The 136,208-nt window shown below is 54.8% G+C and overlaps 8 protein-coding genes across 27 annotated transcripts; 7 read left to right on the forward strand and 1 right to left on the reverse strand.

The window, feature by feature from the left end:
* The first annotated feature begins 411 nt into the window (after positions 1-411).
* Positions 412-9,027, forward strand: FLAD1 (flavin adenine dinucleotide synthetase 1). Of its 4 annotated transcripts, none has more exons than XM_012476257.2 (8): positions 412-465; positions 946-1,171; positions 4,054-4,798; positions 5,505-5,652; positions 6,478-6,576; positions 6,658-6,847; positions 8,646-8,719; positions 8,818-9,027. In XM_012476257.2, the coding sequence occupies exons 2-8, from the start codon at positions 1,091-1,093 to the stop codon at positions 8,951-8,953; spliced, it is 1,473 nt and encodes a 490-aa protein (XP_012331680.1). In that variant the 5' UTR covers positions 412-465; positions 946-1,090; the 3' UTR covers positions 8,954-9,027. The 4 variants fall into 4 exon arrangements, with proteins under 4 accessions (XP_012331680.1, XP_012331678.1, XP_012331679.1 ...); XM_012476255.2 differs by having other exon boundaries at positions 416-732; XM_012476256.2 differs by having other exon boundaries at positions 416-732; positions 4,054-4,768.
* Positions 9,028-9,456: 429 nt separating this feature from the next.
* LENEP (lens epithelial protein) lies at positions 9,457-10,244 on the forward strand. The gene has a single exon (XM_021673081.2). The coding sequence runs from the start codon at positions 9,523-9,525 to the stop codon at positions 9,706-9,708; it is 186 nt and encodes a 61-aa protein (XP_021528756.2). The 5' UTR covers positions 9,457-9,522; the 3' UTR covers positions 9,709-10,244.
* A 7,988-nt stretch (positions 10,245-18,232) lies between these two features.
* Positions 18,233-34,035, forward strand: ZBTB7B (zinc finger and BTB domain containing 7B). 8 transcript variants are annotated; one of them, XM_021673082.2, is made up of 6 exons: positions 18,233-18,288; positions 18,462-18,562; positions 25,850-25,989; positions 26,505-26,604; positions 30,165-31,324; positions 31,714-34,035. In XM_021673082.2, exons 4-6 carry the CDS (start codon positions 26,509-26,511, stop codon positions 32,177-32,179), a joined length of 1,722 nt encoding a protein of 573 aa, XP_021528757.2. In that variant the 5' UTR covers positions 18,233-18,288; positions 18,462-18,562; positions 25,850-25,989; positions 26,505-26,508; the 3' UTR covers positions 32,180-34,035. The 8 variants fall into 8 exon arrangements, with proteins under 8 accessions (XP_021528757.2, XP_021528760.2, XP_064226402.1 ...); XM_064370332.1 differs by lacking the exon at positions 26,505-26,604 and having other exon boundaries at positions 18,238-18,305; XM_021673088.2 differs by lacking the exon at positions 26,505-26,604 and having other exon boundaries at positions 18,239-18,288; positions 31,714-32,875.
* A 5-nt stretch (positions 34,036-34,040) lies between these two features.
* DCST2 (DC-STAMP domain containing 2) lies at positions 34,041-49,708 on the reverse strand. The gene is made up of 15 exons (XM_012476249.2): positions 49,357-49,708; positions 49,024-49,194; positions 48,600-48,701; positions 47,423-47,620; positions 47,008-47,073; positions 46,282-46,495; positions 45,957-46,114; positions 45,175-45,339; positions 42,301-42,468; positions 42,056-42,156; positions 40,253-40,383; positions 39,786-39,913; positions 39,007-39,100; positions 38,761-38,901; positions 34,041-34,272 (listed from the first exon to the last, which is right to left on the reverse strand). Exons 1-15 carry the CDS (start codon positions 49,622-49,624, stop codon positions 34,056-34,058), a joined length of 2,322 nt encoding a protein of 773 aa, XP_012331672.2. The 5' UTR covers positions 49,625-49,708; the 3' UTR covers positions 34,041-34,055.
* A 23-nt stretch (positions 49,709-49,731) lies between these two features.
* DCST1 (DC-STAMP domain containing 1) lies at positions 49,732-68,174 on the forward strand. 2 transcript variants are annotated; one of them, XM_012476301.2, is made up of 17 exons: positions 49,750-49,780; positions 49,901-50,028; positions 50,355-50,480; positions 50,572-50,646; positions 55,991-56,119; positions 56,769-56,908; positions 57,680-57,896; positions 57,995-58,138; positions 59,027-59,148; positions 59,637-59,794; positions 62,235-62,334; positions 62,454-62,549; positions 62,691-62,817; positions 63,523-63,639; positions 64,085-64,227; positions 64,385-64,498; positions 67,861-68,174. In XM_012476301.2, exons 2-17 carry the CDS (start codon positions 49,968-49,970, stop codon positions 68,110-68,112), a joined length of 2,121 nt encoding a protein of 706 aa, XP_012331724.2. In that variant the 5' UTR covers positions 49,750-49,780; positions 49,901-49,967; the 3' UTR covers positions 68,113-68,174. The 2 variants fall into 2 exon arrangements, with proteins under 2 accessions (XP_012331725.2, XP_012331724.2); XM_012476302.2 differs by lacking the exon at positions 50,572-50,646 and having other exon boundaries at positions 49,732-49,780.
* A 466-nt stretch (positions 68,175-68,640) lies between these two features.
* Positions 68,641-80,588, forward strand: ADAM15 (ADAM metallopeptidase domain 15). Of its 8 annotated transcripts, none has more exons than XM_012476290.3 (23): positions 68,641-68,719; positions 69,881-69,987; positions 70,632-70,708; positions 71,121-71,199; positions 71,361-71,437; positions 71,529-71,721; positions 73,322-73,387; positions 73,468-73,536; positions 73,613-73,782; positions 73,919-74,003; positions 74,493-74,641; positions 74,721-74,895; positions 75,183-75,275; positions 75,398-75,702; positions 75,793-75,988; positions 76,262-76,339; positions 77,402-77,474; positions 78,008-78,146; positions 78,558-78,627; positions 79,222-79,296; positions 79,712-79,783; positions 80,056-80,180; positions 80,275-80,588. In XM_012476290.3, exons 1-23 carry the CDS (start codon positions 68,641-68,643, stop codon positions 80,315-80,317), a joined length of 2,595 nt encoding a protein of 864 aa, XP_012331713.2. In that variant the 3' UTR covers positions 80,318-80,588. The 8 variants fall into 8 exon arrangements, 7 of the variants coding, with proteins under 7 accessions (XP_012331713.2, XP_012331714.2, XP_012331715.2 ...); XM_012476291.3 differs by having other exon boundaries at positions 79,225-79,296; XM_012476292.3 differs by lacking the exon at positions 79,712-79,783.
* Positions 80,589-81,107: 519 nt separating this feature from the next.
* On the forward strand, positions 81,108-87,230 carry EFNA4 (ephrin A4). The gene is made up of 4 exons (XM_012476289.2): positions 81,108-81,745; positions 84,482-84,768; positions 85,110-85,178; positions 86,537-87,230. Exons 1-4 carry the CDS (start codon positions 81,633-81,635, stop codon positions 86,671-86,673), a joined length of 606 nt encoding a protein of 201 aa, XP_012331712.1. The 5' UTR covers positions 81,108-81,632; the 3' UTR covers positions 86,674-87,230.
* A 9,312-nt stretch (positions 87,231-96,542) lies between these two features.
* On the forward strand, positions 96,543-105,067 carry EFNA3 (ephrin A3). Of its 2 annotated transcripts, XM_012476287.2 has the most exons (5): positions 96,543-96,775; positions 102,613-102,926; positions 103,399-103,464; positions 103,650-103,727; positions 103,941-105,067. In XM_012476287.2, the coding sequence occupies exons 1-5, from the start codon at positions 96,648-96,650 to the stop codon at positions 104,069-104,071; spliced, it is 717 nt and encodes a 238-aa protein (XP_012331710.1). In that variant the 5' UTR covers positions 96,543-96,647; the 3' UTR covers positions 104,072-105,067. The 2 variants fall into 2 exon arrangements, with proteins under 2 accessions (XP_012331710.1, XP_012331711.1); XM_012476288.2 differs by lacking the exon at positions 103,650-103,727 and having other exon boundaries at positions 96,648-96,775; positions 103,941-105,063.
* The last annotated feature ends 31,141 nt before the right edge of the window (positions 105,068-136,208 follow it).

Genomic DNA, 136,208 nt, shown 5'->3' on the forward strand with positions numbered 1-136,208 from the left:
CTGCTACAAAATATCCTTGCTCACTCCAATAAAAGCCCTTAGACTTAAACCCTGGCTAACGGACCCATTAAACAAAACAAAAACAGCATATGCATAATAATTTGAATCCAGCACCAGAAACACCCCGAGAGCCTTACAGCACCTCCAACCAATGCTCCTTTGGCGCCCTAAACTCCCGAGGTCCCGCCCCCGACCTTGGGCTAAGCTCCGGCCCCCGCATTTCCGGGCAAGGAGTGACCACGTGGTTGTCTCCTGTAACAATCCAGCCCTGCTCCCACTCACTGGCTGAAACCCGAGAACGACAGTAGAATACACCAATGGGACCCTGAAAAAGTCTAAGCGACAGCCTTTTGACCACTCAGTGTCAGCTAGGTGTGAGTAAGGCGGGACTTTAAGTACGGAAGCTGCACCGGGACAAGAGGAAAGGAACAGGGGAAAGACCCGGTGAAGGGGCAGAACGGGCAGGTGAGAGCCTGGAAGAGCTCAGTAATCTGAAGCTTGGTGGGAAGAAGGGATTCTGGGCTAGAAAGGGTGCAGAAGCCTGAAGTAAAAAGAGACAGGATTTTGGTCCGGGGTGGAGAGGGGGAATGCATTGAAAAGGGCCAAGGACCAGGATAAGGTAGACATTTAAAAGGGCAGATGCCCCGAAGAAATATTTAAAAGGGTACAGATGCCCAAGACAGAGCAGACACTTGAGGAGACCAGCTCATCAAACGGAAAACATTTAAAGTGGTAGGTTCCCAGGAGAGAAGGAGTTTTTAAGACTAGAGCTAAGCTTAGAAGACATTTAAAAAGGCATGGGTTGGGATTTGGGAACACGTTTTTTAAAGACGCAGGAATAAAGGAGTCGCTTGTCAAGGATCTGGTTAGAGAAGACTCAGGGTCTTCCTCTAAGGAGGAACGTGCACGCCCGCTCTCTCCCATTGTCCCTTCTGGCTCCTCCAGGTTCCCTCGACCCAGGACCCCCCTGTTCCCAGGCTATGGCCCCCAGTGTCCTGTAGACCTGGCGGGCCCCCCGTGCTTGCGACCCCTAATTGGGGGTCTGGGTGGCTACTGGAGGGCCTTGCAGAGAGGCAGAGAAGGCAGGACCATGACATCTAGGGCCTCTGAACTTTCCCCGGGGCGCAGCGTGACGGCTGGCATCATCATTGTTGGAGATGAGATCCTTAAGGTGTGTCTGGGACAGAAGTCGGGGGAGGGCACGGCATTCTCTTCTTAAGGGCCTGCTGCACATCCCTCCATGAAGGGAGGTGAAACAGGGCGGGGGAGGGGGGGCCTTACTCCATTAGGATCCTGGAGTGAATCCAATAGGAAGAAAATTAGCCCTCGTTTTTTCAATTACTTTACTGAAGAACTTGTAGCAAAGTCCCTACAATTTTTCGATCTGAGAGAGCTGAATGAAAAAAAGGAAAAAAAAATTGTCATTGCAATTTACCAAGCAGTATGGTAGAGGGCGGAGGGGCTACACAACAATGACGGGAAGCCCCTCGAGTAGAGGAGGTACCGGTGTATGTACTGCATTCTTAAGAGTTTTACCCCGCCTTTTTGGAAATGACTCAAGGTATTCAGCATAGTGGATAAGTGAGCCAGAAGGGAGGAATCCCTTCTGAATTATCAGGAAAGGCTTACTAGAGAACATAGCGGATGACAGAGTTTGTTTGTTTTTGAGACAGGATTTACTGTCGCCTAGGCTGGAGTGCCGTGGCACAGTCACAGCTCACTGCAGTCTCCATCTTCCGGGCTCAAGCAATCCTCCTGCCTCAACCTCTGGAGTAGCTGTGACTACAGGTGTGAGCCACCACACCCGGCTAAAATTTGTTTTTTTTTTGGCAGAAAAAGGGTCTCACTATGTTGTTGCCCAGGCTAGTCCCAAACTCCTGGGCTCAAGCAGTGCTCCTACCTCGTCCTCCCAAAGCGCTGGGATTACAGGCATGAACCACCGAGCTTGGCCAAATGTCAAGTTTTAATAGTAATTTTTAAAAATATTCCTTGTAAATTGGTCTTTTTGGTTTTTTTTTTTTGAGATGGAGTCTCACTCCGTTCCCCAGGCTGGAGTGCAGTGGTGGGATCTCAGCTGACACCTCTCGCATTCAAGCAGTTCTCATGCTGGGATTACAGGTGTGAGCCACTGCACTCAGCCTTAATAGACCTCCATTTTTTTTTTTAGACAGAGTCTTGCTCTGTTGCCCAGGCTGGAGTGCAGTGGCGTGATCAATCTTGGCTTACTGCAACCTCCACCTCCCAGGTTCAAGCAGTTCTTCTTCCTCAACCTCCTGAGTAGCTGGGACTACAGGCATGCGCCACCACACCTGGCTAATTTTTTTGTATCTTTAGTAGAGACGGGGTTTTGCCATGTTGGCCAGGCTGGTCTCAAACTTCTGACCTCAAGTGATCCACCCACTTCAGCCTCCTAAAATGTTGGGATTACAGGCATGAGCCACTGCACCTGGCTCTGACCCCTACATTTTAAGTGGCTACTAGGGACTGGCAGTGTGCTTTACATCACATATATGTGATTTTACTAATCCTCACAACAACCCACAATGTTGGCACCTTTTTTTCTTTTTTAAATTTTTATTTTATTGTTTGTTTTATAAATGAGGTTTTCACTAGGTTAACCAGGCCGGCCTCAAGCAATTTTCCCACCTCAGCTTCCCAAAGTGATGGGATTACAGGCATGAGCCACTTTGCCCAGCCCTTTTTTTTTTTTGAGACAAAGTCTCACTCTTGTCACCCAGGCTAGAGCTAATTTTTTGGTTTTTTTATAGACACGGGTTATGCCAGTTGCCCAGGCTGGTTTCGAACTCCTAGGCTCAAGCATTCCTCCCACCTCACCCTCCCAAAATGCTGGAATTACAGGCATGAGCTACCACACCTAGTTGGCAAAAAATCCCAATTAATGATGAAACTGAGGGTCAGAGAGGTTGAGAAACCTGCCCAGGGTTAACTAGGAAGTTGCAGAGACGGGATTCCAGCCTGATGCCTGATTCTCCCTTACTCCAAAATACAGGCCTTTTTTTTCCTTTGGTGGCAGGGTCTCTGTCACCCAGGCTGGAGTGCAGTGGCATGATCTCAGCTCACTACGATCTCTGCCTCCTGGGCTCAAGCATTCCACCCATTTCAGCCTCCCAAGTAGCTGGGACTACAGGTGTGCACCACCACGCCCAGCTAATTTTTGTGTTTGTAGAGACGGGGGTTTCACCATGTTGTGTAGGTTGGTCTCGAACTTCTGAGCTCAAGCGAGGCATCCCCCTCAGCCTCCCAAAGGGCTGGAATTACAGGCATGAGCCACCATACCGGGCCATCAGAACACAGACCCTTAACGACTAAATCCTTTGTAGAGAATTAGAAGGAGATGGGGCTCAAAAGGAGATAGGATATACACCACAGACAGCCCCAAATACTCTGCAAAGGAATTTGAACTCTCTTCTGTTTATGGTTGGAAACAACAAATAGCTTTTGAGCCCAAGAGTGATGCAATCACAGTGACCCATTAAAAAGGTTACACAGGAGGCAGAGCAGAGCTCTGTGGCTGGAGGCTGGGAGCCTGGCCAGGAAGCTGTCGCCATTGTCTAGGTGAAAGATACTGAGGACCTGCTTGGTGGCAATGGGGACAGAAAGAAGAAAGCAGGCTGGGCACAGAGACTCACACCTGTAATCCCAGCACTTTGGGAGGCTGAGGCGGGAGGATCACTTGAGACTAGAAATTCAAGACCAGCCTGGGCAACATAGTGAGCCCCCGTATCTACAAAAAAAAAAAATCAAAAATTAGCTGAGTGTGGTGACAGACACCTGTAGCCCCGGCTACTTGGAAGGCTGAGATGGCCCTTGAGCCCAGGAGGTTGAGGCTGCAGTGAGCTGTGATTGAGCCACTATACTCCAGCCTGGGTAACAGAGACCCAGCCTTAAAAACAAAGCAATGGATTTTCCCACTCTCTTGTCCAGTCCAAAGAGCAGAGCACTGCATCATCAGGCAGATGCAGCTATCATCTCCAACCCCCTCCCCTTCATCCCTACAGTACTGACGGCCTCATCCTCCCATTCAACCCCCAGGGACACACTCAGGACACCAACACCTACTTTCTGTGCCGGACACTGCGCTCCCTAGGGGTCCAGGTTTGCCGAGTCTCAGTTGTACCCGATGAGGTAGCCACCATTGCAGCTGAGGTCACCTCTTTCTCCAGCCGCTTCACCCACGTCCTCACAGCAGGGGGCATCGGCCCCACTCATGATGATGTGACCTTTGAGGCAGTGGCACAGGCCTTTGGGGATGAGCTGAAGCCACACCCTGAGCTGGAAGCAGCCACCAAAGCCCTGGGAGGAGAAGGCTGGGAGAAGCTGTCACTGGTGCCCTCCTCTGCCCGCCTGCATTACGGCACAGATCCTCACACTGGTCACCCCTTCAGATTCCCACTGGTCTCCGTCCGAAATGTCTACCTCTTCCCAGGCATTCCAGAGCTGCTGCGGCGGGTGCTGGAGGGGCTGAAGGGACTGTTCCAAAACCCAGCTGTTCAGTTCCACTCGAAGGAGCTGTATGTGGCTGCTGATGAAGCCTCCATCGCCCCCATTCTTGCCGAGGCCCAGGCCCACTTTGGACGTAGGCTTGGCCTGGGTTCCTACCCTGACTGGGGCAGCAACTACTATCAGGTGAAACTGACTCTAGACTCAGAGGAAGCAGGACCCCTGGAGGAATGCCTGGCTTACCTGACTGCTCGTTTGCCCCAGGGATCGCTGGTCCCCTACGTGTCCAATGCTGTGGAGCAGGCTGGTGAGGCTGTATACAAACTCGCTGAATCAGGTAGGGACCTCGTGGACAAGGGGCAGTATGCACAATGCCATTGGTGCCACCCCAGCTCTCAGTAATGCAGGGGCTGCTGCGTGCTTCCTGCAAATCCCAGAGAGGGCAGAAGACAGCTACTGTTGATTGATTAATTCTTCCAGTAAATGTTGACTGAGTACCTACTTTCATCAGCACTGGGCTAGGTGTTGGGGATATGGCTCCATAGGCTAATGTATGCCCTGCTCTTATGGACCAGTGTTTTAACAAGAAAGATGGATACTAAACAGGTGATTCAGCATGGGGTGATGAAGGGAATGATCTCCCACAGCAGGAAGATGAGCCTTTATCTGGGGTCAGAGAAGGCCAAATGACAAACAGAGGGATAAGGAGGATTTGGTCAGACCAGTAGGTGGGCCAGAGCAAATAGTATGAATGAGGGCCTGAAAGGAAGCAGCATGGGGTGTAGGGGAATGGAAGGAAGCCCATACCCCACTCCTCGCTCCTATGGAAGAATGACGCTGAGGCTACCATGAGGTGTAGCTGGGTGGCAGATGGCAGGTCAGGGGTAGACTCTGCAGGGCCTAGTGGACAGCATGGAGTTAGGACTTTATTCTAGGAATCCTGGGAAGATACCAAAGGGTTTTAAGCAAGGGCAGCATGCCTCCACTCCCCTTTGATGGCCGTATGTGTCCATCTGATGCCCTCTTCCCTGCCTGCTTGGCAGGGTCTTCTCTGGGGAAAAAGGTGGCAGGTGCCCTGCAGACCATTGAGACCGCCCTGGCTCAGTACAGCCTCACCCAGCTCTGTGTGGGCTTCAACGGGGGCAAAGACTGTACCGCCCTTCTGCACCTCTTCCATGCAGCCGTGCAGAGGTGAGCCTGCTCCCTGGGAGATGAGACCCCTGACCTGTCTCTTTCTCCAGTTCCACATCCCAGAAAGCAAGGCTAAAGGGGGTAGATGGGTGGGGTTCAGGAGGGAGATAGCCATGGTGACCTCTCAGTTACATTCTCCCACCATACTGAGCATATGATGTGTGCCTGGCCTTGTGTATGGATGTGCAGGCCACCATCCCTGACCACAGGGAGGTCACAGTCCTGCTGGGGAGATGAGAGATTTACATACCTGAAACAAGGATGCATGCTTAGATTTAAGAGGTGAGAGGTCAAGCGCCAGGCACGGTGGCTCATGCCTATAATCTGCCGGGCGCGGTGGCGCGTGCCTGTAGTCCCAGCTACTCAGGAGGCTGAGGTGGGAGGATCACTTGAGCCCAGGATTTCTGGGCTGTAGTGCGCTATGTCGATTGGGTATCTGCACTAAGTTCGCCATCAATATGGTGACCTCCCGGGAGCGGGGGACCACCAGGTTGCCTAAGGAGGGGTGAATCGGCCCAGGTCAGAAACGGAGCAGGTCAAAACTCCCGTGCTGATCAGTAGTGGGATGGCGCCTGTGAATAGCCACTGCACTCCAGCCTGGGCAACATAGTGAGACCCCATCTCTAAAAAAAAAAAAAAAAAAAAAAAGAGGTGAGAGGTCAGAGTGGGCTTCCCAGAGAAAGTGGATCTAATAGATGGAAAGGACAAGGAAAAGGGAGAAGTGGGGTGAGTCTGTTCTTGGGGCCAAAGAGAACAGTGAACTGTTTAGGGAGAGCCATTTCCCTGTCCATGCTGGCAAGCCTGTGGATTCTTCCCCCTCTGCAGGAAATTACCTGATGTTCCAGACCCCCTCCAGATCCTGTATATCCGCAGCATCTCCACTTTCCCTGAGCTGGAACAGTTTCTACAGGACACCATCAAGAGGTACTAGGGGCCTGGAGGTTTGGGCTCCAAGAGAGGCTTAACAGAGCCCACTGCCAACCCCTGCTTCTGTTTCTCCCTAAGGTATAATCTGCAGGTGTTGGAGGCTGAAGGCAGCATGAAGCAGGCCCTGGGCGAACTGCAGGCACGGTATCCCCAGCTAGAGGCTGTCCTGATGGGCACCCGCCGGACTGACCCCTACTCCTGTAGCCTCTGCCCTTTCAGCCCCACCGACCCAGGCTGGCCTTCGTTCATGCGCATCAACCCGCTGCTGGTAATGGGGAAGAGGGTGTATCGCCTTCAGTTTATCGCCGCATCAGTCACTGCACGCTGGCTTCCCTGCAGTAGTGGGGAGGCTAGAGCCTGGAACTTGGATGAAGGGGCCCCATCATCCAAGGGAGGCGATGCTGTCTGTTCATTCATCCTTTTGACCAATATTTATTGAGCCCAAATTCAATAGCAGGCATTGTGCTTTCTATGTGGACAGAAGAGTGACTTAGACCTGTGCTGTCCAATGTAGCCACTAATAATTTATTTATACTTAAATTTTAATTAGTTAAAATGAAATACATATGACTAAAAACCACTGAATTATATACTTTAAAAGGATGAATTTGATGGCATGTGGATACCTCAATTTTTTAAATTAAGTACAATTAAAAATTCAGTTCTGGCTGGGCCTGGTGGCTCACGCCTATAATCCCAGCACTGTGGGAGGCCAAGGTGGGCTAATCACTTGACCCAAGGAGGTCAACACCAGCCTGGCCAACATGGCAAAACCCCGTCTCTGCTAAAAATACAAAATACTTGCCAGGCATGGTGGCACCTGCCTGTAGTCCCAGCTACTCGGAAGGCTGAGGCAGGAGAATTGCTTGAACCCAGGAGACAGAGGTTGCAGTGAGCCGAGATCGCACTACTGCACTCCAGCTTCGGCAACAGAGCGACACTTTGTCTCAAAATAATAATAATGATACAGGCCAGGCGTGGTGGCTCACTCCTGTAATCCCTGCACTTTGGGAGGCCGAGGCGGGCAGATCACCTGAGGTCAGGACATTGAGACCAGCCTGACCAACGTGGTGAAACCCCACGTCTACCAAAAATACTAAAATTAACCAGGTGTGGTGGCAGGCACCTGTAATCCCAGCTACTCGGGAGGCTGAGGCAGGAGAAGCACTTGAACCTCAGGGGCAGAGGTTGCAGTGAGCCTAGATGGCACCATTCTACTGCAGCCTGGGCAACAGAGAGACTCCGTCTCAAAAAAAAAAAAAGTTATTTAGTTGTACTAGCCATATTTCAAGTGACCACCATATCAGACTATTAGCAGAAATATAGAACATTTCCATCATCACAGAAAGTTCTGGCCAGGCACAGTGGCTCACACCTGTAATCCCAGCACTTTGGGAGGCTGAGGTGGGCTAACCACTTGAGCCTAGGAGTTTAAGACCAGCGTAGGCAACATGGCAAAATCCTGTCTCTTAAAAAAAAAAAAAAAGCCAGGAGTGGTGGCACACGCCTGTAGTCCTAGCTACTCAGGCTGAGGCAGGAAGATCACTGGAGCCAGGGAAGTCAAGGCTGCAGTGAGCCATGATTATGCCAGTGCACTCCAGCCTGGGCAACAGAAAAGACCCTGTCTCAAAAAAAATGAAATAAAGTAGATAGACATGGTCTCTCCGTGTCCTGGAGCGCCACCTTTGTAGTAGAGGGTGATTCAGGAATGGAAAGCAGAGAGTGGAGAAGATGAAGTCCTTCTCTTTCTCTTTGCATATACAGAGCAAGCTATACCAGGGAATCAGATAGCAAGCCCTCCCTCAGAAGCCGAGGGAGCATACCAGGCGTGGTGGCTCACGCCTGTAATCCTAACACTTTGGGATCCCGAGGTGGGTGGATCACCTGAGGTCAGGAGTTCAAAACCAGTCTGGCCATCATGGTGAAACTCTATCTTTAAAAAAAAAAAAAAAAAAAAAAGCAGCCCAGGGAGCAGAAGAGCCTTGGATGGGCCCCTTCCCAGGACAGCAAGGGTAGAAGTGGGAGAGGGGAGCATTTGTGACTATTCTATTACTCTGACCTCCCAGGACTGGACCTACAGAGACATCTGGGACTTTCTTCGTCAGCTGTTCGTCCCATACTGTATCCTGTATGACCGAGGGTAAGGGTATTAGGGGACGAGAATGGGTATGGGGGTTTGTTAGGGTGCTGGGATCGCCCACCCTACCACATGCTTGCCCTCCACCCTCCCTGCTCCAGATACACATCGCTGGGGAGTCGGGAGAACACTGTGCGGAACCCGGCCCTGAAGTGCCAGAGCCCAGGAGGACGCCTCACCTACCGTCCAGCCTACCTGCTGGAGAACGAAGAAGAGGAGCGGAACTCCCGCACATGACCTCCCACCCTAGGAGGGAGGGAAGGAGGCTCTTCTAGGGTATAACCTGGCAATAAACCGTGCCTCTCACTGTGTCTCTTGCTCTAGCTTGTGTCTTCCTGTTCCAGAGGATGGGAGAAGCAGAAGTGGGTCAAAGGCTGCCAGCTCTGACTGGCTGTGCTCACTCTAAGGGGCCCAGGGGCAGGGCAGAACAGGTTGGAAAGAGCTTTCACTGATGGTTCTCAATGTCAGCCTCAGCAGGAGCCCACCAGAGGGCAGAAGCAGGAGTTGTGCCAACCACTGGGAAAGGGGCAACCAGGCAGGGCACCACTGGGGCTGGAAGAGGGGAAGTTGCCTTGGCCTAGCTGTGGAGAATGAAAGATGGAGTGGCCAGGCCCTCCCACTAACCCCACCCTCCCATCCCTGTCTAGAGAGGCTGACTCAGCCTGTTCCCAGGCCTAGAACCTTCCCTTCCCTAGACCCTGGATCCTTTGTCTCTGTGGTCATGAGGCTGAGTGGGGGGGTGGGGACAGTGTTGATAAAAGGCACCAAAGGCAGCTCCCACACCCTTCATCAGAACTGCTGCCCACATGCAGCCCCGGACACAGCCCCTTGCCCAAACCCTACCCTTCTCCCTCCGAGGGGCCCCTCAAGACACTGGGCTGCGGGTGCCTGTCATTAAGATGGGCACAGGGTGGGAGGGCTTCCAGCGGATCCTGAAGGAAGTCGCCTACATCCTCCTCTGCTGCTGGTGTGTCAAGGAACTGCTGGATTAATGGTGGCAGGGAACTGCCTCCTCTCCCCACCAGCACCCTGGCTGGCATCGCTCAGGTGGGCTGGGTAAACAGGAGGCACAGCTGCAGCTTCTGTGACAGAGCTTGCCTCAGCTTCCCATTCTCTTCTTTAGCCCCCAGCCCAACTGCCATCGAGACTTCTGGGGCCAGCTGTGCTTGACCAAGGATGGGTCGTAAACAATGAGTAAAGAGTGACGTGTGGATCCTGCTTTGAGCTGTGTCATCTGGCAGACCTGCCTCATCTCGGAGCCTCCCTTCCCAACCCCTGCCTTTGGTCGACCTCTGGTGGGCAGGAGCTTGGAATGCTCTGGCTAGACCCCCATTGAGATTGCCACGGGACCTGGCACTCCAAGCTTGGCACAGTGAGCCCACCAGCTCAGATGGTTGATGTTACCATACCCTCATAGTACCAAGAATGGACTGCCCCGCTAAGATATCTGTTTGAGAATCACTGAATTATAAATATAATCCATAGGCCTTGAGGCCCAAGATTCTAAATACCTAAAGGGGAATCAGAAAAAGTCAGCACTAGAAGGGTCTGGGAGCCAGGGTGCAGACCAGGGACAGAAGGAGCTTGTCTTGAATAGAACCGAGATTGAAAGCCAGGTTTTCTGACTCTGGTTCCTGGGTGGGGAGGGTGGAAGACAGTCCAGGTTCCTTTCAATCTGTGGGTAGGGAGGGGACCCAGCTTGAGTAGGGTCTTCATCTGTGAAGCCAAGGGAGTATGGAAACCCAAAGGACCCAGCCCTTTCCCAAATAGAAGACCTGGTCCAGGCAGCTTCCTGCCTCTGAGGATCTTGGGGAAAGCACTGAGCTGAGAATAGTCCCCAGCTCATCAAGGAAGCAGAACCCCATGAGCTACGAGAGCTCCCAGCTCACATACAAAGAGAAAGGTACTTGTGTGGCCACACAGGTCCCTTAGGCTTATAACGGCACAGGCCTATCAGGACATAAACAGCTAGATTGAGCAGAATTGGCTCTTCACTTCCCCTTGGCGGCTAGAGCTGGTGTTTTCCCTGAGTGGTAGATATCTCCCAGTGGTAGGTATATGTCAGCCGTGTGTCTCGTCTTGCTCACAGGGTGCTTAGGCTTACTGATGTGCCCACCCACAGTCCCCAAAACCGCAGGGCCAGCCATGGGACTTATTCAGCATTTCCACGGGATCCCCATCCAGCATTCCCTGGTCCCTCTTGGGGGCGCAGTTATCATCCCCACCCCTCTGTCACCTGGGGCACTGGCCTGGAGATGGTAGATAGGGCCCTTTTCCTCCCTTCCTGGGACCAGCTCTTACTCAGCCTTCTTCGTAGTTAACTCTTTTTTTTTTCTAGGTTCTTTTTGTAAAGGTGATACATGCCTAGAGTAAAGAACTCTAGGCTGGGCGTGGTGGCTCATGCCTGTAACCCCAACACTTTGGGAGGCAGAGGCGGGAGGATCATGGGAGGTCAGGTGTTCTGGACCAGGCAGGCCAACATGGTGAAACCCTGTCTCTACTAAAAATACAAAAATTAGCTGGGTGTAGTGGTGAGTGCCTGTAATCCCAGCTACTTGGGAGGCTGAGGCAGGAGAATCACTTGAACCTGGGAGGCAGAGGTTGCAGTAAGCCAAGATCACACCACCAGTCTGGGCAACAAGAGTGAAACTTCATCTCAAAAGAAAGAACTCTAATAGTTAAAAGTAAGTCTCAACATCTATCCCCCAATCCCTTAGTGCTCCCCCTGGAGGCAACCATGGTTACCAGTTTCTTGGAGAACGTTCCAGTCTATGCATAGACTGCATCTTTCATTCAACAAATATTGAGTGTATTCTATACGCCAGTGTGGGTCTCTGGATACAGCAGTGACTAAAACAGTGAACAAAGCTTACATTTTAGGGGATAGACAGTATGTATATGTTATTAGATAGGTACCACAGAAAAAAGAAAAAGTCAAAATTGAGCTGGAGGTGGGAGTGGTAGCAGGTCATAGAGGGCCTAAGAATTTGAGCTTTTATGCTGAGTGAAATGAGGAACTACTGCAGGATGTTGAGCATGAAATGAGTTTTTTTATTTAAAAAGCTCAAACTGGCTGCTTTGTTGAGAACAGACTTCAGGGGAGCAAAGGTAGAGTACGAGGGACCTATTAGGAGGTAATGGAACAACATAGGCCAGACATGTTGATGGTGTTGGACCAGGTTTATAGCAGTAGCAGTAGTGAGGGGTGGCTGGACTCTGGATATATTGCTCTTCCTAGTTAGTTAACACACTCTCGACACAGTTCTGCACCTTGCTTCTTTTCCTTTGATAAAACTTGGACAGCATTCAGGATCCCACATCAGTACACTGAGAGCCTGTCCATTCCTTTTTACAGCAGCCTAGTCTCTATAGTACTCCAACTGGAGCTTATTTCTTATCCCTGGCAGCTCAATATGTCTGTCTCTCTCTCTCTCTCTCTTTTTTTTTTTTTTTTTTTTTTTTGAGATAGACTCTCACTCTGTCAGCCAGGCTGGAGTACAGTGGTGCAATCTCAGCTCACTGCAACCTCCATCTCCAGGGTTTAAGCAATTTTCCTGCCTTAGCCTCCCGGGTAGCTGGGATTACAGGAGTGCACCACCATGCCCTGCTAATTTTTGTATTTTCAGTAAAGATGAGTTTTCACCAGTTTGGCTAGTCTCAAACTTCTGATCTCAAGTGATCCTCCCACCTCGGCCTCCCAAAGTGCTGGGATTACAGGCGTGAGCCACCGCACAAGGCCTCAGTGCATCTCTTTAGATATCCACAAGATGCAGGTCAGTGCTCTTGCATGGTCCATTCAGAGGCTCTTACCTGGTCCCAGTGATGGGGGTAGTCAGAATTTACCTTCACATCTGAATCTGGGGCTCCTTCTTCCCCCTCACAGCCTGCACCCTGCTTGGCCAGCTCCAGCCCTTCCTTCCCTGACTCAGGCCCTGGCCTACTGCCTTCTTTTCCTTTCTTAGGCTTCACTCCCACCAGGCTGGGCAGTGCCTGGAGGTGGATCCTGGAGTCTGAGGTCTGGGCCCAAGAGACTTTGCCAGGGGAGGGGAAGTCTGGCAGAGACCACTGGGGAAGTGGTGGGTAGAGGAAGGCGGAGTCCAGGGCTGCGGCCTGTGGTGAGATGGGTGGTGGAGAGCAGGAGGGGGAGTGAGGGGTAGAGACTGCCAGTGGCCCAAGGAGAGTGTCAGAGTGGGAAAGAGGGCTTTGACAGCTGAAAGACTGAGGAGAGGGATGAAGAGAATAACAGAAACCTCAGATACCATTCAGGGAGCACTTTTCACAATACAGAGTTCTTTGAGCCTCACGAAAGTCCACTTCAGCAATTACCCCTTGTTAACATGAAGGAAATTGGCCCAAAGAGGTGAAATGATTTGCCCAAGGACATACACAGCACACTGTAGTAGTCATTTAGTGAACCCAGATTTTCAGATCTCAAATTCGCAGCTTCTCCTAATGAGCCTGCCTTCCTCTTCCGAGCTGGTGTTTGCATGGAGAAGGTGGCCTAAGTGGCTTGGAGGCAGAGCCGAGCAAGCAAAAGCATGGAGGGCACCACCGCCCCACTCTGCACCTGTTCATGCCACTTCCCGCCTCAGCCCTATGCTCCCTGCTCTCAGTCCATTTGGAGGTTTCAGCTGTAGCCCTTTCACCTAATCCACACAGGCTGGGAGATCTTTCCTGCCACATGGCTCCCCACTCTATGGCTGTTCCCCCACAAGTATCTCTCCCCAACTAGCACAACTCAGGTTTTTTTTTTTTTTTTTTTTTTTTTTTTTTTTTTTTTGAGACGGAGTTTCGCTCTTGATACCCAGGCTGGAGCGCAATGGCGCGATCTCAGCTCACCGCAATCTCCGCCTCCTGGGTTCAGGCAATTCTCCTGCCTCAGCCTCCTGAGTAGCTGGGATTACAGGCACGCGCCACCGTGCCCAGCTAATTTTTTGTATTAGTAGAGACGGGGTTTCACCATGTTGACCAGGATGGTCTCGATCTCTTGACCTCGTGATCCACCCGCCTCGGCCTCCCAAAGTGCTGGGATTACAGGCTTGAGCCACCGCGCCCGGCCCGACAACTCAGGTTTTGAGCGTCCAAACTACTCCCTCAGGAACTCACGTGGAGTGAGGTGGGAGGTAGGTGAAGGAGACAGGGTGCCAAGATATTAGGTTGGTGCAAAAGTAATTGGGGTTTTTGCCATTAAAACCTCACCTACCTCTCAATGCCCCAGTGCCCTCTGATGGCCACAGGAGGTGGGGGAATGGATGGATTAGGAATGGAGAGAGGAGGGACCAGCTGAATGTGACCCCGAAGTATGACAGCAAGAGGAGAAGCCTGATATCCAGGATTCCCGGAGGATTACAGCACCCTTGTTGGCATTCGAGAAACAGCCGGAGGAGAGGGGTCACAGCCAAGGGGCCAAGGGGTCTGAGGAGCAGCGGGCAATAGCAATGGATATCATAGCAATGATCTGGGGTGCGGAGTGTCCCACGTTTTCCCAACAACACCTAGAGGCTGGCATAAAGGGGGGTGTGGCAATCATTTCACTGACAGCGCCAGAGCGCAGACCCCCAAGGTCATAGGCTCTTTTTTTTTTTTTTTTTTTTTTTTTGAGACTGCTGGAGTGCAGTGGCGCGATCTTGGCTCACGGCAACCTCCACCTCCCGGGTTCAAGTGATTCTCCTGCCTCAGCCTCCTAAGTAACTGGGACTACAGGCGCGTGCCACGACGCCTGGCTAATTTCTTGTATTTTTTTTAGTAGAGACGGGGTTTCACCATGTTAGCCAGGATGGTCTCGATCTCCTGACCTCATGATTCACCCGCCTGGGTTCAAAAAATTCTCCTGCCTCAGACTCCAGAGTAGCTGGGAGTGTGCCACCACGCCCGGCTAATTTTTGTATTTTTAGTAGAGACGGGGTTTCACCGTGTTGGTCAGGCTGGTCTCAAACTCCTGACCTCAGGTGATCCACCCAACTCTGCCTCTCAAAGTGCTGGGATTACAGGTGTGAGCCACCGCACCCCGCCTGGGCATAGGCTCTTATTTACATCCTATTTACGTCACTTGCATGTGAGTTATTTCCCCCCCACCCACTTTCTCAGTTACTCTCAGATTCTAGAGTGTTCGCCAGCCTTGGATCGTACACGTTCCTCCAGCCATTCTCTGGCCTCAGTTCCTTTCCATCATTCGCCCTCAGCCCTTCACCTATCCCAGCTTCAAAGCAGCGACGCCACCTCCTAGCTGGCTGGGTTCGAGGAGCCAGGGAACCTGCGCCTCCTGGTGGCTGGTCGGAAGGAGGCTGAGGGCAGAGGGGTTGTCTCGCCTTCTCTGGGACGTGGAGTTTTGGAAAATGTTCCCCTGAGCTTCCTGAAGCTAAATTTACCTCTCCCGGCCTTGAGGGGCACAGAGATCCCGGCGGCGATTAGCGCTGCGCGGCAGCCGGCTCCAACCCAAAGGCCCGGAATAGGCGCGGAGTTATAAATAGTGCCACCCGCAGGTGTTGGGGGGAGCCGGCGGGAGGGGGGTACCCCTGGCGGCCACGGCCCCTTCAGGTGGGTTGGGCGGTCGCGGTGGGAGCACTGGGGGGCGGGAGGCGTGGGGGTCTGCGGTCTGAGCGCCCCCAGTGGTTTCCTGGGCGGCGGGTTTTTCGAGGGAAGCGGAGGCAGCGGGGGATGGGGGGAGCAGCGGGGAAGAGGTGGGCGCCTGGCGCAGGCTGACGCTCCGCTTCCAGCTCAGTCCCCCACATTCCGAAACAGGACCCCAGACCCACTCACACAGGACCCCGCCCAGGCAGAGCCTCGGCTCTCTCGCCGCCTGAAGGCCTCTTTCCCCCAGGCTCCGCAAGCATCTAATTTCTATGCATCTACCCTTCGGCGCACGTGGCCCAGCCTGTCCGGTCACCTGGCCGCCACTCCGAGTCGCTGTCCCCAGTCCCAGGTATTCAATCCTCCCACTCGGGACTTTCATCCCTCTCTTAGGGTAAACACTTCCCTCTCTGGGTGTTTGTCCCACTCCTGCTACTCTCCCCTAATATTAAGGTCCAGCTGGTCACCTAAAAAGTTAAGTTGTAACCTGAGGATCTGGGACGATCCCCTATCCCCAGGCAGCCCCTGTAGGCCCCTCACTTGCCCTCCAGCTCCCAGTTCCAGTCTGAGCCTGGTGGCGGGGCGGGGGCGGGGGCCCTCGGCCCCTGGGGCCCAGTCAGCGTTTCTCGGCCGCCGCCGTTTCAATCCTTTGGCGCGGTTAGGAGTTGGGGTAGGAGGGAATTTCAAGTAGGGGTCACCCCTCCGATTTCTGAGTGAGGAGGTAAGCTATTTGCAACAGGAGAAAAAGAGAGACATGGGGGGCGGACCGTCACTGAGGAACTAACTGCAGGTTCCAGGACTACTGGGAATGAGGTGGGGAGTGGCAATCCAGCCGCAGAACGCGACTCTCAGATATAGGGGAAGTCGGGCGAGGCGAACCGGAGGCACTGGACGCCTTTGGAGTTTCTGTGCCCAATGGCTGGTGCCAGAGATCCCGCCCTTCTATTGCCTCTGGAAGCCCTGGCTCTGCCCTCCCTGGGCCACGTTCCCGCCCCCCGCCCCCTTTCCTTGGCTATCCCCCTTCTTCCCCAAAGCAGCCCCCTTTCGATTTCACTTGTGGCATTATCGCCTGGCCCCTACCACAACCCTTCGCCGGGCCTGCACGACCCGGACGGCTGGAGTAGGAAGGGAAAACCCCAGCCTGGACTCCACCAGCTCCGAGCCCCTCCGGACCAGAAACTGTCCGGCGGGGCTGAGAAGAAAACCCGGAGCAGTGATCCGCCTCGGGACCCAAGGGGGTCAGGGACGATAGGAAAACCCGGAGCGGATTGCTAGAGCCAGAGCGCCCCATGGCTGCCGCTACCTCCTCCTTCCTATAGCCCCCCTAATTCTCCAGTGAGATAATGTCTGGGGTGGGGGGCTGTTTGGTTTGGCCTGAGCCCTCAGGGGCGCCTCACACTTTCCGCCCCTGGCTGGGGCGCAGGGCAGCGGCCCCGAGGCTGAGTCACGGCACGGCGGGGAGAGGGAGAGAGGGAGAAAGAGGGAGGGAGGGACCTGGACTCCGCCCCTCCTGCGCGGGGATCCCGGGTCAGCCCGGGTGAGGGCCAGGGCCCCCCTGGCGCCGCCCATTGTGGTCCAACAGGTTGAGCTGGTGTCCCGCGGAGCCACCTGCTGAAAAGGGAGGGAGGCCCCCTACGGAGGGGGGTGGGAGGGGAAAGCGAGTCCGACCCGGTTCGGCCTGGCTTGTTGCGCGGGAGCCAAACCTGGCCCTAGGTAGCCAGATTGGATTCTGTCTGACACTAGTGGGAGGGGCCCTTTGGGGTACGCATCTCCGCAGGCTCAGTAGGAAACATCCCTCACCCGCTACCTTTTTTAGTTGGGGGGGGCTCCTAAGTATCCCGGTCCTCCCCAAAACCTACACATACCATACATCCCAAAACATCCAGGCACCCCTCGCCACCTAGGTCTCTGAGGAAATCCAAGTCAAGATATCCCTCCTCCGTGGAGACTCAGTTTCTCCACTTAGGGAACCCGCGGGATGGAGGCGGGGAGTAAAAGCGTGAACGCGCCCCCCTCCCCCTTCGCAGACTGGGCCCCTCCCCTCCGACAATGCCAAGGCCGCAGCGGGCACTGGCGACAGCACAGAAGCTGCTTGCCCGGGGCGCCCTTCCCTCCCTGCGGGGCACCGTCACGCGTGGGGAGGGACGCAGGGCGCCCGCAGGCTCACCTCCCCGGCTCCCTCCGAGAGGGGGTGGGGCGTAGGGGCCGGAGCTGAAGGCCTGGTGGCTCCCCCTCCCCCTCCCTTCTGGGGCCCTGACCTGATTATAGCCCCTCACGGGACCCCCTCCCTCAAGACCCTAAGTCCCCAATTCACCCTCACCCAGCCTATCCCTAACCTCTCATACCCTTCCTTTCTGAGGTCCTGACCCTACAGAAGCCCCTCTTTAAGGAGAGGGAGCCCCTGTAGGGGGTGCTCGGTTGCCTGGCCGCTGCGGACACTGCCCCCTCCCCCCTCCTCTCCAGGTTCCAGGCCAGCCCCTCGGCTCCGCCCCCTCCCTGGACGAACGCACTGAGAGACCCACTGGAGATGAGCGGGTATTCAGGCCAATGGGCGGACAGGGCGGTGGCGTGCAGGGGGCGGGCAGAGCAGAAGCAGAGGGCTGGATGGGGGTCGGGGGCGGAGTTTCAGTTAAGGTGGACTGAAAGAGATAGGGGTAGGAGCAAGTGGGGGGAGAGAGGGACCGCGGCAGGTGAAGGGAGACAGAGAGAAGGAAAGAAGGAGGGAAAGGAGGAGGGTGGAAAAGACTAGGAGAGCTAAGTAAGAGTTTGGAGGAAGGGGGCGAAAAAGGAGGGAGGGACCAATCTGCGCCCTGCAGAGACTGGCTGGACGAAGGGGTTGAAGTTTATGTCCTTATTGGGCGGAGGGAGGGGGGCCTGGGGGGGCGGGTGAAAAACCAGGAAGTGACAGAGGGTGTTGCTAAGTGTTGGGGGGGGAGTTTGGGGGGTGGCAGGGGCGGGGGGGAGGGAGGGGAGGGATGGGGGGAAAGCAAGCAGGAGGACAGGTGAGACAGCAGGACAGGTGAGGCGGGCCCTGGGGGGGGGGCGGGTGGGAGCCAGGTGAATGTACGGCTCTTGGCGGCCGAGGGGGGGCGGGCAGCAGGAGGAGGCAGAGGGCGGCGGAGGAGGAGCCCCCCAGCAGCGAGCGGCGAGCAACTGACCGCGGCCTTCTGACCAGGACCGGAGCAGGGCCCCAAGCCCCCGGGCCTGGTGGGGGACGCGCTTCTTCCCACACCCTGAGACTCAGCAGCTCCAGCCAGCGGACCCGACGGCTGAGAGGTGAGTGTACCCCACTTTTGTCTCCTGGCTCGGGGTTCACTAGACTTGAGACTACTGCAGTGTCCTTCGTCCGTCCTGTAAGTAGGACCCCCACACGCTTGCAGATCAGATTCCCACCACTCCCCTTCCCTGTGCTTTCCCAACAACCAGGTCTCTGGAATTGGTTTTAACTGGGAGGAAAGACAGAGAAGGAACTGCGGATGCCCCCCAAACCTGGGGAAAGGGTCCCCAGAAACTTTCTCTGCACTTCTCCTGGGATCAGACAGACAGGCGGCTCCGGGATGGAGAGGGGTTGAGGCGGCGCTGAGCGTTCCCCCAGTCTCCTTCGTGACTTTCGGGGGAGACCCCAGACCGGACCGAGTTGAGGGAATGGAAACGCTGACGGACTCTAACTAGGACAACGCGCAACCCCCCCCCCCCACCCCGCGCCCCCTGGCGCGGTGGGTTGGCCCCAGGCCAGTTGCATGGGGGCTGGGGGTGCTCAGGAGGAGCCGCGGCTTGGGGGAAAGTTACCGGCTGGACTATTCGGTTTCTGGCGCTTCCAGAGCCGCGCTCTCTCCAGCCGTAGTGGGGCTCAGCAACAACCTCCGAACGACATAGAACGACCCCTCTCTCCCCTGCCTCTCAATTCCACTCCCTTCCTCCAGGCTCCACTCCCGCCGCTACCTTTTCCAAGCCAGCTCCTGTCCCCAGAACCCGAGAGCGAGGGTGGGTGACTAGGAAGAATTCTCCTACCTACCACCCGTCCCCCCACTGGCGCCGGCGCACCTGCCCCAGCCCAAAGTGGGGGTCGCTACTGTGTTGTTGTAGAACCTATAGAGTGCGCCTGGCAGAAGGCTGCCATTCAAAGGGGTGGGGGGCGCTGCTTTCAATTTCTAGCTTTCTCTCCCTCCTCCCACCCCATCCCAAGTAAGAGAGCGACGTGTCCCGGCCAGAGCGAGGTGGGGGCGGGAGTGGGGGGGCGGCGTGGGCAGCGGGTTGTGCCCGGACACGTGCCTGCCCAGGCGCCCCGGCCCTGCTGGTGTTTAGAGAGAGGGCGGGTCCCCTGCCCCCCGCCCCGCACAACCCCCACGTATCAAAGGGCGGCTGAGACGTGGTGAGACCTCGGGGCGCCCTGGGGGCCGGGGGGGGCGGGGAGCCTGGGTCCGGAGCAGGGGAGGGGCAGAGGCGCCGGTGCTAGCTGACCCACAGGAAACGAGCGCTGCTGACCTAGTTTGGGACACCGGAAGTGGGTGCTGGGGAGAGGGGGAGACCGGCAGGCTGTCCTGGCTTCCGGGCCAGGTGGAGGGTGTTCTTGAATTGACCCCCCGCCCGAATGCCTTGGAGACCCCTAGCTGCAGCTGAGAATGGGAATGAGTCAGCGCAGCTATTCCCCCTTCCCCCAACTTATTCCTGGAGGAGGGAGACCGCTTATCAGGGGCGAAGGAACCAGATTGGGCTGTGAGGGGTTAAACCTGCATGGGAACTGTCTGTTCCCTAAGGGAGTATGTGTGAGTGGGATTTGAGGCCTGGAGGATTATGGGGTTGTCTCCTGCTGCCCCACACACACCAACTGGTTTGGTCACCCCTGTACCCGCCTGGCACTGCTGGGAAAGCTGGCATAGAGTGGGCATCAGGTTGGGGAGGAGAGAGTGGGCATAAGGAGTGTTGTGCTGCGCTAGAGAGGGACATATTTGTGACTATGTCTGGGTGGTAGTGTTCCTCCTTAGTGGTAACTGGGGAGAAGGGCAGGGGGCTCCCCCTGGAGTAGCTGATGAAACAAGGAGAAATCTCTGTCAGTGCCTCTGTCCCGGGCCCCCGGGACCCCAGCTCCCCCAGCGTGCCTCTGTTACATGGTTGCTGTGGGCACAACACAACCTGCTGGCACCCCCAGACACTGTCCCCTCCTTTGGGTACCACACACCCCCAGCCTTGGCACAGGGGTCAAAAAGGGGTTAATACGACCAGAATGGGGCCCTGGGGAAGAAAGAAAGCAGTGCCCACTAGGCTCAGGTGTCAAGGAGACAGGCCTGCTCTAATGGGACTCTCATCACTACTCAGCCTGATGAAGACCCCAGCATCTGGAAGACAGGTGCTGTCCTCTTCTCCTTCCCCATGGTGCCCCCTGGCACCCAGGGCCCCCAGCTCCTCCTTGGCCTAGTGCCTGCCCAGGGAGGGCGCGGCGGGCGGGCAGCGGGGGCTGGGCTAACAATGCACCATCAGGCCCTTTGTGTGCCTGCACTTGGCACCCTGGGGAAGGGTGGGGGAGGGGGCCCAGCAGGCATGGGGGGCGGAGCGCTCTGGGGTGGGGACAGTGAAGGCTGGGGGAGAGAAGCAGAGAATGAAAGCAGGTGGGGAGGAAAGGGAAGTAGGTCAGATAGGGTGCCAGCCCCCCATTCCCAGCCAAGGCTGAGAGAACCAACCCCTGATCCTATGGCATCATACTGAGGGACAGCCTAGGACTGGGTATTTGGGGTCAGAAGTCACTGCTCAGGGGACTGCTCAGGTGGAGGAGGTTTGGCCTAGTACTGCCCCCTTCTTAATGGCTGAGAGACCCAATTCTCCTGGCCCAAGACCAAGGCCCCAAGATGAGTAGTGAATGGGCTCCAGGCAGGGCACTGCCCTCTGACAGAAGCCTCTGGGCCTGCTGCGGGGCTTCCTGCCTCTGGCCCGCTTGGCTCCCTGACCTTCCCCAGAGTTAAGACTGCCCTGACACCAGGCCTTAGGGCCTATGCCTGTTTTGGCCTAGGGCTGGAGAGAAGACTGGGGGAGGAAGGTGGGGACAGGCAGATGGATAGGACCCTGGCATGGGGTGTGCCCGCCCTGGCCTCTTCCCCCTCCTTGTGCTGAGTAAACTCGTGAGTAAACTTGACGTTTTGCCCGGACAGTTTGAAGTTGCCTCGCTGCCCCCTCCACCCCACTCTTGCCAACACACAAGCGGCCAGGCGCCAAGGCGGGCCTGGGGGACGGGGATGAAGGGGATAGGGCTGCTGTCATCCACCATCCAGTGTTTGGTGGGCTGGGATAAGAAAGACCCCCACACCCAGCCAGGCCCAGGTCTTGGCAAGAGTCCTGGCTGGGGCCTGCCAGCATCTGTCCCAGAGCCTTGGGGAGCCCAGGAAAAGTGGCCTCAACGCAGATCTTCTGCCCACTTCTGACCTCCACCACTACCAGGGAAAGGCACCCAGCTACCATCTGGCCCCCTCAGTTGCTATCTTTAATGTTCACTGGCTGCCTGGCACAGGGAAAAAGCTACTTTAACGAATTCCCCAGGTAGACCAGAGAGGGCTGCCCTCTTCACCCTGTCCCACAGCCTGGGATGGACATCTTAGCCCTGTCTTCCCTGCGGCCTCCAGCTGCCATGGCTTCTGCTCTGGAGAATAGCATTCTCATTTGCCAGCACTTGCCTTGACCACACCTGGGCCTAACCCCACATACACCTCTACCGTATTTACCGTCAGGCCTAGCCCTGATCTCCCCAAACCCCTTCCTTTGCCTGCTATCCTCCCCAGAACCAGGTCAGCCTTCAGAGCTTCCCAGTCAGCAGATACCTGTGCCAGATTCAGGGATTGAAGGTGTCCAGGCAAAAGAGGGCTGATGGCAGGCAAATGAAGCAGTGATTCCCCCATAAATATATCAATATGCTATCTTTTGACATCACTGATTTCTCTTATTCCTCCCAGGCCAGCAGAATGACATGGGGAAATGCCTTCCCAGTCCCTGACAGGCCTCGGAGTGGGGCTCCCCCAGGCCCTTACTTTCGACCTCATGTCTCTGGCTTCAGTTTCCTTCCTGTTTCCACCGTCCCCCCAACTCCTCCCCACCCATATGCCCCTTTCAACAGACATCCTCTCCTCCTTCCTTCCTCCTTTCCTCCCCCTTTGCCTGGGAGCAGGGGTCCTCTTTCCTCTACCATGGACATCCTAGCCTTTTACCTGTTCTTAAACCTAGCCCCCTTGGAGATTCATGACCAAGTCATCTGTCCTTCCCACCCATCAGCAAGCCTCTGGGGAAGAGAACCCAGGGCTTCTCAAGGGGACTACAACTCCCAAGGTACATACAAAGCAATTGTGGTGCACACTGGGAGTTGTAGTCCTTGAGCTCTCAATTTGGCTGAGTCTGAAAGTGTTTCAAGATGAGGGTAAAAGCCAGAACTGGGATGGGTTGGAATGTGGGTACCCTCTGCATCCCCCCACTTTATTCTTGCTGTCGCATTGCCATGGGATGCCATGTACCCATGATTGACATCCATTTCCCTTGCTGAGACATGCTACCTATCCTCACCTTAGGGCCCCACCCAAAAGATGCCCACACCCTGTCCTGCTGCCCCTGGCAGGGGTGAAACAGAGGGGCCCCATGAACTCCCTCCCTGCCCCCTGCCCTCTAGGCTGGTTCCCTCCCTTTATGGGGATCAAAGGGCAGAGAGCAGCCCCACCCCACTCCCTCGCAGGCTGCAGGCACTAGGGCTCTCAGGAATTGCAGGGACTTTGGTGCCCAAGCATTTGCTTGGGCAGGGGGAATGCTGAGAGGTTGGCGCCTGGTGGTAGGGAGAGACACTGGCCCCCACCCTGGGGTGTGGAGCCTTCGTTAACTGCTCGCAGGGCTGTCCATTGCCTCCTCGGTTCTTTCTGTGTAGGTCCTGACCAATGTGCTACCTCTTGAGGATATGGCTTGAGAACAGGGTCTTAGGCCTTATCTGTAGGGCCTAGGGACCTGGGCCCGCCTGGCTGGCACCAAGGCATGGGGGTGACCCTCCCCCACCTCAGGCCCACAGTTGGCATGGGGCGCTGGGAGCAGGGGGGTAGGAGGGAGAGGAGGGCAGGACTGCCAGCATCCTGGTGGGTAGGTGCCAACCGGGCCGGGAGCTGGTGAGGGGCAGCAGGCCAGCGGCATTGAGCCAGCAGCTGTTGGGGGAAAGGGGAGGGGATACTTTAGGGGGCATTTCTATGGTACCCCCAAGCCTAGCAGGACTTGAGGTAGCCTAGTGTCTGGGGGACACTAGAGTACCCCTCAATCCAGGAATAAGGGACCCCAGGAGTTGTTTAAGTGAAACTTAGTGGCCCACCCATGTCTGGGCTCAGAGCCCTCCTGAGTTGCCCCTCAGGCCCAGGCGGGTCCCACCCAACCGGCCAGGGTGGCAGCAGCTTGCGCAAGGGGTGGGGCTAGGCGCTTCCCAGCAGATGCCCCCTCCCGGCTCCTTCCTCTTTCGGTGCCCACAGCTCCCCCAATCTGTCTATCCCCCTCAGGCCAGCTTTGTTCCCCCTGATCCCCTGGCTATTGGGGGCTGGCACAAGTGCTGCCCCCTGGCCTGGTTGGCAGGGGTTGGTGCCCGGGCGAGGAATTGTGGTATGTGAGTGGGTTTGGGGTGAGGCTATGGGGAGGGCGGGGTGCCGCCTTGCCCAGCCCCTGAGGGCCCCAGCCCAGTACAGGGTAGGGAGAATTCGGCCAGCTCCCCAGGGGGGCTGAGGGGCCTGCTGGGGTCTGGAGGGCCTCCTTGTGGTCCCCATCCCACATACTCTGAGGGGCTGGGACCCAGGCACCTGTCACCCCTGGCACTGACTGTCCAGGGTTCCCCTCCTCCCTCTTCTGGCCACTGCCACCTCCGTCCCCTCCCCTCCCTTCTTCCTTCTCCTGGCCTCACCTCCAGTGGCCTCTCCCATTGCTCCTCCTCATCTCTCTCCTCCTGGACTGTCCCAGCTCCTACCTTTCCTACCCTCACCTTTTTCCTCTTTTAGGACTAAGTAAGGACAGGAGCGGGTGGATTCTGGGTCTTCGGGCACCACAGGCAGAGACTCTGGGCCCTCTCCCACGCCGCCAGCCCTCCGGTAACCCCTCCCTCCAAGCTGGGGGGAGGGGGGACAGCACCCAGAGGGTTAAGGCTGTAGGGGGGAGGGGCTGGGCCAGGTCGTGGGCGGCCCCTTTGAAGGAGGGAGCTGGAGCGGGGAACAGCCACCCTACCTCCCCCCCAGCCTGGCCCTCCCCCACCTGTCCCAACCTGCTGCCCCCAGGGGTCAGGAGGAGTTGCCGCCAGGCCCCTCAGCCTTCAGGTGAGTAGGCCCTGCTCTGGCTTGGGAGATCAGGCCCCAGGGGGGCTTGGAGGCCTAGAATTAGCCAAGGGTCAGAGGACTGAAAAACAGGCCAGGAAGGAGGGTGCCCAGACTTCACAGGAGAGTTTAGGGAACTGAGGGCTTGAGGAACGGGAATGTGGGGAGGCTTCAGTGTCTAAGGGGACCCGAGCGTGTCCAGAGAGGCAGAAGAGGGGCCTATAGGAGCTGAGTGATTGCCGGGCGAGGCCAGGAGGCTGGACAGGCTGGCAGAGAGCCGGGCTCCGGAGATCGGGCTGGGGTGTCCTCTGGGGCTGGGGGGCTCAGGTTTCTGCCGGCGGCTTGGCGGGTGTGGGGTTACCAGCCAGCTCGGTTACCCAGCCGGGGACACTAGGCTGGGGGGAGGGGGTGGGCACAGGGCAGACCCTGGCACCTTGTGCGGTCTCCTCAGGCCCTAAGGGGAGCTGGCACTGCCCAGGCAGACCCTGCTGAGGACGCTGATGGCCAGAGTCTGTCCAAGTGGACAACTGCCTGGTCCAGGGTGGGCATCCTCTGGGGAAAGTCCAGCAGCTCCAGGGCTGGAAACTCTGACAGGCAGAGAGGCACAGGTTGTCCCCCCACCCCCACCCCACATCCGCTCTCGCTGCAAATCCCCCTCCACCACTCATTCTCCCCAACTGGCTCCCAAATTGTGGTCTCCGGCTTCATCCAGAAGTTGGGGGGGTGGGTGCCCTAAACTCGACCATCTCTTGGCAAGACCAGGCCTTGGAGGGCAGGCCTGGGCCCTGATTTAATTCCTCTGTGGCTCTTCACCCCTCACTTGCCCGGGGAGAAGGGAAGGGATGCTCGGAGCAGGGGGCCAATGGAGAAAGTGGAGAGGTTTGAGCAAGAGAGGACCAAGGGGAAGAGAAAGGAGAGGCGGGGACAGTTCCTGGGAGGAGGTCTAGGGACACTGATGTGGTGGAGAGGGTGTGGAGCTCCAGGAGGCCTGAAGGAAGGAAAGCGAACGGTGAACTTGTGGAGGGAAGACGGGGGCAGAGAAGGCAATGAGCGGACAGAAAGAGGAGGCCAAGAGAGGGGCAAGAGGGGCTCGGCAGGGGATCCAAAGGTGGAGGGCGAAGGCTGGGAGAGTTGCCCCCATTCCTTCCTCCGCCATCTTTTATCTCCCTCATATTTCCCTTGATGGGGACTAAGGGGCTGTGGGCAATGGCTGGTGTCATGGAAAGAAAATGTAGGGAAGCATTAAGGGTCTCCCTCATTTCAGGAGCCCCAGAACCAGGATTGGGGGATTTGGAGCTGGGGAGAGACTTAACCCCCACAGCACCGGGAAGCAACCAACTCCCCTCGCCTCCTTCCCCCTTCGTGGCTTGCGGTCTCTCTTCCCCGCCTTGGCCCCCAGGAAGTGTGAGTGCTGGGGGTGGTGAGGTTAGGAGGGGGGAAGCGTCATATGGGGGATGGGGAAGGCATGCACAGCTTGGAGGGGCTGGGGTGGGGAGAGAAGGGCTCCATAAATGCCAGGGCATCCCTGGGCAGAGAACCTCTTCTTTGAAGCCCTTCTAGTCCTCAAGTGAGAAGAGGCTCAGCTCCTTTACTTTCCCTCCCCAACTGGGCACTCCAGATGGTTGCGGCCCCTGGGCCCTGGAGGCCCTGGGAAGCGCTGGGAGAAGCTGGAGAACGAGGATTCCTGGGTCCCTTAGGACTTTGGACTGACTGTCCAATTTCCCCACCCCTCTGGTCCAGACGCAGGCCAAAGCCCTGGCTTCGTGCAAACTTAGCTCCAAAAAACAGGAAGAGAACCTGAGGCTGGAGTTGGGGTGGGGGTTGGAGGGAGAAAGGAGACAGAAGTAAGGGGGAGGGGTGGCAGCCAAGCCACCAGGAGCCTTGGGAAGAGCCTCAGGTCTCTCCGTCATCCCCGGCAGGAAGATGATACAACCTGGTCCTCATCCTCCCTCACCCCAAGCTGCTGCTCCTGGAGAAGCCTGGCCAGGCCCCTCTCAGGCTCCCTGGCAGAGCCTAGAGGTAGGGGCCTTGGAACCTGGGGAGGGGGGCCCCGTGCTTGTGTCTCAGGCCCATATCTATTTTCTCCGACGCTAATCCTGGTTCTGCCTGCTGCCCCCCACACTAAGCCTCACTCCCCTAATCCCCAGGGTAGGGGGAAGGGGGGCCAGCTTTACTCAGCTGCCCCGTTCAGGGCCTCATACCCTTGCCCTTCGGCTGGCTCAAGCCAGCAGTGTTGACCCTGGTGCCCCCAGCCCTGCGCTGGACACTGCCTGAGGTCAGCACCTGGAGAGAGTTCTCGTCTCCCTTTTTCTTTCTAAGACCAGGCCAGTGGCCTCTACCTTTTGGTTTCTTGGTGTTGGACATACCCTGCCAGGTGCCCTGGAGCACTGAAGGGTAGGTGATAGGCACTCCCACCTTTGCCCCCTCCCACCTTTCTCACCCTGAAGTCTTCCCCCAACCTAAGATGGGGCAGGCTTGACTCAGGGCCCAGTTTCAAGAGAGCTGCCCACCGGCTTGGCCGGTCTAGCAGGCCTGACAGTGAGGGGAGCCTGGGGGGATGGCGGGAAAGAGGGGAGTGATGGGGCGGGGCCCCCAGTTCTTCCCCCTACCAGGCAAACAGACCAAACAGACCTTGCCCGGTTCCCTGGCATAGCTGCACCCCCAACCACCACACACGCCCATGCCCACAAGGTCTTAGCAAGAGGGGGCATGCCAGACTGGGTGGGGATGGGCCGCCTTCATGGGGCGTCAGGGGACTGGGCCCTCTGGGATGCAGAGGCGGGAAAGGTGCCCAAGGTGTGGTGGGCACCCTGGCACCAGTGCCCTACCCTGGCAGAAAGAAGGAGGAGGACTTTGCCCCACCCATCCCTCCCAGATGATGGGTTTAGGAGGGCCCCCTTGGCCTGGTTGGCACCACCATAGTTCCAGGTGGCACCTATATTGGCATGGGTGCTAGAGCCCTGGGTAAGAGTTGGGGGAGTTTCCCAGAAGCCAGAGAACCTTACGAACACCCTCTCCTTCCCACGCATGTCCTCTCCCCCTCTCTCGTTGCTACCTCTTGGCCATGGGCATTGGATTTGGGCCTAAGGAGTTAAACACCCACCCTTGCCCAATCCCAGTGCGAGTTGCGTGGTGAACGAGCCTGAGCCTGTGACCTGACAGTGAGGTCAGCCAATCAGCGCCCCCACCACACCAAGTTGCCACGGAGACCAGCCCTGGGGTAGGAGAAAGGAGGCGGGCTTAGCAGCCGGAATGGGTGGGGTGGGCAGGGAAGGAGGGAGAGGGATGGGGTGAGCCACGTGCCTGCCAGTGCCCAGCTCCCAGCCAATGGACAGTGAGGACAGCCCCACCCATCCCCCTTAGGAGGGACGGGATCCACTTGGGCCCAGGAGGGTGCCTACTGCTGCTGCTCCTGCTGCTGCTGTCCACCTGGTTGGGTTTTGTTCATTCCCAAGTCTCGGGGCCATTTGCCACTTGTACCATTTATAAAGTACAGGCAGGAGGATGAAAGGGAGCAGGGAGAGCCCTCAGGCAGCTTGGCTCCTGGGGAGAGAAGTGGTTTGCAGACTTAAGGTGGGAACAGGTGGGCCATCTAAGGGTACCTAGATGTGGCTTACAAGCAGAGACAGACACGTGGGTGCTGCTCACCCAAGGTTTCTGTGCAGGAGCCTGAATGAAGTGGCAGGCAGGGAGGCAGACACAGACCATGCAGTTCTTGTGTCCTAAAGAGGAAATTTGTGGCCCTTGACTCCCCTATTCACTTCCCCCCCAAATAAAAACCTTTCCCCATCAATGGCCAGGGCTGAGCAGCTGCTGGAGTGGCAGAGAGGACACTGACAAAATGTCGGCGGGACTTGCCCTGAGGATCATCTGGGCTAGCCTTTCATATTACACATGTGGGACAGGCCTCCTCAGGAAAGGAACTGACTTGTCCGGGGTCATGTAGCTAGTAGTACCCTGGTTCCCTCATGGTGATTTGAGGGAGGGGGCAGACCTGTCCCAAGTAGTTTTCTTAACAGAGACCATCTGTATAGTGGAATCTAAGCCCAGGCTAGGCCAAGGCCAGAACATTTGTTGAATCCCCACTGCGTATTAGGCATTGGGCCATATTTGCTCTCATTTAACCCTCACCACAACACTAGGAGTCAGGTGGAATTATCCTATATTACAGACGAGGAAGGCGGCTCAGAGAGTAAATCACTTGTTTAAGGTCATGGAGCTCACTGGTGGCAGAGAGAAGATTCAAACTCAAGCCTGGCTGACTCCAGAGCCCAGCTCTTTCCAGACCTCAGCACTGTCTCCACTTGCTCCAGACCCACAAAATGTCAGGGCTGAAGGGCTGAGCCACTGGGTCTGCTACTCCCACCACTCCTTGCATAGCCAAGGAAATGGAAGCACAGAGAGAAATGACTTTCCCAAGGTCGTTCAGCAAGATAGTAGCAGAGCCGGGATTTAAAGCAGGTCTCGCCCCTTTGCAGGCTAGACCGGTGCCCCAACCTCTGCCCGTACCTCTGCCAGCCTTGGGAGGGCTGACTGCTCTACACCCACCTCTGTGGCTGGGCCTTGGAGGGAAAAGGATAGAGAGCAGGACCGAGGTCCTCTGGAGACAGGGGGCTCTCCTAGAATGGGGAGGGAGGGGTGGCAGCAGCTGAGGGGAGGTGGGGGGTGGGACTGGAACTTGGCTTATTGGCAGTGGGGGAGGGGGCGGGGGCGATGCTTATCTGTGAGGGGCAGGAAGCACCCGCGCCAGCCAGTGACACCCCAGCAAAGGGTGGCTGCTCCTTGGCCCCAGGGGGGAGGGGAGGATGTGGGGGGAGGGATGCTGGGAGCTGTGTTTCCCGTTTGGCCTCCAGAAGCGGGGCATCTAGAAGGGGAGATGAACTTTTGATAGCTAGGGGAAGGGCACGAGGAGGAAGGGGATGATGCTTGGGAGCTGCCTTCTCTCGTTTGCATATGTTTTACAGTGTCCCAACTGCTTTGGAGAGAGATAACTTGAGTTAAAGCACCTGGCTGTGCCTGGCCTCCAGCAGATCTTGGTCCAGTGTGAGTCTGAACTCTCTCATTGGCCTCTCCCAGGCTATGAGGAGGTGCCATTGCAAAGACCATTACCTCACTTTTCAAATGACTGAGGCCAGCTGCCAGTACCACCCCCAGTCCCTCAGCCAGTTCTTCATGAAGCCTGAGCCAGGACCCAGGCATCCTATCTCCCAGTCTACTGCTCCTTCCAAAGAGATGGGGAATGGAGCAGGTGACGCAGATGGATCGCTACGAAAGGGCCAGAAAGGCAGGGCTCCTGCTGCCACAGAGGCAGAATAGAATAGTATAGTGGTTAGGAACAGGGACTGGGCCCTGTTCTGCACTTAACTTGGAAAGCCTCTTCACCTGTCTGAACCCCAGTTTCCTTGTCTGTGAAACAGATGATGATTGTACTGCGGAGGGCTTTGGAAGATGAAATGGGCGTACTCAGAAGAGTGACTGGCACGCAGTCATCCCTCAATAAGTATTGGCTAAAGTTGGTCCTCTTTGCCCAGACCCCTATGGGCTGAGCGCCTTAACCTCCCCTCTACTTGACTCTGCAGGAGAAGATGGGGAGCCCCGAGGATGACCTGATTGGGATTCCATTCCCGGACCACAGCAGTGAGCTCCTGAGCTGCCTCAATGAGCAGCGCCAGCTGGGCCACCTATGTGACCTCACCATCCGGACCCAGGGCCTTGAATACCGCACCCACCGGGCTGTGTTAGCTGCCTGTAGCCACTACTTCAAGAAGCTGTTCACCGAGGGCGGTGGCGGAGCCGTCGTGGGAGCCGGGGGCGGCGGGACAGCTGCTGGGGGAGCAGGGGCCGGCGTGTGTGAGCTGGACTTTGTAGGGCCGGAGGCACTAGGCGCCCTCCTTGAATTTGCCTATACAGCCACTCTGACCACCAGCAGCGCCAACATGCCAGCTGTACTCCAGGCCGCCCGGCTACTGGAGATCCCGTGTGTCATCGCTGCTTGCATGGAGATTCTGCAGGTTAGTGGGCTAGAAGCTCCCAGCCCGGACGAGGACGACTGTGAGAGAGCCCGCCAGTATCTGGAGGCCTTTGCCACAGCCACGGCCTCTGGAGTTCCCAATGGTGAAGACAGCCCTCCACAGGTGCCCCTCCCACCACCTCCACCACCGCCACCTCGGCCTGTTGCCCGCCGCAGCCGCAAGCCCCGGAAAGCTTTCCTGCAAACCAAGGGGGCCAGAGCAAACCACCTAGTCCCCGAGGTGCCTGCAGTGCCCGCCCATCCCTTGACCTATGAGGAGGAGGAGGTGGCGGGCAGAGTGGGCAGCAGTGGGGGCGGTGGGCTGGGGGACAGTTACAGCCCTCCCACAGGAACCGCCTCCCCTCCTGAGGGCTCCCAGAGCTACGAGGCCTATGAGGGTGAGGAAGAAGAAGAGGAGCTGGTATATGCCCCAGCCTATGGGCTGGCGCAGGGGGGCGGGCCCCCGCTGTCCCCGGAGGAGCTGGGCTCAGATGAGGAAGCCATCGATCCTGACCTGATGGCCTACCTAAGCTCCCTGCACCAGGACAACCTGGCACCAGGTCTGGACGGCCAAGACAAGCTGGTGCGCAAACGCCGCTCCCAGATGCCTCAGGAGTGCCCTGTCTGCCACAAGATCATCCATGGGGCCGGTAAACTGCCTCGCCACATGAGGACCCACACAGGCGAGAAGCCCTTTGCCTGCGAGGTCTGCGGCGTTCGATTCACCCGGTGAGCAGCAAGTGGGGAAGGGCCCGGTAGGGGCCATGGGTCGGGGACAGGGTGGGAGACCCGAGGTGGAGGTAGGTGGTCCTGGAGAGACTGGGGCATGAGTGGGCTACTGGAGTGAGGAGAGCAGGAGAAAGCAATCCAAGGGCGATGGGTGGGGAGGTGTCTAGAGCATGGAGGATTTGGTGCTCAGGAGGGCACTGCGGGAAACAGAGTGGATAATGGCAAGACCCTGTTAAGCATGAAGCCAGCCAGCAGGGTGTCCTGGGGCAATAGTGAAGTAACACATAGTGAGGGACAGGGATGGGAGACAAGCCTGGGGTGGTATGACCAGGAGGAGCCAGGGATCCCACTCTGAACACCTCCTTGCCCCTCACCCCTGCCTGTGCCAGGAACGACAAGCTGAAGATCCACATGCGGAAGCACACAGGAGAGCGCCCCTACTCCTGCCCGCACTGCCCAGCCCGCTTCCTGCACAGCTACGACCTCAAGAACCACATGCACCTGCACACGGGGGACCGGCCCTATGAGTGCCACCTGTGCCACAAGGCTTTTGCCAAGGAGGACCACCTGCAGCGCCACCTCAAGGGCCAGAACTGCCTGGAGGTGCGCACCCGACGGCGCCGCAAGGACGATGCACCACCCCACTACCCGCCACCCTCTACCGCCGCTGCGTCCCCCGCAGGCCTCGACCTCTCCAATGGCCACCTGGACACCTTCCGCCTCTCTCTAGCTCGATTCTGGGAGCAGTCAGCCCCCACTGGGCCCCCGGTCTCTACCCCGGGGCCCCCTGATGACGATGAGGAGGAGGGGGCACCCACCACACCCCAGGCTGAAGGTGCTATGGAGTCCTCTTAAAGAGGGACAAGTGGCCAGGCTGAAGCAGCACAAGGCCGGGGACACCCATGCCAAGCAGTGGGAGCACGCAGGACAGACAGAGCAAGGGGTCTGGGGCACGGAGCCTTGCTGGCATCAGCATCAGCCCTTCCTCCCAGAACCCTCATTCCAATTCCAAGCTGAGAAGGTATTGGGGCAGAGGCTCCCCAAATTGGGGTGATCCCCCAAGGAGTGATACATATATTGTGTATATATTTACAGCTCTATTGTAAAAGTGGGGTCCCTGTCCCCAGCTGCTCCTGGGGAGTAGAAGCAATAATGTATTTCTGATTTGTGGGTCCCACTTCGGCTATGCGGGTTTCTAGGGGGTGGGGGCTTGGGACCAAAGCATTGCCCCGCCCCTACGCCCCTCGGGGGTTTTGGCTGTGTAAGGGGGTGAAGGACTGCCCCTCCCTTCCGAGACCCCTCCTTCCTAGTTTCTGTTCCTTTTTCCTGGCAGTGAATTATGCAAAGGGGGGCGGCAAAGGAAGGGTAGGTGGGGGAAAGCCAGGTGGAAGCTTGAAAGACTGGGGGACTGGGCCTGTAAGGAAGGAGCCATCCCAGTCCCCCTCCGCCCTGCTCCCGGCGCTGAGTCATGGGGTCCTGGAGAAGAAGGGGGCGGGGTGGCCTGATTGGCTCGCCCGCCCCTGGGGGCAGTGGAGGGGGGGCGGGGGGGCCCCGCCCAGCCCAGCTAGGGGAGCCGCTCGGTTCCACTCCCCTCCCTGTCCCTCCCTCCCCGCGGCCCTGGGCAGGGAATGTCTTGTTCCCGCCGCTCCCTCCCCGGGGCCAGAGGGCAGGGCGGGCCGGGCGGCGTCCTACCCTCTTCTCCTCCCCACCTCCTCCCCGCCCAGGTGCGAGCCGGAGCCGCCGCCACCGCTGCCGCCCCTGACTCACGCCGCCCCCGGGCTGGCGCAGCGAGGGGTGTGGGACAGGGTGAGGGGTTGGAGGAGCCTTGAGGAGAGCGGGCGAGCCGGCGCCATCTGGCGGCCATGCCCTGGGCGGGCGAGCGCCCCCCGCGGCCACCGGAGCGAGCTGTCTTCACGCTCCTCACCCACCCCAGCTGGTGAGCGGCGCCCCCTTGCCAAGGCAGTGGGCACGGAGCTTCTCGCTGGGCCGCAGGGAAAGGGGCTGCGGACCCGTGGGAAAGTGATCCCCTTCCCAGATCCTTGCCAGCCGGGCTTCCTGTCGGGCGGGGGAGAATAATCTCCTCACTCTTCTCCTAGGATTGAATCCACCCCCATTCTGTACATAGCCTCTTCTGTTGGTCTTGTTGAAATCTAGTTTCAGATTTTTTAACTACCCAATTCTGCTGGGGGTCGGGGACACCCCCCTTCCTCGCTGGGTGCTGGACCCCTTTTGCAGCCTGGGCTCTGCCTTGCACTATTTCCCCTTCCTGGCCTGACGGCCCCTCCCCCTCCTTAAAAGGGGCAGGTTCAGGGGCCCGGTGCTCTTCCTCTCTTCCATGCACCCCTTTGCCCATTTGCACAGCTGCCCAGGTACCCCTAACAGTGGGGAGGGGTCACAGGGAGGGGTAGCGGGACCAGTCCCTGTATCTATTTAAAAAGTGATGATGTAATATATTGGGGTGGTGGGGAGGTCGGGTTGTCCTGGGCCTCATCTTAGCATTTCAGGTGATGGGGGGAGCCCAGGGCTGGGGAGACCTGGGGCCCAGCCCCAGAGAGTGGGGACAATGTGGCCTCCCTTCTCCCTACTTGCGGCTTTCCCAGTCAGTGCCTTAGGGGGAGAGGCACTCCCCCCCTCCTATTTCCTTCCCCCCATCCCAACCCCCCCACCTCGGGTGTAAGCGACAGGAAGAAATAATAATAATTTAAGATTCACACTGGTGTCCACTTTTGGTTTATTTGGGGGGTGGGTGGGAAAGATCTGGAAGAGAGGGAGGTGAGAGAGGGACTGAGGGTTCTGAAGCTGCAGTGGGGGCTGCGTTGGGGGCGGAGGATGTCTCAGGTGGTCTGTGGGACTCAGGGCTGGTGAGAATGCTGACAGGCTGATGGGCTTCAGGTAAGGGCTGCTGCCCGTGCTTCCCCTGCTGAGGCCCCTTCTCCTCATCCAGGTCACTATCGAGGAGGGGAAGTGGGTGGCCGGATCACCCACCTTCTGTCTTCACAGGTGCATCCCTGCCCCCTGCCCTGCCCCATCTGTTCAGATCCAGCTCCTGTTCTTTCCAAGCACCTCCTGCTCTCCCAGGCCTATAAGGCATACCAGCCCATGGCTGTAGATACTTTCTGATTTTAGGCTGATGCTGAGTGGGGGCAGTGACTTGCCTGAGGCCACATGGCTAGGAGGGGCAGAACCACTAGTGACCTCAGTGGTCACCGCTGCTCAAGGCTCAAACCACCCCCTCTGCTGACCCAGCTTAGCCCTTCACTGGGCCCTCTAGAACCTCTGAAAAGAAAGCTTTGCTTCCCCTTCAACCTCCCGACTCATCACGACCTCCACCACCCCATTCACACTGGAATGTGCCCACTGGACAGTTTTCTTTGCAGTCCTCCCAAGTGGAGGCAGCTTAACCTTCTCAAACCCAGCTGGCCTGTACTGTGTTTTGCAAAGCCCCTGGCTGCCACGACAGCTATACCGCCAGTGCTGTGGCTGTCTCCTCAGGCCTGCCAGACACCTGCCACGTTTAAGATGCCGGCTCTGGACCCCTGCTGTTTGTATGGTCCTGCAACCTCCTCGTTAGAGGACCCATCCAGTTTTCTGGCTTCGCAATCCCTAAGCTGCTTGGTCCTATTGACCATCATCTGTGTTCCCACTCAGACGTCCTTCTCAGCCTTGGCCCCTCACTGGATTTATTCCAGAGTTCTTCCCTGGCCGTGACCCCGTCTCTGAGCCCCTCCTGTTCAGCCAGCTCTCCCTCCTGGCCACTGCCCCTGCTCTAACACTTCATCAAGACAGAGACCCTGGGCTGCCCCCGGGGGGCCTCAGCCCCTCCTCTTCCCCAGTCATCTCAGACTCTTACCAAAGACACCTCAATGCTCACTCCATCTTGTCCTCCTGACCTGCCCAGAAAAAGCCCTCCACCCGTGAATCCTATTCATGGCTACCACATTTGCCAGAGAAAATCACATAACCAAGCGCACTGGAGCAATCATCACAGGTTAACGCTTCCAGCATCATCTGGGCCTTTGACGCTACCTGGAAATCCCTTAACCTCCCCAGTCGGCTTCTTTGCACGTTTCCCACAGCAGGTCTTTCAAAAACCTCTACCACCCACTCCCTGAAACCTTTATTCCACTCCCAGCCGCCCCCTCTGCTCGCTCAGCAGGTGCTCTTGCCTCCTACTCCCCAGAGAGAAGCGAGGCCATCAGGCTGGAGCGGGCTCAGCTGCTCAGGGGAACCTCTACTCTCCGCCCCTGCCTCTGCCAGCCTCTCCTTTCTAAGGCAGGCCACCTGGTCCACCTGGCCCTAGAGCCAAACCTCCCTCCCCAACGCTCTTTTACACTGCCTAAATGCTCAAATCTCTCCGTCCTTGTGTCTAGACAACCCTTTTAGTGCTGAATCCCCTTCAAGCTACTCTCTTGCTCTGTGAAGCTAACTCTCTTTCTCTTCACCATCAAGCTTACATTTTTTCAAACTACAGCACTTATTAGATTAAAAGCATTATCAGACTCCTGGCAACAGTGAGGCAGGAGCCACATACCATATTTCTGAGTCCATTTGAGTCTCACTCTGTCACCCAGGTTGAAGTGCAGTGGCGTGATCTTGGCTCATTACAACCTCCACCTCCCAGGTTCAAGCGATTCTCCTGCTTCAACCTCCCAAGTAGCTGAGATTACAGTGCCTACCACCACACCCAACTAATTTTTTGTATTTTTTTTTTTAGAGGCGAGGCTTGGCCATCTTGGCCAGGTTGGTCTTGAACTCCTGACCTCGTGATCCACCCGCCTCAGCCTCCCAAAGTGCTGGGATTACAGGGGTGAGCCACTGCCCCCGGCCCTAATTTTTTGTATTTCTAATAGAGACGAGGTATCCTCATGTTGGCCAGGCTGGTCTCGAACTCCTGACCTCAAGTGATCCACCTGCCTCAGCCTCCCAAAGTGCTAGGATTACAGGTGTGAGCCACTGCGCCCGACCTTTCTGAGTCCTTTTTACCAGTCACCACTCAACCCATCGTGGCAGACCAGTTTTAGTCTTCCTGATGCCATGACAAATATTCCCATAAGCCACTCCAGTGATTTCCTAACTGTCTGTTGCCTGTCTCCACATGATCCTACTTGATTTTTTTTTAATCTTTTTATTTTTTGAGACTGGGTCTTGTACCATTGCCCAGGCTAGAGTGCAGTGGCACAATCTTAGCTCACTGCAGTCTTAGCCTCCATGGCTCAAGTGATCCCTCCCACCTTAGCCTCCTGAGTAGCTGGAACTAAAGACGCACGCTACTATGCCCAGCTAATTTTTGTATTATTACTTTATTATTATTTTTTTTTTGAGATGGAGTCTCACTCTGTCTCCCAGGCTAGAGTGCAGTGGCACAATCTTAATGGAGCCTCACTCTGTCTCTCAGGCTAGAGTGCAGTGGCACAATCTTAACTCTCCACCACCTCTGCCTCCCAGGTCAAGCAATTCTCCTGAGTAGCTGGGACCATAGGCGTGCGCCACCACGCCTGGCTAATTTTTGTATTCTTAGTAGAGACAGGGTTTCACTATGCTGGCCAGGCTGGTCTTGAACTCCTGACCTTAAGTGATCCTCCTGGCTAGGCTTCCCAAAGTGCTGGGATTACAGGTGTAAGCCACTGTGCCCAGCCCCTACTTGATTTCATGTTTGACTCTCCTGCTTCCATGAGCCTCTCAGCTCCCTGTCCCCTCCCTCTCTCCCGCCATGCCCTTTGCCAGGATGATCTAGCTCATCCTCTCTCTTACAGTCTCTAACTCAACACTCCCCTGCAAAATACACCTCCAGCCCGGAGCCCTGCCCTTGTCTAACTGTCCCCCTGGGCATCTCCAGCTGGATGCCCTACAGACACTTCAAAGATCTCAAACTGGGCCGGTTGTCGTTCCCCAGAACCTGTTTATCTTCCTGCCCTAACACCTGTGCAGTCCCAAGCCTAGAAATCCCAGTCACCCTCAGCACCTCAATCCTGAGGCCATCACGAACTTCTCCTAAACTAAGACAAGCTCTTCTCTGACCTCCCTGCTCCTGCCCAACCTCGCTCTACCTTCTTCACTTATGGTCTTGAAAGACAAATATGAGCGGCGGGGCGCGGTGGCTCACGCCTGTAATCCTAGCACTTTGGGAGGCCTTAGATCACCTGAGGTCAGTAATTCAAGACCAGCCTGGCCATCATGGTGAAACCCCATCTTTATTAAAAAAAAAAAAAAAAAAAAAAAAGGGCCGGGCGCAGTGGCTCACGCCTGTAATCCCAGCACTTTGGGAGGCCAAGGCAGGTGGAGAGATTGAGACCATCCTGGTCAACATGGCGAAAACCCGTCTCTACTAAAAATACAAAAAATTAGTTGGGCATGGTGGCGTGTGCCTGTAATCCCAGCTACTCAGGAGGCTAAGGCAGGAGAATAGCCTGAACCCAGGAGGCAGAGGTTTCGGTGAGCCGAGATCGTGCCATTGCACTCCAGCTTGGGTAACAAGAGCGAAACGCCGTCTCAAAAAAGAATAAAAATAAATAAATAAATAAAGACAAATATGAGCACGTCACTTTCCAACCTAAGATCTTCAAATGACAAGTAAAGGTCTTGCCCATCTCTTCCCATCTTGACTTCCAACCTCATCTCCCAACATTCTCCGAGGTCTCTATCCAGACACACCCATCCCTTGGGCTCTACCCTTCCGAATGCCTCACATTCTCCAAACCCACACAGGCCTCCCCTTGAAATGCTTTCCTCTACTTCTCAGCCTAACAAACCACCAAGTTGCCCCCAAAATCCAGCCCCTGGCCAGGCACCATGGCTCACGCCTATAATCCCATAATCCCAGCACTTTGGAAGGCCAAGGCGAGAGGATGGTTTGAGCTCAGGAGTTTGAGACCAGCCTGGGCAACATAGTGAGACTCTCATATCTACAAAATAATAATAATAGTAATAAGCCAAGCGTGGTGGTGTGCCTAATGTCCCAGCTACTCAGGAAACTGAGGTGGGAGGATTGCTTGAGCCCAGGAGGTCGAGGTTTCAGTGAACTGGGATTGTGCCACTGCATTCCAGCCTGGATGACAGAGTGAGACCCTGTCCCAAAAAAACAAAACAAAAATCCAGCTCATTTATCACCTCTTCTATGAGGCCTTCATTAATAACGCCCCTTTTCCCAAGTTGGTTGTTCTGTCCTCTGTGCTGCCCAGAGTATTCTTCACTCCTTTATCAGGGTGCTATCCACCCTGTTATCTATCTGATGTCACTCTCCCCAAGGGCATGGTGAGCTCCTCCAGGGCCACGGTGCTGACACAGAGCAGGCGCTTGGCAAACCGCAGTTACTTCCCCTCCCCTCATGTCCGTCTCCAGCCCTGGCAAGGCCCAGGCACCCAGGAAGGCTTTGTAAATGGAACAGAACATCCTTGGGCCTCACAAACCCCAGGTGCCGACTCCTGCTTCCTGCTCACCTGGACTCAGAAGTGGACTCCATTGAGAGGCTCCTGCCGAGCACGTCCTGGAGCTGTCGCTGCAGTAACCACGCCTGCTCAGGGTCCCTCCTTTGAGCTGCAGCCAGCCGTAGCTGGGGGCCCTCGTCATCGCTAGAGTCCCTGGAGAAATCTCTCATCTCAGTGGCCCACAGATGTCCTGGCAGAGGGTGGCTACTCCCACTACCCCCATAGACTCCCGCCACCCCATGTCACTGAAATACTCACAGCTCCAAGTCCAGGTCCCCTTGGTAGGAGAGGGGAGAGGCACACAAGACGCAGGTATTGTCCAGGAGGCGGAAGCAGGCGAGGCAGTAGAGACCTGACAGAGGCCAGAGGAATGGAGGTGAACCCAAGCTCACCCACCCACCCTCTGTGCTTCCTGGTTGCCAGCCTCTGCCTCCCCTATCACACCCCTGGAGGAACCATCCTTCTCAAGCGGTGCACACTAGGGAACTGCTGCAATGTCATTTGCATATAAATCCCGTTTATAAATACCCGAGAGAGGCCAGGCGAGGTGGCTCACACTGGTAATCCCAGCACTTTGGGAGACTGAGGCAGGTGGATCATGAGGTCAGGAGATTGAGACCATCCTGGCCAACATAGTGAAACCCTGTCTCTACTAAATTACAAAAATTAGCTGGGCGTAGTGGTGGGTGCCTATAGTCCCAGCTACTGGGGAGGCTAGGCTGAGGCAGGGGAATCGCTTGAACCCGGGAGGCGAAGGTTGGCAGTGAGCCGAGATCGCGCCACTGCACTCCAGCCTGGGTGCAGAGCGAGACTCTGTCTCAAAAAATAAATAAATAAATACCCGGAAGAATAAAGGCAAGCATGGAGAAAATGAGCTACCTGAGGGCTCTGTGTAAATGAGGACTCGCATAGTTATGAAGGGAGGGACGCGAAAGCTGAGGCATAAGAGAATTCCATCAAGGAAGGACCACAGTTGATTGTCATATGCCAGTGGGGTAAGTCTGAGCAGGGAGAGGCACACGCCCCAGGGCTCTCACCTTGGCAGCCCGGGGTACTGCAGGACACAACGTTCTCCATGTCTCCCTCACCCTGGGGCTTCCCACAGCCCAGGCAGTAGGCCTGAGGCAGCCGCAAGTGGCTGACGAATGGACGTAGCCGGGGACACCTGAGAAAAGGGGTCACAGACACTAAGCAGGCCAGCCCACCAGGTTAAGCCTCCTCACTCCAGCGCCAACCTCCAAGTGGCAGGAGGACTTCTTGACTTCCTGCAGTCCATCCTCCATCCCTCTGACTTCAGAAGCAACCTCTCCACGGCCCTGCCTTCCTTCCTCCCTTCACTCCTCGCCCCTAAGAATTCCCATCTCTCACGGCGTGAAGGGCATGGGACAGGCATTCTCTTCCACCAAATCTCTTGACGCTTAGAGAGGACAGAGATCCCTTCTGACTCCTGGCTCTTTTTCTGTCCCCTCTTGCCCCACCCCTATAGGAAAGACAGTGGCCTCACCGGCTGGCCAGCACTAGGAGGGCACTTCTGTGGCCCTGGTCAGCTGCCCGCCGCCTCACTGATCGGTGCAGGGCTGCCAATAGATTGGTTCGGCGGCTCAGAAGTAAGTTGTACAGGTAGGAGATCCTCTCCTAGTGTGGGGAGATCAGGGATGGGGTCCCACTTGACGCTGTTTTGTCTGCCTGGAATGCTCTCTACACCCATCTCCACTCCCTACCTTTTCCTTCTATCCAACTCCTACGAATCCCTCTAGGTTTGGCTCAAATGCCCCTTCCTCTGGGAAGCCTTCTGGGCTTGCCCAGGTGGAGTTACCACTCTCTCCTCTGGGTTTCCATAGCACTTTTATTCATTCCTAAATAAACGTGCTTTTTAAATTATAAATTATAAAGTCGGCCAGATGCGGTGGCTCACGCCTATAATCCCAGCACTTTGTGAGGCCAAGGTGGGTGGATCACCTGAGGCCAGGAGTTCAAGACCATCCTGGCCAACATGGTGAAAACCTGTCTCTACTAAAAATACCAAAAATTAGCCAGATGTGGTGGCAGATGCCTGTAATCCCAGCTACTCGAGAGGCTGAGGCAGAAGAATTGCTTGAACCCAGGAGGTGGAGGTTGCAGTGAGCCGAGATTGCACCACTGCACTCCAGCAGGCGACAAGAGCAAAAACTCCACCTCAAAATAAATAAATAAATACATTATACTGTCTTGTTAAAAGTTTGTCCGGCCTGCCTTGAGACTGTGAGCTCCAGACTGTGTCCGCTTCATCTTGGGGGAATGCAGTAGATGCTCAGTAAATGATTACTGAATGAGTAAACCGATGGTGAGTTTTTTTTTTTTTTTTTTTTGAGACGGAGTTTCGCTCTTGTTACCCAGGCTGGAGTGCAATGGCGCGATCTCGGCTCACTGCAACCTCCGCCTCCTGGGTTCAGGCAATTCTCCTGCCTCAGCCTCCTGAGTAGCTGGGATTACAGGCACGCGCCACCATGCCCAGCTAATTTTTTGTATTTTTAGTAGAGACGGGGTTTCACTATGTTGACCAGGATGGTCTCGATCTATTGACCTTGTGATCCACCCGCCTCGGCCTCCCAAAGCGCTGGGATTACAGGCGCCACCGCGCCCGGCAATGGTGAGTTTTTAATTACACTTCAACATGCCAACACTGCCCCCCACTTCCCCATCATGTTATTTTGTTTTTTTTTTTTGAGACAGAGTCTCATGCCATTGCCCTGACTGGAGTGCAGTAGTGCGATCATAGCTCACTCCAGCCTGGAACTCCTGGGCTCAAGCGATCCTCCCTAGTAGCTGGGACTACAGGCACACACCACCATGCCTGGCTTTTTCCTTTCTTTTTTTCTTTTTCTCTTCTTTTCTTTCTTCTTCGTCTCTTTTTTTTTTTAATAGAGACAGAGGCTCACTTTGATGCCCAAATGGTCTTGAACTCCTTGCCTCAAGCAGTCCTCCTGCCTCAGCCTTCCACAGTTCTGGGATTACAGGCGTGAGCCATGACGCCTGCTCCACTCTTCAACTCCCCGCCCCCATCCCCTCCCTGACTGCCATCCCAGTGATTTTAACAGACTTTGGAGCTAACTGCTGTCTAGGAAGCCCTGCCCCAGAGGCACCATTTCTCCCTGCCCCAGCTTGAGTCCAGAGGCTTGAAGTCCAGGTCATTTCCTTTGGAGTTCAACCAGAGGAAAGAGGGCTGGGGCTGCTGAAAGAATTCAGCTCCCAAAGCCAAGGCCAACAGCCACTTGCTAAGCCCCCTGGGGAAGGGGCAGGGACTAGCTCCCAGCCCTGGACCCCTCACCTGCTCCCGGGATGGGTAGTAGGAGGCACAGATGACTCGCCGCAGCCGGCTGACATAGCTGCCAAACAGGGTGACGAAGAAGCATAGGCCATACATGACGCCTGGGAGCACAGCAGCCTCAGTAAGCCTTGCCAGCGGGCACAAGGTGCCAGCCCACTCCTGGCGCCCCCACATCCCCAGCAGTCTGCGCCCTCATTTCCTGCATGGTGTCCACACCCCCAGGGCCCTCAGGGTGTGGTTGATACCAATGACTATGTAACCAGTGCTGTCAGGCTCCGAGGGACGAAGGACACAACGCCGGGACAAAATACTGACGTTGCCTTGCTGCAGTACATTAAATGCTGACACCAGGTCGCGGTAAATATTCCCAGCATAGCCAGTCCCTTCCACAGTTATAGACACCAACACAGGACCTGGCACAAAGACGCTGTGTGAGTGACACGCATGGCAGTTGCTATGCAGAAAAGCCCACACCTTCTGGAATGAGGAAAGTGGAACAGCGCAGGTCATAGGATGAGTCAGACCCTCAGCTGGGGGCTCCGATGCCTCAGGCACCCTCATGGTGCCCTGGGGCCTGACCTCAGTCCTGGCTCCTGGGACTGGCCCCATGGTCCAGCTGGGTGGCACTGGTGTCTGGTCTTCCTATCCAAGCCACCAGATCTAAGACCACCTTAAGTATCAGTGAGTCCACGCCCCTGGCCTCCATGACCTCCCAGAGGATTTATTAATATTGTTTTTTAAAATTACTTATTTTTTGAGACAGGGTTTCACTTTGTCACCCAGGCTGGAGTGCAGTGCTGTGATCTTGGCTCACTGCAGGCTCAACCTCCCAGATTCAAGTGATTCTCCTGCCTCAGCCTCCCAAGCGGCTGGGACTACAGGCATGTGCCACCACAACCAGCTAATTTTTTTTTTTTTTTTTTTTTTGGAGAGAGACAGGGTTTTGCCATGTTGCCCAGGCTGGTCTCAAATTCCTGAGCTCAAGTAATCTGCCTGCCTTAGCCTCCCAAAGTGCTAGGATTACAGATGTGAGCCACTGAGTCAGGCCCCCCAGAAACATTTATTGGCTGAGCACTGACTGTGTAGCAGACACTGAACCAAGTGCTTTATTGTTTGTTTTGGGGTTTTGTTTTTTGTTTTTTGGGGAGATTCTTACTTATTCTTTTTTTGTTGTTTTGTTTTGAGACAGGGTATTACTCTATCACCCAGGCTGGAGTGATAATCTCAGCTCACTGCAGCCTCCAACTCCTGGGTTCAAGTGATTCTCCAGCCTCAGCCTCCTGAATAAGTGGAATTATAGGTGTCCACCACCACGCTTGGCTCATTTTTTTGTATTTTTAGTAGAGACAAGGTTTTACCATGGTGGCCATGCTGGTCTTGAACTCCTGACCTCAGGTGATCTGCCCGCCTCAGCCTCCCAAAGTGCTGGGATTACAGGCATGAGCCACTGCACCTGGCTCACATTCTCAATCAATGGTTTACTACGCATTCAACACATATAATTTTTTTTTTTTTTTTTTTGAGACAGACTTTCACTCTTGTTGCCCAGGCTGGAGTATAGTAACATGATCTCGGCTCAGTGTAACATCTGCCTCCCAGGTTCAAGCGATTCTCCTGCATCAGCCTCCTGAGTAACTGGGATTACAGGCGCCCACCACCACCCCTAGCTAATTTTTTGCATTTTTAGTAGAGAAAGGGTTTTACCATGTTGGCCAGGCTGGTCTCGAACTCCTGACTCATCCTCCCAAAGTGCTGGGATTACAGGCATGAGCCACCATGCCTGGCCCCAACACACATAATCTCATTTACTCCTTACAGTGACCCAGAGAGGTTGCTACCATTATTATTCCATTGTTCAGATGAAAAAACTGGGCTGGTGCAGTGGCACATACCTGTAATTCCAGCACTTTGGGAGGGTGAAGTGGGCAGATCACCTGAAGTCAGGAGTTCAGGACCAACCTGACCAATATGGTGAAACCTTGTCTCGAACTAAAAACACAACTGGACGTGGTGGCATGCACCTGTAGTCCCAGCTACTCGGGAGGCTGAGACAGAAGAGTTGCTTGAACCCAGGAGACGGAGGTTGCAGTGAGCCAAGATTGCACCCCTGCACTCCAGCCTGGGAAACAGATGGAAACTCCATCTCAAAAAAAAATAAATAAATAAGAGGCCAGGCATGGTGGCTAACACCTGTATTTCCAGCACTTTGGGAGGCCCGGGTAGGCGGATCATGAGGTCAAGAGATTGAGACCATCCTGGCCAACATGGTGAAACCCCATCTCTACTAAAAATACAAAAAAAAAGCTGGGCATGGTGGCACATGCCTGTAGTCCCAGCTACTCGGGAGGCTGAGGCAGGATAATCACTTGAAACTGGAAGGCAGAGGTTGCAGTGAGCCAAGATCGAGCCATTGCACTCCAGCCTGGTGACAGAGTAAGACTCTGACTCAAAAAAAAAAAAAAAGATGAAACTGAAGCTGAAGAGGTTAAGCAACTTGCTGAAGGTCACCGCCTAATAAAGGACAGAGCTGGGATTTGAACCCCGGCCAGTCTGACTCTAGGACTTGTGTATTTTGTTTTGTTTTGTGTTTTGAGACAGAGTCTCGCTCTGCTGCCTGGCTGGAGTGCAGTGGCGCGATCTCAGCTCACTGCAACCTCTGCCTCCCAGGTTCAAGCGATTCTCCTGCCTCAGCCTCTTGAGTAGCTGGGATTACAGGCACCTGCCAGTACATCCAGCTAGTTTTTGTATTTTCAGTAGAGACGGGGTTTCACTATGTTGGCCAGGCTGGTCTCAAACTCCTGACTTCGTGATTTCCCACCTCAGCCCCCCAAAGTGCTGGGATTACAGGTGTGAGACACCACACCCAGCCTAAGCTTGCATTTTTAACTACTCTGTATGTTACAACCCTGACCTAGACACGGGTGTTACTAGGCAGAGGATAGAGTTGAAAGAATGGCACACTTGGGGACTACTGAGTAACAGAGACATGGGGACATTCAGGGAGTCCCTGGGACTGAGGATAGGAAGAGGAGAAGGCTTGGGAGTGGATGGGGAGATGCAGGGGCAGGCCAAGGGGCTGCAGTGGGTGAGTGGGAGGAGGCTGTCATGCAGGCACTCACTGCGGGCCACAAGCTCCCCCTGCAGCTGGTGACGGGCCAGGTCAAGCACCCAGAAGACAGCATAGTCTAGGAAGACTAGGAACAGCACGAGGAGGAGGTGTCGGATAAGGTCAAAGGTCTCCAGAATGCAAAAAAACTTCTCCCATTGGGACAGGAAGATGGAGCCTGAGCGGGAGTGGGATGGTCAGGAGGATGCTCCCCAGTTCTCCCGTCCACTAGACCCCAGTTCTTAGAGAGGCCTCCTGCCCCTGATCAGTCCTGGGCCTGTCTGCTCATCGGGAATATGGAAAGGAAAAGAAGTTGTGAGGAAACACTCTCCAGGGCAGGGGGCTCCGTGGCCAGAGGGGAGGGGCCTGCCTGGCATCTCCACCTGGCCTGTGGCCCATTCCAGTCTCAGGAGCCCTCCCTCCTAGGGCATCCCTCATCCCCTTACCCACTTCCCTGCCTCACAGGCAGTCCTCCCCCTCCATATTAGCACATTCACACTTCCTGCCCACCCCCAGAAGTGACTTCCCTCACTGTGTCCACCCCCTGCTGTCCCGATGTCCAGGGTGCTCCCAGAAGCACCATCTGCCCCTCCCGTCTCTGGGTACTTTCTCCAAGGGTGTCTATGTTCCCCTTTCAGATTGCGGACTCCCCAAGGACTGGCCGGTGTCTCCCATCAGCCGGAAAGTTTCTTAAGCTCTGGGTTGTGTTTCTTCCCTCTGGCCCTGCAGGGCAGCAGGGTGGGCGGAAGCCCTGGGCTCCGTGAGCCGGGTTCTCCCTGTCCTCAGGGCCCTCACCCGGCGGGATGTAGCGCCTGGCCTCGTGAGCACTGAGCGGTAGCACCGTCGGCAGCCCAGCCGAGGAGCGCGTAGCCTCCATGCGCAGGAATCGGCTGGTGATGTAGATATTGTCGTAATGGTCCCAGTTCAGGTAACAGTACCGGTAAAATAGGGCTCTGGGAAACGGAGGTGGAGCACATGTGAGGCCCTTTAGCTCCCCAGGCCAGACCGCACAGGGCGTCCCCTCTCCATCCCCACAACGTCAGCTTCCCTGGATGCCCGGGGAATGACTGCTCCCTGCAGCCCTGGCCCTGCACCCCCGCACCGCCCAGCAGCCCCTCACTGGAGGTAGAGAAGTACAAGCAGCAGAGGCGTGGTGAAGCCCATCAGAGCCAAAGCCTCTTGGATGCGGTGCAGCTTCATGCTGACAGCCTCCTGGAGGTCCATGGCTACCTGCGACAGGCTCCGAGAGGCATTGAGATCCACAGAGAAGTGGTGGGTGGCTGTCACGTTGAACTCAAACTCCTGACGCACGCGGTTGAGCAACTGAATCACAGCTGGGGCCAGCAGATTCAGGGGAGACGTGGGCAAGGAGAGTTAGGAGAGGGTGGAGCTGCACCTGGGGAGGGGCCTGGCACAGCCCAGGGGGCGTGCAGCTCACAGACCAGCTGTGACCCCCAATGCTTAGGTCAAGGTGGACTGAGGAGGGGGACAAAGCCTCCACATATCTGTGCCATTGCCACCACATGCTCAGCACCCAGCATGACACCGGCATGCAACAGATGCCCCTAAGGAAAGATCTCAATGACCTGAATGTGGACAGGAGTCCCTGGTTCTGTCCCCAGCTTCTGCTCTGGGGGCAGGCGTGGTGAGGCACTGGCCCTTCGCTGTACCTCAGTTTCCTGATCTGTACAGCATGGATATGGGCCTGGGTAATCTTTTGAGCCCCTTTCTTTCTCTTACATTCTCCTTTATGGGCTGGGATCACTGGGGGCTGGCCATGGCCACACCGAGATGAGGGAGGGAGACCACTAGGGAGCACCATGTGTGGGAGGAGGGGGTCACTCACGGGTGCCGATGGTCTGGCGCAAGAAGGGTTGAAGGTATTTGGGGATGACACAGAACACCTGGACCACTGATGGGCAGAGTCTGCTGAGTGTCCGGAGGAGGGGCACAGCCGGACCTGCCCCCCCACCTCTGAAGACCTCTTCTCACAGGGCCTCTTGAATTTCTATTTTCCTATTGGCCTCCACATTTGCCCAAAACCTTGTAGCACTTCCCTGTGGCCCCTCTCTCCCAACACCTGTCCCTCCCTGCTGCCCACGCCCACGCCCACCCCCAGTACTGGTCCCATCATCCTTATTGGTTCCTCTCTGTTGCCCCCTAATGGTTCTCCTGGGCCTGTCCTCCCAACTGACCCCCACATTCCCTCCCCGCCCCGCCTCACATCAGCCCCTCCCCCATAACGGCCCCGGCTTTCTCACAGCTGGCAAGTCCACAGAGCGCCAGTTTGAAGGGCATGAGCACGTAACACAGGTGGTAGGCTTGCGGGATGACCTGCATGCAGCTGTCCTTGGCATCATCAAAGACTCGCGCACACTTCAGGTAAGGGTTGCCCAGCTCCGCATTGCACACGTCCCCGATATGCAGGAGCCACTGCCACACGTTCCGCAGAGCCCTGGCTGGGGACAGATGCAGGGTGGGCACCCGGAGCTGGAATCCTACAGCCTCTTCTCACAACCCCAGGGCTGGAGAGGCCTGTGCTGGCTGTGCTGTATCCAGTGAGCACTAGCCAGCACCCAGGAGGGGCCTGAAAAGGCCTGGACAGGGATACGGGTGAGGAAACTGAATTTTTTTTTTGAGACGGAGTTCTGCTCTTGTTGACCAGGCTAGAGTACAATGGCATGATCTCGGCTCGCCGCAACCTCCGCCTACTGGGTTCAAATAATTCTCTTGCCTCAGCCTCCCAAGTAGCTGGGACTACAGGCATGAGCCACCATGCCCGGCCAGTTTTTACATTTTTAGTAGAAACGGGGTTTCACCATGTTGACCAGGCTGGTCTCGAACTCCTGACCTCAGGTGATCCACCGACCTCAGCCTCCCAAAGTGCTGGGATTATAGGCATGAACCACGGTGACCAGCCTCTTTTTTTTTCTCTTTAGAGACAGTCTCACTCTGTCACCCAGGCTGGATTGGAGTACAGTGGCACGATCACAGCTCGCTGCAGCCTCAAACTCCTGGGTTCAAGAGATCTTTCCACCACAGCCTCCCCAGTAGCTGGGACTACAGACATGTACCATTACACCTGGCTAGTTTTTTTTTTTTTTTTTAAAGATGGGGTTTCACCAAGATGGCCAGGCTGGTCTTGAACTCCTCAACTCCTCACCTCAGGTCATCCACCCACTTCGGCTTCCCAGAGTGCTAGGATTACAGGCATGAGCTACCACACCCCGCCTGACACCTGGCTAGTTTTATTTATTATTTATTTTTTAAAATTTTTTATACAGACGGGGTCTTGCCATGTTGCCCAGGCTGGTCTTAAATTCCTGGGCTCAACCGATCCTCCCACCTCGGCCTTCCAAAGTTCTGGGATTACAGGTGTGAGCCACTGCACCCAGGTGCATTTTGAGTCCCCAGGACTAGACATGCTAACGTGCTTACCCACATGTTTCACACCATCCATGATTGACCGAAAGAACTTGCGGACCCGGTCAGCCACTTCTTTGGCCTTCTGGGCAATAGCTTTAATCTTGTTCAGGGCACCTGAGGGGAGAGGGACAGAGGCGCTGTGGCATCTCCTCCTCTAGGGGCTGGTTCTCACCATTGCCCCTTAGGCAGGGAGTGGAGAGGGGGCCGCCGTTCCAGAGGTGGGGAGCCTGGATTCTGGGACCTGGGAGATAGTTAATCTGGCAGTGGAGGAGGCCAGAGAGCAAGGAGAGAGGGTGTAGCTGTGCCCAGAGTCCCTTTCAGGCCCAGATGCTCTGCAATTAGCACCAGCAGAGAAGGAAGCCAAAGGCCTATAGGACATGCAGGATGAGGGGGGTGGGGGGCCAGTGGGAGACAGCGGTGGGGGCTGGGGACTTACTGACAAGGGGCTGCTTGGCCCGCTGCAGCACTTCGGCAGTCTGGTTCAGCGCCAGCTCTGCCCCACAGGCTACAGCCTCGCTGGCCCGGGTGAAGTTGCGGAGAGTGTTGGCACAAGGCCCTTGAAGCACCAACCCAAAGGCAGCCACCAACAGTAGTGTCCGGCCCTGCCCTGGAGGCGACAGCTCCATCAGAACCAAGACCCCGGCCCCAAACATGGCAGCAAGTCCCGTACATAAGCCTCTGGAATATTTCCCTTAACTCTCCCCCAGCGTCTCTCCTGCCCCAGCACCAGCCCCGGGACCTGCCCCCCAGCCCTGGGTGCCAGGCTCACTGGAGAAGGCCTGGGGCAGCAGCAGGAGGACAGTGGCTCGGATCTGGCGGGAGAATCCCATGCCCAGGCTAAGGAAGGCAGCCAAAGTGAGGGTGCCCACCAGGCAGCCCCAGGGGCTGCGCCCTTCCACCAGTAGCTCCAGAAGCCCGTAGGCCGTGGCCAAAGACAAGCCCAGGGTAAAGCCTCCAACACTGCGAACCACAGCTCTCGCCATGCTAGGCTCCACTCCCGCCGAGGGGTGCACAACATCCTTTGTGACTTTGGGCATGGTTGCTGAGACCAAACCTCTGCCTGTCTCCAGGAGAAGCCCGCTGAGCTGACTTTGTGCTCCTGGAATTTCTCACCGTATTCTAAGGTTCCGAGGGCTTTCACCGCATGTGTCTTGGAATCCCTGACCCAGTTCCGAGGACTGGAGCTGGGGTAGGTAGGTGTCTAATCTCCTTCCCCACTTCTCGAAGCAGAGCGGCAGGATTCAAAGGCCCAGAGCTCAGGCCTCAGCTTCCTCTGAGGCGGAAGAGACAGGCGGCCCCTCTTCTCTCATCAGAACCTTGCATCCAAGAAGGTCCTTAAGGAGGCTTCTGGGATGAGCGGTGCTTCCCCAAAACTGACTCATGGACATTAAACATCATGAGAATGGGGCAAGAAGGCAGAGAAGGAAACAGCCTCATACCAGTGAGTCGTTCAGGAGAGACCCGGCATCCCTCGGCCTCCACTCTCATCCCAGCTCTCCTGGAACTCCCGCACACTGTCCCCCAGCCCAGTGTCTAGCCCCCACCTCTCAGGTCTAGTGCCCCCTGCCCCCCAGCCCAGCCCTTTCCTCTTCTATCCCTTACACCCGACCCATCCTCAGGCTCCCCTCATCCTCCTGCAGGGTCCCCCAAGTTCCTACTGCCCCCTGCCAGCTTCCCCCAGCCTCTATCCACCTGCAATCCCTGAGTCCTCATGAGCCCATCCTGGGCGGGAGAGTGGGCTGTTAAGCTACCCTGTCCCCCCGTCAGCGGTGCAGAGGCTCCTGAGCTGGGGGCTGCCAGTCGTCTGCAGCCGGTTCCTGTGGCGCCAGCCGGGCGAGTTTCCTGTCACTGCTTTCCTGCTGGGGGCAGGCGCTGGGGGGCTCCTGGCCATAGGTGAGTGTGAGAGCAGAAAGTCGGGGTGGGCAGAGGCTGGATCAGGGCTGGGACCCATCTTTTGGCCTTTGGCTTGATCTTGTGCCCTTAGGTCTCTTTCAGCTCCTGGTGAACCCCATGAACATCTATGAAGAGCAGAAGATGATGTTTTTGTACAGCTTGGTGGGTTAGTGCTGGGCAAAGGCCAGGGACACTCAAGTGGCCTATGGAACACGGCTCCGTCCTGCAGGCCCAGGAAGGAGTCGGGGCTTGTTTCTTCTGTACCCTTGCAGCCCCTGTGGTTTCGGCCTCCTCCTGGGCTTTAGGAGGAGGTCCAGAGGGAAGAGGCCCCCAATTTAAGAAGGAAGACACAGTCCCTGCCCTGAGGGAGTCTATTCATTTCGAGGGACTCCCCATCACCCACATGATATAGTCCAACCCCATTACCCTTCACAACCCTCATATCTAGTGACCTGTCTGACCTCGTTTTCTGATCCTCGTAAGAAATTCAATTCATTCATTCATTCATTCATCCATCCATCCATCCATCCATCCAGCACTTACTGAGAATCTGCTGAGGATTTAGCAGTGAACAAGAGTAACAAGCACCCAGCCCTTTTGTTTTGAGATGGAGTCTTATTCTGTTGCCAGGCTGGAGTGCAGTGGCTTGATCTTAGCTCACTGCAACCTCCACCTCCCAAGTTCAAGTCATTCTTCTGCTTTGGCCTCCCAAGTAGTTGGGATTACAGGTGCCCACCACCACACCCAGCTAATTTTTGTATTTTTAGTAGAAACAAGGTTTCAGTATGTTGACCAGGCAGGTCTCAAACTCCTGACCTCAGGTGATCCACACCACACCCAGCTAACTTTTGTATTTTTAGTAGAAACAAGGTTTCAGTATGTTGACCAAGCAGGTCTCAAACTCCTGACCTCAGGTGATCCACCCACCTCGGCCTCCCAAGGTGCTGGGATTACAGGCATGAGCTACCTCACCCAGGCTTTTTTTTTTTTTGAGACAGAGTCTCACTCTGTCGCCCAGGCAGTGGCATGATCTCGGTTCACTGCAGCCTCTGCCTCCAGGGCTCAAGTGATTCTCCTGCCTCAGCCTTGCGAGTACCTGAGATTACAGGCACCTGCCACCATAACCAGCTAATTTTTTTATTTTTAATAGAGACGGGGTTTTACTTTGTTGGCAGGCTGATCTTGAACTCCTGACCTCAGGTGATCTGCCCACCTCAGCCTCCCAAAGTGCTGGGATTACAGGTGTGGGCCACCAGGCCCAGCCCAGTTAGGATTTTAACAGCTCAGTAGCTTCAAGAAGGACTCAGGTTCCTTCTGCCTTTTCTCTGCCATCTTCAGCCTATTGACCACTCCCCTTCAGGTCACAAGATAGCTGTAGCAACTCCAGCATCACATCTTCAGAGAACAATGTCAAAGCTGAGAAAAAAAGGAAGGAACAGGTCAGGCACGATGGCTCATGCTTGTAATCCCAGTATTTTGGGAGGCCGAGGCGGGCAGATCACTTGAGGTCAGAAGTTCAAGACCAACCTGGCCAACATGGTGAAATCCTGTCTCCACTAAAAATACAAAACTTAGTCAGGCATGGCGGTGCACACCTGTAGTCCCAGCTTCTTGGGAGGCTGAGGCAGGAGGATCGCTTGAACCCAGAGGCAGAGGTTGCAGTGAGTGGAGATTGCACCACTGCACTCCAGAGCCTGGGTGACAAGAGCATGATTCCGTCTCAAAAAAAAAGAGGGCCAACTTCGTTGTCTTGGGCTGTGTGATTTCAGGCCAGGGGAAAAGGAAAATGTCCTGGGTGACAGGGTGAGACTCTGTCTTAAAAAAAAAAAAAGAAAAGAAAAGAAAAGAGGAAGAAACATCCTTTCCTCATGTTCCTTTTAAGGAACAAGGGAAACTTGCCTGTAATCCCCACAGTAGACTTCCTCACATCTCTGGTCAGAACTGCATGCAACACATGCCCTTTCCTGAACCTATCCCAGGCAAGGGAAATGGAATTAGCATTTCATCACCTGTTTATTGAATTCATCCTGCTGGATACCAACAGAAGACTGCTTTTCTCTGACCCACTGCATTCAAGCATGGTTTTTTTTTTCCATTGATAACCTTTCACACAGACCCTTAGATTTCTGGTTATATTTCTTTAGAAGATCTAGCCCTACTTCAGTAATTAAGACTTACGTTTAGGGGTTAAGAGGTCCAGTCCACTCTACATCACACTTTTAACCTCACATCCATCTGCAAGCATCTTCCCTCCTCATGTTGCCCTCCCCCTCCCCTTGGCCCCCAGCTCAGGCCTGCTCCCTGGCATGGGGTCCTGCAGTGGAGAAGGGGCATGGCCTGCTCCCTGGCATGGGGTCCTGCAGTGGAGAAGGGGCATGGCCTGCTCCCTGGCATGGGGTCCTGAGGTGGAGAAGGGGCGTGGCCTGCTCCCTGGCATGGGGTCCTGAGGTGGAGAAGGGGTGTGTCTTGCTCCCTGGCATGGGGTTCTGCGGTGGAGAAGGGGCATGGCCTGCTCCCTGCCATGGGGCCCTGCAGTGGAGAAGGGGCGTGGCCTGCTCCCTGCCATGGGGTTCTGCAGTGGAGAAGGGGCGTGGCCTGCTCCCTGGCATGGGGTTCTGCAGTGGAGAAGGGGCGTGGCCTGCTCCCTGCCATGGGGCCCTGCAGTGGAGAAGGGGCGTGGCCTGCTCCCTGGCATGGGGTTCTGCAGTGGAGAAGGGGCGTGACCTGCTCCCTAGGATGGGGCCCTGCAGTGGAGAAGGGGCGTGGCCTGCTCCCTGGCATGGGGTTCTGCAGTGGAGAAGGGGCGTGGCCTGCTTTTTCCCTTTTTTCCTCCACTTCCTTCCCTTTCTGGTTCTTCTGATGTCAGAAGGGAGATTAGAAGAATTAGAGGAAAAGGGCCAAAAGTCTTAAGTCACCAATGCTGTTACAATTTCACTGACGGTGCCTGCATGCAGCAGGCGCTCACACCCTGACTGTCCCAGTGGGCCTGATTACTGTCTCCTTGGAGGCTGTGTGTGGACCTCGGCAATGACCAGTTTCCTGCAGAAGGCAGTTCTTTTTGGCTGACCTCAAGTGAAGACCCCCTCAGGGGCCACCCATAGCCTCTCGCTTTTTGGATCCCTCCCTCCAGCAGGCTGGGAGTGCACACGTCCATGCCCTGCCAGGCAGAGAAAGCAGGGCACCTTATGGCTGCCTTCATCCTCCTGATGAGAAGCAGATACCAGTCTCCATGCTTGTGTGCCCCCATTGTCCAGGGGAGGTCTTACAGCAGCCTTACAGAGGCTGTGCTCTCCCAGGAGCTTTCCCTCCACTCTGTGCTCAGGTGGCAACCCTAAAGTGGCCTCAGGAGGTTCTGCAGCTCAGCAGGAGTCCAGTCTAGGAGAGATGAAGCAGGTTCCCCTTCCTGCAGCGCCAGTTCCTGAAGTGTCTTGACTCCTGGAGTCTCTCACTTGACATGTGACACGCATCTGCTCCACAGACTCTCCCTCTCTGCCTGCCCATTCCAACCACTTTTCTCCACTTCCAGAAAATCCACATTGCTGATTTTTTTTTTTTTTTTTCCCAAGATGAAGTCTTGCTCTGCTGCCTAGGCTGGAGTGCAGCGGCATGATCTCGGCTCACTGCAAACTTCGCTTCTCCTGTCTCAACCTCCTGAGTAGTGGGACTACAGGTGCCTGCCACCATGCCTGGCTAATTTTTGTATTTTTAGTTGAGACAGGGTTTCCCCGTGTTGGCCAGGCTGGTCTTGAACTCCTGACCTCAAGCGATCTGCCTTGGCCTCCCAAAGTGCTGGGATTACAGACGTGAGCCACATACCCACCCATATTGCTGTTGTTTTATATATATATATATATATACAGACGGGGTCGGATGGAGGAGCGAGAGTCAAGTTTGGCTCTTTTGGTGAGCCCAAAGAAGACACCTGCAGCTCCATGGCCTCTCATTAGAACGTAGGGCAACCATTTGTCACCTATTGGCTTCAGCTCGAGTCTTTGGCCAGAAGGCCAAGACCACAGAACCAGTCCTTTTCAATGTCCTGTTCTACCATGATTGGTTTAGACAGATCCAGATTTACCCCTCAGGGGCTGGGGCAGGGCCAGGCTATTGCCCTTGAAAAAAACCCAAGTTGTGTTAGCAAGCAAGAAGGCAGAAAAAAACTGTGGGGTGGCACCCGACAGGGTTTGCCACAAACCTGTATGACTAGGTGGAGCCAGCCATGTGAAGAACAGGGGGAGGAGTGCTCCTGGCAGGGAGAACAGCTAGGGCAAAGACCAGAGAGAAGGAATGAACTTGGCTCCTCCAAGGAGCAGCAACGAGGTCTGTGTGGGTAGACATGGTAGGCGAAGGGCTGCGTAGCATGAGATCAGAAGGCAGGCAGGAGCCAGCTCACGAGGTGGGTAGACCATGTTAGGGAGTTTGGATTTTCTGCCAAATGTGGCAGAAAGCCACCAAATGGTTTGAAGCAGGGAAGGGACAAAATCCGATTTATGCTTTTGCAAGATCACTCTGGCTGCCTTGTGAAAACTGGAGCATAAGGTAGCAAGAGAGGACATAGGCAGACTCGTTAGGTTATCGCCCCAGTAAGAGATGATGGGGACTCTACCAGGACGGTGCAGATGGAGGAAGTGTAAGGATTTGGGATTTGCTCTGGCGATCATTGGTTGAACAGCCCATCAACACAGGAGTCTTCTAGCTCCCCGGACCACTTACAATGTTCCTTTGGCCGGGAATGCCATCTGCACCTCCTAAGGACACTTACTCACCTTCCAGACCCAGCTGACACATCCTCTCTTTGTCCAGCCTTCTCAGCCCAGCCCCACCCCTCCCTGCAGAAATTCCCACTCCCTCCTTGGCTCCCACAGCGCTCTATAAGCACCTCCCTTGTGCACTTAGCACATCGTGTTGCAGTCATTTGTTTACTCATCTGTCTCTCTCTCTGGATTATGAGCTTCCAGGAGCTCACTGTCTCCTTGCAGAGACCACAGGGAGACACATGTGAAACTGCTAAAACATACCGGCCGGTACATGACTAAGGGCTAAAATTAGAGGCAGGGACGGTGAGTGCTGTCGGTGTCTGAGCACTGGGAATACTGAGGTGGGCTCTGATCTCTCTTCTGACCACTCTGAACCTTTAAGCTTGTTTTCAGAGCTTTTCCCTTATTCCCTCTGCTCCCTCAGTGCCTAGGGTCGGTGTGACTGTAGCCAGGAAAAGCCTGGCTCCCGTTCCTAACACACACACACACACACACAAGCCAGTCACTTGTAGATTTTTAAGTCCTAACCATCCCTCCACGCCCTTCCAGAGACCGGCATACAGATGAACTCTGTAAGTGGCCACTGAATGAATGAGCGAGTGGCTCACCAGGTCTATCAGAGTCAGTGGAAATGGGGACAAGGGCAGGATGGTGGGGGTTCCAGAACGCGGTGTTGCAGGTGGGTGCTTTGGTAAACATGAGGAGGAGAGGCAGTTTCCTCACTTCAACTCACCACCTCCTGGGCTCTCCTGACAGGCTTGGGGGCCATGGGCTGGGGGACCTCCCCTCACATCCGCTGTGCCAGCCTCCTGCTAGTACCCAAGATGCTGGGCAAGGAAGGCAGGCTCTTTGTTTTGGGATACGCCTTGGCTGCCATCTATATGGGTGAGTACGTGGAGTGGGTGAGTGACCCTGAAGTAGTGACCCTGGGTGGGCCATCCAGTGGGTGCCAGGCCGGGTGAAGGAGAAAAGGCAGGGGTGTCATGCCAGCTGCTCCATCTGGCCATGTGTGCCTGAGGGAGCTCTTCCCCACATCTGGGCCTCCTTAGTTTATAAGAGTGAAAAAATTGGCCAGGCGCAGTGGCTCATGCCCATAATCCCAACACTTTGGGAGGCCGACGTGGGTGGGTCACCTGAGATCAGGAGTTCAAGACCAGCCTGGCCAACATGGTGAAACCCCGTCTCTACTAAAAATGCAAAAATTAGCCAGGCATGGTAGTGCACACCTATAGTCCCAGCTATTCGGAATGCTGAGGCAGGAGAATCGCTTGATCCCAGAAGGCAGAGGCTGCAGTTAGCCAAGATTACACCATTGCACTCAGCCTGGGTGACAGAGTGAGATTCCATCTCAAAAAAAAAAAAAAATGAGTGAAATAATCAAGAGTGAACAAGATGGCCTCTCGTAGCTTCTCAGCCCCACCACTGTATAGTTCTTGGAGATGAGCACCACATGCAGAGGGGAGCTGAGTGGGTTTGAGGAAGTGCCGGTTCTATGGGGAGTAGGGAGGTGACCCACCAGGGCCTCTTTCTACAGGGCCAGTGGCCAATCTCCGGCACAATCTCAACGACGTGATCGCATCGCTGGGCTGCACCGTGGAGCTGCAGATTAACAACACCCGAGCAGCTTGGCGCGTCTCCACAGCCCCGCTACGGGCCGTGTTCAAGGAGCTGCTGGTCAGGAATCTGCACAGGCAGGGCCTGGGGGGTTCCCCGGGGCCGGGTTAACTTGAGCTAGGAGTTGTCACCCTGGATTTACAGTTTCCCAATGTGGATACTACTGGTGTTTTTTGTAGAACTATTCCCAAGCATTGCAGAATGTGTCCCGGTCCTGGGACATTAAATGCCAGGAGAGCCCCTGAGTCACTGGGACAGGCTCTGTACACATTTCCAAATACCTGAGTGGTTAGCACTCTGGCAGCTGAACTAGAATATCTATGAAATTTGGGGGCCTTGGCCTTGAGTAGCTCAGAAGTTTTGAAGAAAAGAGGATTCAAGAATTGGGTATGGAGGGCTGGAGACTGGGGGTTGAGGAGAATTGGGGGAGCTGGAGAGTTGGGGAAATGGGGGCTGAGGGGTTTGGAAGTTGGAGGTATTCAGATGGCATAATGATCTCAGAGATCAGTGGTGAAGGGTGAGGTCTAAGGACCTGGGGAACCACTGACAAGGAAGGGTCTGGGATGGGAAGACTGAGGAGGAGCTGGGAGTCTGGGAGGTACCCAGGGTCAGGACATGTGGCATCAGACCAGGCAGCTGGGGAGAGCGGGGCTCCCAAGGGCAATGGACAGCCGGGAATTTGAGGTAAGAGGCTGTGTCTCAGGGCCTAGATTCCCTGAAGGCCTGGATTGAGAGCCCAAAGCTGGGCTACTGGGGGAGGACAGGCCCTCAGGCAGCAGAAGCTCTAAAGCCCCAGCATTCACCCTTTCCTCCCTCCACCTCCAATCCCAGAGCAGCAAAGAATTGCTGAGAGCAGAGACTCAGAACATCACCACCACCTTCAAGGACTTGGATGCCCAGGTGAATAGCGAGACAGGCTACACGCCTGAGGAGGCCGTGGACTCAGGACAGGCAGCCCAGGGCAGGGAGGCCCGCCAAGCCCCAGACTCCAGACTCCACCTGTCAACACAGAAGATGTATGAGCTGAAGACCAAGCTGCGCTGCTCCTGTGAGGGGTATCCCTGGGGAGGGGAGGGTGGGGTGGGATGTGGCGCCAGCGTTGTGGATCAGGCTGTGGGGACCTCAGCCCCCTGCTCCTCCCTGCAGATGTGGTGAGCCAGGCCATACTCAGCTGCCATAGTTGGTTTGACCGCAAGCATGAACAGTGCATGAAGTACATCTGGGTCCCGCTCCTCACCCACCTGCTCTGCCTGCCTATGAAGTTCAAGTTCTTCTGTGACATCGCCAAGGGTCTGCACAGTGGCAAGGGGGTGGGGAGCATCAGGGGTAGGGAGCTGAGTCCTGGGGACCCGCTGGTAGGTGACAGGCAGGAAAGCAACAGGTGGGGAGGGTTTCGGCTCTGAGGCCACAGCATCCTCAGAGCCTGGTCCATCTGCTGACGGGCTCTGTGACCCAGGGCGTTACAGCAAAGCTCTGAGCTGCGTGTCTTCGTCTGAAAGATGGGCATCATAACAGCAGTACTTGCTTTATGGCTTTTTTTTTGTTTGAGATGGGTGTTTAATTTTTATTTTATTTTTTTTTTTTCCGAGACGGAGTTTCATTCTTGTTACCCAGCCTGGAGTGCAATGGCACAATCTCGGCTCACTGCAACAATTTGCCTCCCGGGTTCAAGCGATTCTCCCGCCTCAGCCTCCAGAGTAACTAGGATTACGGGTGCTCGCCACCACACCCAGCTAATTTTTGTATTTTTAGTAGAGACGGGGTTTCACCACATTGACCAAGCTGGTCTTGAACTCCTAATCTCAGATGATCCGCCCACCTTGGCCTCTCAGAGTGCTGGGATTACAGCTGTGGGCCACCGCGCCTGGCCGCATCAAGGGCTTTTGAGGTTTTATGGGGCTGCCGTATGTGAAGGCGGTGGCAGAGTTGGCTCACAGAGGAGCAGCTCTCCTTACTGATGTTTGTTATGGCTGAGGACAGGTGAAAAAAATAGGAGAACTCAGGCCTGGTTCCTGGAGGGCAGGATCCAAAGAGAGCGGAGAGGGGAAGACCTGGTGTTGGTGTGGTAGCAAGCCATGGGCAGAGACAAAAAAGGAGGACGAGGAGGACCAGAGGAGGACAGGCAGGCCAGCCAGGCCTGCACCTGGGAGGCCCCTGACCCCGCCCACTGTCCGCCAGTGATGGAGGTTTGGTGCCGCAATCGGATCCCAGTGGAAGGCAACTTTGGGCAGACCTACGACTCCCTCAACCGGTCTATTCAAGGCCTGGATGGGGAATTTTCAGCCAATATTGACCTCAAGGTAGGAGGCAAGGTCCAGGGTTGGTGGGGAGTAGATAGGGAGTGGGAGGAGGGCATTAGGGAATAGGGCTAGAGGAAGGACAAGTGACAGGGCACAGGAAAGAGGTGACCAGGGTGAGGGATGGGGACAAGAAGGGGAATGTCATTGGTGTTGGAGGGGGTCTCTATTTCCCATCTCTACCCCAGAACACCTGAGATGGGCAGGGGAGGGGAAAGGTGGTGGGGAGGGGACAGTGCCAAACCTGTGTTTTGCGTGGACTTGGCCTGGGGAGGGGCCATCAGCCAGATATGAGACGATGTCAGCTGATGTAGGTGCAGGGGAGCAAGACTGTGTCCAGAGGGTGCTGAGCAGAAGTGACAACTCCTGGAGGTCCTGGGAGGGCCCTGGGGACACAAGCTGGGGTGCTGGGGGACAGATGTTGCAAAGAGGCAGGACCTGGATGTGGCGAGGTGGCTGCAGGCTGAGTCTGCTCATGTGCCCTCCACCAGGAAGAGAAGCAGGCTGGAGTGCTGGGCCTCAACACGAGCTGGGAGCACGTGAGCACCGAGGTTCGGGACTACATGCACCGCCAGGAGGCCCGGCTGGAGTGGGCCCTGGGGCTGCTGCACGTGCTGCTCTCCTGCAGCTTCCTGCTGGTCCTGCACGCGTGAGCTATGGGCCCCACCCCAGCAGCCCCTCCTCTGCCCCGGACCGGAGCCCTGCCCTGAGCAAGGCTGTAAGGCTGGAACCATAGCCCCCAACCCCACATCTGAATCTGAATGTTATTTATCTTTAACTTCGACTTTTTATTGAGTTTGTTTACACAAAGTTAAAGGAAATGTGGACATTTTGTCAGAAGAACATTACCCACCTTCCCACTGCCTTAAAAGGGCAACCATCTTCATTCATCCACCTCCTTCCAGCCTTTATCCCAACACTGATTTTTTTTTTTACATTTAGCTTTGACTTTTGATTTTTTCATGCCCTTCATATTCCCCTTGGCTGTGACTTTGTGCCATTTTTATCTTTCCATTTTGCTTTCATTTCTTCCTGCCTGCTGCGTTGGCAGTGACTTTCCCTCCATTTAGAACAAAGTCCTCAACCCCACCCAGCCCGGTGTCCAGCTGGGCTGTCCTGGGCCTCGCTCTGCCCTGGCTCCCCTTCTTGGCCTCTGGACCCTCTCTTTCCCATCTCCACTCCCGAACACCTGAGATGGGCAGGGCCTGGGTGAGGGCTGCCACAGGGCTGTTGCTGTCTGCTCCTGTGTGGCGGACCTACAGTGGCTGCAAGTGAGTGGTTATGTGCATACTTAGGGCTCTGTGGGAAGACAAAGATGGCTCTATTCCTGCCCTCAATAAGCCTATGGTTGCTGGGCACCGTTGCTGCTCACGCCTGTAATCCCAACATTTTGAGAGGCCAAGGTGGGAGGATGGCTTGAGTTGAGGCGTTTGAGACCAGCCTGGGCAACACAGTAAGACCTCGTCTCTACAAAAAATGAACAAAATGAGCACGTGCCTGTAGGCCCAGCTACTTGGGAGGCTGAGGCAGGAGGATCACTGGGAGGTCGAGGCTGCAGTGAGCTGCGATCATGCCACTGCATTCTGCACTCCAGCCTGGGTGTCAGAGTGAGAGCTTGTCAAAAAAAAAAAAAAGAAAAGAAATTTTTAAAAAAAGCTAATGGCCTAGTTGGGGTGATGAGACACCCACAGACAGAGATGGGTCAAGGGCCATTCTATGAATTGGCTTTTGGGACTTGTGTGAGAGCTGAGAAGGTGCCCCTGGAAGGGCCGTAACTTGGCTCCAAATGGCTGCAGATGGGGAGCAAAGGTCAAGGAAAGAAGGGCGTTCCTTGGGTAAGTCTCCTGGTATCCATGGGGTACAGGGCAGAGGCTGGCCTGGTGGACTGAAGTGGGCATTACCAGAACAGTCTGGAAAGCCCTGCAGGAAGACCTGGAACTGCCGGTGGTGGCACAATGGCCTCAGGCAGGCTGGAGGCAGGGAGGCCAGGCTGGGTCGGAGGTTAGGGAGCCTGGCCAGGGTAGAGCATGGTAGGAAGATGGCTTGAGATGGAGGGGAAGGGGAAAGGTGGGGGAAGGGGAAAGGTGGGGCAAGGCTCAGAGCCAGCTTGTGGGGGGAAGGAAGGAGGCACAGAGTCAAAAGCTACTTCCAGGCTTTCAAGCATGGTGAGGTCACGCACTAAAAGGACAGCTGGAGGGAGGGCAGTCCCTGGCTCAGGAAGCCCAGGCACCGCCTGTGCCTCTCCACAAGAGGGCGCTGACAGTATGTTTTTGCACTTGCACGGTCGTTTTATCTTAAAGGAAAAGATGTGGATTTTTCCAGGGCCCCAGAAGCAATAGCATTGAAACTAATGTTTCACGCTTTGCAGAGTTTATTTAATGTACTTTTACAGTTTTAAACACATTTGCAATAATTAACATTTTTTCCTTAGCAAACTGAAGCATTATGTGGAGCTTTGGGAACTACAAGGGGGATAGTTATATATGCAGGCATGCACCCATGCACACAGGCACACACACACACACACACACACACACACACGAGCACCGTGCTCAAGGGTAGCCAGGGAGGGCCAGGGTGTGTTGGGGGGAGGCAGATGGTGGTCTGGGATGAGTTTTGCTTGAGGTAACCCCCAGGAGATGTGCTGCAGGCAAAGCCAAGAGGCAGGAACTTGAGAGCTGAATGTGAGACACAGTGGAGTAGGTGACTCCCGCAACCTCAAGGAGTTTCCCGTCCTGTGCGTCTGCTCAATATTCATCCTGCAAGATGCATGCCTGTCCCCGTCTCAGACGCACACATGCAACTCCCTCCTAGATGGCCATGCCCTCCTCTGAGCCCCCACCTCATCCTCGACTCAATTCTGCTGTCTCACCTATCGTGTAGCGGGATCTCTTCCTCTACACAACTGGAAGGCAGGGACAGAGACTTTTCCTTGTCATCACCATTGCCTAGCAGTGCCTAGGACATAGATGGTGCTCAATGAATGCTGGCTGGCTGGTTGAATGACTGTGCCTCAAGGAAGCCCATGGTTGAGGATGGATGAGGAGAACCTGGAGGAGATGGAGACATCCCTGCCCGTACACCCACAGGTCTTTCTCCTACATGGACAGCTATAACCATGACATTCGTTTTGACAACGTCTACATCAGCACCTACTTCTGCCAGATCGATGACCGCAGGAAGAAGCTGGTTAGTGGGCGCGGCACTGCCCAGGGATGCCTTGCTGCTGTGTGCCCTGCATGGGCTTCAAGCCCCAGGAAGGCAGAGGGCCTCTGGGCTTCCTAATCGTGTAGACATTTGTTTTCCAGGGCAAACGGACTCTGCTGCCACTCCGCAAAGCTGAGGAGAAAACCGTCATCTTCCCCTGCAAGCCCACCATCCAGGCCTCAGAAATGAGCAACGTGGTGAGGACAGCATGGGGAGCGGGCTCCGGGGTGCAAAGACAGGCCTGAAGATGAGGGTGGAGGGTAAAAGGCCCCAGAGAGTGCTCCGTGCCAGGGCAGGTGGTGCTGACCAGCTCTCTGCCCATCCTGCTCCTTGGCCAGGTGAGGGAGCTCCTGGAGGCACTACCCATTCTGCTGCTGTTGGTGCTGCTGTGCGGCTTGGACTGGGCTCTCTACACCATCTTTGACACCATCCGCCACCACTCCTTCCTGCAGTACTCCTTCCGCAGTGAGCCCATCCCCCAGCCACATTCCAGGCCCAAGAGACAACCTCTGGAGAACTCCCACGCCTGCACAGGCGCCCCACCCTAGTTCTTCCAACTGTGCCTCATCCTTCTGCCTTTTTTTTTCTGTCTGGCTCTGTCACCCAGGCTGGAGGAGTGCCATGGCACCATCTCAGCTCACTGAAACCTCCACCTCCCGGGTTCAAGCAATTATCCTGCCTCAGCCTCTAGAGTAGCTGAGATGACAGGCGTGAGCCACCACGCCCAGCTACTTTTTGCATTTTTAGTAGAGACAGTTTTACCATGTTGGCCAGACTAGTCTCGAACTCCTGACCTCAAGTGATCCACCCATCTTGGCCTCCCAAAGTGCTGGGATTACAGGCATGCACCACCATGCCTGGCAGTCCTTCTGCCTCTTTTCTCCTTACTGTGACTCAGCCCCTCCTTGTCCTCCTCAAGGTCAAATCTCAACCCTGCAATATGACAGCTCTCACAGTAGGTGAGGGGGGCTCAGTTACCCCTTTATACTTACAACAGGGAGCAGGGAGGGGTTAGTATTCAGAAAGGTGACGGAAAGGCCCAGGCAGCTGAGAAGCATTTTCTGTGCCTTGACCTCTCCCGGATATCCACCCCACATCCTGCCCCACCCCTTAACACTTTCCTGACTTCCCCACCTGCCCTGACTTCCCTACCTGCCCCCCTGGCCGCAGGCAGTCATAAGTTGGAGGTGAAGGTCGAGGGAAACTCCATGCTAGCCCGGCTTCTTCAAAAAACCATTGGGGCCCTGAATACCTCCTCAGAGACAGTGATGGAATCAAACAACATGCGTGAGTGATGCTGAAAGTTTGAATCAGAGAACTGATGGCGGTGGGGCAAGGGTCAAAAGACTGCAAGGTAAAGCGTTGGGGGCCTGGGCCTTGGGTGTGGAGAGATGGGGGTTGGTGCACTTGCGCTGAGGAACATATCTGGGCAGGCTTGAAGAAGGGGTCGGAGGAGTCTGGAGGCCAGGGTCTTGGGGCTAGAAGGCCCCGGTCCTCCAGAGCAGCAGTGTCCAACAGAACGTGCAGCCAAGATGGAAATTTGCAAGATCTGTGTGTGCCACACTGGCCCCGGTGGCTACAGTACTGACAGCTCTGCAGTGAGGGGCAGGCCGGAGGAGAGCAGGGGGATCAGAAGCCCTGCCTGCACCTCCCATTGGGAAGGGAAGTCCAACCCAGGGCTGCCCTGCCCCTGGTCTGACCCTGACCAGACCCCTGGCCTGCCCTCCCCCAGCCTGCCTGCCCCAGCCTGTGGGCCTGGATGCCAGGGCCTACTGGAGAGCTGTGCTACCAATTGTCCTGCTGGTGTGGCTCAGCCTGTTACAGGCTTTTGGCTACCGGCTCCGGAGGGTCATCGCAGCCTTCTACTTCCCCAAGGTTTGCCCTTCCCCTGACCTCTCCACCCCTACACACCTGGGAACACACACCCTCATTCACACACCACACCCTGCACCCAGCTCCCGACCAACTCCATCTTTGGGGGATGCCTTCTTCCTCACTCTGTCACTATCACTGACCCCCTCCCTGCCCCCAGCGAGAGAAGAAGCGGATCCTGTTCCTTTACAATGAGCTATTGGCGAAGAGAGCAGCCTTCACCAAACTCAGGAGGGCCGCCATCCTGAGGCGGGCACGACAGCAGAAGTCTCCGGTAAGTCCAGACATGCTGCTGCTAGCTGCTGGCTGGGTCTAAGTACAGAGGGACAGGGACAGATCCCTTCAGTCCACCCAGCACTCACCAATGGTTGCAGGCCTACTCGAGCCTGGTGAGTTCTTATTTTTTATTTTTTGAGACAAAGTCTCACTGTGTCCCCCAGGCTGGAATGTAGTGGCATGATCTCGGCTCACTGCAACCTCTGCCTCTCCAGTTCAAGTGCTTCTCCTGTCTCAGCCTCCCAAGTAGCTGGGATTACAAGTGAGTGCCACCATGCCTGGCTAATTTTTTTGTATTTTTAGTACAGACAGGGTTTCACCATGTTGGCCAGGCTGGTCTCAAGCTCCTGACCTCAGGTGATCCGCCCGCCTCAGCCTCCCAAAGTGCTAGGATTACAGGCATGAGCCATCGCACCCGGCCAAGCCTGGTGAGTTCTGGTGATGCAACACATGCTGAGGTCCCCAGCCATCCACCTCCTGAGGTCAGGGCTGTACCTGTTTCTGAACCCCAGGATTCAGCCCAGACTAAGACACTCAGTAGACCATTAGGAAGCAGGCAGAAAAGGAGAATGAGATTTGATACAGTCTGCTCATAGAAAAGCAAGAGGGCCGCACAGAAACAGGAGGCCCAAGGCAAAACCAGAGGTTCTACCAGAGGGCTGCAGACCAGAAGCTCAGTGTAGTTCAGAGGGGAGGTGGGCTGCGAGTCAGGAAGCCTCACGGTAAGGCATACGGAATCTGAAGAAGCAGACTCCAGTCCACACTCCCTCATTAAGTTGTGTCCCCTTGCCAAGGTCTTCACTGAGCCTGTTTCTCCCTCTGAAGAATGGTGAGATTGGAGAGATCTGTAAGGCCTGCTCACTGGAGATCAGCCTAGAGTGGGGGTCGGGGTGGGACTCCAGTGCCAGAGGGCCTGAGTGTGAAGCCCGGCTCCTTCCTTCATTACTATGACAAGGGTGTGACCTTGAGCACATGACTTAACTGCTGTGCCTGGGCTTTCGCCTTCCATAAAATGGGGTTAACTACTACATCTGGTTGTTGTAAGGATTAAATGAGTTGGCTGGTCTCGGTGGCTCATGCCTGTAATCCCAGCACTTTGGGAATCCAAGGCGGATGGATTGCCTGAGCTCAGGAGTTCCAGACCACCCAGGGCAACATGGTGAAACCCCGTCTCTACTAAAAATACCAAAAAATTAACTGGGTGTGGTGGCACATGGCTCGAGTCCCAGCTACTTGGGAGGCTGAGGCAGGAGAATCGCTTGAGCCCCAGAGGCGATGGTTGCAGTGAGCAGAGATCATGCCACTGCACTCCAGCTTGGGCTACAGAGTGAGAGTCTCAAAAAAAAAAAAAAAGATGAAATGAGTTGTATTCACATGGTCATGGTGCTGGCATGCAGCGGTTCCATATGCATGCATGTTGTTATTGTGTGACCCTGGGCAGTGATCACATCTCCAAGCACCAGTTTTCTCACCTGAAAAAGAGACGGTGACAAAAACAGTATCTGCCTTATATGATAATTGAATTTTTTTTTTTTTTTTTTTTTTTGAGACGGAATTTCACTCTTGTTACCCAGGCTGGAGTGCAATGGCATGATCTCGGCTCACCGCAACCTCTGCCTCCTGGGTTCAGGCAATTCTCCTGCCTCAGCCTCCTGAGTAGCTGGGATTACAGGCACGCGCCACCATGCTCAGCTAATTTTTTGTATTTGTAGTAGAGACGGGGTTTCACCATGTTGACCAGGATGGTCTCGATCTCTTGACCTCATGATCCACCCGCCTCGGCCTCCCAAAGTGCTGGGATTACAGGTGTGAGCCACTGCGCCTGGCTAATTTTTTTTTTTTTTTTGACACTAAGTGTCACTCTGTCGCCTAGGCTGGAATGCAGTGGTGCGATCTTGGCTCACTACAACCTCCACCTCCCCCGTTCAAGCGATTCTCGTGCCTCAGTCTGCTGAGTAACTGGGATTTGGGATTACAGGGGTGCACCACCACGCCCGACTAATTTAGAATTGAAATAATTTACGCACAGTATCTTAGTACAGGACTTGACATTATAAACAGTGAGTGGCAGCCATTCTTATTCAATCAGTCCTAACAAAGTTCATCAAAGTGAGACTGTGTTTGCTTAGCTTCTTCCCTAGTGCTTGGATACTCCCAGCCCTCATGACACACAATAGGGGCCAAATGAATGTGTCATGAAAAAATGAAAAACAATGGCTGGACACGGTGGCTCACACCTGTAATCCCAGCAGTTTGATAGGCTGAGGTGGGTGGATCACCTGAGGTTGGGAGTTTGAGACCAGCCTGACCAACATGGAGAAACCCAGTCTCTACTAAAAATACAAAATTAGCCAGGTGTGGTGGCACATGCCTGTAATACCAGCTACTCAGGAGGCTAAGGTAGGAGAATCCCTTGAACCCGGGAGGCAGAGGTTGCAGTAAGCCAAGATTGTGCCATTACACTCCAGCCTGGGCAACAAGAGCAAAACTCTGTCTCAAAAAAAAAAGGAAAGAAAAACAAAAAAGAACATGCTGGGATTCCTTGACAGGGTCGTGAAACAAACTGAATGTGAATGCACAGATGGAAATCTGCGGGACAGTCATTCCAAGCCGAATGTGCAAAAACTCAGAGTCCAAAGGGAATGCCAAGTGCCAGGGCTAGTCTCAGGAGAAACTGGCATAGAAGAGACAGCATTCAGGGAGGGCTACAGTGGGAAAGAGGCTAGAAAGGGACCAGATGATGGAAGGCTCTGAAGGCCAAACCCAGGAGTTCTGTCTGTCGGACGGGCAGCGGAGCCTCTGGAGTTTCTTGGGTAAAGAGTGGCTGCTTCCCAGGTAAGGTGACCTGTGAAGAATCCCTGACAATTGTGTGGATGTCATGAGAGATGGCAGGGAGGATAGTGAACTAGGCTTGGGGTTTGGAATCAGGGCCCCTGGGGTCCGGCCAAGTTGGATTGTTTACTATCAAAATGCCTTTGAGAGTCACTTCACCTTTCCCATCTGTAAAGTGGGGATAGCAACAGTGATAGCCGATCTGGCCTGCTCACCTCTCAGCCTCGCCGTGAGAACCAAATAAGATGATTTACGGGAAAGTGCAAATGAGACTTGTGGCTGATATCCACCCGCAGAGAGCCTGGAGGGTGCATCCTCCCATTCTCCATCAGAGTTGGGGAGGGAGACTCTCAGGACCCATTTCCATAGCACCCTGCCTGGCCCTCCAAGGGTTTCCTCTGTCCAACCCAGCCTCCTCCAACACGCGGGCATTGTCAGGCCTGGCGACTTCAGACAGGAAACGCTGTCCAAGTTCCCCTTCTTTCCCGCCTCGCTCCCCGGCTGGCGCTAACGCCCACCTCCCAACAGCGCCACCCGCTGGTGGATATCCTGCACCGCCAATGCCCGCTCCTGCGCCGCTGGCTGCGCCGGCGCTGCGTGGTATGCCAGGAGCCCGAGACGCCCGAGTCCTACGTGTGCCCGACGCTGGACTGCGAGGCCGTGTACTGCTGGTCGTGCTGGGACGACATGCGGCAGCGGTGCCCGGTCTGCACGCCCCGCGAGGAGCTCTCCTCCTCCGCCTTTAGTGACAGCGACGACGACACTGCCTACGCGGAGTGAAGAGGCGTCCCGCTCGCTCTCCCGCCCCGTCCTTCCCTGTTAATAAAATGCCCTGTACGCTTCACGTGGGTCGGGGACGGGGGTGAGCCGCGCGCTGCCTCGCCGGCAGTCGGAGGAGCCTGCCCGCCCGACCTCCCCAGAGCCGGGCCGCGCACAGGAGGCGTGGAAGCCGCGAAGCTACTAGGGAGGGGTCCGGACCTGGGGCCGGGTGAAGTCGCGCCGCCCAAGCCAGTCGGATCTGGCCCAGGCTTCCACCCCGCGCCCTTGCGGGAAAGCTGCGGAACCGAGCAGCGCGGGCACAGCTGGCGTCGTGGGCGGGGTCCCGACTCCCGAGACACCCGGCGTGCGGCGGGGCGGGCCTTGCCGAGGGCGGAGCCTGGCTCGGGGCCGCGTGGGAGGGGGCGGGCCGGGGCGGGGCCTGGTGGCTGCGCGGCGCTGCTGGGTGCTCTGAGGCGACCCGACCGCCGGCCGCTCCTCCGCGCGCTGTCCCGCACCTGCTGCCCTCGCCCGGCCCGGGGCGCCGCTGCCATGCGGCTGGCGCTGCTCTGGGCCCTGGGGCTCCTGGGCGCGGGCAGCCCTTGGCCTTCCTGGCCTCTCCCAAATATAGGTGAGTCCTCGGCCTGGAGTGGGTCAGGAGGCGGACTGGGAGGAGGTGCAGGGAAGTCGGAAGGCATTAGGGTAGTGGGGCGGGACAGAGACCCTGGGAGAGCCCCGCCAGGGCGCGGCCCGTCCTGGTCCGCTGTCCTGGGCCTAGGGCCTGGTGACTTGGCGATGGAATGGAGAAGGAAGGAGGGGGGATGCCGGCGACCCCCCACCCCCTCCTGCCTGTTCATCCTCTGCGCGGTCCCTGCGGACACTTTCAGGTTCAGGTACCAGGTACCGAAGGGCCTGGCCAGCGCCACTTCAACATCGTGGCGAGAGGGTCGCTGCTCCCCAGGACTGGCATCTTCGCTTCTCTGGGGCCTAGCTAACCGTTCCACCCAGTGCCAGGGCACTGAGCGGGCATCGCTTGTAGGGTTTAGTGAAGAGGATTCTCTAGCCTCTATTCTAGGCCTGGGGCCGCCAGGCACGCCTCACCCTGGTGCTGTTGTCACCAGTGCCTGGCCGAGCGGGAGGGGCCTGGGAGGAGCGGGGAGAAAGAATTGGCCGGGAAAGAGGCTGGACACCAACTCCTCCTTGGAACTTTCACTTCCAGCTGCTGTCTTGGGCCGGGGACTGAGAGGGCAGACGCGGGTGGAGCGTCCGGAGGAGAGAGGGCCATTGTGTGTGGGGGGGTGAAGCGGAGGCTGTGGGCAGCGGGTGTGCCTGACTGGGCATGAGGGTGTTTAGGGAGGTGGGGGTGTTTGCACTGCTCACCCAGAAATGGGCGTTCCTGGCATCTCCGATGTGAGCAAAGGGGAGGGTGAGCGGGCACCCAGCCACAAGGCTTAGCTGTCTCGAGGGGGCATTCCGGGGGTAAGGGGGGAAAAGTGATCGGAAGGGAGTGGGAGCAGGGGAGGGTTCCTGTGAGAACCTGGCATTGACCGGAGAGGGACAAGGAGGGCCACAGGCTGAGCAAGCCGAAAGTCTTTCTTGGGGACTTGTGGATGGTGTGATGGGTGGAAAGCCATAAATTGGAGAGACACCCCCTCTTCCAGTAGTCTTCTTTAAGTCCCAGCATGCAATGCAGAAGTTTCTCAGGTACCTAAGGGCCTTGATGGGCACCTGCCACCCCCAGCCCTGGTGTCTATTCTCTCAGTACTGTCATGGGGTGTCCTGGGACCTGCAGGTGGCACTGAGGAGCAGCAGGCAAGGTCAGAGAAGGCCCCGAGTGGGCCCTTGGAGCCCCAGGTCCTTCAGGACGACCTCCCAAATAGCCTCGAAGAGGTGCTTCAGGTGAGATCACACTCCCCTCTAATTAATAAATGAATCCACATACACGCCCCGACATAGTCAGGTGTCTCAAGGCCAAAGTTTGGTTGAGGAGCTGGTGGGTAGAGCTTGCTGTAGCGGGTCTATCCCAGGCCCAGCTGCCTCTCCCACCACACCCCAGCACCTGGCTTCACTTATCTCCCTCTCCCTCTGCACACACATCTGTCTGCCTCAGCCCCACCCAACCCATCCATCTCCACTGGGAAAATTCTGAAGCCAAACTTGCTTTCTTCATCTCATGTTGTTGGTTTTATCGGGGGGGGGTTCCTGATTTGGAAAGAATCAGGACATTACCAAACACCCCCCCTCCACCACCCCATTCTAAAGCTGAGTCAGAGGAAGGGCTGGGGCTTGTGCTGGGTCCTCCACGATGCTTCCTCTCTGGGCAGGAAGCTGAGAAGGGGCGGCTCAGATACCTTCCTTGACCTCCCCACACAACCCCCCAGAACAATGCTCCAGGCCAGGCAGGGCTTCCTGGCCCCTCCCCTGGGATCCCCCCACCAGTGATCTAATTGCTGGTGCTCTCCTGAGGCCTGAGGTTTTCTGGTTACAGGGGTTGGGAGTTGTTGGCAGGTCTAGGGAGGTGACCTGCCCTCTGGTGCCCACAGAGCAGTCTGCCTGAGCCCCTGAGGATCAAGCTGGAGCTGGATGGTGACAGTCATATCCTGGAGCTGCTACAGAATAGGTAATAGTGATGGTGGCAATAATAGTGACCACAGGGCCAACAACTTGTATAGCATTTATTATGTGCCAGGTACTAAGTGCTTGCATTCATTTAATCCTCATAAAAATCCCGAAAAGGAGATATTATTATGTATCATCGTTCTCATTTTATATATGAGGAAGTCAAGGCACAGAGAGGTTAAATAACTCACCTAAGGTCACACAGCTAGTATGTGGTGAAAAACAGATTGGAATTCAAATAAACAGAATCAGTGGCCAAACCAGTATACTTTGCTGCCCTAGGGTCGGGGATTAGAAAGGTCGGCTGGGGGATGGCCTGGTCCCCAGCCCCCCTACCACCTCCAGGCCTCCGCTTGTCAATGCACAGCCTGGGAAGTGGTTCAAGCACTGCCTTCTTTTTCTTCACTCCACAGGGAGTTGGTCCCAGGCCGCCCAGCCCTGGTGTGGTACCAGCCCAATGGCACTCGGGTGGTCAGTGAGGGACACACTCTGGTGAGTCAGGTCCTCTTGTGCCATTTTTGGCTTACAGGGAAGAGGGAGGGAGTGACTGGAGGGTGAGAGGACATTGCATATTTTTGCCATCAAGCTAGACTCCTCAGTTCCAGTCCTGGTCTACTCTCTGAGACAGTGCTAATGTTGTTTCTGTGCTGTAGGAGAACTGCTGCTACCAGGGAAGAGTGCGGGGATACGCAGGCTCCTGGGTGTCCGTCTGTACCTGCTCTGGGCTCAGGTATACTGGGTGGATCTGATGACAGTAGAGAAAGTAAGGGGACCCAGGCATGGAGCTGAAATGTTCTCTGACTTCCTTTCTCTTTCCTTAGAGGCTTGGTGGTCCTGTCCCCAGAGAGAAGCTATATCCTGGAGCAGGGGCCTGGGGACCTTCCAGGTCCTCCCATCATTTCCCGAATCCAAGATCTCCACCTGCCAGGCCACACCTGTACCCTGAGCTGGCGGGAATCTGTGCACACTCAGACTCCACCAGAGCTCCCCCTGGGACAGCACCACGTTCACCGGGTGAGGATGAATGGCAGAGGGGCTGGCCTTCGGTTGTCTTGAGGGCTGACCCCCAGACACTCTCAGCTATGTGTTCACAGTACAATAGCTCCTGCTAACGGGGCAATTTCCATATGCCAGGAACTTTGTGAGCATTAGCTCATGTACTCCTCCCATACCTAGGAGGTAGGTGCTATCAATTGCTCTATTTTTTTTTTTTTTTTTTTTTTTTGAGAAGGAGTTTCGCTCTTGTCTCCCAGGCTAGAGCGCAATGGACGATCTCGGCTTACTGCAACCTCCTCCTCCCAGGTTCAAGCAATTCTCCTGCCTCAGCCTCCCAAGTAGCTGGGATTACAGGCACCCGCCACCATGCCTGGCTAATTTTTGTATTTTTAGTAGAGACAGGGTTTCACCATGTTGAGCAGGCCGGTCTCAAACTCCTGACTTTAGGTGATCCACTCACCTCAGCCTCCCAAAGTGCTGGGATTACAGGCATGAGCCACTGTACCCGTCCTAATAGCTCTATTTTAAAAGGAGGAAACCTTACAAAAAGTATCCAGGCATGGTGGCGTGCACCTGTGGTCCCAGCCACTTGGGAGGCTGAGGTGGAAGAATCGCTTGAGCCCAGAAGGCAGAGGTTGCAGTGAGCCAAGACTGAGCCACTACACACCACCCTGGGTGACAGAGTGAGACCTAGTCTCAAAAAATAAAATAAAATAAAATGAGGAAATGATCTGACACAGGTTAGGTGGTTTGCCCGAGGCTATACAACTAATAAATGCCCTCTCCATTTATTAGTTGTATTTGGCTCAAACTCTTCATCTGTCTTATGATCCCATTTGCAGAGATCTCTCACTTGGTTATAGATAATACATAGTTACCAATGATAAAGCAATATAAGCCCTATTTCCTAATTTGTAAAATGGGAATAATAAAACTACTTGCTGTATAGAGTTGCTGGGAAGATTAAATGAGTCGATACAGATGTAAAGTGCTTGGAACTGGTCGGGCACGGTGGCTCACACCTGTAATCCCAGCACTTTGGGAGGCCGAGGCGAGTGGATCACGAGCTCAGGAGTTTGAGACCAGCCTGGCTGATGTGGTGAAACCCTGTCTCTACTAAAAATACAAAAGTTAGCTGGGTGTGGTGGCGGGCATCTGTAATCCCAGCTACTCAGGAGGCTGAGGCAGAAAATTGCTTGAACCTGGGAAGTGGAGGTTGCAGTGAGCTGAGATCGCGCCACCACACTCCAGCCTGGGCAACAAGAATGAAACTCCATCTCAAAAAAAAAAAAAAAAAGTGCTTACAACTGTGCCAGGCATGTGGTAAGTGACAGAGTTGGCTATTGGGATTTTCAAAAATTATTATATATTTAAAACTTGAAAAGAATCCACAGAGTTTGGAGCCAGAAAAGCAGGGGTCTACTCCGAGCTTCATTATCTACTTCCTGGTCCTCCTTGGTAAGTCCCTGGGCCCTCTGGGTCTCAGTGGCTCATCTGTAAAATAGGCTCTTCACCCTGTTTGACCCACAGAGTAGGAGTGGCTGTATGTTGCTTAGCCCTGCACAGCTTCTGAGTGTGAGCGGCATATTTGCCTGATACTCCTTCTTCTTGTCCATAGTGGAGGCGGGATGTGGTGACAGAGACCAAGACTGTGGAGCTGGCGATTGTGGCCGATCACTCGGAGGTGAGCCTGTTGGCCCCTGCATATCCTTCTCCACCATGCATCGCCCCACCGCCTTTCACGTCACCTCTCTCGGCCTACAGGTCCAGAGATACCGGGACTTCCAGCGCCTGCTGAATCGCACACTGGAAGTGGCCCTCTTGCTGGACACAGTGAGTGCTGGACAGGGCGGCAGCCCCCGGCCCCCTGACCGTGGCAACCCCTCTTCTGAGCACCACTCTCTTTCAGTTCTTCCGGCCCCTGAATGTACGAGTGGCGCTAGTGGCCCTAGAGGCCTGGACCCAGCATGACCTGGTGGAGATCAGCTCAAACCCAGCTGTCACCCTCGAAAACTTCCTCAACTGGCGCAGAGCAGATTTGCTGCCTCGATTGCCCCACGACAGTGCCCAGCTGGTGACGTAAGGGCCCTAGACTCAGCCAGAGGGGCCAGTCCTGTCCTGGCCAAATTCACACCCCTTCAGCGCCCTACCTCAGCCCCTGAAGCTCTGACCACAGTGGCTTCTGGCCCTGAACTTTGGCCTCCCTGTCCCACAGTGGTATTTCATTCTCTGGGCCTATGGTGGGCATGGCCATTCAGAACTCCATCTGTTCTCCCGACTTCTCAGGAGGCGTGAACATGGTGAGTTATTTCCAGGTCTGCTCCTCATTCCCAATTCAGTTCCTCCCAAGTGTGGTAGCATTTATTGACTGAAACCCCCCTACAAAGTTGCCCAACCACAAAGCCGCGGGTATAGAGGGTGGAGGTGCGTGATGTGGCCTGTGCTGTCAGGGAGCCCTCGCTTGTGGCCAGCTTGTCACAGTGTACACAGTCATCTCCTGTGCAGTCTTCCCATTTCTTGGAGGAGGGTAGGATGCAGCTGAGGCCCAAAGAACAGAGGTGATCTCCAAGGGCCATGCAGGGAGGGAGGGGGACAGAGCTGAGCTAGAACCCAGGTTTCCTGCCACCCAGGCCTGGGTTCTCCTACTTCAGAAGCAATTCAGGAGGGAGGCGGTGCTGCTGAGTGCCCATGCGGTCAGATGAGGAGGGAACAGGAGCAGACAGGGCGGGCTGGGCACTGTGGTGGAGGCAGGCTAGGACTGGACCTGGGGTATCCCTCCCCAATGACAGGACCACTCCACCAGCACCCTGGGAGTCGCCTCCTCCATAGCCCATGAGTTGGGCCACAGCCTGGGCCTGAACCATGATTCTCCTGGGAATAGCTGTCCCTGTCCAGGTCCAGCCCCAGCCAAGACCTGCATCATGGAGGCCTCCACAGAGTGAGTAGCTGCAGGATGTGGGGGGGTCAAGGGGCAGCGAGAGGCTCCCAGCCCCAACCTTCCTTGCCACCCTCCCCAGCTTCCTGCCAGGCCTGAACTTCAGCAACTGCAGCCGACAGGCCCTGGAGAAAGCCCTTCTGGATGGAATGGGCAGCTGCCTCTTCGAACGGCTGCCCAGCCTGCCCTCTATGGCTGCTTTCTGCGGAAATATGTTTGTGGAGTCGGGCGAGCAGTGTGACTGTGGCTTCCCGGATGTGAGCCCCTTGTCCACAGCCTTGCCCCACTCACTTCTGTGCCCTCACCCTGGCTCATGAGCCCTCTCCCAGCCTCCTGAGCTCCTCTTGGGTTCTGAAGGGACTTCCCAGCCCTCTCCTACTTGCCCTGTCTGTGGGGACAGCACATAGGTTGCTGGGCTCTAGCTCCCGCTTGCTGTGTAGCTCTGGGCTTCCTTGTGGTCTTGGCCTGTGGGAGGGGAGGGATTGGAGGCAAGCTCACAGGAGCCGCCTGCTCTGATGCTCAGCCCCTGTGTGCCCGCCCACAGGACTGCACTGACCCCTGCTGTGATTCCTCAACCTGCAAGCTGAGGCCGGGGGCACAGTGTGCATCCGACGGACCCTGTTGTCAAAATTGCCAGGTGGGTAGAGACTAGACTGGCCACCCGAAGCTCACCTGCCGAGGCCAAGGTGGAAAGGGTCATTCTGACCCCCTGGCTGGATTTACCCATTGCCCACACTAATGCTCATCCACCCTTCACAGCTGCGCCCATCTGGCTGGCAGTGTCGTCCTACCAGAGGGGACTGTGACTTGCCTGAATTCTGCCCAGGAAACAGCTCCCAGTGTCCCCCTGATGTCAGCCTAGGGGATGGCGAGCCCTGCGCTGGTGGGCAAGCTGTGTGCATGCACGGGCGCTGTGCCTCCTATGCCCAGCAGTGCCAGTCACTTTGGGGACCTGGGGCCCAGCCTGCTGCGCCACTTTGCCTCCAGACAGCCAACACTCGGGGAAATGCTTTTGGGAGCTGTGGGCGCAACCCCAGCGGCAGCTACGAGTCCTGCAACCCTAGGTATGTGAGGAAACCTGGCTCCTCCTTCGGGTTTCTGTCAGCCTTGGCCCTGCTGCTACTGACTCTGTGTGCCCTTCCCCCTCCCCCCAGAGATGCCATTTGTGGGCAGCTCCAGTGCCAGACAGATAGGACCCAGCCTCTGCTGGGCTCCGTCCACGCTCTAATCTGGGAGATAATAGATGTGAACGGGACTGAGCTGAACTGCAGCTGGGTGCACCTGGACCTGGGCAACGATGTGGCCCAACCCCTCCTGACTCTGCCAGGCACAGCTTGTGGCCCTGGCCTGGTGAGCATCCTGGGTGGGCAAGACCAGGTGTGAGAAGGGACATTTGGACCACAGTGAACAGTGCCCAGACTTCACCATTCACCAATATAAAAGGCAGGGACTCCAAGGGAAGTCAGTTTCTTACTTCAGATGGAGCAAAATCCTATCAACGCACTCAGCCTTGGTTTCCCCATCTGTAAATGCAGAGTGTGGCCTCAACTCTGTTGGCCTCCCAGTTCTGTTAAAGCTCCGTGGGAATCTGATCTATGCTGTTTTCTCCCCGACCTGGGTCAGGTATGCATAGACCATCGATGCCAGCCTGTGGATCTCCTGGGGGCACAGGAATGTCGAAGCAAATGCCATGGACATGGGGTAAGCTGGGATGGGGGAAGTGGAAGAGGAGCAGGGAGCCTCTAGAAGGGAAAAGGACGCTGGGCTTTGGAAACAGACATATCTGGGTTCTAATCCTTGCTCTACGACTTCCTCGTTGTGTGACCTGGGGCAGGTTACTAACTTCGATGAGCTCAGTTTCCCCACCTATCAAATGGCTATAATAGTAATATCCGCTTACTGGAGTACACAAGATGAGTATGAGAGCATCTAGCACAGGCTGGGCATGCTGGCTCACACCTATGATCCCAGTATTTTTTTTGTTTTTTTGAGACAGAGTCTCGCTCTGTCACCCAGGCTGGAGTGCAGTGGCGCAATCTCAGCTCAAACGTTTCTCGTGTCTCAGCCTCCTGAGTAGCTGGGATTACAGGCATGCACCACCACACCCAGCTAACTTTTGTATTTTCAGTAGAGACAGGTTTCACTATGTTGGCCAGGCTGGTCTCGAACTCCTGTGAGGTAAGTGATCCGCCTGCCTTGGCCTCCCAAAGTGCTGGGATTACAGGCGTGAGCCACTGCACCCGGCCAAATCGCAGGATTTGGGAGGCCAAGTCAGGAGGATCACTTGAGGCAAGGAGTTCAAAACCAGTCTAGTCAACATAGTCAGATCCCATCTCTATCAAGGAAAAATGTAAAAATTAGTCAGGCATAGTGGTGCACACCTGTGGTCCTAGCTACTTGGAAGGCTGAGGCAGGAGGATTGCTTGAGCCCAGGAGTTTGGGGCTGCAGTGAGCCATATTGCACCACTGCACTCCAGTCTGGGCAACAGAGTGAGACTCTGTCTTACTTGCTGTCTAAAATTAAAAAATTAAATTGAATTAAAGAAAGGAAGCATATAGCACAGTGTCCAGCACACAGGAGGTGCTCAGTAAGTGTTAGTTTGATCTGATTTGCTCCGGTGTGGATAAAGACCCTCTCTCTGGTCTCTACGTATCATACCCAGCACAACCTCCCATTGTAGAAATCCGAGATCTTGAGAAGCTGGAGATAAGGAGACAGTTCCAGAGTGCAGTGCTCCTCATTGCTCTCCTTGTACCTCCTAGGTCTGTGACAGCAACAGGCACTGCCACTGTGAGGAGGGCTGGGCACCCCCTGACTGCACCACTCAGCTCAAAGGTAGCATGGGGGTGGGGGACAGGGGCAGCTGGGAGGGCAAAGCGGCTCACGCTTTATCTTTCCCCCTCGGCCCTCTCTTTCTGACACCCCCTTTGCTGCTGGTTCCCTGAGTCTGTGCCCCTTGACCTCTTCACTCTCCCTGATCACTTAACTTCACTCCCTGCCCCATGCTCCTTCATGGGTCTAGAGTTCTTAGCCCCGCCCTCCTTTGTTTTTTTTTGTTTGCTTGTTTGTTTGTTTTTTTGAGATGGAGTTTTGCTCTGTCACCCAGGCTCTCTGCAACATCTGCCTCCAGTTCACTTGATTCTCCTGTCTCAGCCTCCTGTGTAGCTGGGATTACAGGCACCCACCACCGTGCCCGACTAATTTTTGTATTTTTAGTAGAGATGAGGTTTCATCATCTTGGCCAGGCTGGTCTCAAAATTCTGACCTCATGATCCACCTGCCTCAGCCTCCCAAAGTGCTGGGATTATAGGCGTGAGCCACCGTACCCGGCCAGCCCTGCCTCCTTTAAATCTGACTTCCGCCCACAGCAACCAGCTCCCTGACCACAGGGCTACTTCTCAGCCTCTTGGTGTTACTGGTCCTGGTGATGCTTGGTGCCAGCTACTGGTACCGTGCTCGCCTGCACCAGAGACTCTGCCAGCTCAAGGGACCCACCTGCCAATACAGGTATGAGCATCACCTCCTTGCTACCACTTCCTTCAACTTAGGACAGTGCCAAAGCCTGCCTCACCTCTATAGCCCCTGCCACCTGGTTCTGAGCCCCGAGCCCCTTGGACCTTAAACTTGCTGACTGCCACAGCCCCACACCTTCCTTCCCTATATGTGCCCATAGCTCTTCACCTCACAGCTGTGCCCCTGTGGGGTGGCTGGAGTGCTACGGCCATTTATCCCCAGGGCCCCTATGCTGGATAAGCTGGGCCTTCCCTCAAGCTAATCAACCCCCCCTCCCACTGCCACAATTTTACCTAAACCACACACAAGTGCCTGCAAAGGGATAATGCCACTCAAGGATGGCATAAGGTAGAGAACAGGGTCTGAGCCTGGGCCCTCTCCCTCCTTGCCTTTCCTCATGCTTAGGGCAGCCCAATCTGGCCCCCCTGAAAGGCCAGGACCTCCGCAGAGGGCCCTGCTGGCTCAAGGCACTAAGGTGAGTCCCAGATGCCAGAGGAAGGGGACTCCAGCTTGTCCGGGCATCTAGCTTGGGCCCTGGGGGGTAGGGATTAGAGGCTCCAGACTCAGAGAAAGGCTAGCACTGCCCAAGAGTCAGTCGAAGGAGTCAGGGCCAGCCCTGCCCTTCCCTTCCCTTCCCTCCCCTCCCCTGGCTGCAGGCAGAGAAGCTGAGTCCAGAAGATTGGGGAGGGCAGCCAGCTGGAGCAGGGGCTGCTGGGCTCCGTCCGCTAGCTGAGAGGTGGCTTTGAGAGGTGGGTCTATCCATGCCCCCAGCAGAAACCCCAGAAAGGTACAAGGGCGGTGTTGCTCAGAATGGCCTTCCGTGGGCCCAGATCACCATATTAGAAGGGCTGGTGAGCACCCCCGCCCTGAGCCCTCTGCTCGGATGATGGGAGTGTGTGCATGCCCCTCTCCACTTGCTCCCCACCTGCATGCACCTGCATAAGTGCATGCATACCGCCCACTCCCCAGGCCCTGCCGGCCCTCCCTGGGCACTGACCCTTCTCTGCCCACTCTGTCTCTCTGCTTCCTCTTTCTCCCCTGTGCCTGTCTGCCCCTCCTACCCTCTCAGCAGGCTAACGCTCTCGGCTTCCCGGCCCCCCCTTCCAGGCCGCTGCCGCCTGACCCTGTGCCCAAGAGACTCCAGGTAAATCTGGGCCAGGCCCCGCCCTGAGCTAAGGCAGGTGGGAGGCTTGATACCCAACTGCAGTTCTCATCCCCGCTCCCTGCCAGCGGTGCTCTTCATTAGGTGATCGGGGTGCCCCTCAGCCTTCAGACACTCTGAGCCCCAGAAGCAGCAAAGGGTGAGCCTCCTGCCTTGGCTTCTACCACCATCTGGTGGTCAGTGGCGGGACTGCAATCGGCCAGGGCCTCCGCGGTTGACCTACACCTTCCTCCCTGAGACATCAGCTGGCATGCCTCCAAGCCCTCTGCGCATGCCCTCATTCTCTCCTGCCCCCTGGCTGACTTTGCATGTTGACTTGAACCCCTCCAGGGAATCTCTTTGCATGCCTACTGCCCCTGGCTATGCTCTCACAGCCACTGTCCCTCTCTCTGTTCAGGCTGAGCTGGCTGACCGACCCAATCCCCCTACCCGCCCTCTGCCCGCTGACCCGGTGGTGAGGAGCCCGAAGGTAACGGTGCGGGGAGAGAAGGGTACAGCCTCTCCCCCCACCTAGGGCTGTGGTGCTGGTAGTCATGACGGTGGTGGCCGTGGCGAGATGTCCCCTCAGTGTATGAGGGCACATATCCCAGTGGTGCCTTTAATGGTGACAGGTTTGTTTGCAGGCAAAGGTGACCTCTGGTGCTGCCCCCAAGCTGGTGTTCCCCAGCACCAGTGCTTTGGGGGTGGGTAACATGAAACCCCACACACACCCAAGCCGGCCTCCTGACTTCTCTCCCTCAGTCTCAGGGGCCTGCCAAGCCCCCACCCCCGAGGAAGCCACTGCCTGCTGACCCCCAGGGCCGGTGCCCATCGGGTGACCCGTCTGGCCCAGGAGCTGGAATCCCGCCCCTAGTGGTACCCTCCAGGTAGGCAAGGAGGAGCCCTGGAGATGGGTGGGTGGGGTGAGTGATCTAGGGGAAGGGACCTCTGACCCTTTTTTCTCGGCTTCCCGCATTCCAGACCAGCGCCGCCACCTCCAACAATGTCCTCGCTCTACCTCTGACCTCTGGAGGTTCCGCTGCCTCCAAACTGGACTTAGGACTTCAAGAGGCGGGTGTGCCCTCTGGAGTCCCCTACCATGACTGAAGGAGCCAGAGACTGGACGCGGTGTCTTAAGGCTCCGGGCACCGCCACGCGCTGTGAAGCAGCACTCTGGCGACCTGCCCGCATAGTTGCAGCCGGGGCTTGGGGAGGGGCTGGGTATTGGACAGGGCTGAGGGAGGTGCGCACAGCCTGTCTCTGCTCAGCTGCAATAAACGAGACATCTTGGGAGAGTTCCTCGGAGTTTATCTGCTCCTAGAAGCCGGGTCGCTCCTGCTGCGGTTCCAGGTCTGGCCGCCAGGAGACGCCGCCGCCTCAGACGAGGGAGGGCTGTTGTGGGCGGGAGTACCAGAATAGGTCGGCGTGTGTCCCCGGGATGCTCGCGGCTTACCTCTGCCCAGACTGGGGTGGCTCTCGGCGCAATCTGTCAAGCTGTTGGACCTGCCGTCCCCGTCCCCTCTCTGACCATTGGCTGGGAAAAGTAGATCTGGCAGATGTTCTCAGAACCCCGGAGCCAGGGCGGAGCGGGGCGGCAGCTCCCACGATCCCAAGGCCGCTCACCTGCCTCCTCCCTCTCCGCCGCCGCCACCTGAGGGATCGGGAACAAAGGTGCTTTGTACAGGCCGCAACCACCTCATTACTTCGTCTTCGAGACTGGGGCTGCTTGAGCCTCCAGCCCAGAACGAAGGTGTGGGGCGGCAAAGGACAAACGCCAATCCCAAAGTGAGCATCCTAGCGAGTCACCTAAGGCTCTTTAGAGAAGGTGGTCCCAAAAGCTGTGTTGTGCCTTACGCTCGCACTATCCCTAGATCTGCAAAGAAAACGGGGCAGTGTGTGAAGGTGGTTGGACAGGCTTCACGGATCCTCGTTCACGCCTCACTTTCCCCTATCTGGGCAAAGGTTATGTGTCCTTATGTAAAATCTTCCAAACTTCTAATAAGGCAATCTACCCTGCACTAAAGCAGACACGAAAGGCATGACCTCCCTATAAATACTGCGGATGGAATACGCCCTTCCTTGCAGTGCGGTGCAGCCTTAGCGGAAGCTTAGGCGAACCCGGCGCGCACTGCGGTGCACAGAGGGTTAACTGGAGTTGGCGCTGGGTGGAGAGGAGGAGACGCGCTCCCATTGGCGGAAAGTTAACCAGGGGCGGGTCTGTGAATCTGCGCACCCCACCCCCCTTTCCACAACCCCCCACTTCACTTTGTACCTTTCTCGCCTCGACTGTGAGGCGGGCCGGGACCTGCCGGGCCAAACCAGACCGGACCTCGGGGGCGATGCGGCTGCTGCCCCTGCTGCGGACCGTCCTCTGGGCCGCGTTCCTCGGCTCCCCTCTGCGCGGGGGCTCCAGCCTTCGCCACGTCGTCTACTGGAACTCCAGTAACCCCAGGTAGCCGGGCCGAACCGGGCGTGCGCCTAGCCAAGACTGCGCGCTCCTGGGCTTTGCGCGCGCTCGCCATTCGCTCTTTGCGCGGCGCCGCCTGAGCCTGGCCGCGCGCCGGGGCTCCTTTGTTTGAGCCGGCGGGGGAGGGGGGAGGGGCGAGGCGCTCCCTGGGTCTCCCCACAGCCCTTTTGTGTTGGAGGTCAGGCAGAAGACCCCCAGCCCCGTGGGTCGCCTAAGGAGTCTTGGAGCTTGGAGCTGGGGGGCCTTTGCCTGCACTCTGGGCTCCGCCCCCCTCGCTGCTCTCCTGGCGATCCCCAGCCTCCCGCCGGCTGGAGCTGGGCCGGACGAACTTGAGAGCGAGGGAGGGGGCTTTACTCTTGAGATAGAGCGTGGGTTACTCTCTTGCCCTCTGGGTCTCACCTCTGGCTCTCGCTCTGTCTCCTGATCTCATTTGCTATCTCTGCTTTCATCTCTGTCTTTACTGGTCCTCTGTTTCTTTCCAGTGTCAGCCCTGCCCTTCTAGCCGAATCGCCTCTGGGCAAGTCTCCTGACCTTGCTAACCTCATTTATCTCACCTGTATAATGGGCTAATAATACCTTGTACCCTGGGAAGTCCGGCGGGGTAAGTGAGGTCATGTATGTAAAGGAGGTGCAGGGTGTGCAGATATAAATTACTATTTCTTTCTCTCCCCTGAGCTGCCTGCCTTTGAACCTCACTCTGTTTTACTGTTTCCATCCCCCTCCCCAAATCTCCCTGCCTCTCTTCTGTTTCCCATCTGTTTTCCTTTCTGATTTTCTACTTGAGGCAATCTGTGACTCTATTCATTTGTTCACTCACTAACATTTAAACACAAACTGTGTGCCCGGCCCTGTGCTAGGTTGCAGGGGATGCCACTATATAGATGAGAAGATCAAGACCCTGCCCTCTGGGATTCCACAGACTCTCCGGAGAGCCTGCATAAAGACAGGTCATTACAATACCAATACCAAGTGATAAGAGCTATTGTTGTCCCTGGACTCTGAATTCCTCTATCTCTGTTACAGACCAGTGCCTCTGAATCACTGTTAAAATGCAGGTTTCTCACCCCGAATCTTAAGGTTTCTGACTCATTCATTCAATCCACAAATATTTATGAAGACTGTCTTGTGGTGGGCACTTTTCCAGGCGCTGGGGATGCGGTAGAACAGAACTTACCAAGGCCCTGTCCTCGCTCAGCTTGCGTTCTATGTCTGGGCTGACTGAGCCCAGGAATCTTCGTTTCTCATCAGAACTGCTACAGGTGGTCCTTGGACCACCCATTGGAGGCCTCTCCTAAGTCACGCTTCACTGTGTTTATAGTATGGGGGGTGGTTCATGCAGCTTTCTGTACAGTGGGGGGCGGCCCGTTCCAGCCCTTCCCTCCTGTGCTGGCTTCCCCAGGCAACTCCCAAGAGGTGGGAGGGTCCCAAGAAGACTGGAGACTAGGTGGTGTGTGGACTCCCTGCTGTGCCTGGCACTTCCTCCTCCTGGCCAAAAAAGGGAGGCACCTAGCGCCCACTCCTTCATTTTTTAAAAAAATTTTTAGAATTTATTCATTTAGAGACCGGGTCTTGCTCTGTCACCCAGGCTGGATGGAGTGCGGTTTCGTGATTAATAGCTCACTACAGCCTCAAATTCATGGGTTCAAAGGATCGTCCCACCTCAGCCTCCCAAATAGCTGGGCCTACAGGAGTGCACCACCACTCATGGCTTTTATTTATTTATGGTAGAGACAATCTCATCATGGTGCCCAGGCTGGTCTTGAACTCCTGGCCTCAAGCAACCCCCTGCCTCAGCCTCCCAAAGTGCTAGGATTCAGATGTGAACCACTGCACGTGGCCTCCCTCTTTTTTTTTTTTTTTTTTTTTTTTTAACCATGATAGTCTTTTCACTGTTGGGTTGAAGTCTAAAGGATACTGTTCCTCACTTTTTTTTTTTTTTGAGTTGGAGTTTTGCTCTTGTTACCCAGGCTGGAGTGCAATGGTGCAATCTTGGCTCACCGCAACCTCTGCCTCCTGGGTTCAGGCAATTCTCCTACCTCAGCCTCCTGAGTAGCTGGGATTACAGGCACGTGCCACCATGCCCAGCTAATTTTTGTATTTTTAGTAAAGACGGGGTTTCACCGTGTTAACCAGGATGGTCTCGATCGCTTGACCTCATGATCCACCCGCCTCGGCCTCCCAAAGTGCTGGGATTACAGGTGTGAGCCACCGCGCCTGGCACTGTTCCTCACTTTATGTCTGTGTTTGAGGAGACCTTTCCCAGCCCTTGTCTGCACCTCTGTGTCTGCAGCCACACTGTGGGTCATGTCCATATCTGCACCTCCTTGCCTCCCTGCCCAGCTTCTTCACAGCATCCATCCACCTGAGGTTGGTCAAGCCTGGTGCTGTACCACACCGAGCATTGGGCACTGGGGCCAGAGAGGTGTGTGGCAGCTCTAGCCTGAAACACAGGGCGTGGTGACCCGCCTTCTCGAATCTGAGCTGTGTGGTTATGGGCACTGCAGGCCTTAGCCTCTCGGAACCTGTGAATCAATCATCTCATCCATTTCTTGCACTCTCCTTGTCTCTCAAGAGCTGTCAGTCTGGGGACCTCCGGCCTTCCTGAGCTTCTCTGTTGCTCATGGGCTGGCAGGGGCCTCTGAGAAGGGGTGTCTCTGGCCTCCATGGCCCAGCCATGTGGTGCCCTCCCCTCCTCAGCCCACTCCTGCCTTATGCCTGCAGGCTGCTTCGAGGAGACGCCGTGGTGGAGCTGGGCCTCAACGATTACCTAGACATTGTCTGCCCCCACTATGAAGGCCCAGGGCCCCCTGAGGGCCCTGAGACATTTGCTTTATACATGGTGGACCGGCCAGGCTATGAGGCCTGCCAGGCAGAGGGGCCCCGGGCCTACAAGCGCTGGGTATGCTCCCTGCCCTTCGGCCACGTCCAATTCTCAGAGAAGATTCAACGCTTCACACCCTTCTCCCTGGGCTTTGAGTTCTTGCCTGGAGAGACTTACTACTACATCTGTGAGTGGCCAAGGGCATGCTGGACACCTCCCGGGAAGGGTGGGGAGGGGGAAGGAGAGGCCTGGGAGGAGGAGGGGGCTGGTCTGTAATGGACATGGGGGTGTGGACTGAACTCAGGACTGAGGAGGGAAATGTCTAGAGAGGAGAAAGTAGGAGGAGTGAGGAAAGGGGCCAGGGAGGTGAGAGGCCTGGATGGGGCCTGATAAATGGGTGTGGCCCCACAGTAAGGAAATGCTTTCCAGGGACCTGGAGGAAGAAAAGCTGGGAGGGTCTGAAACAGCTTAAGGCATACGAAGGGGTGACTCCCTGTGCTAACTTCTTCCCAATTTCCCACTACCCAGCGGTGCCCACTCCAGAGAGTTCTGGCCAGTGCTTGAGGCTCCAGGTGTCTGTCTGCTGCAAGGAGAGGAGTAAGTGGGTTAGGGCATGGACCCTGCTGGCTAATGTGGGGCCCTGGGAAGGAGGGAAGGAGTGAGAAGAATCCGGGCGCATCAGACCCCAAGGGTACTGGTGAAGCTTCAAGCTGTGACCTCTTCTCCCCATTTAGCCTTGTGGGAGCTTCCACTGCACCACCGTCCCCCCACTTTTTTTTTTTTTTAAGAGACAGAGTCACTAGGCATAGTGGCTCATCCCTGTAATCTCAGCACATTGGGAGGCTGAGGCAGGTGGATCACCTGAGGTCAAGAGTTCAAGACCAACCTGACCAACATGGTGAAACCCTGTCTCTACTAAAAATACAAAAAATTAGCCGAGAGTGGTGGCACATGCCTGTAATTCCAGCTACCTGGGAGGCTGAGGCAAGAGAATTGCTTGAACCTGGGAGGGGTTACAGTGAGCCAAGATCACGCCGTTGTACTCCAGCCTGGGCAACAAGAGTGAAACTCCTCAAAAAAAAAAGAAAAGAGACAAGGTCTTTCTGTATTGCCCAGGCTGGAGTGCAGTGGCAGGATCGTAGCTCACTGCAGCCTCAAACTCCTGGGGTCAAGTGATCCTCCTGCCTCAGCTTCTCCAGTAGCTGGGATTACAGGCCTATGCCACCACAACTGGCTAAATTATTTTTTATTTTTTGTAAAGATGGGATATTACTGTGTTGTCCAGGGTGGTCTCGAACTCCTGACCTCAAGAGATCCTCCTGCCTCCCAAAGCATTGGGGTTACAGGTGTGAGCCACCATGTCTTGTGTGGCCTCACTGTACAATACTTATTTTTCTTTTGAGACAGAGTTTACTCTTGCTCTGTCGCCCAGGCTGGAGGGCAGTGGTGTGATCTCAGCTCACTGCAACCTCACCCTCCTGGGTTCAACCAGTTCTCCCACCTCAGTCTCCCAAGTAGCTGGGACTGCAGGTGCGTGCCACCCAGCTGATTTTGTTTTTTCTTTTTAGTAGAGGTGGGGTTTCACCATGTTGGCTAGGCTGGTCTTGAACTCCTGGCCTCAAGTGATCCACTCGACTCAGCCTCCCAGAGTGTTGGGCTTACAGGTGTCAGCGATTGCACCCAACCTACTGTACACTTTTTTAAGGTGGGCCAAGAGAACGGAGTGTCCGGGGCAAGGCCCTTCAAGGCCTTAGCTGGGTTGGTCGTCTCTCGTGGCAATTTGGGGAAGCCTTGGAAGTTGGGGCTGAGAAAGGATGAGGTCATAGATCATGGGAAGGGAGTGGCTGGCTTGGGAGACCCTGGAGGACGGGAAAGGAGGGAACTGCTAATGGGAAGGGCAGGAAGGGGGCCATAAAGTGGGAAGACTGATCAGTGCTACCGCCTCCCCCTCACAGAGTCTGAGTCAGCCCATCCTGTTGGGAGCCCTGGAGAGAGCGGCACGTCAGGGTGGCAAGGTGGGGACACTCCCAGCCCCCTTTGTCTCTTGCTATTACTGCTGCTCCTGATTCTTCGTCTCCTGCGAATTCTGTGAGCCAAGCAGAACTTCCCTCTCACCCCAAAGAGCCAGAGCCCTCGCAGGACCCCCAGAGGAGGAGGGATCCCTGCTGCCTGCACTGGGGGTACCAATCCACGCCAAGATGGAGCATTGATGGGGGAGATCAGAGGGTCTGAGCTGACCCTTGCAGGTGCCTGTCCCCTCATCACAGACTAAAGAAGAACTGCAGGCAGCCCTGGACACCCTGAAGCAGAGGCAAGACAAACACAGGTGTTTTGCGGGCTGTTCTGAGGGTCTCAACCTATCCCGCAGGAGGACTGGGATTTGGTACGATCAGATCAAGCCAGCTGAGGGCCAAGGCTGAAGACCTGGGGACAGGTGGATTGCTGGACCAGGGCAAAGAAGCAGCCCTGCCGTCTGTGCCCTATGGACCTCTTCCCTGGGGCAGCACCTTGCCCCCCCCAGGGGGTCACTCGCTTGTCTTCTATGAAGACGGACTCTTCATGAGGTTGAATTTCATGCCAGTTTGTATTTTTATAAGTATCCAGACCAAACCTTCAATAAACCGCCCATCTTTCTGTTGCCCTCCTCAACCTACTGCCCTGAGACCCCTTCCCTGATAGCAGGACTCCCTGTGGCCTGTGCTCTCAGCTTAGCTTGGCCTGACCTCCATGCCAGCTGTGCTCAGGCCATCCATGCCAGGCCTCAGTGGGCACCCCTCTGGGCAATGTGGGGTGGGTGCCAGTGGCAGCTGTGGAGCTTGGCACCCTCTCTCACCTCCCCAGCCGGCTTCCTGTGCTGAGGAGGGGCAGATGCTCCTGACAGCCCATCCGCTTGGGGCCCTGCCCAAGTCCTGGTAGCACCAAGCAGGTTGCCCAGCAAAAGCAAGGCCTAGTATTAATAGAAAGACAGCATCTGGGTTTCAGAATGCCTGGGTCCCTGAGAGCTGGTCATCCCTCTCCCTCCCCAAGGGCCCTCTGGGCGGTGCCTGGCCTAGAACTGGGAAGGTGGGGTCAGATCAAAGCCTCCTTCCCCAGCGGCCTCTTTGTTCTTAGCTTTTATAAGGAGGAGGAGGTGGGGCTGAGGAGGGAGGGCCCCCTCTGCTCTCAGCCCACACTGTCTCTTCTACCTCTAGCAGGCGAGGCTGTGATCCCCACAAGGCCAAGTGGGTCCCTCTTTCTGAATGGTGTCCTGGGTGGTGCCTGGGTAAGGGGCGCCCCTTCCCCTGCAGCTGTGCTTTACCCGCCCCGGTGCCCCGCAGCCTCCACTGGCACGGTGCCGGCCTGCCTGGCACCGAGCCAGCGATCGATAGGTGGCTGTTGTGCTGATTAGCTCGGCCCGGCTGCGGCAGCGAGAGGCAGCGTGTGAACACGGTTGGGGGGGTGCAGGGGAGACGGGGAGGGGGGAGAGGGAGGGCTCTAGGGGTCCAGAGACCGACACAGAGGTGCTAGAGTTCGAGCTCCTCCCCCACCCTCTTGCACACCTAGGTCAGATCCCGGTCTCTCGGAGGGGGCGGGTGCCCTGTCCCCTGCCACCACGCACCGATTTCGGCTGTCATCGTTCATGTTAATTCCATTGCTCTGGCTGAGGCCTTGGGCAGCACCGCGGGCAGAGCAGACCCCAGTCAGTCCCTTCCCCCATTCGAGGCCAGCTTTCAGAAAACGCCTCTTGTAGGTAGGTGCGTGTATCAGGACCTTCACCCCAAACCTTGGTCTTTAGCGGGGCGAGGCTCTGGGGCGCAAAGGAGAGGGTGGCGTCGGCTGGAGAAGCTATGGGCTGGGTCTTCAGGTCCTGGGTTCAAGTTCCATCTTTACCGTCAACCAGGAGGGTGTCTATACGTTGCCGCGGAAACCGACTTATTGCTACCTCCGCCCCTCCCAAGTGAAGCCATAGGCGGAGTAGACTGGGAGCGACTGGTTAGCAGCCCTTGCCCTAAATTGAGAACTGTGGGGGTCTCACCCAGCTCCCAACGGCCCCAGGCTACCCCCACTCTTCGCGGAACAAGGCGGGCACGCTCGCTCCCGCGGCTGGGGCTGGCGCGCGGATCCGCTGCTGATAAGAACGCATGTGTGAAAGAGACGCGGGGCCCTGTCGGCTTTCCCGCACTCAGACGCACGCCCTCACTGTCGGGCTCTTCCACTTAACACGGACACACGCCCCTGCCGGCCGCCCAGCCCCTTGCAGGTGCAAGGGCGGATGCCTCTGCGACCAAGGGAGCTGGGCTGGGAAGGTGGGGCGCGGGGCGGGGGTTTGTAAACTTAGGACCGCCCAGCCACAGGCGCTCAGGCCAAGCCGGCCTTCCCTACACTCACTTTCCTCATAGCCTGCGCGGGCGGCTGATTCAGTCCCGGGGCGCGTCCCCACGTAAAGCCAGGGCCAAGTCCACTCATAGGGCCGAGACCAGCTGCAGGTGCTGGGAGGTCTTCCGGGCACAGGGCCTTACCCACGAGAAGTCCTCGAGGCGCGTTCCAGGGTGCGGTTCCAGGAGGCTGGGCACGCCTGCAAGTTTTGGGGCGTCACCGATCTCCCCTAAACTCAGTAGCGTTAGGTGGCTCAGGGTGGGGCCCTCAGTTTGCTGGGCCTGCCCTAGTCTCTCCCGAATAGATGCGTTAACTCCACTCTTCTTTACCTCGCCCAATCTCCCTGTTTGAAAGCCTCAGAGTCTCAGCGACCGGGAATCCTGCTCCACACTTTCCGGGGTTGCAAATCTTCCTTTTCTTCTCCAGATTCAACCCTGAAATTTTGTTCCTTTTCTGTCACCTCCCCTTTTTCTTCTTCCCTTTTGTTAGTTCCTTCTTTCCTTTCTTTATTTTTCATTCATTCAGCACATTGTGAGCTTACAGCGCGCCTTTCTTTCAGTAGGCCAGTCGCTAGCTGGGGTCGTCGGGGGATCCCCAGCGGTGACACAATTGAAAAGGGTGCACTCTGGCTTCTAAATAGCCAATAGAATCCCGGGGCCTGGGGCATGAGGTCATCAGCGGTGATGCCCATTGGTTCAGGTCTGGAAGTGAGGAGGGGGTCCCCATAGCAACCGACGGTGCGTCCGAGTGCAACCTGGAGAGTAATGTTTGCCTGAGCTGCTGTGGCAGCTTGGGTGGGTGCTTGGGATGGGGTGTGGAAGCCAGGGTGGAGCTCAGCTTCCCAGGTCCTGCACCCCTAGCCCAGGCAAGCTCTTATTACTCTTGAGATGCTTTTTCTCACTCAAAGTAGTGGTCAGGACCACTTAACGCAGAAAGATTAGGAGTGGGTTGCTTATCGGCGACAGCACTGGGGTCCTGGGTGCAGAGCTGCTGCCACCAGGAATGTCAGTGCTGAGATCCTGTGTTCATCTGCATATCGTCTGCATCTCATTTGCATTCTCTTCATTTAAGGTCAAAGTGGGCAGACATCTCCACATCCCCAGCCCTGTCGCTTGTCTGTTTCTGGAATCTATCCCTGAGCGGCTCCGTAATCTGTCCCTCAGTTCTCCACCTTCACACCCCACCTCTCCTCCCACTCTCCAGTGTCTGCTGGGGACGGGATGGGGGCAAAGCCAGCTACAGGAGAAAGGATAAGGAGTTTGTTCTCCCTCTGGATGTTTGGTGACAGATGGGGAGTGCTGGTCTGTACTGCCTGGAGACTAAATTGGCAAAGCCAGTGGTGGGGGAGGTGCCCCGGCTGGGTGGAGGGTCTCCAGGGCCGAATCACCCACACGCCTGGCAGGGTGCTGGAACTAGGGATGCCTGGTTCCAGCAAGGGGCAGGCCCGCCCACCTGTCTGGTGCCAAGGCAGCTTCCTTCCTCCAATTAAACACTAATGAGGTGTCATTAACCCTTACCTCGCCTGCCAGCCCTCAGGTGGAACTCAAATTCATGGTCTCACACTGAGGGAAGGGGAGGAAAGGAGGGCTTCTGGGGAGCTGAGTGGTGGTGAGGGGACCAAGAGAAAGGAAGCCAGGGTCAGAGGCCTGAGCAGCGTTCACGGTTATCCTCTGCGGGCTTCTGGAGTCTAGAAATGGTGTCCCACTGGGAGAATGCTTGTATTCCTTTGTTCCTTGATTCAACAATTATTAAGCACCTCACCTACTCCTACTAAGTAAATACTAGGCTGCATACTAGATGCTGGGGATACACACTTGTAAAAGACAAGATCCTTTCCCTTAAGGGATCTTCAGATTGCCCGAGGAGGGAGACTGGCCAATGAATAATTATAATGCAAAGTGAAAATGCTAATACAGAGCTATATACGAAGTGTTATGGGAACACAGGGAAAATGGGTCGTCAGAGAAGGCTTTGATTTTGAAGGACAAAGTTTATAGCAGAGAGGGGATGTATAGAAGTCATGCTGTCTGTAGGCTTGACGGTGTGAGGCTGTGTCTGGATGTGTTTTCAGGACTGCTGGTGTCCGCCCTCCCAGAGCTGCATGTTTGGCATCGTATGTATGTGTGTGAGTGTGTATGTGTGTGTTGTGTCTGGAATCCCTTCTCCTGAAACACATTGTGGTTTTATTACAGATCAATGTTTGCTGTGAAGCTCTTGAGCAGATTGGCCTGAACCTGCCCAGCCCAGGGGAGGGGAAGTGGAGAACTGATATTGGCTTCTTGGGAAAGGGTGGGCAGGCACCATCTTCACACCTGGGGCCCAGACCCCTGGCTGCCCAAGTGGCAGCAGGCTGAACAAGGAAGGCAGAGTGTTGGGCCCCAGGCTTTGGTAGGGTGTGTCCAGGCCGTGGTCCCCTCTGTCCCTAACTCCTCAGAGGAGACACAGAGACACGGGAGTTACTGCTACCCCTCCCCACCAAGATCTCAGGCCCCCTCCCCCAACCTGTTACTCTTCTGTCTGTGGAGGAGCAGGCCGGCTCAGACCTGTTCGCTGGCTCTCCCACAGGGATCGGATCCTTTCCAGGGGACACAGAGGGCTGGGGAATGCTGGAGCTTACTGGGCGGCCGCCAGATACTCCACCCTGGCCCTCCGAGGCTCCCTCCATCCTGGATTCTCCCCACCCACTCTAGGGTGCCACTCTTCGGGTTTTTGCCCAGACACAAACATCTTTGCCAAGGAAGCCTTCAATCACTAGGCAGAGGGTGGGGGCCAGAGCTCTGGCAGGGAAGACTTGTTGGTGGGGCTGGTTGTGATGCTACTCAGAGACCTCTGCTTCAATCTCTCTTCCTCCTTGCAGTCACTTTCTTCCTTTCTTTCTTTTTTTTTTTTTCCCTTTCTCTCTTTTTTAAGAGGCAGGGTTTCCCTCTGTTGCTCAGGCTGAAGGGCAATGGTGTGATCATAGTTCACTGCAGCCTCAGACTTCTGGGCTCAAGTCATCCTCCCGCCTCATCCTCCCAAAGTGCTAAGATTGATTACAAGTGTGAGCCACTGCGTGGGCATTGCAACCACTTTCTAGAAAACGAAACTTTGGCGAAAGTCTGGATCTAGGAAGACTTTTAGGGCTTAAGGAGAGTCTCTGGAGTCTGAGGAGAAGGTCAAGGACCCATTTTTCCACACTGTCAAGGTTAGTGACCTTTTTTGACTGTAATCTCCTCTTCTCATTTCATCTAATCTTTCCCTACCCCTTCCACACTTTCCAAGCCCTAGGTCACATCTCTCACTGTGATAGCTATTAGGAAAGCTTGGAAATGAGGGAGAACAAATGGAAAAGAGAGTCTGGGCTGGTCTAGGTGGGCAGACCTCAGGAGATAACCTCTTCATTTTTTTGTTGTTGTTGTTTGTTTGAGACTGAGTCTTGCTCTGTCACCAGGCTGGAGTGCAGTGGCGCAATCTTGGCTCACTGCCACCTCTGCCTCCTGGGTTCAAGCGATTCTTCCACCTCAGCCTCCCAAGTAGCTGGGACCACAGGTGTGTGCCACCACGCCCGGCTGATTTTTGTATTTTTAGTAGAGATGGGGTTTCACCATGTTGGCCAGGATGGTCTCGATCTCTTGACCTTGGGATCCACCTGCCTCAGCCTCCCAAAGTGCAGGGATTACAGGCGTGAGCCACCGCGCCCGGCAATAACCTCTTCATTATAAGAAACCCTCCATGAGTCCAGTGCCTCTTGGATCCTAAACACGTGCTAAGTGCTTCCCAGACATTATATATCTTAATCCTCATAAGGACCAGCTCCCTGAGGTGGGGCATTATTATCCCCATTTTACAGATGAGGAGGCAGTTTCAGAGCAGTTAAGTGATTAGCATAGATAGTGAGTGGTAGAATGGAATTCGAATCCAAGCCCAGGCGGTTCACTGCTGGGCCAATGCTGCTTTCCTCTCATCGTTTCTGGAAATACATTCAGAGGACTCACACACACCTCTAGCCTAACACCCCAGAGCTGCCTCCCTGCTCCAGGCTTCTTGGCTTGCTGGACTCATCAGAGGGATCAGGACAGGACTAGAATCAGAGGTGATTACACCCCGACGCCACCCACCAAGCCCTGCATGCTAATTTCCTGTGAACTGTTCCTGCTGTCAGTCATGGATGTGGTTCCATGTGAACTCGAGGACGTCAGAGCACCCGCGGAGCCATGCTGACACACACGCTTGGAAGCCAGAAGACATGTGCATCACCCTCCCGTGGCACCCAGGTTTCCCTGTTAGGACTGCACCAACAGCCTGCCTGGGCTGGAGGCACACACGGGCCCCGTGCGAGGTGCAGAACCTGTGAATATTTCATGCCTGGAGCTGGCAGCTGCCTCTCTCGCTCACACGTGTGCCCGATCTTGCCTCTCACAGGCTCCTTGTTTATTTATTTAATGAATTATTTATCCATGGACCCTGCTTCCCTCCTGACCTCCCCTTCCCCAGGCCCTAGCCACCACCAGCTCAGCTCTGTGGTGCCACCCACCGTCCCAGGAGCTGCCTTGGGCCACACAGCCTGAGAACTCCCTCTGCCTCACACCTGCTCCTCGGCCTCTGAGGGATGGAGGAGAGTGAGGCACCATGTCAGAGTCCTCCTAGGAGCTGAGCTCAGGGCCCCTGGAGAGATTGTGGCAGCCAGCAGTGTACTTGCAAGCCCAAGGGTCAGAGCCTGCCGGTGAGGAGGAGGAGGCCTGAAGCCCTGAAAACGGGACCAGCCCCATGGAGGGAGCTCCAGCCTCCACAGAGCCCTCATCCTACAGAGAGGTAGTTCAGGGCCCAGGCCTTAGACACCAGTTTTCACACTATAGATTGTGATCCATTGGGGATGAAGTCAAGAAGTCAATTTTATGGGCCTCAACCAGCTTTTTATTTTATTGTTTTTACTTTTAAGAATAGAACAGAGGAAAATATTAGAGTGCATCCTCTGTAGTAAGGGTAAGTATTGTTTCATGAAACTTATTCAGTTGTGTGTGTATGAGTGTGTGTGTGTGTGTATGAGTGTGTGTGCTACTGAATTGCAATGCAAAATATATTCCTACTGTGGTGGATCACAGGAACAACTTGAGTTACAGTTATACACAAACGTCTAGACCCCATCAATAGAGGCCTGGGTCCTTCCATGACTCACATGCCACAGAGAGAGGCCTAAGCCTTTAGATTAGGCCCCGGGCATGTGGACAGTGGCTCAGATCTTATACACAGGGACTCAGTCCCTAGAGAAGCCCAGACCTTATGAATAGAGGCCTATAGACAGGCATAGGCACTATAACTACAAGCACATGTCCTGTAGACAGAATTGCCATATATAGCTGTACAGTTTGTGCATGGCACAAAGGGGATGGGGACATCAGCCCAAGCTCCCTCACGAAGACAGGGAGCCACACAGAGCCACCTCTCACTGAAGGAAGCAGCACCTTTGTTTTGCACAAAGCCACCACTTGCCAAGAGAGGCACCCTAGGGACTGAGCCTGCAAAGAAGGGTACTTTTTCTAATCCACACAAAGGCCCAAATCAGCTAGCAGCCCTATGGATAGAGCCCCAGGTGGACAAAGCACTAGATCCCATGGATACAGACCTAGGCCCTACAGAGAGTATCTCAACTTCAAAACCAGAAGCTTCGACCCCATAGAGAGAGCTGCTTAAATCCTGTAGAGAGGGCTCCAGATTCTAAGAGAAGGGCTCAGTTATTATTGGAGGATGGGTGTGGCGGTGCTAGATTCTAAGTGCCCAGGCCTTATAGAAAAAGGCCCAGATCCTTAAGCAAAACCTTGATTCTATAAACAGGGATATGTGTTTTCTAAAATGGAATTTAAAGTCCTAGACTAAACCAGCAAGCTCCCATTCACTATGAATATGGGCAGTGTCTCTGCCAACTGTGGGCCCTACAGAGAGAAGCTGACCTTGTGGAGCAGGGAATATGATTTGAGTGGAGGGGCTGGGATTTGTGGCACCTGGAGTAAGCAGGTTAGCATCATTTGGGTAAAAGAAACCTCTCCCTGGAGATGAGGAGCCTGCAGGGAGGGAGAGCTGTTTGCAAAGTCCCCACTCCCATCCCAAGGGGCCTAATTTATTTTATGGCTCCTGAGAAGGAAGAAGAGATCTCCTGAGGTGGAGAGGAGCCCAGAGAGGACAGAGCCTACTCTCACCTGGCAGCAGTCAGACACAGAGCCTATTCTAGATGGCACCGCCCCTGCCCCCAGCCTAGGACCTGAAGATGACTTGTGGTCAAGACCCTGTCCTGCCACAGATAAGCAGATGAGGGGTACCTGCATGTTCCCTCTCCCGCAGGACAGAAGCAAAGTAGCGGCATGCCTGTCTCCCTGGACACAGGTGGTTGGCTTGGGTTCTGAGAACCCAGTTAGGCCTGGTTCTGCCTGGTCTGGGACTCTCCAAAAGAGACGAGATAAGGGGTGGATAGCCTTAGGTCTGGTTTCTGAACCCTTTTCCTGAACTTCCACTTCCTAGAAAGAGAGAGGAGGAGAGCATGAAACTGTGTGTATCGGGACGCATGTGGGTTTACGTGTGTCACGTGTGGATGTGCAGAGGTGTGTGCTCCTGTGTCTCTGTGCCTGGGTTTTTCCTGATCTCTAGCAGTCTGATAGTGTCCTTTCCTGTGTGTGTCTGCAAGGCATAGCCGTGTGTCCGTATGTCTGTGTCAGGTGCTTCTGTCTCTATGTTCTCTGCCTTTGGGTGATTGCACATCTTTTCCTGAATGTGTGTGTGTGATGTGTGTGCTTGGGTGTCACTACGAGGACAATGACTGTGGTGAGAGCTGGAACACAGGGTGCTCTGCCCTCTGCCTCAGGATCCACGTCTCTGAGAGTAGGAGTGAGAATGCCTGGGGACACCCCTGGCTGCCCCGGGAGAGGCCCTGACTAAGTGCCTCCTTTGTAGGTGTCCAGGGAAGACTGCTTTGCCCCAGCTGACTCTCTCCTTGGCCCCCTCCTGTGCCTTGGGCCCTGGACCGCTGAAGGCCCTTACATCACCCAGTATTGACATTCTGGGGGCTGAGCTCTTTCACTCCTCCTCCAAGAAAAGCAAGCTTCATGCTCAGCTGGGGGCTTCAGGTCACCAGCTGTCAGGGCCTTGGTGCCAGCTGAGGACTCCACCACCCTTCTGTGCCCACCTGAGTCCTCATGTACACGAGAAAAGGGGGCATGGACGCAGCAGAGGTCCACAGTGTTCAGAAGGGAAGGGGGTCCAGCCCTACTTACTAAGAGGTCCTGGACCCCCCAGCTTCTTGTCAAGTCTGCTCCTTCACCACCACCACCAACCCCCCCTCCCCCCGCTTCCAAGAGATGAAAGGGCTTCCTTGAGATCGAGATCCTTATCTTGGATTTCCAAATTTTTCTGGGAAATCCAGCCTAGGGAGCAAAAGGCAGAGGACCAGTTGTAGCAAACTGAACCCAAAAGGGAGAGACGAGGCACGCGCCAGTCTTTCCCAAGGGGGCAACACGGTCCCCACCTCCCACGCATCGCGCGCTCCCGGCCAGAGCGGGACGGGGCCTGTCGGGGGCGCGCCAGGGGCGGGGCTTTCGGGGGCGCGCCCAGGAGGGCGGAGGGAAGGGCTGGGGGCGTGGCCTAAGGCTGGGGGCCGGCGGCGGCGGCAGCAGGGAGCTGGGAAGCGGAGAAGCCGGGAGCGCGGGGCTCAGTCGGGGGGCGGCGGCGGCGGCGGCTCCGGGGATGGCGGCGGCTCCGCTGCTGCTGCTGCTGCTGCTCGTGCCCGTGCCGCTGCTGCCGCTGCTGGCCCAAGGGCCCGGAGGGGCGCTGGGAAACCGGCATGCGGTGTACTGGAACAGCTCCAACCAGCAGTGAGTCGGGGAGTCCGAGCGTCCCGTGTCAGTGGGAGGGGGAGCCTGTGGGGCCGAGAAGTCCTAGGGGAACCCAGGGTGGGAGTCCTGGGAGACCAGAGCTGGGGGCTGGGAGGGGACGGAGAGGGGGACGCACTCTGTGGGCGTATAGGAAACTCGGGGGTGTCAGAAGAGGCTGTTGGGCTATAGTCAGGAGCGCTCGGGCCGTGCGGAGGAGGCTGCTGGAGTGGCCCCCCACCCCATCTTGGCTTTTCTCTGCACCCGCCACGGGAATAGCATGCCCCAGTCCCATAGTTCCCCCAGCTGGGCTGGGGTTTGGGGGCAGCGGTGTGCTGGCGATAGGCCGCCGCATTTTGGGGCCCAGGATGACCTGTTTTTGGCCATGAAGGCTTCCAGGGGTTCTGTCTAGGACTCCCTCTTTTAAAAGTGGGGTCCAGAGCTGAGGTAGGGAGTCCGACCGAGCACCTCCCTAGAAGGAAGGCGATTGGGTTGTCTTGGTTGTATGGATAAGCCCAGCTGGGGTGAGCTAGGGCTGGGTCGCCGAGTTGGGGGGCCCTGGGAATGCTGCTTGGTTAGGATGGGAACGTGGGGTACCGGCGAGAGGAAAGGAGGCAGGGAGATGTCGGTGTGTCACACACGCACACATACACCCGGGCTGGGGACGGCGAATGGCTCCAAGTGTGAGCGGGCGTGCGCGGCTGTCAGTGTGCGTGTGTGTCTGAGTGTGTGATTTGTGTGTCTGCGTCGGCGATCGTCTGGGGGTGGGAGCGGGCGGCGGGTCGGGGAAGGGGCTGCGGTCGCTGTCCGCGCGGCCGGCTGCGTCTGGGCTGGGGTGGCTGTTGGCGCCGCCGCGGTCTGGGCGGGTGTCAGGGCGGCCGTGTGGTTTCCCGGGGCGTGTGGCGCGGCGGCCGGGTGCTGGCTGCGGGGCCGGGTCCTCATTCTGCTCAGTCCTTGCTGCCCTTGTCTTCTCCTCCCCGCCGAGCCGCCGTGTGTATCACCCCGGCCACCTTAGTGTGTATCTGTGTGTTGGTAGGGGGTGATCCCTGGGGACGCTGGGGTCACTGTCACACCTGCCCGGGCGGTGGCGGCAGCACTGCCTCTGGCTCCCCACCCCGGGGGCTGACCAGGGAGCAAATGGCCAGACCCCAGGGGAGGGGACCGGGAGGGCCGGGCGGCCGCGACCCCCAACCTCCCGGGGGAGGGGCTGTCGCTCGCCGCTCCGCTCTTTGTTGTTTGGGGCTCCGCGCCTCCCCCTCTCTCCCTCCTCGCGCCCGGAGTGTCAGACTGGGGGTGGGGATGAGCCAACGACGCCCCCCTCTCGCTTCCCATGGAAACCTCGGGGGTGGGGACGTGGCCCCTCCCCCCCGGAGCGGGACTTCGAGAACTCCGGGGGGCGCTGGGGGCTGACACTCCAGCTCTATCTAGCTCAGCCCCCTCCCCCAGACTCACACGTCTGCCCCCCACCCCGCTAGAGTCTGGCGGGGAGCGGAGAGCTCGCAGGTGAGGGGCCCCGGGTTCCCTGCCACCCTTACGGCACCTCGGCGTTCTTAGGGGAAGCCAGAGCCGGGGGGCGGGGGGATGCGGGAAGAGGTTCGGTGGGGGGGAGGTGTTGACCAGGTTCCCCTCCCCCGCATACACCTGGGCGCAGGTGAAAGCTCAGGGAGCGGGTGGGGGAGCCCAGGTTCCGGGAGCCTCCTTTCTGTCCTCTCTACTCCGTGCGGGCCTGGACCGGCAGAGGTAGGAGAGGGCGCACACCGGGCCAGTAGACTGCCGCCGCCCCCGCCTCGCTTCCCGGGCCTTTGTTGCCGCTGCGCCCAGGCTCCCCGGCTCCCTCACTGCGGCAGCCGCGGCCCCATAAATCGTGAGAGCGACGTGCTCCGGAGCCGAGAGTGGAGAGGGCCGGGGAGATGGGGGCGGGGCCGACCAAGCCACAGGCTCCCGCGCCCCCTCCCCCTAGTCACGTGAGCCGGGCTCCTGGCTCCCACCTCCCGTCACGTGTGGAGGGTCTCTGCCCCTTGGGTTCACGTGGGGAGGGTCTTGCGACCCCGCCTCCTGGGGGTCACGTGGGAGGGTGCTGGTGGGACACGTGCGTCAGCCTCCTTTGACAGACCTGGGGGCAGTGCCCTGCACACCGGCCGCGACCTAGCCCTCTGCTCCCCACTCAGTCCTTCCGTTTAGTCCCCTGGAATTGGCGAGACCTGTTCCCAACCTGGCCCAGAAACTGGGGGTGGGGGGCTGTATTGGAGGGATGCATGAGAGTGTGAGGTCGAGGAGTCCCCTAAGCCGGGAATTGAACTTGGTGGAGAGAGAGAGGGACGGCCGATGGCCAAATGTATGCCCCCTGGCCTGTGTTTCATTTCTTTGCAGAACTGAGCAAGGATGTTGGTATTCGCCCCTGTCTCAAGAAGCCTAGGGAACATCGTTCTATAGCTGTCTCTCGACCTACCTCTGAAATGTTTCTGTTGCTGATCTCTCTTTCATTCATACATTCATCCAACAAATATTTGTTGAGGCTCTACTATGACCCTGATGGTCTTTCTGTGTTTTCTCCCAGTCTCTGAGTCTCAGCCCTGCACCCTTCCCTGTCCCTGCTTCTCTCCTTCGCGTCACTGTCTCGTCTCCGCCGTCTGTGGGCCTCTCTGGCCTGTCTGTCCCTCCTGTTCTCCAAGACTCTCTGGGTTCTCGTTCTCTTCCCTGCCTCTCTCGGTTTCTGGCTTCTCTCGCGCGCCGTGTCTCCCTTCCTTTCCCCTTTCAGTGAATCCGGCCTCTGCCAACCTCCCCTTTCGGTGTGTGTCTCCCCCTCACTCGTCTCTGTGTCTCGCTTTCGGCGGGTCTCGCGCTCCTCTCCGCCGCTGCAGATCAATAAACCTTCGCCGCCGCCGCCGCCGCTGTCGCAGGGAGGAGGGGCGGAGGTGTCGGGCGCGCTGATTCTCCCCCACCCGACGCGGCCCAGGGAAGCCCTGCGCCCAGATCCGGACTAGCCAGACTGGGACGGGTGGGGCGCCGCGGCCCAGGGCGCTTGAGGGGCGCAGGGGTGTCAGCGTGCAACTGCCGCCCCGCGAGCATTCCCGCCACCACCGCCACCACCCTCAAAGCCCGGGCGCGCGGACCCCACGCCTCGCACACGTGGTCCGGCCTCGCCTGCTGGAGCGGGCGGCGCGCAGCCTCGGGGGCGCGCGCTAGAGGGAAGAGGAACCTGGGTCTATGGTCTTCCTCTATCCCTTTAAGTCTGCAGCCCGGCGTCTAAGGCCGGGGCTGGGGGCGAGGCGGGGCGAGGTGTGGCGAGGATTTAACAAGTTCAGGGCCTCCTGGGATCCTTTCCCTACTCACTGGTCTTCTTAGACACCCTGTTTACCTGCCCTAAAGAGGCGAGAGGCTACAGGAGATGAAGTGGAGCAAAAAGCTAGAACAGTACGAAGGGGCAGAGCACAACCCGGTCCCCACGTCCCAGTCCACCCCCACCCTTCCGCAGGAGGTGCGGCCCTGGAGGCGGGGTTAGCTGCGGAGCTTCTCAGGGGCCTAGCGGCACCTCGGTCTCCGCACTGCTAGGGAGCGGTGGGGAGGGAGGATGACAGATTCAATTAAAGCGCCCAAGCCAAGCAGACACGTTGGATTTCCAAAGAGTTGTGGCTGGGAATTCCTGGCTCCCACCCCGTTTGTCCCCGTGCCCTCTGTGTACCAACTGGGCCCAGCACCTCACTGGCAGGTCTTTCTCTCACATATCCAGCCTTGGGGGGCATTTCAGGGGCCGTTCCTCCCACCTAGCGCAGGAGTATGTAACAGATGGCTTCCCGTCACCTGTGGTCGCCCAACAACCTTTTTTAAAAGGCTAGTCCTGCCCTGTGGAGGAAATTGAATTACCTATAGGAATACCTTGGGTGTTGGCTTCCTCTCTGCTGGAATGGGGTGTGTTGTCGGGGGAACTGGGAGGCACAGCAGGGAGGAGCTGCTTCAGAGTGGGACTGGAAACGTGGGTGAGGCTCAAAGACAGAGGTCCCAGTGTGGCTGTGCAGCTGCTCCAGACCTGGCACCCTCATCACTGGCGGCCGGCCCCCTCCTCAAAGCCCGAGGGGAGGAACAGACTATGGGGTTGGGGATGGACAGGCAAGTCTAGGGTGGCAACTTGGAGCCAGGCCTGGTCTAACCCGTTTTCCTGCTCCCAGTGCCCCAGGCCGAGACTCCTGCCCACCTGAGTGCCAGGGCAAGGGAGGGGCCTGAATGACCCATTACTCCCGTGGGAACCGAGTGGGGCTGGTGGCATTCCTGATGACCCAAGGAGGCTGTGCCAATTCTTACTGGGGTACCCAAACATCAGTTCTCTGTGCCTCACTGCCAGGCTTGGAATGGGTTGCTGGTGGAGGGGACAGCACAGGCAAAGCCGAGGAAGTGGGATGTGGGGGACGGACCCTCAAGGCCCCACCCCGTGCAGAAGCCTTCACGCTCATTTTTTTAATGGATCTAATTACTGTTTGGGGAACTGGGTGGTGCCTGGTGACATGGGGAGCCAGTCCCTCCCCTCAGGGAGCTCCCAGGGACTAGGGACCCCGTTGACATTCTGCCAAGTACCACCATGCCTTTCTGTTTCCACCACACTCTCCTTGCACAGCCAAGATATGTGCATTCTTACTCTAAAGAAATTAGGGAAAACCCCTGCCCCCTCTTGAGTTTCTTTCTCCATTTAGAGATTTCTCCGTCCTCACGCAGCTCAGTACCACCATCGAAGGTGTTAAGAACAACACTTTGATGGTGACTAGCAAGGCAGGTGGGGATTACAAGGGACCCAGCATCTGCTTCTCTGTCCCAAAGAGGGATCAGGGAAGTAAGAGGTGCAGCCATCTTGTCTAGGCCCTGTGCCCACTGCTCTGCCCAGCATCATTAAGGGGGGCCGTGGTGCCAGGTTGAGGAAGGAGGTGCCCAATGAGACAGAAGTTTGGGCTGGTTGGCATGATGCCACGTGGAGTCTTGGTGCTGAGTCCCTTAGCTCCCTCATCTGTTGTTTAAAGTTCCTGGGAGCCTACTTGTCCTTGGCCTCAGGGTGGGATCTCCGTCAGGGGACTCAAGGTACAGCAGCCAGTGATACTGTAGTGTGGGGAGGGCAGGGAGAGACCCCCAGATTGGTGGGGTCAGCCAGTACTGGCCTACGGGCCAACACACATACAGCCCAGCTTTTCTATGTATCTGCCGCCTATGAGTGGGCGATGGACATATTTGTGTGTGTGCCATAGAACTTATGCATGTATATGCATGAAGCCTCCATACATGCGTCTGTGAGGGCAGGTCCTGTCGGACTGGCCCCGGGGGTGGACTGGCAGCCGCAGGGAAGCATGCTGGGAGAAGCGATGGAGGGTGTGTGTGTCCCTCGGAAGGGATCCCTCCCACGTTCACCCTTGGCTTCCATCCCTCCCATCCCTCCTCCCGGCTGCTGAATTATGGGGGATGGACGGAGGAAATCCGGGCCTGGGTCTGGGAGTCGCTCGGGCCTGCGCCGTTTCTGTGGTAACCAAAGCGTACGTTCCCTGCTTCCCTCCGCCCCTCTCCCTCGCCTCCTTTTCTTTGGAGGCAGGCCGGGCTTTCCTGCGCCTTTGCTACCCTCTGGTGGCCACCAGGCGAAGGACAGACCAAGAAGGAGGGCACGGAAGGAGAGTTCGGGGAGCGGCGGCACTAGGGCCCCGGCGGCACTAGGGCCCCGGGGACAGAGACAGGGCTGAGCCGCGAGGAAGCTCGGAGGAAAAGTCGGGAGGCTCCGCGGACCCTGGGGAGGGGCTGCGGAGCGGTCAGACGGAAAGCGGCTTGCCTTTGGGGTTTCTGCTCTCTGAGCCGCTTCCTCTTCCCCACAGCCTGCGGCGAGAGGGCTACACCGTGCAGGTGAACGTGAACGACTATCTGGATATTTACTGCCCGCACTACAACAGCTCGGGGGTGGGCCCCGGGGCGGGGCCGGGGCCCGGAGGCGGGGCGGAGCAGTACGTGCTGTACATGGTGAGCCGCAGCGGCTACCACACCTGCAACGCCAGCCAGGGCTTCAAGCGCTGGGAGTGCAACCGGCCGCACGCCCCGCACAGCCCCATCAAGTTCTCGGAGAAGTTCCAGCGCTACAGCGCCTTCTCGCTGGGCTACGAGTTCCACGCCGGCCACGAGTACTACTACATCTGTAAGTGAGGCGGCCGGGCGGGCGGGCCTGAACGCGAGTCTGAGTGACAGCCGGGGGGTGGAGCCCCGAGACTCCGGGGCGGGGCCGGCGCGGCGGGCGCCAGGTCTAGGGGCCGAGAGACGCGGGAGGAGGCGTGGGCATGGGGCGCCTCAGGGGTTCAGCTTAGACGAGGTCGTGGGGCCGAGAAAGGAGTTTCGTGACAGTCCCAAGTATGGGCTACGGAGAATCGCCGTTTCTGTGAGGGACATTCTGGGGTTCGAACATCAGGGATCCCAGTTTCTTGAGAGGTGGGACCAAAGGGGCTTCTAGGGCTGACGGCGGAGCTACAGTGACCCGTGTCCAAAGGGTAGGGGAGCTCCTGAAGGAGACCGCCAGAGGGGGGCACTTTGAAGGGGGTGAGAAATAGAGCCGCTGAGGGAGGGCACAGGGCACAAATTGAGCGAAAGAGACTCAGGCCTGGTCTCCTCCCCAGCCACGCCCACCCACAACCTGCACTGGAAGTGTCTGAGGATGAAGGTGTTCGTCTGCTGCGCCTCCAGTGAGTAGAAGCGGCTCTGAGCCGCGCCCCCACCCTCAGCTCCCTGCTTTGGGGCTCCCCTGGCTTCCTGGGGGTGGGGGCGGAGGGCACAGGCGAAGGGGGCTTGCTCCCCAGCCGTAGCAAGGGGAGGGAATCCTGGCCCTGACTCTCCCCTCCTCTCTCCCCACTCGCACCCCACCCCGCAGCATCGCACTCCGGGGAGAAGCCGGTCCCCACTCTCCCCCAGTTCACCATGGGCCCCAATGTGAAGATCAACGTGCTGGGTGAGTCTGCGCAGCGCCCTCTGGTGGCCACTGCTGGAACCGCAGCCCCCCACCCCGGTGCCTGCTCACCTCGCATGCCTTCCCCGGGGGCACTGACCCTTCCTACCCCGTGGGTGGTCACGTCCCTGGCTCCACTGCTGCTGCTGCTGCCGCGTGCCCCTGCCCCGGCGCGCAACCCAGCCCTCACCAGTCTCTCTGTTCCTCTGTCCACAGAAGACTTTGAGGGAGAGAACCCTCAGGTACCCAAGCTTGAGAAGAGCATCAGCGGGACCAGCCCCAAACGGGAACACCTGCCCCTGGCCGTGGGCATCGCCTTCTTCCTCATGACGTTCTTGGCCTCCTAGCTCTGCCCCCTCCCCTGGTGGGGAAAGATGGGGCGGGGCTTGGAAGGAGCAGGGAGCCTTTGGCCTCTCCAAGGAAAGCCCAGTAGTGGGGCCTGGACCCCTCCTCCCATGGCTGGAAGTGGGGCCTGCACCATACATCTGTGCCCGCCCCCTCTGCCCCTCCCCGCCAGGTAGGGCACTGTAGTGGACCAGGTGCAGGGACAGCCATGGGTCCCAGGTGGCCTTGTGGCTCTGGTAATGTTTGGTACCAAACTTGGGGGCCAAAACAGGCAGTCCTCAGGACTCCCTGGTCCCTGGTACCTTTCCCTCACTCCTGGTGCCCTCTCCCTTTGTCCCCCAGAGAGACATATGCCCCCAGAGAGAGCAAATCGAAGCGTGGGAGGCACCCCCATCGTTCTCCTCCGGGGCAGAACATGGGGAGGGGACCAGATGGGCAAGGGGCAGCACTGCCTGCTGCCTGCTTCCCCTGTTTACAGCAATAAGCACGTCCTCCTCCCCCACTCCCACTTCCAGGATTGTGGTTTGGATTGAAACCAAGTTTACAAGTAGACACCCCTGCGGGGGGCGGGCAGTGGACAAGGATGGCAAGGGGTGGGCATTGGGGTGCCAGGCAGGCATGTACAGACTCTATATCTCTATATATAATGTACAGACAGACAGAGTCCCTTCCCTCCTTAACCCCCTGACCCTTCTTGACTTCCCCTTCCAGCTTCAGACCCCTTTCCCACCAGGCTAGGCCCCCCACACCCGGGGGACCCCCTGGCCCCTCTTTTGTCTTCTGTGAAGACAGGACCTATGCAACGCACAGACACTTTTGGAGACCGTGAAACAAAACGCCCCCTCCCTTCCAGCCCTGAGCCGGGAACCATCTCCCAGGACCTTGCCCTGCTCACCCTATGTGGTCCCACCCATCCTCCTGGGCCTTTTTCAAGTGCTTTGGCTGTGACTTTCATACTCTGCTCTTAGTCTAAAAAAATAAACTGGAGATAAAAATAACAGTGTGTGTGACTTCAGGGGCCATCACCCTTCTGTTAGACTGGTTAAAGCCCGCGGGTCACAGGGCCTGGGTGGGAGAGGGAATGCTGGGGCCAAAGAGTCACAGCAAGGTGTTCAGACCATTTTCTGCGGCTCATCTTCTTTCCAATGGCAGCGCTGCGTGGAAAGAGCAACAGCGGCCTCCAGGCTGGGCCTGGTTGACTTTGGGCAAATCACTCGACCTCTCTGAGCCTCAGGTATCCCACCAGAAAGACTGGTTACCGTATCTCACAGGGAATGGAAGGCTCCATCAGTTATGGTTTCCACCTTTCCTTCCCCTTCCATTCTGTAATCGAGGTTCTTGACTGGAGTCTATGGATTTCAGGGGATTTGAGAACCTAGGCAGAAAAAAAAATCCATCTTTATTTTCACTCACCTATAACCGAAATTTAACATTCTCTTGTGTGCTTGGGCAGCGAGCCATAATAGTATTAACAGTACCTGTGACTTTGTAACCAGAAATCACAGATGTTTTCAGGCTGCATTATAGTTGTTGAGGATATCTCAAAATATCATTTACACTCATCAGTTCTTTGAAATGATCTTAGTTGTTAGACCTTCCTCATTTTTAATGTGTTAATAAGAAAGCATATATATTACTATAGCAAGAAATGTAAATGTTTTGATAATATAATTAGCTTCCTTTATAACTCTTTGTAATTTTATTCATGTCAAACATTATGCCCAAGGGGTTGGGAGTTCACTGGGGCTGGGGCTGCTCATAACTACACCACCCTGCATGGCTCAGGAAGGCAGAGGAGACAGGAGGCAAAACACAGGAGAATGGCCACTTCCCAGGAGCCCCGGGGTGAGGTCCAGGTTGCAGGCTGGCGCAGCATAAGGGAGTGTAGATAGGGGTTGAAATGTACCTGGAACTTCACTTGCTCAGCCAAGTGCCAGGTCCAGGGAGGGGACACCTTCTTATTGCCAAGCTGTGCGCCCATGGGACTCCATCCCACCCAGGATATCTAATTGGCACTGTGTGGGCAGGCCAGATCCTGCGTGCCCCTGCGGCTCTTGCCAGCTGCTTTGTGAGAGTGAGCCTTTGGCGGTAGGGACTGTGTTTTCTCCCCCTCTCTACCCATAAAACATGGAGAATGGAATCTCAGCTGGACTCTGGAGAGTGGGTGGGTTTCCCAGTGGCGGAACAGGGAGGCGTGTGGGGTGGGAGAGCAGGTGGGGAAAGAACCAGGGACAGCCAGTAGACCAGTCTGAGACTCCCTACGGACTGATGAGACTGGAAAGCTGAGCTGTCCGTCCCATCGTCCACACACTTGATCCACATTTATTGAGGACCTGCCGAGTGCCAGGCTCTATCCTGGGTACTGGAGACACAAAAAGAGACATAGCCTCTACCCCCAAATAAGCTCAAAATTTAGTATGTGTTGACGTATGAACAGAAATTGGTAACACACATACATAACTGACAACATAACCAGCTCCTTCATGGGTAGATTCCTAGGGGCTGTGGGAACGCCAAGAAAAAGCACACACTTGCCTAGGGACAGAGGGAGGAGGAGGTGCACAGAGATGGGGCCCTGCTGGGGAGAATCTCGAAGGTTTTGAAGCCTGCAGACTGAGGACCTGCCTCATGAGGGACCCCCACAGCAGTGGGTCTGGGCTGCAGGCTCCCTTCAATCCCTGGGCCAGGCAGGATAGGGCTGGCCAGCTGGGATAGGGACGGTGTGGCAGATTCAAAAATTCAGGAATGGTAAGATGATGAAAGGGCCAGAGGCTTTGGGCAGGAACTAGAATAAGCCAGCTTCCATTCACTGAGCACCTACTATGTGCCGAGGGCTGCGCCTTTGTAAACCTCACTACTCCAATAGCACAGATGAGGATCTAAGACTAGGGTCACACAGCCTGGCTGACGATGGCATTCCAAGTGGGTCTACGGGAGGCTGAGGTGGGAGGACCACTTGATCTCAGGATTTAATGCCAGCCTGGGTAACATAGCAAGACCCCATCTTTTATTATTTTTTATTTTATTTTATTTTTTCAGACAAAGTTTCGCTCTTGTTGCCCAGGTTGGAGTGCAGTGTCGCGATCTCAGCTCACCACAACCTACACCTCCTGGGTTCAAGCGATTCTCCTGCCTCAGCCTCCCAAGTAGCTGGGATTACAGGCATGTGCCATCATGCCCGGCTAATTTTTTGCATTTTTAGTGGAGACAGGGTTTCTCCATGTTGATCAGGCTGGTCTCAAACTCTCGACCTTCGGTGATCCACCTGCCTTGGCCTCCCAAAGTATTGAGATCACAGGCATGAGCCACCTCGCCCAGCTCTTTTATTTATTTATTCATTTATTTTGAGATGGAGTCTCACTCTGTTGCCCAGGCTGGAGTACAGTGGCACCATCTCAGCTGACTGCAACGTCCGCCTCCCAGGTTCAGGTGATTCAGCCTCCTGAATACCTGGGAGTACAGGCGCACACCACCACACCTGGCTAATTTTTGTATTTTTAGTAGAGACAGGGTTTCACCATGTTAACCAGGATGGTCTCAAACTCCTGACCTCATGATCCACCTACCTCAGCCTCCCATGGTGCTGGGATTGCAGGTGTGAACCACTATGCCCAACCGACCCCATCTTTAAAAAAAAAAAAACAAAAATAAAACAAATGGCTAGGCGCAGTGGCTCAGCCCTCGAATCCCAGCAGTTTGGGAGGTTGAGGTGGGAGGGTCACTTGAGCCCAGGAGTTCAAGACCATCTAGGGCAAACATAGTGAGACCTTGTTTCTTTAAAAAAAAAAAAAAAAGCTAGGCATGAAAGCGTGATGGCATGCACCTGTAGTTATAGCTACGCAGGAGGCTGAGGCGGAAGAACTGCTTGAGTCCAGGAGATCAAGGCTGCAGTGTGCTATGATCACACTGTACTCCAGCCTGGGTGACAGAGCAAGATCCCCTGCCCTCAGCCTTTTTTTTTTTTTGAGGCAAAGTTTCACTCTTGTTGCCCAGGCTGGAGTGTAATGGCGCAATCTTGGCTCACTACCTCCTCCACCTCCCAGATTCAAGTGATTCTCCTGCCTCAGCCTCCGGAGTAGCTGGGATTACAGGCATGCTTGACCACACCTGGCTGATTTTGTATTTTTAGTAGAGACGGGGTTTCTCCATGTTGGTCAGGCTGGTCTCAAACTCCTGACCTCAGGTGATCTGCCCGCCTCAGCCTCCCAAAGTGCTGGGATTATAGGTGTGAGCCACCTCACTCAGGCAACCCTGTGTTTAAAATAAATAAGTAAATTGGCCAGGCATGGCAGCTCACATCTGTAATCCCAGCACTTTCGGAGGCCAAGGTAGGCAGATCACTTGAGGTCAGGAGTTCAAGACTAGCCTGGCCAACAGGGCAAAAGCCAGTCTCTATTAAATACAAAAATATTAGCCGGGCGTGTTGTGGCATGTGCCTGTAGTCCCAGCTACTCAGGAGACTGAGACAGGAGAATTGCTTGAACCCAGGAGGTGGAGGTTGTAGTGAGTTGAGATCAAGCCACTATACTCCAGCCTCAGCGACAGAACAAGACTCTGTCTCTCAAAAATAAATAATAAATGAAATCATTTTTAAAAGCTGCAGAGCCCTGCTAGGATTTTTCCCTCAGGTGAGGCTTTCAATCCCAGAGCATGTAATGGGGACTGGGTAGAGAGGTCTGCACTGAGGTGGCCAGACACCAGTGACCCTGAGCCTGTCTGGTACAGGGCCCTGCTTTGTGACACCAAGGTCTGCAGAGCCCAGGGCATCCTGGCCAAGGCAGTCGTGAGATGTCACCAGGCACAGTGGTAGGGCCTGAGGGCAGAGACTGGAGGGAGAGAAGAAAGGAGACACGAGTGCAGGAGAGAAGAGAACAGAACGGGCAGAACAGAATAGCTTCAGCTACGGGACTGAGCAAGACATGGGGGAGAGGCGCAGATGGCAATAGGGCCACAGCTGGTGAAGGGGACGCCAGGAAGAGCTCCCTCCTTTCTACTGCCCCACCCCAGCACCTGGGTGCCCTTAGAATTGGCTGGTGGCCGCCAGATGGTGCCCCAGGACCTGGACACTCTGCTCATCCTGCTGTCCCGCCCCGAAGCACAGCCCCAGGCAAAGGAAGTTCAAGTCAGAGAGCTGTGCGGGCTTCAAGCTGACAGACCCCCGCCACACAGCCAGCAGCCTCACCCTGGGCACGGTCTTCTCCTTGTTTTGTCTCTTGCTGGCTGCCTCCAGCAGGGACACAAAGAGGGCTCCCATCCGACACGCTGGCATTCCCAGAAGCTCTCACAGGTGAATTCCCCCAACCCGGGGAGAGATCACACACATCCCTCCTCTTCCCATCCTCCCCAGGGTGAAAACCCACAGCAACATCAAACAGCTGAACAGAGATTTTGGCTTGGAGGGGGAAGTTCAGAGCTGCCCCGCTCCTCCCTTCCGGGTGAGAGGTCACTCCAGCAGCGCTGTGGGTAGGAGGGAAGGAGCTATTTGCACTCCCGGCTGGGGTCTAAGCTTGGCTGCCACGTGGGTTTGCCACTCGGGGCCTGCAAGTCTACCGACATCCACTAGATGGCGCAGCACTGGGGCTGTGACCTGCCAGAGCTGTGAGGGGAGCCTGGGAAGGGTTTGTGGTGTGTGGAAGGGCTGAGAGTGGGTGTTGGCCCTCGAGGGGAGGCAAGCAGCTGCCCTGTAGGATCCTCTGTTCTCAGGCCTGGGGCAGGGTTGGCTAGGACCCGGCCCACTCTCTGTCCGTTTCTCTTATCTCCACTCTCTTCTTTCCCTGTGGTTGTAGATGCCATGGGGTTGGGAGTGGACCTGGGCTCAGTCCACAGCCGTCCAGCCCAGACCTACTCAGCGCCCAAATCTCACCATCTTCCCTCACCCTCCATGTTCTGTCCAGCTGGCAAACCAGGGGTACAGACTGGGCTGGAGGCACGTGGCAGGGACAGAGGCGTGGACTGGAGGTGGTGGTGATGGGGCTGGGGGTCACGGATTGGAATGAAAGACACAAGCTGGGACCAGGAGACAAGGATGGGGATGAGGAGGGTGGGAGGATACGAGGGTGGGGACAAGGGGCATGAGCTGGATTGGGGGCATGGACTGGCAAGAGGGGCCCCAGTGGGAGGTGGTGGGAAGCAGGCTCGGTGTCTGCAGCCCGTGGGCAACAGCCTGGGGAAGCGTGACGCTGACGGGATTGCCCAGATGTGCTGAGGCCGGCTCACCAGAGACACACTGGGCCCGGAGAAGCAGAGCAGCAGAGCAGCTTCAGGCCGAACCTGGGGATTTGGCCTGTGATCTGACCCCCAGCCCCGCCCCGGAGATCTGGCCTCCTCCAGTCTCTGGAAAAGCCTGGGGGAAGGGGCAGATATGACCCCGCCCCAGAGTGTGCTCCCCAAGGGCACCAGACTCTTAGCCTTCACCGCAGCATCTGGCCCCAGGTAATTATAGGGCCGTCGTCAAACCTGGCTATAAAAGGATAGATGGGCCCGCCTAGAAACCTGGGAGAGCTAGGCTCAACTGGCCGGGGGTCCACCAGCCTGCCCCTGAGAGGCTGGCATTGGCCAGGGGATGCTAGGGCTTCACATTCAATGGTACACACTTCAGTGCACACCCATTCATACAATCTCACACCCTTGCAACCCCACACAGTCAATCAAACTCAGTGCTGAGGGAGAGGGGGCTGGGGGCAAAGCAGGGGCTTTGTTCACACAGCTGAAGTGGCAGAGGCCCCCTACGGGGCTGAGGGACCAGGTCAGGCACCCATAGGAGGGCTGGGGCACCGCGCGGCAGGAACGCGCACACACACTCATCCACCGCTCACACACATCCATGTGTGCGCATTCCACCCATTGTGAGGCCCTCACACTCAAGCCATTCCTGGGCATTGGGCATACACCAACGCCCTGATGTCTATACCACACTCATGCAAACACCAGCCCACACACATGTCAAGGGGCTCCCAGGTACCCTGAGCCTCTTGAGCTGTGCGGTACCCTGAGCCTCGCTTGCATCAGGGGTCACATGGGGTGACACACTTGAGGGCTGGCATTCAACAGATGCTACAATTCTCTAACACAGACCCAGTGACAATCCCAGCCAAGCCAACTCAGCAAACCTTAGAGTCAAGAAAATCGGAAGAGGGAGGAGGTGGGAGGGAGGAGATCAGAGCCACATTCACACCCTCTGGAAACTGACAGTTCACGTCAACAGCCACAGGAGACACTAAAACAACCTCTAGGACCCCAAGGATGTACACGGACACGGGAGCGGCAGGGCCTTCTCACTCACATCCCCATGTGCACACAGACACGCGCCCACACCCAGCAGCACACGCAGTGCCCACCACATTCTTCCCAGGGACCTTGGGAGCCCTCTACCCACCTCTGCCTTGTGCTGGTGAAGAGGACAATGGTAGGGAGTGGAGGGGGCTGGGAAGAGTAAGAGCTAAGCTTGAGACAGGAGAAATCTTTAGAAGTTCAATTGAGGCCTTATTTTATATCTTTCACATCTCTCCACATCGTGTTCATGTTTCCCACACCACAGACATGCCTGCACACACGCATGTACATGTGCACACGCACACACACACACATACAGAGACACACATACACAGAGGCCAGACCTTGAGCCTCCAGGGAGGGCCCTGAGGAGAAATCGACAGAGCTGCCCAACTCCACGCAGGGCCATGCCCACATCTGACTACCCTGGCACCTGCACTGCTCACTCTGGGCACAGACTCCCGGCCAGGCCTCTCTGCACCACTAAGCACCCTTGGCATGGTGGATGACTCTGGCACCTCTCTGTGCCCTGAGGTTTGTCACTTGGGTACCCTTCAGGGCCTGGCAGGACCTGGTCTGACGGTGGAAAAAGCGAATTTTCTCAGTGGCCTCCTAAAACGGCCCCCAAAACGGCCTTAAGAGCCTTCCTCCCTCCTTGCAGGCTAAGCACACAGCAGGCATCATGCTAACGCTTGGGTGTCCAACCCAGATTCTGGCGGCCACTTGGCCGGGCCTCTGGCCAGGGTTGTCAGGGAAAACTTTGGGAGAGATGAGAAGCTTGAGGGATGATTGGCAGTTTGCAAGCTCGGGTGTGGGTGTCGGCTGGGAGGGACTATGAGGGGAGACAGACCAGCAGAGGGGGCAGCATGATCAAAAGGACGGAGGCTGCTGTGTTTATGTTTCACAGCATAAGCAGTCACAAAAACATTCGCACTCACAACAGAGCACGCCCTTTTCACACAGGAAGCCTTTGTGCACACGCGCACCCTCCTGGAGCAAGACTCTGCGGTCTGTTGGCTACAGGCTGTCCTTGCACACTCCATGGCACCATCTCCACAGTGTCCACGCGATGACGTCCCCTAGAGATCCTCTCACACCTGCACCGTGCTGAGGGGCTGTCTGTGGGTGCCCACAGTGAGCACCCAGAGTTGAGGGAGCCTCCTCTCCTGGGACAAATGGCTGGGAAGTCGGGAACATCTGAGCAGTCCCTGAGCCTTCTAGGGCTAGAGTGAGCAGAAAAGCCAGGGAGACTCTGGCTGCCTGGGAGTCTTAGAAGCGGGGATTCTCTTTCAGCCAAAAGCACTTAAGCAGAGGCCCGAGTTAAAAATAGGCTGGATTTACTGCCAGAAGGTGGCAGGAGAGGAAGTTCTTTTCTGACAGTACTTACTCTATCCCAGACACCTACAGAGGCTCTATGGGACCCTGCTGGGCTGGGGAACCCCACCCAGCTGCCGAGGGGGTGGCCAACCCGCCCCCTGGCCCCCCTGTGATCCTAACTTCATTTTATCTCTTTTATTGTTTCATGATGCTCCCCTTACATTTTTTCTCACTGTTCTTTTAGGATTACACAATGCTTCTTTAACTTGTAGTCTATCCCCATCAAGTAATATCACACCACTCAGCGCAAACCTTACTTCCATTTCCCACCCTTGTGCCATTGTCGCCATGGATTCATTTCTACGTATGCTGTAAGCCCCAAAATAAACGATTAGATTTGTTCTAAACCCTCAACTATCTTTTAAAGAGAATTTTAAAATCAGAAAAATATCTTTTCTGTCTACCCACATATTTACCATTTCCAGCGCGCCTCATTCCTTTGTGTAGATGGAGATTTCCATCTGGTATCATTTTTCTTCTGCTTGAAGGACTTTCTAAAACCGTTCTTATAGTGCAGGTCTGCTGGTGATGAATTCTTTCAGCTTGAGAATGTCAGAATGCATATTTATTCCATCTTCCTATTTGAAAGATATCTCCACTGAATTCTAGGTTGACAGTTTTTATCTTCCCATACTTTAAAGACATTGCTACGCTGTCTTCAGGCTTGCATTGTCTCAGACGGGAACTCTACTTCTATTTTTTTCCTTTTTACATAACGTGTTTTTTCCTCTGGCAGCTCTTAAGATTTTTGTCTTTATCACTGGTGTTCAGCAGCGATTAAGGCCTTGGTCTAGTCGTCTTCATATTTCTTCTGCTTAGGGTTTATTGTGCTTCTTCGATACGCGGATTTATGGTTTTCATCAAATTTGAAAATTATTGTTTCTTTGGATATTTTTTCTTCCATCTCTCCTGTGGATCTCGTTAGACCCACATTTCTGGTCTCCAAACAGGTCCAGGCTACTTGTTATTCCACAGCTCACTGATCTCACTGATTTTCTGGGTTTTGGTTTTGGAGGGTTTTTTTTTTTTTTTTTTTTTTTTTTTTGAGATGGAGTCTCTGTTGCCCAGGCTGGAGTGCTGTGGCAAAATCTCGGCTCACCACAACCTCCACCTCCCAGGTTCAAGCGATTCTCCTGCCTCAGCCTCCCGAGTAGCTTGGACTACAGGCATGAACCATCGTATCCAGCTGATTTTTGTAGTTTTAGTACAGATGGAGTTTCGCTATGCTGGCCAGGCTGGTCTCGAACTCCTGACCTCATGATCCGCCCACTTTGGCCTCCCAAAGTGCTGGGATTACAGGCATGGGCCACTGTGCCTGGCCTGGAGGGTTTTTTTTTTTAAGTCTTTTTTTCCTCTCTGTGTTTTATTTTGGACAGTTTCTATTGTTAAATCTTCAACAACGTTTTTTCTGCAGGGTCTAATCTAATCTGCTTTTAACTCCATCCAGTGTACTTTTCATCTTAGATGTTATACATTTCATCTTCAGTTCAATTGAGGCCTCATTTTATATCTGTCACACCTCTCCATGTCGTGTTCATGTTTTTCCGTATCTGCTTGAATATCTGGACTGTATTTAATAATAGCGATTGTAGCTGATGTCCTTGTCTCCTAATTCTGAGACATTTCTGGATCTACTTTGTGTCATTATTTGCCTGTGTCTTTGCATGACTGGTAATTACTGATTGGATGCCAGACATTGTATATTTTATGTTGTTTGGCACTGGATTTTTTTTGTAATCCTTTGAATATTTTTGAGCCTTGTTCAGGGACTTAGTTGTTACTTGGAAACAGATTGATCCTTTTAAAGTTTGCTTTTAGACTGGATGCGGTGGCTCATGCCTGTAATCCCAGCACTTTGGGAGGCCAAGGCGGGCAGATCACCTAAGGTTGGGAATTTGAGACCAGTCTGACCAACGTGGTAAAACCCCGTCTCTACTAAAAACACAAAATTAGCCGGGCGCGGTGGCGTATGCCTGTAATACCAGCTACTCGGGAGGCTGAGGCAGGAGAATCGCTAGAACCTGGGAGGCGGAGGTTGCCGTGAGCCGAAATTGCACCGCTGCACTCCAGCCTGGGCAACAAGAGCAAAAAACTCCATCTCAAAAAAAAAAGAAGTTTGCTTTTAGGTACCATTTGGCAAGAGGAGAACAGTCTTTGGTCTAGGGCTAATTTGCTCTCACCACGGAGGCAGTATCATCTGAGGACTCTACTTGATGTCCTGCATATCAGTCAGTATCCAGTCAAGAGGGAGAAACCACAGAGCAATTTGAACAGGGAAAGTTTCACGTAAAACAAAAATTTTTTTTTTTGAGACAGGGTCTGGCTTTGTTCCCAGGCTGGTGCGCAGTGGTGCGACCGTGGCTCACTGTTGCTTCGACCTCCTGGACTAAGGGATAGCCTGCCTCAGCTTCCTGAGTAGCTGGGATCACAGGCATGTGCTACCACACCTGGCTAATTTTTACATTTCTTTTGTAGAGACAGAGGGTCTCCCTATGTTTCCCAGGCTGGTCTGGAACTCCTGGACTCAAGCAATCCTCCCACCTCAGTCTCCCAGAGTGCTGGAATCACAGGTATGACCCACCACACGCAGCCTAATGTAAAAAGGTATTAACAAGGGATTGAAGTTAGAAGGGATTGATTAGTAAGAAATAAACAGAACTCTCAACGAATACAGGAATAGCAGACACAAGGAGCGACCGCTATTCCCGGGGCTGAGATGGAGCACCCAAGAACGGCCCTCCCGTTCTGCCTGTTGTCCTGTGTTGGATGTCTGGGAATCACTGTTTCACACAGCCTGTCAGGTGTTTTACTTGTTTAAAGCAGGTGAGGCTGGGCGCAGTGGCTCATGCCTTGTAATCCCAGAAGTTTGGGAGGCTGAGATGGGTGAATCACCTGAGGTCAGGAGTTTGAGACCAGCCTGGCCAACATGGTGAAACCCCGTCTCTACTAAAAATACAAAAATTAGCCGGGCATGGTGGCAGGCACCTGTAATCTCAGCTACTCAGGAGGCTGAGACACAAGAATCACTTGAGCCTGGGAAGCAGAAGTTGCAATGAGCTGAGATCGCGCCACCACACTCCAGGCTGGACAACAAAGCGAGACTCAGTCTCAAAAGAAAAAAAAAAACCAGGTGAGAAGAAGGTAGTCCTTGTCCTGGTATCCCAGCTCCCCTCTCTGCACCTGCTGCACGTGCTATGGACCTGTGGAGTGCATCAGAATCAGAAAGGAAGGCTCCTTCCTCCCATAGTGTCTCTCTAGCACCTTGCATAGACAAAGCTTAACGTCATGCTGGACTGGCAAAAAAAAAAAAAAAAAAAACTCTTAAAGGGCCCAGCTACATTTTCACAGAGCAGGCAATGAAAAATCAACTTAGAGCTGACAGGCAATACATTAATAACTGGCACAAAGTGATAACTGTGAGGAAGTCTTTCCACTCTGGTTTGTGGGAACACAAAGTATTCCTGGCCTCTTCCGATTGTTTGCTCCTTTTTTTTTCTTTGAGATGGAGTTTCATTCTTCTTGCCCAGGCTGAAGTGCAGTGGCACGATCTCGGCTCACCGCAACCTCCGCCTCCCAGGTTCAAGCAATTCTCCCGCCTCAGCCTCCCAAGTAGCTGGGATTACAGGTGCGCATCACCACACCCGGCTGATTTTTTGTATTTTTAGTAGAGACGGAGCTTCACCATGTTGGCCAGGCTGGTCTCGAACTCCCGACCTCAGGTGATCCGCCCACCTCAGCCTCCCAAAGTGCTGGGAATACCGGCGTGAGCCACCGCGCCCGGGTCTTCCTGTGTCTTTCCCATGGTTCTTTACCTATTCCTGTGCTTTCTTCATATGCATGTACGCAGCTGAAGACTTGAGGGAGACTCTGCCGACTGCTATGCAGCTCTCTCCTCTCCAGTACTCTGCCCTGTAAAATGCAGCCACCTGGGCCTCCTGACTCCCAGCTCCCCTTCCTCAACTCAGGGAGACCACCAGGCTCGGCCTGCATGACTCCTTCTATTCTGAAGCTTAGAATTCTCTTTAAGTGGAAGCTGGGCAATCTTAGGGCTCGCTTTGTTTCTTTTCCCTCTCAGGGATCACTGTCCTGTTCTGCCTGTTGTCCTGTGTCTGAATATCATTGTTTCATATGGTTTGTCCGGTACTTTCTTGTTTAAAACAGGAGGGAGGAAGATGGTCCCTGGTACTTCATCATGGCCAGAATCAGAATCAGACTGTGATTTTGGAAGAGACTTTCCTCCCAATGTGACCTTGTTTGGTTTTCAAAAAGATCTTGTTGGTTGGCTGGGGCGGTGGCCACACCTTTAACGCTATCACTTTGGGAGGCCAAGGCAGGCGGATCACTTGAGTCAGGAGTTCAAGACCAGCCTGGCCAACACAGTGAAACCCTGTCTCTACAAAAAAATACAAAAATTAGGCCAGTCGCAGTGGCTCACACCTGTAATCCCAGCACTTTGGGAGGCTGAGGCGGGTGGATCACGAGGTCAGGAGTTCAAGACCAGCCTGGCCAAGATGGTGAAACCCTATCTCTTCTAAATTAGCCAAGCATGGTGGTGGGTACCTGTAATCCCAGCTACTTGGGAGACTGAAGCAGAGAATTGTTTAAACCCGGGAGGCAGAGGTTGCAGTGAGCCAAGATCGTGCCACAGCACTCCAGCCTGGAAGCAAGACTCCGTCTCAAAACAAAAACAAATACAAAAATTAGCTGGGCATGGTAGCGTGTGCCTGTGGTCCCTATTACTTGGGAGACTGAGGCAGGAGAATTACTTGAGCCCAGGAGGTCTAGGCTGCAATGAGTCGAGATCGTACCACTGCACTCCAGCCTGGGGGCAATAGAGTGAGACCCTGTCTCATTACAAAAAAAAAAAAAACAAAAAAACCCTTGTTGGGGCCAGATGTGGTGGCTCATGCCTGTAATCTCAGCACTTTGGGAGGCCAAGGCGGCTGAATCACCTGAGGTCAGGAGTTTGAGACCAGCCTGGCCAACATGGCAAAACTCCGTCTCTACTAAAAATACTAAAATTAGCCAGGTGTGGTGGCACATGCCTATAACCCCAGCTACTCAGGAGGCTGAGACAGAAGAATCGCTTGAACCCGGGAGGTGCAGGTTGCAGTGAGCTGAAATCCCACCATTGCACTCCAGCCTGGGTGATAGAGACTCTGTCTCAAAACAACTACAACAACCCCAAAACTAGCATAAACACTCCTGTCTATCATATTCTGTAATATCACCTTATTTAAAAGCATGGAGGGGTGGGGGAGGGGCTTTATATTGTAATTACATGCCATCTTTTTTTTTCCTTTCTTCTTTTTAAGACAGGGTCTTGCTCTGTTCCCCAGACTGGAGGGCCATGGCACAATCATAGCTCACTGTAACCTCGACCTTCCAGGCTCAAGCAATCCTCCCACCTCAGCCTCCCAAGTAGCCGCGATCACAGGCGCATGCCCCCACATCCAGCTAATTTTTGTGGTTTTCGTAGAGGCCTGTTTTCTCCGTGTTGCCCAGGCTATTCTCGAACTCCTGAGCGCAAGCCTTCCTCCGACTTCAGCCTCCCAAAGTACTGGGATTACAGGCACGAACCACCACACCCAGACTACACCATCCCTTTTAATTGTATATAATTAATTTTATCATAGTAACACATTACATCATTACATAGTTTAAAAAGTTAAATAGGGTCAGGTGTAGTGGCTCACACCTGTAACCCCAGCTCTTTGGAAGGCTGAGGCAGGAGGGTTGCTTGAGGCCAAGAGTTTCAGACCAGTCTAGGCAACATAGCAAGACCCCGTCTCTAAAAAAACAGCTTTTTAATTAGCTGGGTGTGGTGGCACATGTCTGTAGTCCCAGCTACTGAGGAGCTGAGTGGGAGGATTGCTCGCGCCCTGGAGGTTGAGGTTGCAGTGAGTTGTGATCGTGTCACTGCACTCCAGCCTGGGTGACAAAGCACAACTCTGTCTCCGAAGAAAAAGTCAAATGGGACTAAACAGCTTTGATGCAAAATGACAGAGGCCGGGCGTGGTGACTCAGGCCTGGAACCCCAGAACTTTGGGAGGCCAAGGCTGCAGGGTCACTTGAAGTCAGGAGTTTGAGACCAGCCTGGCTAACATGGTGAAATCCTGTCTCTACTGAAAATACAAAACTTAGCCGGGCATGTTGGCACACACCTGTAGTCCCAGCTACTCAGGAGGCTGAGGCACGAGAATCGCTTGAACCCAGAAGGTGGAGGTTGCGGTGAGCAGAGATGGTGCCACTGCATTCCAACCTGGGTGACAGAGTGAGACTCCGTCTCAAAAGACAAAAAAGAAAGAAAGAAAAAGGAAAGTGACAGATCCTGCCACACCCTTCTCCAGCTCCCAATGTCACATCACACAGGCAACCACTCTCCAATCTTCTAGTTTCTTCTGATATTTACCTTTTTTTTTGAGAGAGAGTTTCGCTCCTGTTGCTGAGGCTGGAATACAATGTTGTAATCTCGGTTCACTGCAACTTCCGCCTCCCAGGTTCAAGCGATTCTCCTGCCTCAGCCTCCCAAGTAGCTGGGACTACAGGCATGCGCCACTATACCCGGCTAATTTTGTATTTTTAGTAGATATGGGGTTTCACCATGTTGGCCAGGCTCATCTCAAACTCCTGACCTCAGGTGATTCACCCGCCTTAGCCTCCCAAAGTGCTGGGATTACAGGCATGAGTCATCGCACCCAATCATATTTCTTTTCATTTTGTTTTATTTTCAGAGACAGGGCCTCACTCTGTTGCCCAGGCTGGAGTGCAGTGACACAATCATAGCTCATTGTGCGCTTAAACTTCTGGGCTCAAACAATTCTCCCCCAGCTTCCCAAGTAGTTGAGACTGCAGGTGTGCACTACCACACCCAGTTTACCTGTATATTTCTTTCTTTTTCTTTTTCTTTTTTTTTTGAGACGGAGTCTTGCTCTGTCATTGGCCGGAATGCAGTGTCACGATCTCGGCTCACCGCAACCTCTGCCTCCCAGGTTCAAGGGATTCTTGTGTCTCAGCCTCCCATGTAGCTGGGATTACAGGTGCGCACCACCATGCCTAGCTAATTTTTGTATTTTTAGTAGAGATGGGGTTTCACCTTGTTGGCCAGGATGGTCTCGATCACTTGACATCATGATCCTCCCACCTTGGCCCCCCAAAGTGCTGGGATTACAGACATGAGCCACCACGCCCAGCCTTATATTTCTAAATAAGATGGTTGCACTGCTGTTTTTCTCTTTTTTCTTTTTCTTTATTGAATGTTAGACCTGCTCTGTCGACTTCCTCTCATGAAAGATGAGGATTCAGTCCTCTATGTCCTGCTCCTCAATGCACAGACACACACACTTCACCTCTGCCCTCCCGATAGGGTGTCAAATCCAAAATTTTTTGTTAAATCAATATTTAGCATTTAGAGGTTATTTAACTGTAACAATTATTCACAACTGACTCGTGTAATATATGATTCATTCTATTTCTTTAAAAATTTTTAATTTCCTTGGAATTAACAACTAACTGGAAAGACAAATAACCCAATAGAGAAATGGCCAAAGAGGCTGGACGCAGTGACTCACGCCTGGAATCCCAGCACTTTGGGAGGCCGAGGCAGGCAGATCACAAGGTCAGAAGTTTGAGACCGGCCTGGCCAATAGGGTGAAACCCCATCTCTACTAAAAATACAAAAAAATTAGCTGGGCATAATGGCACACGCTTGTAATCCCAGCTACTCGGGAGGCTGAGGCAGGAGAATTGCTTGAACCCAGGAGGTGGAGATTGCAGTGAGCTGAGATCGCGCCACTGCACTCCAGCCTGGGCAACAGAGCAAGACTCCATCTCAAAAAAAAAAAAAAGAGAGAGAGAGAAAGAAATGGCTAAAGAACATGAACAGTTCACAGAAATGAAATGCAAATGGCTTTTAAATGTTTCAAAGAAATGCTCAATCTCACACGTAAGAGAAATGGAAATTAAAACCACACCAAGATAGCACTTCTCATTTATCAGCTTGGCAAAAATCCAAAAGTTTACAACACAGTCTTGGTGTGGCTTTAGGGAACAGACATTTTCTTTTTTTTTTCTTTTTTTTTTTTTTGAGACGGAGTTTCTCTCTTGTTACCCAAGCTGGAGTGCAATGGCGCGATCTCGGCTCGCCGCAACCTCCGCCTCCTGGGTTCAGGCAATTCTCCTGCTTCGGCCTCCTGAGTAGCTGGGATTACAGGCACGAGCCACCATGCCCAGCTAATTTTTTGTATTTTTAGTGGAGACGGGGTTTCACCATGTTGACCGGGATGGTCTCGATCTCTTGACCTCGTGATCCACCCGCCTCGGCCTCCCAAATAGCTGGGATTACAGGCGTGAGCCACCGCGCCCGGCCCGTAACAGACATTTTCATACATTGCCAGTGGGAGGGCAAAGCTGTATCACACACACGGAAGGGGATTTATAGATACCAAGTAAAACGACAAACGCATTTATCCTTTAACCTAGTAATCCCCCTTCCGGGAATTTGTCCGGCAGCTGTGTCTATGCACATTTGAAACGAAATATATGTATAGTTATTCACTGTGGCATTCATTGACAATAGTAAAGTATTGGAAACAACCCAAGTGTCCTATGGAGGACTGGCCAAATAAACCACTGTACATCCACGCAATGGAACTAAGCCGCTAGACAAAGGAGTAGGGAGGTTCTCCAAGAAAGATCTCCGGGTATATTGTAAAGTGAAAATAGCAAAGTGTAGAACAATATATATGGTAGGCCAGAAAAATAAAAGTGTTTTTAGCATATTTCTTTTCTTTTTTTTTAAGACAGAGTCTCGCTCTGTCACCAAGGCTGGAGTGCAATGGTGCGATCTCGGCTCACCTCAACCTCTGCCTCCCAGGTTCAAGCAATTCTCCTGCCTCAGTCTCTTAAGTAGCTGCAATTACAGGCACACGCCACCATGCCCGGCTAATTTTTGTATTTTTAGTAGAGGTGGGGTTTCACCATTTTGGCCAGGCTGGTCTCAAACTCCTGACCTTGTGATCCGCCCATCTCGGACTCCCAAAGTGCTGGAATTATAGGCGTGAGCCACCGTGCCTGGCCTTATTTGGTGTATTTCTATTTACTTGTACCTTATTTAAAAAAAAAACAAAAAACTGGGGAGCTAGGGAGAGGAGTGGTGGAGGAAAAAAAAAAACTAGCCAGGTGTGGTGGCTCACGCCTGTAATCCCAGCACTTTGGGAGGCCGAGGCGGGTGGATCACTTGAGGTCAGGAGTTCAAGACCAGCCTGACCAACATGGTGAAACCCCATCTCTTAAAAAAATAAAAAAAAATAGAATTAAATAAATAAATAAAAACTGGGGTTGGGTGCAGTGACTCATGCCTGTAATCCCAGCACTTTGGGAGGCCAAGGTAGGCAGATCACGAGATCAGGAGATCAAAACCATCCTGGCTAACATGGTGAAACCCCGTCTCTACTAAAAATACAAAAAATTAGCTGAGCGTGGTGACACACGCCTGTAATCTGAGATACTCAGGAGGCTGAGGCAAGAGAATCACTTGAACACGGGAGGCAGACATTGCAGTGAGCAGAGATTGCATCAGTGCACTACAGCTTGGGTGACAGAGCGAGACTCCGTCTCAAACAAACAAAAAAAACACACTGGACACAGCAATGTGAACATAGATAACACTACTAAACTGCACATGTAGAAATAGTTGAAGTGGTACATTTTATGTCATATGTTGTTCTTGTTTTTAACCACTTTTTTTTTTGAGACAAAGTCTTGCTGTGTCTCGAAGACTGGAATGCAATGGCACAATCTCGGCTGACTGCACCCTCCACCTCCCAGGTTCAAGTGATTCTCCTGCCTCAGCCTCTCGAGTAGCTGGGATTATAGGCATGCTCCACCAAGGCTGGCTAATTTTTGTATTTTTAGTAGAGACAGCATTTCACCATGTTGGCCAGGATGGTCTCGAACTCCTGACCTCAGGCGATCCACCCACCTCGGCCTCCCAAAGTGCTGGGATTACAGGCGTGAGCCACTGAGCCCAGCCTTTAATCACTTTTTTTTTTGGAGATGAAGTCTCGCTCTGTTGCCCAGACTGGAGGGCAGTGGCTCGATCGTGGCTCACTGCAACCTCTGCCTCCCAAGTTCAAGCAATTCTCCTGGCAGCCCCTTTTTTCCTTGGAGACACTCTTCCTGGAGTCCTCCACCCCTTTGCTCTAATCTGGAGTGGGGGCTCTTTGGTTCTGGGAAAGCAGGTACCATCATGGAGCTTCCCTTCGCCAGCGTTCTGGGAATTCCTTCCCTCTCTTTCCTGCGTAAGAGCATTGTTTTCTGGATGCCACGTCTCATTCTTTCCGTTTCTCAACACTTCCTGCGTTTTATAGAGCACAGCTCCAAAGCTGCCTGAGAAATACTGCATGGGAGGTAAAGGTTTTATGTCGTTGAATGACTGAAAGTGCCCTTTATCCTGACCCCATTCTTGATTGTTAGATTAGCCGGGGGTAGAATTCTAAGTTGGAAAACATTTTCCCCTCAGAAGTTCAAGGTCACTGATTCAGTTGTCCCAACTTCTAGCGCTGCTATTGAGAAATTTAGGTCAAAATGGATTCTTGATCCTGTGTATGAATACCAACCTTTATCGTTCATTCTAAAATTTCAGTTTTTAGAAAGTTTCTTGGCCCAGACACAGTGGTTCATGACTAAAATTCCAGCACTTTGGGAGGTCAAGGTGAGTGGATCACGTGAGGCCAGGAGTTCAAGATCAGCCTGGCCAACATGGTGAAATCCTATCTCTACAGAAAATACAAAAATTAGCCAGGCATGGTGGTATGTGCCTGTTGTCCTAACTACTTGGGAGGCTGAGGCAGGAGAATTGCTTGAACTCAGGAGACGGAGGTGGCAGTGAGCTGAGATTATGCCACTGCACTCCAGCCCGGGTGACAGAGTGAGACTCTGTATCAGAGAGGAGGGGAGGGGAGGGGAAGGAAGGGGAGAGGAGGCAGGGAAGGAGGAAAGGAGGGAAGGAGGGAAGGAGGGAAGGGAGGAGGGGAGGGAGGAGGAAGGGAGGAGGGAAGGAAGGAAGAAAGTTTTTTGTATTATTTCTTGGATAACTTCCTCCCGTCTCCTTTCTCCTATAGTTCAGTCTCCTGGGCCGATTCTCTAATTATTCTATTTTCTTCCTTTCTTCCCCAACTCTCTGTCTAATTATTCTGCTTTCTCAGAGATTTCCTCAGACTTGCCATCCCTTTGGTTAATTGTTTTTACTAACCTATATTTAATTTCTGAGTAGCTGAGTTTAGTTTTTTTTGAGACAGGGTCTCACTCTGTGGCCCAGGCAGGAGCGCAGTGGCGCAATCTCGGTTCACTGCAACCTCTGTCTCCCAGGCTCAAGTGGATTCTTCCACCTCAGCCTCCCGAGCCCCCGGGACTACAGCAGACGTGTGCCACCATGCCCAGCTAATTTTTGTATTTTTTAGTAGAGATGGCAGTACGCTATGTTGGCCAGGCTGGTCTTGAACTCCTTGCCTCAAGTAATCCACCTGCCTCAGCCTCCCAAAGTGCTGGGATTACAGGCATGAGCCACTGCACCTGGCCTTATTTTATTTTTTAATATAACCTGGTTCTCATTTTATCAATAATCTCTTACCTGTTTAAAAATACTAATCGCCATTTTAAAGGTTTTCTTCTACTCCCTGAATGATTCCTATTTCCCTTTGATTTCTTTTTTTTTTTTTTTTTTGAGACGGAGTTTCTCTCTTGTTACCCAGGCTGGAGTGCAATGGCGCGATCTCGGCTCACCACAACCTCCACCTCCTGGGTTCAAGCAACTCTCCTGCCTCAGCCTCCCGAGTAGCTGGGACTACAGGCATGCGCCACCATGTCCAGCTAATTTTTGTATCTTTAGTAGAGATGGGGTTTCACCATGTTGACCAGGATGGTCTCGATCTCTTGACCTCGTGATCCACCCGCCTCGGCCTCCCAAAGTGCTGGGATTGCAGGCGTGAGCCACCGCGCCCGGCCTTTTCCCTTTGATTTCTTCTTCTCTGTGCTTTGGTCTTTCCCCTTGGTGGCTCTCCAGTCACATTTCTGCATGAGGCAGGACACAAAGTGCCGTTGGGTGACTGTGTACACCTGGCTTGCGACAGCACACCCACCAGAACAAAAGCTCCTCAAGGCGAGGCTCTATGGCAATTTTGTTTACAGATAGAGTGCCAGCACCTAGAATGTTTTCCAGCGTGTAGCAGGTGTTCAGCGGTGGGTGCAGAAGGGAGGAAGGGTGGAAGGCAAGAATAAAAGAACATCTAGTGGCTTCTCATCCGTTCTAAATGTCAATCTTTGGTCTGGGACCATTCTCCGGAATTTTTCCTGAAGAGTCCTCTAATCTCATTCCTGGAAGTGTAAACCTGGCTCTCAGGAAACAGGTGGGGGAAGGGAGCAGTGGTCTCACCACTCAGCATACAGACTGCCATTTCTATGTATCTGCTCCTCAAAGTCACTCTGTTTGGTGTTCCTGAGAATACAGCAATGCCCTTCCTGTTTTTAAAGATCCTACTATGTGCTCAGAACCTTTTTCTGAATATGTTCTCTACGGTATGGAACAAAGTCCCTGCCCTATGAAGCTTATAGTCAGCTGGGGAGAAACATAAAATTGAAAAAAAGATTAGATAGATAGATAGATAGATAGATAGATAGATAGATAGATGATAGATAGATAGATAGGATATATATGATATGATATACATATGTATACATCCTGTCTATCTATCTATCTCTCAGGTAGTGACAAGTTCTATGAAGAAAAATAGGCTGGGCACGGTGGCTAACGCCTGTAATTCCTGCACTTTGGGAGGCCAAGGCAGGTGGATCACCTGAGGTCAGGAGTTCAAGACCAGTCTGGCCAACATGGAGAAACCCTGTCTGTACTAAAAATACAAAAAATTAGCCAGGCGTGGTGGCGGGCACCTGTAATCCCAGCTACTCTGGAGGGTGAGGCAGTAGAATCACTGGAACCCAGAATCCCAGGACACAGAGGTTGCAGTGAGCCGAGATCAGTGGAGCCACTGCACTCCAGCCTGGGCGACAGAGCAAGACTCCATCTCAAAAAAACAAAGAAACAAAGAAAAACAAAGCAAAATAAGAGGATAAAGAGAGCCCAAGCACAGTGGCTCATGCCTGTAATCCCAGCACTTTGGGATACCAAAGCAGACGGATCACTTGAGGTCAAGTGTTCAAGACCAGCCTGGTCAACACGGTGAAACCCTGTCTCTACTAAAAATACAAATATTCGCCGGGTGCATGCCTGTAGTCCCAGCTACTCAGGAGGCTGAAGCAGGAGAATCACTTGAACCTGGGAGCTGGAGGTTGCAGTGAGCTGACAAAAAAAAAAAAAGAATAAAGAGAAAGAGGTGTGTGTGTCTGTGTGTCTGCATGTGCGTGTGAGCATGCACCATTGTGCATGCTGTAGCCATCAGGAAAGAGTCTCACTTTGAGGAAATTTTTTTTTTTTTTTAAGTCTGAGTCTCACTCTGTTGCCCAGGCTGGAGTGCAATGGCACAATCTTGGCTCACTGCAACCTCCGCCTCCTGGGTTCAAGCGATTCTCCTTCCTCAGCCTCCTGAGTAGCTGGGATTACAGGTGCCCGCCACCATGCCCAGCTAATTTTTTTTGTATGTTTAGTAGAGACAGGGTTTTACCATGTTGGACAGGATGGTCTCGAACTCTTCACCTCGTGATTCACCTGCCTCGGCCTCCCAAAGTGCTGGGATTACAGGCGTGAGCCACCGTGGCCAGCACTGGAGGGAATATTTGATTGAGCCAAATTATATCTTGGAGAAGAGTTTTACTTCCTGAGTTTTGAAGTACAAATTCCCTGAGGCTGGAGCATAATGAGGGAGGTCGGGAAGCACGAAGAAGGCCAGTGTGGCTGGAGAATGGTGTGTAAAAAGGGAAATGGTTTGAGAAATGGTTGGGGCGGGTGCCAGGATATTGGGAGACCATAGTGCGTGTCTGAATTTCACTGTAAATGTAACTGGGACCCCCTGGAGGGCTTGGCCAGGGGAGCACTCTTGAGGCCAGGTGTGATGGCTCAACGCTTTGTAATTTCACCTGGAGGACTGCTTGAGGCCATGAGTTTGAGACCAGTCTGGTAACATAGTACGGAGTTCACTCTTGTTGCTCAGGCTGGAATGCAATGGTGCAATCTCGGTCCACCACAACCTCTGCCTCCCAGGTTCAAGCGATTCTCCTGCCTCAGCCTCCCAAGTAGCTGGAATTACAGGCATGCACTAGCATGCCCAGCTAATTTTTTTGTATTTTTAATAGAGACCAGGTTTCCCCAGGCTGGTTTCGAACTCCCAACCTCAGGTGATCTGCCTGTCTCAGCCTCCCAAAGCGCTGGGATTACAGGTGTGAGCCACCCCACCTGACACAAAAAAATAAATTTTTTAATTAGGCTGGTATAATGGTGCGTGCCTGTAGTCCTAGTTACTTGGGAGGTTGAGGTGGGAGGATCACTGGAGCCCAAGAGTTCAAGGTTACAGTGAGCTGGGATTATGCCACTGCACCGTAGCATCAATGTAGCCAGACCCTGTCTCTTTAAAATAAGTAAATAAAGCCAGGTGCAGTGGCTCATGCCTGTAATCCCAGCACTTTGGGAGGCCAAGGTGGGTGGATCACCTGAAGTCAGGAGTTCAAGACTAGCCTGGCCAACATGGTGAAACCCTGTCTCTACTAAAAATACAAAAAAATTAGCTAGGCACAGTGGTGGGCACCTGTAATTCCAGCTACTCAGGAGGCTGAGGAAGGAGAATCACTTGAACCCAGGAGGCAGAGGTTGCAGTGAGCCAAGATTACGCCATCGCACTCCAGCCTGGGTGACAAAGTGAAAAAAAAAAAAAAAAAGAATAGGACAAAGGGTGAGAGTAGAGGCAGGGAGACCAGAGGGGAGGCTCCTGCCCAGGTCCAGGTGAGAGGGGATGGTGGCTCAGCCAGGGTGGCAGAGGTGGAGGTGGTGAGCTGGGTTGGATTCGGGACATACACAAAGGTAGATCTGACAGGTTGGCTGAGGATTGGGTGATGGGTCAGAGAAAGGACAGAGTCCAGGGTGACTTCTGTTTTTGTGTGTGGGGAATTCGCTGGTGCCATTTTCTGAGGAGGGAGTCAGTAGGGGAGGGTGGGTTCGGGGTAGAGATCAAGAGTGCACTCTGGCCTCGTGAAATGTGGGATGCCAGTTGGACACCCTGGTGGAAATGCCGTGTAGACAGTGGGTCCACATGTGGGAAGGTTAGAATGAGGTCTGGGTTGGATGTAAATGTGTGAGTCCTCAGCTTATAGATGGCGTTTACAGAGGGATCCCTGATGAAATCTCCCAGGGAGTGAATGTACTCAGGCCAGTGGGCAGGATTCCCATGGGGCAGGGCTGGCAGGGATGTAGCTGCTTCGCTCTGGGCATGCGGGAAAGACCTGGGGACCTAAACATCCAAGATTTCCCTTCCCAAGCCACATCCCTATTTCCAGCCTTGGACTACACCCTGCCTTGGGAGATGCCTTATCCCTCTGAAATCCTGAGCTGTCCCTGGGTTCTGGGGGAACCAACAGACTGGCTTTTGGCTGGACTCTGCTCTGCGGGCACTCAGCTGAACGCTCCTTCCTCTCCTGGCACGCCGGTTCCCACTCCCCACCTGCTGTCTATCTTCCAAAATGCGCTCAGCCTCTCGTGGAATGTGGCCTCTTCTCCCATCCTTAGGGGAGCTACTACTCTGTTATCATGGAGTGATTTGCAGTCGTCTTAGCGTGGTTTTCAGAAACAGACCTGTGTGTTTAGCCCCTTGTGTTTCTCTAAGCTTTTGAAGGATGGAATTTAGTGTCACCACAGAAAGGGCTGAGGATTTAAAGTCAAACAGACCTGAGTTCAAATCTCAGCTCCTCCATTTGTAGCCCTTTAAGCCCACTGGTCCCCACTTAGAAGGGGATGATCCCTGTTTCTCGGTTATCGTGAGGAGAAGCTGGTTCCCTCAGTCTCCCCACCCCTTATAAATTCAACTCCCCAGGAGATGAAAGTAGAATGAGAGCTGGGTGCCAAGCGTGGCACACACCTTCATCCCAACACTTGGGGAGGTTGAGACAGGAGAATCGCTTGAGCTCAGGAGTTTGAGACCAGCCTGGGCAACACAGGGAGACCCCATCTCTACAAAATAATACAAAAATTAGCCCGGTGTGGTGGCATGTGCCTGTAGTCCCAGCTTCCTGTGAGGCTGAGGCAGGAAGATCACTTGAGCCTGGGAGGCTAAGGCTGCAGTGAGCAGTGATCTTGCTACCGCACTCCAGCCTGGGCAACAGAATGAGACCTTGCCTCTAAAAAAATTTTTTTTAAGTAAAAAGTATAAAGGAAGCCTGGGCACAGTGGCTCACGCCTGTAATCCCAGCACTTTAGGAGGCCAAGGAGGGTGGATCACGAGGTCAGGAGTTAGAGACCAGCCTGACCAACTTGGTGAAACCCCATCTCTACTAAAAATACAAAAAAAAAAAAAAATTAGCTGGGCATGGTGACATGAACCTGTAATCTCAGCTACTCAGAAGGCTGAGGCAGGAGAATTGCTTGAACCCAAGAAGCAGAGGTTACAGTGACCCGAGATTGCGCCACTGCACTCCAGCCTTGTGACAGAGCTAGACCGTCTCAAATATATATATATGTATGTGTGTGTGTATTTATATATATATATTAGAATGGGAATAAAAAGAGACAACAAGGCTGAGAGGAAGAGACGAAAGACAGCAAGCCTATGGGGGAGGAAAGCCACGCCCACCCCAGGTTCATCCCCAGCTGCTCCCAGGTCTGCTCGTCACAGCCTTTCTTTCTCTCCCGGGAACTGAATGGGCTTGACCATCCTGCATTTGTCTAACTTTGAAGCCAAGCAAGGAAGTAACATTAATATGACAAGTGAGGTCCGAACAACAGAAGGAGCTGCATTTCCATTTGGTAACCATAAACCTATCCTGCCCTCGACCCCAGGAGTGGGGGATCCTCATGCCCAGGTCCTCTGTGTCCGGGTGAAGCACATCCATGGGGATCAGGTATCAGAAAGGGCTGCTTACTTATGCTGAACATCCCCACCAAAGAGGACTACAGTTGCACACAGCTGATGCCCAAACTTGAACCAAAAAATCTTATAGAAATATGGATGTCTGCCAGGCAAGGTGGCTCACGCCTATAATCCCAGCACTTTGGGAGGCCGAGGCGTGTGGATCACCTGAGGTCAGGAGTTCAATACCAGCCTGGCCAACATGGTGAAATCCCATCTTTACTAAGAATACAAAAAAAAAAAAAATTAGCCGGGCTTGGTGGTGCATGCCTGTAATCCCAGCTACTTGGGAGGCTGAGGCAGGAGAAACGCTTGAACCTGGAAGGCAAAGGTTGCAGTGAGCCGAGATTATGTCACTGCACTCCAGCCTGGGCAACAAGAGGGAAACTCCATCAAAAAAAAAAAAAGAAATATGGATGTCTTCAGTCCTGGACAGCCCCAGCCCTCTGTCACACACCACGTGCACACCACGTCACACGTCACACCATGTCACAAGCCATATCAAGGAGGACTTTGCTCCGGGGCCGGTGTCACAATACTTCAGGCAGCAATGCTGGAGTTATCCACACACGAAAGCAAACAGCCAGCCCTCTAGAACTTTCTGGAAGTTTAGAAACATTCCTGTTCTTGTCTGAAAACCCATGTCTTTGCCATAATGTGGTCTAGGACAGACCACAATCCCGAGATTCCCCAGATCAATTCTGAGGCTGGTGTTGCTGCTTTGGAACATCACTCTGTATCTCCATAAATCCGAGCAGATGCCACTGTGTGCCGGGCACTGGCAGAGGCCTTGGGGGCAGTCTCACTCACACCCACCAGGTGCCACAGTGTGGGCTTTGGAGTTCAGTCCTGCAGACTTGAGCCTGAAGTACAATGCCACCGTGTGCCAGCTGGGCACCACTGACACTCCAGGGCTCCCAAGGAGACACTCCTTCCAGCCTTGGAAGTTACTGTGAGGGTTAATGCAACAGGTTGTATAAAGCGCCCACGTGTCTGGTACATTGTAGATGCTTAACAAGTCATCATAGTTATTATTACCAATAAGTAAAAGTATGGCCGGGCATGGTGGCTCACGCCTGTAATCCCAGCACTTTGGGAGGCTGAGGCAGGTGGATCACCAGGTCAGGAGTTCTAGACCAGCCTGGCCAACATGGTGAAACCCCGTCTTAAAAACAAAAAAAAAGTTAAAGTGTGTGGCCGGGTGTGGTGGCTCACACCTGTAATCGCAGCACTTTGGGAGGCCGAGGTGGGCAGATCACAAGGTCAAGAGATTGAGACCATCCTGGCCAACATGGTGAAACCTCGTCTCTACTAAAAATACAAAAATTAGCTGGGCGTGGTGGCGGATGCCTGTAATCCTAGCTACTCAGGAGGCTGAGGCAGGAGAATCGCTTGAACCTGGGAGGCAGAGGTTGCAGTGAGCCGAGATCACGCCACCGCACTCCAGCCTGGCCACAGAGCAAGATTCTGTCTCTAAATAAATAAATAAGTAAAAATGTGCTGCTTCCTGGGTGTCAGGAAAGTGTCAAAGTCACGGAAGGCTACAGGAGTTCAGAGGATGGAGCCATCACCAAGCTGTCCTTCCTGGAAGACGTGGAACTTAGCACAGTGTTGCCTGATAAACTGCAGAACTCCCATTTGAACTTGAATTTCAGGTAAACAATGAATTTTTTTTTAGCGTATGTCTCGAATATTAGATTGGACATACCTAATATCAAAAAAGATTTGTTGTTTACCTGCAATTCAAATTTAACTGGGTATCCCATATTTTAATTTGTGAAGTCAGCCTAACCTGAAAAAGGGCGGCGTAGATGGGCTGTAGGGAGAGGTCAGAGGGGAGCCTGCCAGGCTGAGAGGGAGAGCTAACATGCCTGGGCTCTTACATCTGCCAGGTGCTGTGCCGGGCAGTTTACAAGTGCCACAAATCCCTGTGAGGTATTTATTATTCTTTTCACTTTACAGACGAGGGAACTGAGACTGCAAGTTAGGATTTAAACCCTGGGTCTGCCTGGTCCCTAAGCACCTGTTTCTTCCCATGTACCACATCCTGAGGGCACCAGGGAAGTAAAGCAAAAGGGCATGAATGCCCACCTTCATGTTAGAGTCCAGCACCCACCTGCCTCAGTGCTGTTCCCAGACAGGCCCACTGTTGAGCACCACGGTTCTACAAGGCCTCTTTTTTTTCTCTTTCTTTCTCCTTCCTTCCTTCCTTCGTTCCTTCCTTTCTCTCTCTCTCTCTCTCTCTCTCTCTCTCTCTCTCTTTGATGGAGTCTCACTCTGTTTCCCAGGCTGGAGTGCAGTGACGCAATGTTAGCTCACTGCAACCTCTGCCTTCCAGGTTCAAGCAATTCTCCTGCTTCAGCCTCCCAAGTAGCTGGGATTACAGGTGCACGCCACTACATCCAACTATTTTTTTTTTAGACAGAGTTTCACTCTCTTTCCCAGGCTGGAGTGCAATGGTGGGATTTCGGCTCACTGCAACCTACACCTCTCTGGTTGAAGCGATTCTCCTGCCTCAGCCTCCTGAGTAGCTGGGATTACAGGCATGCGCCACCACACCCACCTAATTTTGTATTTTTAGTAGAGACGGGGTTTCTCCATATTGGTCAGGTTGGTCTCAATCTCCCGAAGTCAGGTGATTGTCCGCTTCTGCCTCCCAAAGTACTGGGACTACAGGAGTGAGCCACCGTGCCTAGCCTCTTTCTTTTCTTTCCTTTTTTTTCTTTCTTTCTTTCTCTCTCTCTTTCTCTCTTTCTCTCTCTCTCTCTCTCTTTCTCTCTTTCTTTCTTTTAGATGGAATCTCACTTTGTCACCAGGCTGGAATGCAGTGATATGATCTTAGCTCACTGCAACCTCCGCCTCCCATGTTCAAGAGAGTCTCCTGCCTCAGCCTCCCAAGTAGCTGGGACTACAGGCACGTGCCATCACACCTCGCTCATTTTTTAACTTTAATTTTTTTTTTTGTAAAGATGGGGTTTCACCATGATGGCCAGGCTGGTCTTGAACTCCTGACCTCGGGTGATCCACCCACCTCAGCCTCCCAAAGTGCTAGGATTACAGGCGTGAGCCACCACACCCGGCTTAATTTTTTATATTTTTAGTAGAGATGGGGTTTTACCGTGTTAGCCAGACTGATCTCGATCTCCTGACTTAATATTCTGCCTGCCTCGGCCTCCCAAAGTGTTGGGATTACAGGCGTGAGCCACCACGCCTGGCCTACACGTAAGTAAAAACATTTCATGCTCTGAACTTTGCATCATTTGGAGTATAGATGGAGGCTGATGCAGTGGCTCCAGCCTGTAATCTCAGCACTTTGGGAGGATCGTTTGAGCCCAGAGGTTTGAAACCAGCCTGGGAAACATAGTGATACCATCATCTCTACAGAAAATTTAAAAATTAGCCGGTGTGGTGGTGCCCGCCTGTAGTCCCAGCTGCTTGGGAAGCTGAGGTGGGAGGATTGCTTCAGCACAGGACGTTAAGGCTGCAGTGAGCCAAGGTCATGCCACTGCACTCCAGTCTCAGTTACAGAGCGAGACCCTGTCTAAAAACAGACACCAAAATAGAGTATAGAAATAATTGTGTTAAATTTAGAACTGATGGAATTAAAAATACAATTGGAAGAAAATGTGGTTTTATTTTGTTGTTGTGATACATACTATCTGTCTTGCAAGGAAATCTTTTGTTTGGCAATAGCATTTATGAGGGGTAAGAAAAATCTGTGGCAAATTCATCTTTATTATGAAATTTCCTGGCACCTGATTGATGAAGGATGGTGCCACGCCAGCCACTGGGCACTGTTTTCTGTGGTGGCTTCTGGGGCCGGGTGGAACACAAGACTGAGCATGGAAAGAACACTTCATTCATATGAATCATTCAGAGGCACCCAAAATGCTGCTTTGTTAAGTGGGAATGTTAACGGGGGTGAGAATCTATAAGTCTAGCTGTTGTGTTCCACTTTTGAAAATGAGAAACAGTCTGGGCATGGCGGCTCACACTGGTCAAGAGTTCGAGACCAGCCTGGCCAACATGGTGAAACCCTGTCTCTACTAAAAATAAAAAATTAGCTGGGCATGGTGGTACATGCCTGTAGTCCCAGCTACTCAGGAGGCTGAAGCAGGAGACTCACTTGAACCCGGGAGGTGGAGGTTGCGGTGAGCCAAGATCATGCCACTGCACTCCAGCCTGGGCAATAGAGTAAGACTGTGTTTCAAAAAAAAAAAAAAGGAAACAAAATACTTAAGTGTAATGGCTTTTACCAAGATGGGTCCATGTCAATATGGGGTTTTTATTTTCTGCAAAGTAATTCCCTTAAAAAAAGAAGTTTAATTCAACAAACATTAACCAAGATCCCACACGGGGCACGAAGCTGCAGGGAAGACAACGGCCAAGACAAGTTCTGGTCGTCAAAGGACCTGCGATGGGAAGGGACGCGCATTCGGACCTGCGATGGGAAGGGACGCGTATTCGGACCTGCATGGGAAGGGACGCATATTCAGCTACATTTCAGAAGAGAAAGACAAAGTAAACATTGTAAAAGGCAAAATGTCACAGGGGCCCAGAAGACAGAGTGATTAATTCGCTCTGTGGGGAGATGGTACGGAGCCAGGCTGGGAAGGATGAGTAGGATTTGACAGCTGGTGAAGGCGTCCCAGGCAGAGGGAACAGCTTAGGCAAAGGTAGAGGCCACCATGTGCGGGGGTCTAATCGTCACCATCTAATTTATCAGCCTGCATGTCGCTCTATTCTAATTATGATGTCTTGTCAAATATTAGCACACCTGCTTGCTTCAGAAGTCACAACCACATACCTGTATTATTAGCCCTGAAGGCCTTTAACTAACGATTTATAATAGAGTGGCTTTTAAAAATATGCTAATTTCCCAGACTAAACCACCCTCGCAGGTCCAGAGGCCCCTTCCACGCATTCCAACACTGGGAACACACACCCTGACAAAAACAGACCCCTTTTCTTGCCCCTGCTTCTTGCCGGCTCTTCGGCATCTCTGCCTCTAAATCCAGTCGTTAACGCGTCCTCCAGGCCACACATGCACGCGTATTACCAACGCCCCATCCACAGTGCCAGACAGGAAACACATTTGGAGGAGTTTAAACAATTTTAAAATGTGCTTTCAAATTTTACAACTTGCTTGACTTGCCCGAGGGAGGAACCAAACCCCTTATATAAATGTCACCACAAACTGGCTTGCTCCATATCCCACCCAGCTTGGGACCTGGGATGTCTGGGGGGTTATTTTTATTTTATTTTTCTTTCTTTTTTTTTTTTTTTACATTTCATCTGTGTCTTCTGTGGGCACTGGCTTTTTAAATCATGTTTATTTTATATGCTCTCCCGGTAGCCAGAGTAGAGGAGACACTTTCTCATTCCACAGACCAGCAGCCACACAGCCAGCCTAGGACGAAAGCATTTTAGCAAGCTCTGGGATGACCTCTGAAGAATCATCTCAAGGAGAGGTTTCCTGGCGGTGAAGCAGACAGTTCCTAGACCCAGGGCGCTGTGGAGCAGAGGAAGGGCCCCTTCCCTGGCAGCAGGGGTAGGATGGACCTCTCTAGACCTGGGAGGAGTTAAAGCTCAGGGCCCCAGCCCCTGGCCCAGTGCCTTACCCACAAAAAGCCCTCAGGATCCCACACCAGCTTCCTCACCCACTGTCCCTCTCACTGGTTCACAAACAAGGGTCTCCAGTTAACTTTTGTTCATTGAGTTTTTTTTTGTTTGTTTGTTTGTTTTGAGACAGAGTCTCACTATGTCGTCCAGGCTGGAGTGCAGTGGTGCAATCTCGCTCATTGCAACCTCCGCCTTCCTGGTTCAAGTGATCCTCCTGCCTCAGCCTCCCAAGTAGCTGGGATCACAGGCGCCCGCCACCATGCCCGGCTAATTTTTGTATTTTTGTAGAGACAGGGTTTCACCACATTGGCCAGGTTGGTCTTGAACTCCTGAGCTCAGGTGATCTGCCCGCTTCAGCCTCCCAAAGTGCTGGGATTACAGGTGTGAGCCATCGTGCCTGGTCTTTTGTTTTTTTTTTTTTTTTCAGGTTTGCCAGGAAAAAAATGGGGATCAGGCAGAGGGAAGGAAGATCTTGGGAGTGTCCTGGGCCTGGTGGAAGGGTGTGGGGAGGAGCCAGATGAATGGTTTTGATGAGGGCCTTGGGGCCTGGGGGGCCTGGCTCTGCATCTTTAGTGGCTAAGTGCAGCCCAGAGTTGGAGACAGGACTTGCCCCTAACCTGTGCAATGTACCACCTGGTGCGGTAAATTGAACTCCTGAGGCTATGTCCTCAGCTCCTGCGACCTTATCCTTGACTGCCCGCACCCCAGGCAGGTGGTCCCTCGCTTGGCCCAGGCTTTCTGCAGAAGGACTTGGCTGAGCTGCTGTCCCAGGAGGGGCCGTGACAGCAACCTATGGGGAGTG

Source organism: Aotus nancymaae, unplaced genomic scaffold (assembly GCF_030222135.1).
Source record: "Aotus nancymaae isolate 86718 unplaced genomic scaffold, 86718_ANA_hifiasm-v0.15.2.pri h1tg000108l, whole genome shotgun sequence".
NCBI classification, from domain to species: domain Eukaryota; kingdom Metazoa; phylum Chordata; class Mammalia; order Primates; family Aotidae; genus Aotus; species Aotus nancymaae.

Excerpts from the sequence above, each read along its gene's own strand:
- FLAD1 (XM_012476255.2), top strand. The coding sequence starts at position 671 with ATGCCCAAGACAGAGCAGACACTTGAGGAGACCAGCTCATCAAACGGA. Across the intron at positions 733-945 it reads AACGGAAAACATTTAAAGTG|GTTCCCTCGACCCAGGACCC; the intron begins GTAGGTTCCCAG and ends TGGCTCCTCCAG. Across the intron at positions 6,577-6,657 it reads CTACAGGACACCATCAAGAG|GTATAATCTGCAGGTGTTGG; the intron begins GTACTAGGGGCC and ends TTTCTCCCTAAG.
- LENEP (XM_021673081.2), top strand. The coding sequence starts at position 9,523 with ATGCAGCCCCGGACACAGCCCCTTGCCCAAACCCTACCCTTCTCCCTC.
- ZBTB7B (XM_064370332.1), top strand. The coding sequence starts at position 18,262 with ATGGGGGGAAAGCAAGCAGGAGGACAGGTGAGACAGCAGGACAG. Across the intron at positions 18,306-18,461 it reads CAGGTGAGACAGCAGGACAG|GACCGGAGCAGGGCCCCAAG; the intron begins GTGAGGCGGGCC and ends CCTTCTGACCAG. Across the intron at positions 18,563-25,849 it reads GCGGACCCGACGGCTGAGAG|GAGCCCCAGAACCAGGATTG; the intron begins GTGAGTGTACCC and ends CCCTCATTTCAG.
- DCST2 (XM_012476249.2), bottom strand. The coding sequence starts at position 49,624 with ATGCCCAAAGTCACAAAGGATGTTGTGCACCCCTCGGCGGGAGTGGAG. Across the intron at positions 42,469-45,174 it reads GGGGGAGCTTGTGGCCCGCA|GTCCTGTGTTGGTGTCTATA; the intron begins GTGAGTGCCTGC and ends TCTTTGTGCCAG. Across the intron at positions 39,914-40,252 it reads CTCCTAGTGCTGGCCAGCCG|GTGTCCCCGGCTACGTCCAT; the intron begins GTGAGGCCACTG and ends CCCTTTTCTCAG.
- DCST1 (XM_012476301.2), top strand. The coding sequence starts at position 49,968 with ATGGACATTAAACATCATGAGAATGGGGCAAGAAGGCAGAGAAGGAAA. Across the intron at positions 56,120-56,768 it reads CTTGGCTGCCATCTATATGG|GGCCAGTGGCCAATCTCCGG; the intron begins GTGAGTACGTGG and ends CTCTTTCTACAG. Across the intron at positions 62,818-63,522 it reads CCTGCAGTACTCCTTCCGCA|GCAGTCATAAGTTGGAGGTG; the intron begins GTGAGCCCATCC and ends CCCTGGCCGCAG.
- ADAM15 (XM_012476290.3), top strand. The coding sequence starts at position 68,641 with ATGCGGCTGGCGCTGCTCTGGGCCCTGGGGCTCCTGGGCGCGGGCAGC. Across the intron at positions 73,388-73,467 it reads TTGTGGCCGATCACTCGGAG|GTCCAGAGATACCGGGACTT; the intron begins GTGAGCCTGTTG and ends CTCGGCCTACAG. Across the intron at positions 74,896-75,182 it reads GTGACTGTGGCTTCCCGGAT|GACTGCACTGACCCCTGCTG; the intron begins GTGAGCCCCTTG and ends GCCCGCCCACAG.
- EFNA4 (XM_012476289.2), top strand. The coding sequence starts at position 81,633 with ATGCGGCTGCTGCCCCTGCTGCGGACCGTCCTCTGGGCCGCGTTCCTC. Across the intron at positions 84,769-85,109 it reads AGAGACTTACTACTACATCT|CGGTGCCCACTCCAGAGAGT; the intron begins GTGAGTGGCCAA and ends CCCACTACCCAG. Across the intron at positions 85,179-86,536 it reads TGTCTGCTGCAAGGAGAGGA|AGTCTGAGTCAGCCCATCCT; the intron begins GTAAGTGGGTTA and ends TCCCCCTCACAG.
- EFNA3 (XM_012476287.2), top strand. The coding sequence starts at position 96,648 with ATGGCGGCGGCTCCGCTGCTGCTGCTGCTGCTGCTCGTGCCCGTGCCG. Across the intron at positions 102,927-103,398 it reads CCACGAGTACTACTACATCT|CCACGCCCACCCACAACCTG; the intron begins GTAAGTGAGGCG and ends TCTCCTCCCCAG. Across the intron at positions 103,465-103,649 it reads GTTCGTCTGCTGCGCCTCCA|CATCGCACTCCGGGGAGAAG; the intron begins GTGAGTAGAAGC and ends CCCACCCCGCAG.